This window comes from Lepidochelys kempii, chromosome 25, assembly GCF_965140265.1.
Source record: "Lepidochelys kempii isolate rLepKem1 chromosome 25, rLepKem1.hap2, whole genome shotgun sequence".
Classification (NCBI taxonomy): Eukaryota; Metazoa; Chordata; order Testudines; family Cheloniidae; genus Lepidochelys; species Lepidochelys kempii.
Genome location: NC_133280.1, coordinates 3,999,714 through 4,130,240, shown reverse-complemented (window position 1 = coordinate 4,130,240; position 130,527 = coordinate 3,999,714). Strand labels below are relative to the sequence as shown.

At 54.0% G+C, this 130,527-nt stretch overlaps 4 protein-coding genes across 9 annotated transcripts in view; 3 read left to right on the top strand and 1 right to left on the bottom strand.

Annotated features, from left to right (window-relative positions):
• The first annotated feature begins 12,000 nt into the window (after nucleotides 1-12,000).
• TJP3 (tight junction protein 3) lies at nucleotides 12,001-71,878 on the top strand. 3 transcript variants are annotated; one of them, XM_073324097.1, is made up of 20 exons: nucleotides 12,001-12,084; nucleotides 31,828-31,884; nucleotides 32,368-32,492; nucleotides 33,225-33,327; nucleotides 42,390-42,903; nucleotides 43,443-43,546; nucleotides 58,482-58,644; nucleotides 59,372-59,462; nucleotides 60,738-60,802; nucleotides 61,951-62,029; nucleotides 62,517-62,673; nucleotides 63,890-63,998; nucleotides 65,171-65,390; nucleotides 66,532-66,728; nucleotides 67,301-67,396; nucleotides 68,089-68,159; nucleotides 68,569-68,880; nucleotides 69,293-69,541; nucleotides 69,950-70,002; nucleotides 71,302-71,877. In XM_073324097.1, the coding sequence occupies exons 2-20, from the start codon at nucleotides 31,837-31,839 to the stop codon at nucleotides 71,402-71,404; spliced, it is 2,859 nt and encodes a 952-aa protein (XP_073180198.1). In that variant the 5' UTR covers nucleotides 12,001-12,084; nucleotides 31,828-31,836; the 3' UTR covers nucleotides 71,405-71,877. The 3 variants fall into 3 exon arrangements, with proteins under 3 accessions (XP_073180198.1, XP_073180197.1, XP_073180199.1); XM_073324096.1 differs by lacking the exon at nucleotides 12,001-12,084 and adding an exon at nucleotides 26,889-27,067 and having other exon boundaries at nucleotides 71,302-71,878; XM_073324098.1 differs by lacking the exons at nucleotides 12,001-12,084; nucleotides 31,828-31,884; nucleotides 32,368-32,492 and adding an exon at nucleotides 32,547-32,717.
• A 734-nt stretch (nucleotides 71,879-72,612) lies between these two features.
• Nucleotides 72,613-101,943, bottom strand: APBA3 (amyloid beta precursor protein binding family A member 3). 4 transcript variants are annotated; one of them, XM_073324716.1, is made up of 11 exons: nucleotides 100,938-101,943; nucleotides 84,845-86,123; nucleotides 83,850-83,889; nucleotides 82,477-82,622; nucleotides 81,115-81,201; nucleotides 79,081-79,239; nucleotides 78,228-78,407; nucleotides 77,598-77,810; nucleotides 76,345-76,464; nucleotides 75,474-75,614; nucleotides 72,613-74,199 (listed from the first exon to the last, which is right to left on the bottom strand). In XM_073324716.1, the coding sequence occupies exons 2-11, from the start codon at nucleotides 86,075-86,077 to the stop codon at nucleotides 74,128-74,130; spliced, it is 2,391 nt and encodes a 796-aa protein (XP_073180817.1). In that variant the 5' UTR covers nucleotides 86,078-86,123; nucleotides 100,938-101,943; the 3' UTR covers nucleotides 72,613-74,127. The 4 variants fall into 4 exon arrangements, with proteins under 4 accessions (XP_073180817.1, XP_073180816.1, XP_073180819.1 ...); XM_073324715.1 differs by lacking the exon at nucleotides 100,938-101,943 and adding an exon at nucleotides 88,276-88,421; XM_073324718.1 differs by lacking the exon at nucleotides 100,938-101,943 and adding an exon at nucleotides 88,276-88,421 and having other exon boundaries at nucleotides 76,345-76,449.
• On the top strand, nucleotides 88,175-105,264 carry MRPL54 (mitochondrial ribosomal protein L54). The gene is made up of 4 exons (XM_073324719.1): nucleotides 88,175-88,327; nucleotides 101,884-102,205; nucleotides 103,405-103,561; nucleotides 104,910-105,264. Exons 1-4 carry the CDS (start codon nucleotides 88,190-88,192, stop codon nucleotides 105,040-105,042), a joined length of 750 nt encoding a protein of 249 aa, XP_073180820.1. The 5' UTR covers nucleotides 88,175-88,189; the 3' UTR covers nucleotides 105,043-105,264.
• Nucleotides 105,265-111,598: 6,334 nt separating this feature from the next.
• The window catches only part of LOC140903228 (mucosa-associated lymphoid tissue lymphoma translocation protein 1-like), a 23,628-nt gene continuing 4,699 nt past the window's right edge, over nucleotides 111,599-130,527 (top strand). Inside the window, exons 1-15 of the mRNA XM_073324181.1 lie at nucleotides 111,599-111,697; nucleotides 116,285-116,506; nucleotides 118,285-118,451; nucleotides 119,851-119,981; nucleotides 120,401-120,551; nucleotides 121,416-121,594; nucleotides 121,894-121,990; nucleotides 122,955-123,002; nucleotides 123,348-123,386; nucleotides 124,159-124,362; nucleotides 125,864-126,041; nucleotides 127,315-127,389; nucleotides 128,707-128,834; nucleotides 128,963-129,112; nucleotides 129,699-129,856. Coding sequence (XP_073180282.1) covers nucleotides 116,370-116,506; nucleotides 118,285-118,451; nucleotides 119,851-119,981; nucleotides 120,401-120,551; nucleotides 121,416-121,594; nucleotides 121,894-121,990; nucleotides 122,955-123,002; nucleotides 123,348-123,386; nucleotides 124,159-124,362; nucleotides 125,864-126,041; nucleotides 127,315-127,389; nucleotides 128,707-128,834; nucleotides 128,963-129,112; nucleotides 129,699-129,856 — 1,842 coding nt within the window. The 5' untranslated portion in view covers nucleotides 111,599-111,697; nucleotides 116,285-116,369. The remainder of the gene's footprint in view (nucleotides 111,698-116,284; nucleotides 116,507-118,284; nucleotides 118,452-119,850; nucleotides 119,982-120,400; nucleotides 120,552-121,415; nucleotides 121,595-121,893; nucleotides 121,991-122,954; nucleotides 123,003-123,347; nucleotides 123,387-124,158; nucleotides 124,363-125,863; nucleotides 126,042-127,314; nucleotides 127,390-128,706; nucleotides 128,835-128,962; nucleotides 129,113-129,698; nucleotides 129,857-130,527) is intronic.

Genomic DNA, 130,527 nt, shown 5'->3' with positions numbered 1-130,527 from the left:
TATCGCCCCCAATGGCCCCGTGGCCCCGTGCTGGGGCGTGGCAGGATGGGGCGTGGTATCGCCCCCGTGGCCCCGTGCTGGGGCGTGGCAGGAGGGGACGTGGCATCGCCCCCGATGGCACCATGGCCCCGTGCTGGGGCGTGGCAGGAGGGGGCATGGCATTGCCCCCGGTAACCCCGTGCTGGGGCGTGGCATTGCCCCCGGTGGCCCTGTGGCCCCGTGCTGGGGTGTGGCATCACCCCGATGGCACCGTCCCCCATGCTCAGACGTGGCAGGATGGGGCGTGGCATCGCCCCCGATGGTCCCATGGCCCCGTGCTGGGGCGTGGCATCGCCCCCGATGGCACCGTCACCCTGTGCTGGGACGTGGCAGGACGGGGCGTGGCATCCCCCCGTGGCCCCATGCTGGGGCGTAGCAGGACGGGGCATGGCATCGCCCCCGATGGCACCAGGGCCCCGTGCTGGGACCTTGCGGGATGGAATGTGGCATTGCTCTGATGGCACCACTGCCCTTGTGCCAGGATGTGGTAGAATGGGACATGGCATCCATGGCTTGACTTTGCAGCACCTGGATGCTTCGCACATTGGACTGCACATTGCCTAATACAATAAGCCCTGATCCTGGGGTCTCCCTTGATGTTACTGTTATATATGTGATAATGACTAATACATGTGAATCAGCAGCACTTCAGTCACCCCCTCCTCTCCCTGGTAGAGTCTGTCAGTTTCCGCTGTTGTTTGTGTGGGGTTTTAATTCAGCAGTAGAGGAGAGGAAAATCTTTTTAACTAGAGGGTCACGCTTCTGTGCCTGTGCATGCCGTGTCCATTGCACGCCCTAGGAGTTCTCAGCATCCCTCCATTCCCCCCATGAGCACCCTGTGTGCCACCCTCCCAGTCCCCTCTATTTCAGGGACTCCTTGCAACCCTCCCACCCACCCCCTCATTCCAGCAGCATTCTGTGCCTCTCCGTATTCCCCCTTCTCTCTATGTCAGTGTCCCCTCTTTCTACCTCCCCCTTCCAGGGATTCTCTGTGCCCCCATTCCCATCTTTGCTCCATTGTCCCATGCCCCCCTCCATTCTCCTTATTTTGGTTCTTTCTGGGAGAGAAGGCTTTCAAGGTGCCAACATTTTAAACCAGGCCAGATCAGAGCTGAGGGATGTTGTTATGCTGAAAGGCATTAATTTCTGCCATGAGCTGGCTCTTTGATCTACAGACAAAGGTGGTAAAAGCAGACACTCTGTTAACCAGATGGCAGGGGCTCTGTGTGTGCCCCATTTCCCACCCACCCCAGTTTTCACCACCATAAACAGGTTTCTGACCATTGATACCATTCCTAGACATTTTAGCATTAATCGGATGCAGCATTCAAAAATTATCATAGTACCGGCACACAGAACAATGCAGTAAAGTTATCGGATTACCAACATACAAACAGAGCAATGCAGTCAAGTGGAGTATTAGACCTCACTTTGCATCTGCACAAATAGGGAAATGTGATTGGGAAATGGATGGGGAAGAGGGGCAGTGAGGAGCAGTTGTGGAACCTGCAAGTATTTTACAGCATAGTTGAAACTGACTAGATTTGAAATTGATGCTCCCCCTTCCAATTTGAATCAGCAGCTCTGTGACCAACACCCTTAGGTTCCAAAGTTCTTTTCTCTACATTCTTTAAAATTCAGCCATGGTGTAAGTGAATGCAACAGTATTCCAGTCAATAGAAGTTTGTCCCCTCACATCAGGGCTGAACCGGGGTGAGGAAGTCATGCAAATGCCGGTGTCAGGCTGGCTTGGTCAATCTAATTGGTGATGTTAGGATGTTTGGTTTCTAAAGAGCCACTAACAATCCCTTAGGAAAGCTATGTTGTCTAAAAGGAGCTCTTCAAAGAAATTAGCCCCGAGAGACACTTTAGCTTTGGATTTCAAGGGGGGATCTCAGACCACGTTCGAAAGAACCCACTCTGAAAAGCCTAGTGTAGACAAGGCAGCAAAAACATTAACATGTTACACCACTCGAAAGTCTAAGCTCCCACCCATTTGACCCGTTTATCATGTGTTAAAACAGTGGTTCTCAACCTTTCCAGGCCACTGTACCCCTTTCAGGAGCCTGATTTGTCTTGTGTACCCCAAATTTCACCTCTCTTAAAAACTTGGGCTTTGGCTTCAGCCCCGTGTGGCTTTCTGCCCTGGGCCCCAGCAAGTCTAAGACCGGCCTTGGTGACCCCATTAAAATGAGAACTGCTGAATAGTATATAGAGCGCTATAAACATGTCAGGTTTCAGAGTAACAGCCGTGTTAGTCTGTATTCGCAAAAAGAAAAGGAGGACTTGTGGTACCTTAGAGACTAACCAATTTACTTGAGCATAAGCTTTCGTGAGCTACAGCTCACTTCATCAGATGTGTACTGTGGAAAGTATAGAAGATCTTTTTATACACACAAAGCATGAAAAAATGGGTGTTTACCACTACAAAAGGTTTTCACTCCCCCCACCCCACTCTCCTGCTGGTAATAGCTTATCTAAAGTGATCACTCTCCTTACAATGTGTATGATAATCAAGTTGGGCCATTTCCAGCACAAATCCAGGTTTTCTCTCCCCACCCCAAACCCACTCTCCTGTTGGTAATAGCTTATCTAAAGTGATCACTCTCCTTACAATGTGTATGATAATCAAGGTGGGCCATTTCCATCCAGCACAAATCCAGGGTTTAACAAGAACCTCTGAGGGGGGTTGGGGGGTAGGAAAAAAAGAAGGGGAAATCGGTTACCTTGCATAATGACTTAGCCACTTCGAATCTCTATTCAAGCCTAAGTTATTATTATAACTAACTAAGCTATTACCAGCAGGAGAGTGGGGTGGGGGGAGTGAAAACCTTTTGTAGTGGTAAACACCCATTTTTTCATGCTTTGTGTGTATAAAAAGATCTTCTATACTTTCCACAGTACGCATCCGATGAAGTGAGCTGTAGCTCACGAAAGCTTATGCTCAAATAAATTGGTTAGTCTCTAAGGTGCCACAAGTCCTCCTTTTCTTTTTATAAACATGTCAGTGTCTGTGAAATTTTAGGTTTCAGAGTAGCAGCTGTGTTAGTCTGTATTCGCAAAAAGAAAAGGAGTACTAGTGGCACCTTAGAGACTAACCAATTTATTTGAGCATAAGCTTTTGTGAGCTACAGCTCACTTCATCTGATGCATTCAGTGGAAAATACAGTGAGGAGATTTATATACACACACAACATGAAAAAATGGGTGTTATCACTTAAGATGAGCTATTACCGGGGGGGGGGGGGGGGGGGGACGGACGGAGGGGATCTTTTGTAGTGATAATCAAGGTGGGCCATTTCCAGCAGTTAACAGGAACATCTGAGGAACAGTGAGGGGTGGAGGGTGGGGAAATAAACATGGGGAAATAGTTTTACTTTGTTTTTCTTTTTGTGAAATTTTAGTTTGTACTGACTTCACTAGTGGTTTTCATGTAGCCTGTTGTAAAACTAGGCAAATATCTAGATGACTTGACATACCCCTGGAAGACCTCTGCATATTCCCATGGTTACACATACCCCTGGCTGAGAACCACTGTGTTAAAATGTACCCACCTTGCCTATGCTACACTTCTAATATGTTAGCTAGAACAGGTTAGATAGCACATTTTAACAATGCACCTTTAAATCCTAGTCTAGATTCTAGACAAACCCAAAGTGGCCTTTGGGCTACACCCTGCCCTCCTAGGGAACTGAGCCAAAACAATCCTCTTCCCCACTCTCCCTTTTATTCTTAACCCACATAGGCCCAGAACTTTACAGTCAATTATTACCAGTTGTTGTTGGCATCTTCTTTTTCGCTCATGTAACAGCACCACCTAGTGGTAGAGTTCTCCTCCTCTGTTGCCTTGACACACAGGATCTATTTCAGAGGAACAGCCGTGTTAGTCTGTATTCGCAAAAAGAAAAGGAGGACTTGTGGCACCTTAGAGACTAACCAATTTATTTGAGCATGAGCTTTCGTGAGCTACAGCTCACTTCATCAGATGTTTACCGTGGAAACTGCAGCAGACTTTATATACACACAGAAATCATGAAACAATACCTCCTCCCACCCCACTGTCCTGCTGGTAATAGCTTATCTAAAGTGATCAACAGGTGGGCCATTTCCAGCACAAATCCAGGTTTTCTCACCCTCCACCCCCCCACACAAATTCACTCTCCTGCTGGTGCTAGCCCATCCAAAGTGACAACTCTTTACATAATCAAGTCGGGCTATTTCCTGCATAGATCAAGGTTTTCTCACATCCCCCCCACCCCCATACACACACAAACTCACTCTCCTGCTGGTAATAGCTCATCTAAACTGACCATTCTCCAGGTTTAAATCCAAGTTAAACCAGAACATCTGGGGGGGGGGGTAGGAAAAAACAAGAGGAAACAGGCTACCTTGCATAATGACTTAGCCACTCCCAGTCTCTATTTAAGCCTAAATTAATAGTATCCAATTTGCAAATGAATTCCAATTCAGCAGTTTCTCGCTGGAGTCTGGATTTGAAGTTTTTTTGTTTTAAGATAGCGACCTTCATGTCTGTGATTGCGTGACCAGAGAGATCACAGACATGAAGGTCGCTATCTTAAAACAAAAAAACTTCAAATCCAGACTCCAGCGAGAAACTGCTGAATTGGAATTCATTTGCAAATTGGATACTATTAATTTAGGCTTAAATAGAGACTGGGAGTGGCTAAGTCATTATGCAAGGTAGCCTGTTTCCTCTTGTTTTTTCCTACCCCCCCCCCCCCCAGATGTTCTGGTTTAACTTGGATTTAAACCTGGAGAATGGTCAGTTTAGATGAGCTATTACCAGCAGGAGAGTGAGTTTGTGTGTGTATGGGGGTGGGGGGGATGTGAGAAAACCTTGATCTATGCAGGAAATAGCCCGACTTGATTATGTAAAGAGTTGTCACTTTGGATGGGCTAGCACCAGCAGGAGAGTGAATTTGTGTGGGGGGGTGGAGGGTGAGAAAACCTGGATTTGTGCTGGAAATGGCCCACCTGTTGATCACTTTAGATAAGCTATTACCAGCAGGACAGTGGGGTGGGAGGAGGTATTGTTTCATGATTTCTGTGTGTATATAAAGTCTGCTGCAGTTTCCACGGTAAACATCTGATGAAGTGAGCTGTAGCTCACGAAAGCTCATGCTCAAATAAATTGGTTAGTCTCTAAGGTGCCACAAGTCCTCCTTTTCTTTTTACACAGGATCTAGTAGTTCTGTGTTGTTGGCATCATTTCTTCAACTTTGGCTGCACTTTTCCCCTCACCTTTTTATTTACACATTCCCCATCCGTGGCCCCACAAAGTCGTGGGATTTCCTGGTTAACCTCCTCCTAGCCCTAGCTAAAACAGCCATCTATAAAACCAGAGAGAAGAGGTTGGCCAATGAAGCATCCTGCGACTGTAGGGCCTTTTTCCGATCCTCAGTACATTCACTTATCCAGGCGGAGTTCCTCTGGGTGGCGTCCACCGACTCCCTTGACATCTTCGAGGAGCGGTGGGCGCTGTCCGAGGTTCTCTGCTCGGTGACCCCGTCCGGTTCCCTCCGTCTGACCCTTTGATTGAGGGGAAGAGCAAGAGACCCCAGACCCAGCCATTGCCGCTGTGGATACCATCATCACAGTCACTTAGGAGGGGTCCTATCACACGTGGGTGTATGTTCCCCCCCCAAACTGCCCATCCCGCAGCTGTGCCCATCTTGTCAGGCACTCTCAGGAGAGGAATAATCGTGACACTGGGCATGGCACTAGGTAACTCGAGGGGGTGGAAGACCACGAGTGTCGAGGAAGCCCCCCCGCTCTAGGCCACCAGGTAACTCAGGAGGGTGGAAGACCATGAGTGTCGAGGAAGCCCCCCCCCGCTCTGGGCCCAGGCTAGCCTGAACACTTCTCCCTCCTGAAGGCTGCTGTGTTATACCTTGCAATTGCTTTTGTTTTGTTGCATAGTTTTGCTTTTTCCTTTTTGGTGATTCTTTGTAAGTGTTATGCAAATAAAATTCTTTTCTGCTTCAAAAAAAATAATTTTTTCAACCAAATACAACGTATGAGTCTCACCTGGGATGACAAAGCAGTTGCTGTTGAACATTACGAAATACATCACCCCTCCCTCCTCTCAAGGAGAATACTTCTCATGCATCACAGCCAATCCCTGCTTGACCAAAGGAGCAGATCCTCAGACCAGCCCATTGCACTGAAGCCTCCAATATGGCAGTGTGGAAGTTTTTTATCCAGGAGATGGGTGCATCCTGATTTTCATGGTATTTCACAGAGGGCAGAGTTAGAGTTGTCTGGCTATGACCTTGGTGACTCTGGTTGATTTCATGGCGGGTATAGTATAAGAAGATGGAGTAGGTAGATATATAGCTTTATATTACGTTGTTCTGGTGGTTTTGACTCAAACGGAAGAAGAGCAGTGTGAGTTCCTGCCCTCCCCTGTAAGGGCACCATGAGGGGTGCTCTGCTTCTGCAAAGCTGCATGCCCACTTCCTCCTCAAGCACCACTCTGACATGGCCTAGCTACCAAGCAACAGAAGTGTCACCCTGTGGGATGACTGTCCCACTCCCATTTCACAAAATGTGGCCGGACAGCACAGGGCAGCAGGAAGATGGTGTCACACACACAGGTGCCTGGGCATGGTAGGGGATGCGCTGACCTTGCAAAGGCACCTGCATACACCACCCTCCCCCTCCCTGTAAATGCTGGGACGTGGCTAGACCCTACATGGAATCTCTTCTGCTCCCAGTGCAGGAGTGCCTCCTCTTCTGTGGGGACATGGCAGGACCACACAGGGTTTGTGTGACTCGACTCAGTTCCACACTAATGCTTTGTACATTTGACGGTACTTTGTGTCTCGTCAGTGTCACTGTCCCCCCCCCGTCCCCGCCCCGAGACAGTCACTTCCTCTTGATATTGGGAGCTTTTCCGTACAGCAACTGGGGGGAAGAGAAACATTTCTAAAACAGGCAGGTGGGATTGTAAAGGGGGCAGGAGAGGGAGCCGTCAGAACCCGCAGCTACTGTTTGCAGTGGACTAGATTTGAAATAGACTCTGGTCCCTTTAACTGTGAATCAGTCATTGGTCCTTCTGGTCCAACAGCCTTTTCCATCTCTCCGCAGCTCCCTAATATTGGGTCCAATTCAGCCCAACTGTAAGTGCGCTCAGCTCCACTGAAGTCAGTAGAACCATCCCCCCTTTCACCAGGGCTGTTGGCCCCTTGAGAGTGTGTCTCTTTCCCTTCCTTTTCTCTCTTTACAACACTTGTGTTGCTGGGAGGCTGCCAGCTGGCTATGCTGCTGCCAGTGTTTGTTTTCTGTGGTGGCAACATGACGTACTCTCCAGGGGTGAGGAAGTCACGAGGATGCCAGTGCCAGGCTTAGTTGGCCGATCTAATTGATGGGCACTCCGCCTGTTAACAAGAAGGAGGATCCCAAAGCAGCTTGTTACAAATGAAACATCCTATCAGCTGTGGAAGATGCTTCATCTAAAAGAAGCTCTTCAAAGAAACGATCCCCTCCTGCCTCATAATAACCCATTTATCTTAGAGTTGTGCCTTCAGTATTGTCCTTTCAGGATACTGGGCTGAGAAAGCACTGGCCTCCCCAACCCATTATGTCCTGTTTTCAACTCTCATGAGCCCAGGACTTCCCAATAACTCATGGCAGGCTGCTGGCAGGTCACCTCTTTTCCACTTAGAATGGCACCATCTAGTATAGAGATCTGCCCTGGCCTCTGATTTTATTTTCTCTCAGCCTTGTCTTCATTATGAGAGGGGGGAAAGGTGTGTTTTTAACAGGTGTTAACCAATGGCAACACCCTAGAGAAGACTAGGAAGGCAGTTGTGGTTTAAATGTGTTAGCTGGTGTTAGGGTGACCAGACAGCAAATGTGAAAAATCGGGACAGGGATTGGGGGTAGTAGGTGCCTATATAAGAAAAAGACCCAAAAATCAGGCCTGTCCCTATCAAATCAGGACGTCTGGTCACCCTAGTTGGTGTGGTGTATTGAAAACTTGTTAAAATAAGTTGTCACTTTAAATTCTAAGGGGTTTCCTGCTCCTGCTTGCAGATGAGGGGGCTCCTAGAGAAGAGTGCAAATCTGCTCCTCAGCAGTGAGTCTGCAAAAGAGCCAGTCTGGTGCAAAGTGGGGTGAGTTGTGCTCCTCTGCTTTAGGGAGCAGCCTGCTTTGACTAGCTCTGTATTTACTTGGTGCGTATTAGATTTCTGGATTCTAGGAAATAAAGTTCAACCTTCCAGCAAGGGCATTTCTGTTTTGTTTCTAGCTCTGTGCGTATGCTGTGAATGTAACAGCTGGTATAGGTTTATCTTGCCCTGCTAGGCCCTGTTAAAACTACAACTGCCTTTTCTTTACCAGGATATTAACATTAAAAATACCCCTTTTCTCTTTAGCGTAGGCATGGCCTCACTAGGGCCGGCTCCAGGCACCAGCGTTCCAAGCAGGTGCGCGGGGCGGCGGTCAGAAAGGGAAAGGAGTACTTGTGGCACCTTAGAGACTAACCAATTTATTAGAGCATAAGCTTTCGTGAGCTACAGCTCACTTCCTCAGGGGCGGCAGCTTCTCCCTTCCGCCGGCCGCAGCTTCTCTTTCTCCTGCCGGCCGCAATTCGGCGGCGACAGGTTTTTTTCACAGCTTGCGGTGGCAAAAACAGCAGAGCCAGCCCTGGGCCTCACACCTACACACACCACCTGAAAGGCCAATGTTGTCATCACTCATTCAGCCAAATACAACCAAATCTCCAGAGAGCAGCTATAGGCTCCCTCTGCAGCCTTTTTCTGCTGCCAGCTTCCTGGCTTTGTACCAGCCCTGCCTATTCCTTCTCAGCTGGTCTCCAGCATCAGTCCAGGGTTACCGAATTCCCCTCAGCTGTGGTCTATTTCAGGGCCTAGGGGTAGCAAAATCATTAATCCGCCACTGGTGAACACCCATCACACTTGATCAGTTTCTAAGCAGCATAAAACTTTTAAGTACTTCCTAATTAGCTCCTGTATTCCTTGATGGGTATACTGTAAACCTTTATGTACAGTTGGGGGCCAGGAAGAGTAAGGTGTAGTGCAGCCTTATTCTATAGAGACCGAGGCCCCCATCCTACAAACACTTATACACATGCTTGATTTCACCGCGGTTAGTTGTTCCACGGATGTCAGTGGGAGTACTTGTGCTAGTAAAGTTAAGCATGTGAGTGTCTGCAGAATCAGGGCCCTAGACAGATTCCACAACAGGAACACCCCAGCTTTTTCTAAGTAAATATTACCTAGCATGCCAATATGGCACCTGGGTGGGAAAAGCTCCCCTATGGTCTTGTGCCTTCAATTATTCTTTGATTATACAGATTTGATTAAGGGAGGAAGGGAGTTTAGTGGTTCATGCACTGGGAATCGGGAGACATGGGCTGCAGCATAGTCTGGGGAATGAAGGGAATCAGGAGACCTGACTCTGCTACTGACTTGCTGTTTGACCGTAGCCAGGTCACTTAACCTATATGTTCATCAGTTTCTCCATGTGTAAAATGGGAATTATAATACATACTCACTTTTATAAAGAGCTTTGAGATACTCTGATGGAAAGTGCCATCTAAATATCAGTCACCATGATATGCCTAATCTATTAGATCAGTGTTCAGCTGTGTTTGTTTAATTTTGGAAGGCATGTGGAAGTTACCTGTTACTCCGGGACTGCCAAAAGATTCCTCACTGGGAGAGCCATGTACTTGCAGTGTGGAACTGCCTCTGCCACTGTTCAATTTTATTTGGCTCTCCAGGGAGGAGATATCTGCTTGTTTAAAAATAGCCCCTTACCAATATCAGATGGGTTAAGTGAGATATCTACAGCTCAGAAGAGATCTGGTCTGTGGGTTGAGGAGGGAGAGAAAAAGCCCATTGGCAGTTGGTCTGTAATTTGGAAGGGTCAGTACTTTAAGGAAACAGCACCTTAGTTCCCCATTATTCTCAAAGCAATGGAAACCTGATTCCCAAGACAACACCTGTGCAGCTGCATAATGTGGAGTCAAACACTGTAGCTAGTGAGAATATTTAGCCTTCCGTATCATTCAAAGTGCTATGCAGACATTGACCAAGGAATCGTCACAACCCCGCATCAGAGAAAAAAATATCGTTATCTCCGTTTCACAGCCCAGGAAGCTGAGCTATAGAGGAACTTTCGGGCCTTGGTCCCCAGAGAGAATCCAGTCGGAGATGTGATTAGAGCTGAGACGTTCCTCCCTCCTTGTTTTGTGTTCACACCACTAGACTGTGCTTGATAGCAAACAAAGAGATGGACAGTTCCACGAGCAGGGATGAAATTGGTGGCCCTGCAGGCTAAGACTATAGCGTAATCCTGTCTCATGCGCTGGGATGGAACGAAGCCGATCACTGCTGACGTTAGGGAAGAATTTTTTCTCCTTGTTCAGCATTGCGCAATCAGGCTGCTGTCTAAGGTGACTTTTATGCCCTCCTCTATAACATCAAACATTGACCACAGTCCTAGGGACACACAGCAGGACTTGGACTGTTGGCCTGGTTGGGGGTGGCAAATGGACCAAATTCCACACTGGTGCAGGCAAGCACTGCTCTACTGAATTCAGTGAAGAAAAACCAGCAGCCCAGCCCCGTGACTTAGCGATATTGTTCTGCATTGGCCCCAGGGAGAGGGGAGTAGGGCAATTCTTATTGTTCTTTATTATTTGTATTATGGTAGCACCTATGCAGCTAAGGGCCAGTTGAGGATGGGGCTCCATTGTGCCAGGCGCTGGCCAGACAGAGTACTAGAGAGTCCCTTCCCTGGAGAGTTTCCATCCAAAACAGACCAGACCCAAGGAGGGAAGGGGGGGTAACAGACGAGCAGAGCAACAGGTGTAAATGTCACTGAGTGCTGCATGTTTTGTTTAATCCTTCAGAAGGACTTTCATGGGTGCAGGGAGATTTGCTAGATGAGGAGACAAGGGAGGGAGCGGGGCCATAGAAACGGGTAGGGGAGATGAGGGATGGAGCATGCAGGGCAGGTGGTTATTGGAGCTAGCAGCTAGTCAGCACAGGGGAGAGAATGCCCCACTCTTTTTTGCTCCCTGGTGCTGAGGGTGCTGCAGAAGAGAAAGCCCTGGGGATGTGGGGGGGAGGGGGGACACGACAACTCTTATTGCTCAATAGGGACTCCTCTGGCTGACTGAGATGCATCTTGGCCAGAGGCTTGTGGTACTAATGCAGGTGGGAAGGTGCCTCGAAACCACAGAGTCATAGCAGGCTGGGGAGGAAAGAGCCGTTTGATCCCCCTTGCAAAAATGCCATGCCAGTTTCCCAGCCCAAGCACCCAGCCCCTCACCTGTCCTTGCTAGGGAGATGCTAAGGAAGAAACACCCCTCCCAGGTGAGCAGGGGAGGGTGAGAAAGAAATGTGCAAGGCTGTTTTAGATCAGCCCCATCCCCTTGCAATACAGAGACTTGTCTCTCCTACCTATTAATTTTTTAGGGTTCCCCCAGGTATAAGGAGTATTTTCTGGCCTGCTCTCAGTCTTCCTGTATGTTTAATTGCCAGCATAATTGCCCAAGTCCTGTTTCCCAAAGGGTTAATTGCCCAAGTTCCAGTTCCCCAAAGTTACCTTTTTTTTCCGGTTTCAGAGTAACAGCCGTGTTAGTCTGTATTCGCAAAAAGAAAAGGAGGACTTGTGGCACCTTAGAGACTAACCAATTTATTAGAGCATAAGCTTTCGTGAGCTACAGCTGAGATGAGATGCATCTGAGGAAGTGAGCTGTAGCTCACGAAAGCTTATGCTCTAATAAATTGGTTAGTCTCTAAGGTGCCACAAGTCCTCCTTTTCTTTTTTTTCCACCCTCTGTTTGCCTTCCAGCGTGTGGCCCACAAAGGGTTAAGCGAGCCGCCCTGAAATGAAAGCGGCTGCTGCATATTTCAAGGAGGCTCTACCTGGGGAGTGGAGAGTTGTCTTCTTCCTGGTAGGGGAGCACCAGGGAGTCGTCTCTATGTGTGGCTGAATCCCAGTGACTTTCTCTGTTGCTGAGGAGCAAACACCTCCCACTCCCCAAAGGTGAGTGTTTAATACGGTGAAACTGTGGCTTTGATTTAACTGGGTTGTGGTGGAGGGAGAGGGAATCCCTCGATGCTAGCCCACAGCTGAAAAACAATGTACTTTTTGAGCTGGAAAAAGTACGGTCTGACCCATTTTGTCTGCACACCTCCCTGGAAGCCAGGAGAGGCAATAGAAGGGCCTTTCAGACCCTGCTGTAGTGTTTCCAAGGGACGGATGTGTCCAGAAGTACTTAAAGCTCCCCTGGAATGAGGGAGCAATGTTAAAAAATTCCTATTTACTTTTATAGGTGCTTCTTAAAGAATCAGCCTTCAAGTGCTAAACTGAGGGAGGGCAGCTCTAGAACTGAATTTTGCAGTTGGAACCCATCTCTAATGGCAATTTTGTAAAGGAAACTCACTGTTAGGGGGCTTATTCCTTCACCCGCTTACTTCCCTGGTCCTTCTCGCATGAACAGAGAGCAATGATACCCGAAGTCCAAAGGTGCAAACAATTCGATGTTTATTGGGGTGATCTTCCAGCAAGCATGATTCCCATTTCCTTCCTTAGTGTCCCCCTTCCCAGCTCTGACACCACAGAGCCTTACACCTGTGTCCCTGTTCCCATTTCCGCCCCTTAGCAAAACATAATTCCAATCCCCCCCCTTACTTCCTGATTGATTACAGACTATATAGTAAAACTTGAGTTCAGCTTAGCTATACCTTAACCAATCATTTTACTGAAATTTAACTAACCAATCTTAACATATTGTAACATGATTATTTAACCAATTATATCCCACCACCTTAATTAGTTTACACCCAGCAAAATTAATTATACAGCAGACAGAAACAATCACAGAACCAGACAGAGACCATGCCAATAAACAAATAGCAAAGTGGGAACTATAATGACAAAACAATACAGAAGTGAGTATTTCACATCCCAGCTATTGATAAGTGAGTTCTTGCCAGACAGGATGCTATCAAACTAAGTTTCCTTTTGCATTTTCTAGGCACTTCCCTTTCTCTGGAGGCGAAAGGCACTATCAGGACAGGATTGTATCCTAACAGCCCAATAGCACCTTATTTCAATATGACTAGTTTGGAACGTGAGGATGTGACCGGTCGCTTCCCAGCTTATGGCAGCCTCTGCTGTTTAGCCAAAGGCCTTAGCCTGAGAACAGGGCCTCAGACTGTCACAGTAAGAGAAGGCCCTTATACCAGCAGACAGTGATTTTGATTCTTTCTTTTATACCTCTAGAACTAGCTAAGTGATAAGAATATACCTAAATTCTTAGAGTATAGGCCTTTATAGACAGGCCTGAATATCTATATCCTAACACCTTTCACTCTTGTCAGCTCTACATGATTTGCTATGGCCAGTGACTTTAACACAGAGCTGAGCCTAGCGCCTGGAAACAGAAAGTTAAAATCAATTAAACTCCCCAGCATTTCATTTCAAATATGAGCTCTGAAGTGTTAGGCTAACTTCCCCAAAGCCTGACTGATTTCACTCATCTAAACTCCATCACACTGGTGTGTCTCAGGGGCCCTCCCCTGCACCCGGCAGCGAAGCAAACAGCTCTTTGCTGTAGCCACAAAGTAGCTTGCTTGGATGTAAACAGTCTCTCTGATGACCCTGAAGCATGTTGCTGAGCAGAGTGAGGCATAAGTAGGTGAACTGCAGACAACAAAGGCGCTTTGATGAAAAACAAGTTTTAAGAAATTCTAGGCAGCTTTATGTAGTTACTCTGGATTTATACAAGTGTAACTTAGAGCCAAATCTGCATATGTGACAGGATACACTCTCGGGGCCAAATCTACGCTGCAAATAAAACTAAGTCAGAGGGTCTGATTATACCACTGTTTCCATCTGTAGCACAGATGGGACCTGATCTGAATTTAAGCCCTGGGGAAAAGTCCTAAAAGCTTTTGTGTCCTTGCATGTTTGTTCAGCCACATCTCTGCTGGGCAGTAGGAAAGGAAAGGAAAAGACAAAACCGCTATTTGTAGTGCGCCCAGTGCGGTATATACAAACCAGGGGCCAAGCTCCCTGCCTCAGAGCTCCCAGCCTAAGACTGCAATCACATCATTCCTGTGGAGCCCTCCTGGATTGCTAGGGCCTGACTCAGAAACTGGTGGGAAAGGCATCTCTAATAAATTGGTTAGTCTCTAAGGTGCCACAAGTACTCCTTTTCTTTTTGCGAATACAGACTAACACGGCTGTTACTCTGAAACCTGGATTTTAAGAGACGCTCTTAGACCAGACCCTCCCTGCCTCTAGTTTCCCCACAACTGTGGTTGTTTACACGGTGAGCTGTCAGGGTCTGTGCTCAGTCGGTGCTTAAAGCACAATGACAAAATACTGGGCTGTTGCTGTCTCCTTCCTTCTGTAGTAGCCCTGTGCCATGGGCTGCAATGGGAGTCAGGCTCATAGGTGCTGGAACTAGGGCGGCCGGGGAAGGGGAGCTGCCCTGGCTTGAAGTGGTTCCATCACATACAGGGTTTACAGATTGGTTCAGTAGCTCTCAGCACCCTCACTGTACAAACTGTTCCAGCCCCCCAGCCAGGCTAGGGCTATGGTCAGTGTTTTCGAGATACTGCTTGATTTAGCAGGCTGAGAGTGTGGGGGTGGTTTCTGCAATGAAACCTGCCAAACCAGCTTCTCTGGCTGTTTGATTGGGTGTCTTCTCTCGCTCAGCATGGGCACACCCACCACAGCTAGGCTAGTGTTTAAGTGCCCCAAGGGTGGAGCAAAATTCCATCAAGGCAGAAGCAAACCCATGCAGGCACTTGAATTGCTCCTGTAATCTTGCTCCTCAGAGTGCAAAAGTGGGGAGGATCAAGGGGAATTGCAGGGGAGGGGCTGCAGATCCTTTCCCAAGGGCCCTGGCAGAGCAGTGGGGGTGGGGAGGCCAAGGCTGGACTAGTGGAGGGGGCTGCAGGTCATTAGTAAGGGGTAGTGCTTTGAGGTAAACGTGCGCTTACTAGAGCTAGCAATCTGGCTGTCGCCTCTTCTGAATTCCCCCACTTGGACACTCCCATGTGCAGTGATAGTAGAGAGCCCTTTCCTGGGGACTGCATGTGTGTTCCCCTCTGGGCCTCCCTTCCTCAAAACCACTCGGTTTATCTTTGCACTAGGCCTCTCAGAACTCCCTGTGCTGGGCAGCCAATAAAGGAGAGAGCTGGGGCTAGGGGCAATAGAAACTGCTCCTCACCTTGGGCAATGTAGCAGGGTGGAGAATTCAGGACGGCTCTGATTGCCTCCCTGATGCCAGTAAAACTAGCCTGTTTTAACGCCCACTGTCCCGCCCTGCAGAGGAGTTTCGGGTCAAAGACTGCAGCCAGTTCAGACCTAGGCTAGGAGCCTGTTGATTGCATCTGCTTCAGCAGGTGTCTAAGCAGCTGGGCTCAGTCACTGAGCTATCTTTCCCTGTGCCACTCCCCACTGTGCTCTCTTTCTGGTTCCAAGAAAAGGAGGACTTGTGGCACCTTAGAGACTAACCAATTTATTTGTAGCTCACGAAAGCTCATGCTCAAATAAATTGGTTAGTCTCTAAGGTGCCACAAGTCCTCCTTTTCTTCCTGCGAATACAGACTAACACGGCTGTTGCCAGCACACAGTGCCAGAGGCGAGCAACAGCGGTGGCGGGGGGGGTTCGCTACCCAGTATGCTTCACCCAATAATCGCAACGGGGTGGAGAAGCAGAAAAGTTTATTTGAAGCTTCAAAAAGGTACAGGGAGATTAGAATCTCAAATCCTGTACACAGAGCAGAAAGGTTTCAGAGTAGCAGCCGTGTTAGTCTGTATTCGCAAAAAGAAAAGGAGGACTTGTGGCACCTTAGAGACTAACCAATTTATTTGAGCATGAGCTTTCGTGAGCTACAGCTCACTTCATCAGATGCATACTGTGGAAAGCAGAGCAGAAAGTTACACAGGCTTTTATACATCCTTTCTTCAGCATACTTACCAATAGCAAGCTGCCCTAAGTATCCATATAGCCGGCCAATCCAGTTCCCAGCTAGTTTCCTTGTTTTTTGTATCATTTGTTAAACTATACATAAAGCTGCTTTATTCAGCATTGTTCTTCCATATCTGCCCTGTTTGGCCTTGTTTAGTTTCAGGCAGTCTGACTCTGCAACATATTGTTGCAGATCCTCAGCATAACTGCTGTGTGCGCCTCCAGGCGGGGGGGGGGGGCAAGGATACTTGGGCCTAGTGCGAGGGGGCTTCATCGACACTCGTGGTCTTCCATCCCCTCGAGTTACCTAGTAGTCATGCCCAGTGTCCCCAACACGGCTGTTACTCTGAAACCTTTCTGGTTCCAGTCCACCTCTAGCCACAGCCGGGGAGGGCCCAGCTCCCCATAAGGCAGGGGGATTCTGGGGAATTCCTGCAATCCTTCTGCAGAGGCGCCCATGGCCCAGCCTCGCAGGATTTGGCCCTGCCTACACCTTCCTTTTTGTTTTTAAACACAACGGTCTGCTTCTATGGCTCCTCTCTCTGATGGTCCAGTGCTTTACAAAGCCTCCCTGCCCCATTTTACAGGGGGGAGATACTTGTCCTCCATGTGGCTAACTTGCCCAAGGTTATGGGCAGAAAGGGAACTAGCGCAGGAGTCCTGACCCCCAGGCTCCTGCTCTAGCCACCAGACAATGCTGCTTTTGTGACTCCGCCTGTGAAAAGATGATTCTGTCTAGAGTGCAGCTGCCCCCTCCCTTAATTTGTCCCTCTCCTCTTTGCACACCTTGGCTTTCCGAGCAGTTGTGCCGCCCCCCTGAGAAGGCTTGTGGCTCTGTGATGGCGAGAGCTGCACCGCTGAGATTCTAGAGCTTTTAGTCCAAATGTTCTGGTGTGTGTTTCTTTTGAAGTTGGGCTTCTGTATAAATTGGTACCCAGACTGGCTGCTTCACTGTGCCTGTCTGCACCGCGCGTCTCTCCCAAGGTAGACGTGCCATCGCGCACACGGTGATCACCAGCGCAGCAGGGATCTTGCAGTATGGAAATAAAAGGTCTGCTGAAGAGTAGCAACCAAAACAAAAATGCCCCTTGCCGGTGTCCCTAAGAAATGTGGCCCCACAGAATATCAAACACTAGGGAATGTTCCCACTGACAAAAGCAGGGACAAAACTGGCTTTGTGGCTAATGTGTCGGACTGGGTGATCTGGGTTCTAGCTTTGGCTCTGCCATAAACATGTTGTGAAACTTGCTCTGTGCCTCAATTTCCCTGTCTGTAAAACGGGGAGAAAACAATGGCTTACTTCACAAAGATTTAATGAGACTTAAAGCCTTCATGTTTGTAAAGAGCTATGAGAGCTGTGGGATCGAATGCACTAACAACAGCGAGGCTACATCAGTGCCGGTCCTTATCCCTATTGTACAGATGGGAAAACAAGCACACAGAGAGAGAGAACAGTTTGACCCAGGTCATGCAGCGAGTCAGCAGCAGACATGAAAATAGAACCACGTCCTGTAGAAGGGAAAATAATACATTACAGTTGTTTGGGTGAAGAGATTCTGTAGGACTGTAAGTGGGGTCTGAAAAGAAAAGATGAGATCCCTCCCCAAAGAACATCTTGATGATGTATGGCTTACATATGGGTCTGTCACCTTAGTGGAATAGTCCTTAATTGTATGTATTCCAGCAACTGTGTTTTATATCTTGCATGCATCACCAATCTGGGGACAGAGCATTTAAGTGGCTGGAAATTGAAGCTAGACATATTCAGACTGGAAATAAGGCATAAACAGTTAGCAGCGATGGTGATTAACCATTGGTACAATTTACCAAGACTCGTGGTGGATTCTCCATTATTGAGAATGTTTAAATCAAGATTGGATATTTGTCTTGCTAGGAATTATTTTGGCGCAATTCTCTGGCCTGTGTTATACAGGAGATCAGACTAGATGATCACAATGGTCCCTTCTGGCCATGGATTCTATGAATCTATGAAAAGTCCTTGAAGCAAATAGGGCTTCATGTCTTGATGGCAGAGACTAGAATAGAAATGAAATACTTCTGTATAGGGCCTGGGAAGAAAATCCCCAGGGCTCCCTAGAAATGAAGTGTCTCTGAGGTCCTCCTCACTGCTCCATGTGGTGGTCAGATCATGAAAGTTGATAAGGACTGTGCAGCGCACGTGAGCTCAGAACAGATACCTGGACTCCAGATAATTGTTAAACTATCCATAATAGATACAGACAGGACTGACTCCTGTAGGAATAACTGGAGTCCTTTTTGGTAAAGAACTGGTGGTTCATGACCTGTTTGATCACGTTTCTCACCTTGGCACATCTCATCCATGGTCTTCTCCCAGGAACCTGCCTGTAGATTTTCATCCAGGCAATGAGAACCATCTTGTTGGTTTGTTTTTGTTTATAACTTTGTATTCATTTTTCAAATACAACAAATATACCAAAACACCAGATTCAACATAATACAAAAGTAAAGACAGTAGGATAAAAGCAGTGAAGTAAGATATCTTTCTTCAGAGTATACATTAATCATAGACCTCTTAAAGAGTCATTCCAAATTGTTTTGAATTTTTCAGGCATACCCCTTCTGTAGAATGCCAGTTGTTCATTAGCTGCAAGGTCAGCTGTATCACTGAGCCAGGCATCACTATTTGGTGGGGATTGACCATTTTTGCAGGATTAACTTTTTAGCAATCAAAGATGCACATTGGAACCATGCTGCCTTGTTACCAGGTAATCTCCAGCTATCCAGAATATATACAAGAATGAAACTTAAGTGGGAGGGCTCCAGTTTAGCATACAATATCAAATTGGTCCTTTGACCCACCTCATACCAGAAATTCTTTATACAGGGGCACTCCCAAAACATATGAGCTAATGTAACACCAAGGGAATTATATTTCCAACAGTGGTCAGTATTTATGAGACCCATTACCATTAGCCTATATGGGGACAACTATATTCAAAAAAGTGTGTCTTTTGGTGAATGAGCTGTAGTCTCAGGTCTATAGTTGCTTTTTAAACATTAGATAAAATTGTATTCCACTGGGCCAGAGATAGCTGTGTATCCAAATTTCAGTCCCAAATTTCAGTAGAAAGTTCGCAATCTTTGGCAGAGTTCTTTGGACCAGACAATAATAAAAGGATACTACTGGCTGAGAAAATCCAGGACATTTCCTTCAAAATAATAAACGTTCTGGAGCTCTCAATGCATCCAGTGCAAATACATGTAGAAGTCAATGCTTTAACTGAAGATATTTCCATGGTCCAGAGCAGGGCATGCCAAATTGTTGTTGAAGGTCTACAAGTGGTTTAAATTTATCCTTGTTAGTTAGCTGTGACACAGTCATAATTCCTGTGGCCATCCAGTCCCTCCACATTAAAGTTTTGCTGCTGATTTTAAGGATAGGATTGCTCCAGGGGACCACATCTACATGGAAAAATGGATGGAAGCAGAATTTTTTTAGCTAAATTTGACCAAGCTTGCCTCACAAATGCTATTGTGGGAGCTCTGGAGCCATCAAATCTATAATAATGTGATCCTACAATGCCTGAAAGTGGGAGAGAGTATACTAATTCTTGTTCAGTCTGAACCCAAGGTGGGGTCTGTGGGGTCATATCTAACAGCCACCAAGATGTCGGGCTTAACAAAAAGGAGATATGATAATTTTCCAAGTTGGGAAAATGAAATCCTCCCAGAGACAGGGGGAGCTGTAATTTGTTCAGAACCAGTCTAGGTTTCTTACCTGCACTCCTAAGGAACATTCTGAAAATATTATTGAATTTTTTTAAAATGAGTTTGAGGAATAGAAATAGGGAGCCCCCACAGGACATAACAAAATTCTGGGAAGGACATTCATTGTCGGTATATTAATTTTATCCAATAAACAAACTGAGGGTTAACACACTCTATCTCCCCAAATTGTCAGCCACTTGGGCATTAATTGGATCTGTATTTATCTTAGGAATGTCCTGAATAGTTTTGAGAATTGGTATTCTTAAATATTTCATATAAGATGATTGCCCTTGAAATTCCCAATTTGAGGAAAGGCCTTTGTGGGCATATTTGTTAATGCCTAAGATTTCTGATTTCCCCCAATTAATTTGATATCCTGAGGAATCCAGATTTATTAATAGTGGTTAGAAGGTTAGTGATGGTAACCTCAGGCTTAGACACAAATACAAGAGCATCATCCACAGAGCATAATTTTGTGCTCTTTTCGGACCACCTTGATCCCGTGAATATATTAACTAGCTCGGATGGCAATGGCTAAAGGTTTTAGAGCTAAATCAAACAGAGGAGGAAGGGGGTAGCCATGCCTCGTATCATTCTGTAATGGAAATGGGGTAGAAATAATACCATTGGTAACTACCCTAGAAATTGGGATAGAATATAAAAGATTCATCCAAGCAATACATGGGTCACCAAATCCAAATTTTGCTAACACAGGAAAAAGACAGTCCCAGACTATGCAGTCAAAGGCCTTTACAGTGTGTAAAGAAATGACACCTAAGGGCAATAATATCAATCAGTTGATGCAAATTATCTGAGCCTTGTCTATTATAAAGTAAACCTACCTGATTTATGTGTATAATATGGGATTGGACAAAGTTCTCTCATACAGCAAGAACTTCAGCTAAAATTTTAGCATTACAATTGATTAAAGAAATTGGCCTGTAATTACTATATAGTTCAAGGTCTTTCCCAGGTTAGGAATAACAGAAATTACAGCTCCTTTAAGAGTAGGTGGGAGGGTTAGCTCATCCTGGGCCTCACTGAACATATTCAATAATCTAGGTGTTAAAATTTCAGATAACATTTTGTAAAATTCAGTTGGGAACCCATCTGCACCAGGAATCTTTCCACCCTTTATTTCTGTTATAGCCTGAGTCAGTTCTGTGATTTCTAGAGAAGCATCTAAAAGTTCCTTTTGAGAGTCCGAGATCTGTGGCAGAGACAACCTAGATAACTTTCTAGTGGACTATCTTCCCTCATCAGCTACATAAAACTGTTGAAATTCTTTGAATATCTGACTGTGTTGTATATAACTTATTGTTGCTATTTGTCATGGTAGCAATCTTCTTTCTGTTCGCTTTTTGCTTAAGTCTATATGCCAACAGCTTGCCAAATTCCCAGCAGTTTTGCTTTAAACAGATTACAGCAAACTTAGCTTTTTGGGACAGATGTTTGTGATTTCATGTCTTAGATTAGGGGTGGGCAAGCTTTTTGCCCTAAGGGCCACATCTGGGTGTGGAAATTATATGGCGGGCCATGAAAGCTCATGAAATTGGGGTTGGGGTGTGGGAGGGGGTGTGGGCTCTGGCTGGGGGTGCGGGCTCTGGGGTGGGGCCAGAAATGAGTTCAGGGTATGAGAGGGGGCTCTGGGCTGGAGCAGGAGATTGGGGCACCGGGGGGCTCTGGCTGGGGGTGCAGGCTCTGGGGATGAGGAGTTTTGGGGTGTAGGAGGGTGCTCTGGGCTGGGATCAAGGGGTTCAGAGGATGGGAGGGGGATCAGGACTGGGGCAGGGGCATGGGGAGAGGCTCAGGGGTGTAGGCTCCAGTCGGCGCTTACCTCAAGCAGCTCCCGGAAGCAGCAGTTACTCTGGTGAGCTGTTGGCAGGACTTGGGCCATGACATCCACCCTGGGGGCCCGTAGGCATGGATGCAAGATCTGCGATCCTTCACAGGGTGTTAGGGATGAACTTCCCCAAGGGGTAGGGGTGTCTTGCACCTTCCTCTGAAGCATCCGGTTCTGACCCCTGTCAGAGACAGGACGCTAGACAAGCAGGGGAATTGGCCATGTCTAAGAGACGGAGTTTAGGGTAATTCTACACAGCAGCGTGAGCCCAGACTCAAGCCAAACCCACCTTGTGTCCACACTGCAAATGCCCTAACCTAGGGCTCGGAGCCAGGCTCCCAGGAACCTGCAGGGCTGGAGGGCCCAAGCCTGTGTTGCGCTGGGTCCTAGGGTCTGGGCCCTATTGCTTTCCTGCGTGCACGTGGCCCTGGCTTGACTCAGGTCCCAGAAGTCCTCTAGATGTACCCCAGAGTTCCCGGCAGCAGACAAGCAGCGCTGCCGGCAGCCAGTGCAGCGGCCACATGCGCCATTGCTGCCTGGCCGAGATGCTCCCTGTTCCTGTCCTCTTGCAGGGCAGGCACCAGCATGCAGCACGCCCAGCCCTGGAGCCACACTGCGCCACTTCACACTTGGAGCCTACATTTTATGTCAAACTTCACAACAGACAAAAATAAATAAAAAATCAACCAACCCAAACCCCTTCATTGAACAACCCAGTTACAAATGAAGAATGGCAGAGTTTCACTGTGACAGTTTGACGGCCCTTCTCCTCAGAACAGGTGCACAGGGGCATTTTCCGGCCTAGAGCTGGAGAGCCCGGCTCTCACATTAGACGGCTGTTCAGTATAAGCCTTCTCAACCTGCCGTCGGTCTACGGAGACGGCCCCCAAAGGAGGCATTATATGGTTTGAGTCCTAATGCGCCTCATGGGTGCCTGAGTCCATCCGTAGCATCGGCACAGTTAGGAAACAGGGTGGGCAGTAGAGTTTTCCCCCAGGCACCATGCCCACTCCTGCTCTAGGACAAACTCTTTGGCCCGAGGGCCACATCTGGGAATAGAGATTGTATGGCGGGCCATGAATGCTCACAAAATTGGGGCTGGGGTGTGGGAGGGGGTGAGGGCTCTAGGGTGGGGCCAGAAATGAGGAGTTCAAGGTGTGGGAGGGGGCTCCGGGCTGGGGAGTAGAGTGTGTGGGGCGGGGGGTGAAGGCTCTGGCTGGGGGTACAGATTCTGGGGTGGGGCTGGTGTCACGGAGTCACAGAGCGATGCTCTGGAACTACTCCATACGAAGCTAGGCAGGACACTGGGGGAGCCTCCTCTCTGTGAGCAGACTGTCTCCAGGGCAAGAAGCTCACACCTTACACAGCTTCGACCTTCCTGGGTCTGACCTCAGAGCACTCAGCATCCCCTTCTCACACCGTGCGCTTCCCACAGTGAGTCCGCCCAGGCGGGGTCCTGGGGAAGCCAGAGGGCCCTGCACCCCAATTCCGCAGTCAGACGTGACTCTCAGCTAGCCAGGAGAGCAGAAGGTTTATTAGACGACAGGAACACAGTCTAAAACAGAGCTTGTAGGTATGGAAAAAAGGACCCCTCAGTCAGGTCCATCTTGGGGCCAAGGAGACCAGAGCCCCACCTGGGCCTCCCTCCATTTCCCCAGCCAGCTCAAAACTGAAACTCTCTGGCCACTCCTCTGGCCTTTGTCTCTTTCCTGGGCCAGGAGGTCACCTGATCTCTTTGTTTTCGAACACCTTCAGTTGGCATCTTTGCAGAGGAAGGTCATCAGTTGCCCGGAGACAGAGTGTTGGCCATTCTCTGTGCAGACGCCATCACACTGGCCCTCGAGGGCTCTGCAACAATCACACCCTTATCCCACCACCTAGATACTTAAGAAATGCCTAGGGGAAACTGAGGCACCCACACAGTATTCAGAGAGAACATTAAGAACTTTCCCACTTCGTTACAGCTGGGGATGAGGAGTTTGAGGTGTAAGAGGGTGCTCTTGGCTGGGACTGAGGGAGGGTGGGAGTTTGAGGTTCAGAGGGTGGGAGGGGGATCAGGGATGGGGAAGAGAGTTGGGGTGCGGAAAGGGATGCAGGCTCTGGCTGGGGGTGCAGGCTCTGGGGTGGGGTTGGGGATGAGGGATTTGGGGTGCTAGAGGATGCTCCGGGCTGGGATCAAGGGGTTCAGAGGGTGGCAGTAGGATCAGGGCAGGGGGTTGGGGCATGGGGAGAGGCTCAGGGGTGCAGGCTCCAGCCAGCTCTTAACTGAAGCGGCTTCCGGAAGCAATGGCATGTCCCTTTCCCGGCTCCTATGCAGAGGCACAGCCAGGCAGCTCTCCATGCTGCCCCATCTGCAGGCACCGCCCCTGCAGCTCCCCTTGGCTGCGGTTCCCGGCCAATGGGAGCTGTAGGGGCGGCGCTTGGGGCGGGGGCAGCGTGTAGAGCAGAGTTCCCTGGCTGCCCCTACATGTAGGAGCCAGAGGAGGGGCATGCTGCTGCTTCTGGGAGCCGCGTGGAGCGGCCCCCAACCCTGCTCCCCAGCTGGAGCGCAGGAGTGGGGCAAGCCCCAGACCCCATTCCCCAGCAGGAGCTCAAGGGCCGTCTTAAAATGGCTGGCGGGCTGGGTCCGGCCCATGGACCGTAGTTTGCCCGCCCCTGGGCTAGAGTGTCAACACTGGTAGGTGGTGGGAGTGCTAGAACTTTGGAATACGTTTCCTTTGACTTGGGCCTGTGCACCACAGTATGGCTGCCAGAGCACTTGGTTTGACCACAGATGAGACCATCCCTAGCCTAGGATTAAAATGCGGTGTAGACAGTCAAGACCAGGGTTCCCTGACACAGGTGAGCTGACCCAAGTCCCACTGCCCCTGGGCTTACATTGCTGTGTAGACATGCAATGAACTCCCCCTGGAGCTAATGACCATCACAAACCTCCCCACCTTCTGCACCGAGTGTGTGTGTGTGTGTGTGGGCGTGTGCGTATAGGCGCCGACTCAGTGGGTACTCTGGGGCTGGAGCACCCACAAGGAAAAATTGGTGGGTCCTCTGCACCCACCGGCAGCTCCCCGCCCCAGCTCACCGCTGCCTCTGCCTCCTCCCCTGAACGCGCTGCCGCGTCCTGCTTCTCCCCACTCCTTCCCAGCACTTGTGCCGCGAAACAGTTGTTTCGCGGCGCAAGCGCTGGGAGAGAGGAGGAGGAATAGGGCAGGCTCCGGGAAGTGGCGGGACCGGGGTGGGGTTTTGGGGAGGGGTCAAATAGGGACAGTGAGGGGACGGAGTCGGGGTAGGGGGGGCGCGAGCACCCACCGACGCCAACAAAAATTGGCGCCTGTGTGTGTGTGATTACCAAAAAAAAATCCACAACAAAACACTCCGCTGCACACACTTCTGCCCCTGCGGAGAGGAGGAGAGAACAAACGCATGACAGATGTTAATCACCGTGCTTAATGCATGGCTGGAAGGTGCCCAGATCCTGTGGTGATGAGGGTGGTATAAGAACCTAAATAGAAGAGAACATGTTAGGCCCGTTCCCTTTTCACTCTGGGCTGACCTTGGGGCTGTTTGCAATCCTGTGCTCATACCAGGATTCTCCTATTGCCTTTTCCAAATGTAAACATCTGTTGCAAAGCAAAGAGCAGACTTACTGCGAACAGAGGCAAAAGCCCGAATCCCTGCGCTGCTCTTTGCGTGCAGCAAACAAGGCGCTGAGTGTAGGCTGTCAAACAATGCTGCACATGAGAGAGAGGAATCCTGCAGGTGTCCTGCAGCACTCAGCCTGACACAGAAAATCACAACCAGCTCCATTCCTTATGGCCTGCTAAAGCCAGAGATAAAGGAACATCGTGGGAGGCTACAGGAGAGGTGAGCTAATCTAGTCGCTCCCAGACTGCAGCCTGCAGAGAGATCCCATGGAACCGGCTTCTCCACGTTTCCAGCTGTTAAAATGCATCAACAAACTTTCCAAATTGCTGTCATTTGCCCCAGGGAAGTGAGGCCGAATGCTCATGAATGGCAAGACAGATGGCTCGTGATCATGAATAGGAGGAGAGGTGTCCACCAGCCAAGGTGTGGTCCATGCTATGAAATGTGTGAGGATGCAGCGTGGGCTGACCCCTCCTCGCCAGAAGGATACTAATGCTTTGTGCTTGTATAGCTCCTTTCAGCGGGGACGTCACAGTAGCTTACCCATGTTAATGAGCATTAATTTGATGCCAGCTATGCCTCTGGGGGATACTGCAGTACTATGTATAGCATAAGGATTAGGGGTCCCATTTTACAAATGGGGAAACTGAGGTGACTTGCCCAAAGCAATGCGAAGTCAGTGGCTGGAGAAGCAACCCTGGAGTCCTGACTCTGGGTCTGCTTATGGAGTGAAAGCTGGGCACAGGCTCATCCACCGAGCTAGCCCCAGTAACAAAGTAGGAAGGCTTCAGAGCGGGCTAGTGAGCTCAATACAGAGCCAGAGCCCATGCCTGGCTTAGGGTGACCAGATGTCCCGATTTTATAGGGACAGTCCCGATATTTGAGGATTTTTCTTATATAGAAGCCTATTACCCCCAACCCGAGTCCCGATTTTTCACGCTTCCGGTCTGGTCACCCTGCCTGGCTTGTAATGCCTGCTCTGGTGCCCAGGCTGCGCTGTCTTCACTGCTCCTGGAGTTAGCTGGGGCCAAGCCAGCTGCAGTAGGTGAGCCCAGGCCAGCTTTCGCTGTGCAGACGGACCCTCTGGCTTTACCACGAGCTCCCATTACCTCTCAGAACCCAGGAGTCCTGGTGCCATTAAATCTCATCTAGTGCAAATCCGTTTATGGTGACTGGGAACCATTCTCTTGTGGATGCATCATTAGTGGGATGGCGGGGTGGCAAAAACACTCTTTGCTCGGCATTCTCCTTCCTCCCAAGAGCGCAGAGAGGCTCCCTGCCTGGGGCAGCTGGAATCTGTGTCCGGCGCCCTTACCTGCATGCTGCATTCCCTGTTTCCTGCCTGCACCTAACCTGCAGCTCTCTAGCCAAAGCCAGCTCTGTTCCCCTGGCCCAGCTGCCGGGAAATCCTGGCCTGGAGCCTTGTACCAGATGAGAACGAAGTCCAGGCAGGAGACTGGCTGGGACCACAGGTCAGCTGGTCACCTGAGCGCACGTCAGCCTGGTCTCTTGGAATAGGTGTGTCCCGCACCTGGCTGTGTCAGCAGGAGGCGGGCCGTGGAACAGGGGAGGAGCCGGAGCAGCAGGTGTAAGCCCCCATCTCCCTGGGAGAAGGAAGAACTGATTGTAAAGTGCCCGAACCTTGCAGCTGACCACAGAATCTCTCGGCCTCTGCACACCTGCTCCGCATAGATCGTCTCCCTTGCTGCTTGGAGCTCCTGGAACCTTTCGTCCCCAGGGCCAGCCCTGCCCATGGGAGCAGCCAGCAGCCTGGGGCTTTGTGGAATATGGCTGTAAGATTTCAGGCAAGTCTCTTTTTCCAGCAGGTGTGTGCGTGTCCAGCGAAACAGCTCCTGGGCCAGTAGCTTTGCAAGTGCTGTGTGTGGTGACAGCCGTCGTGGGGCAGGGGAACAATCTGAAGGGAGAAACAGGGTTTATCTTGCTCCAGTTCCGCAGCAGCCTGTTCAAAGGACAGCAATTCCAGGCGAAGAAAACAATCTTATCCAAGCGGGGGTGGGGAGGGGAGCGGGTCGGGAACTCCCCAAAGGGCAGCGCCGCAGGGTTCCGTTCTCCACTCTTGGCTCTGCACAGCGCTGAGCGCTGTCAGCCGCTCTGCCCGTGTGCAGAATGTTGTGCTGGTGATGGACCCACCCTGGCTCCTGTGGAGAACAGGTACGAGGCAGGCAGCAATCGTGAAAGTGTCCCCTTACGCACTGCCCCCAGCCCTGACCTAGAGGGGCCCCTCCAGTGGGGAGACCAGCCTCGCGGCCCATTCTGCCCCGGGCGCCCGGGCCGAGCGTGACCGCCGGGCATCGGGTGTGATGGCTTCCGTGATGGGCTTGCTCCTCCGTGAGGACTGGCTTTGTGCATGGATTGAGACCTGCCAAACGCATTTCGCATAGGGCCTCCAACAGCCAATGGCAGCAGCTTTTGCTCACTCCCAGCCTGGCTGAGATCTGCACCAGCAACCTAGTTCAAGAGGGAAGGAGATGCAAACATCAGGATGATTCTGAGGAAAGTCTGCTCACAGCCCATCCTGCTCCCGTTAAAGCCAATGGCAAAACCCCCTTTGACCTGGACTGGCTCTGTGCACGGTGCAGACATGCTCTGCATGTGGTTGCACCATCCTATCGCTTCTCATGCTGTAGAATCATAGAATTGGTTGGAAGGGACCTCAGGAGGTATCTAGTCCAACCCCCTGCTCAAAGCAGGACCAATCCCCAATTTTTCCCCCACATCCCTAAATGACCCCCTCAAGGGTTGAACTCACAACCCTGGGTTTAGCAGGCCAATGCTCAAACCACTGAGCTCTCCCTCCCCTCCAGTAACCTGCAAACATTAATTTTTTCAGGCATATCCAGATTTGGGTGGTGGTGTATTTTGCTTTCTTGTCACGTTGTGTTTACTACTTTGCTACGCCAGCTGTTCTGAGAAATCCTGTGCTGGGGGGATGCTCTGTCTGCTGAACCTAGGGATTCCACCTGATGCGTAATTTCCCCTGCAGACGGAAGGTTTGGCTAGAAAGGGGCCTGAATCAGAGCTCCCTCAAACTTTCGGGGTATTTTAAATATGGATCTGAAGTTTGCGGCTTGCTCCCTTCTCTAATTGTATCCTGCAGTGCAGCAACTGCAGGGCCTGGTCTGTTCACTATTGACTGTATCAGCTCTGCAGAAGGAAGCAAGATGATCCAGGTTTGATCAGTCTCTGCAGCTTGTGGATTTCAAACCCTCTCTCCAATTCCTGGAGTCTTTTTGTCCACCTGTCCTTTTTGCTTACACCACCTTTTGGCTGTTTCCTTCTTTAGGCATCTGGATGTCTTTCCTGCTCGGGATTCCTCCTCTTGGGTTGTGGAATGCCTCTTGTCCTGCTAACAGATACACTTTCAGCTGAGGGAATGATCAGCCCGGCTGATCTGCTTGGGTTGGGGGGTTGTTTGTGAGCGGTTTTCTCAACACTGATAAGAGCTTTTGGGCCTGAGCCTCCACACTTACTCTGGTTCGGTGTTGGTGTAATTCCACTGACGCAGTCCTGGGGCTAGGGTTGCCAATTTTGGTTGGATGTATTCCTGGAGCTTTCATCACATGACAATCTCTTTAATTAAAAATTACTCTTTCATTCCTGGAGACTCCCAGCCAGTCCTGGAGGGTTGGCAACCTTGCGTAGGGCAGAGTCAGGGCCGTGGTGGTCACTGAAAAGTGACCAGTCCTAGGTGATGCGGCTGGTGCTGGAGGTTCATTCTCTGGATGCCGGCTGTTGGTTTTTTCACTGAGGGGACAAAGGTGCTGGGAGGGTGGTGCCTGATGTTCAAAACCAGCTGCTGAGGAGGAGCAGAGACTGGGAGATCTCGAGACTTCACCCTTTTCCGGGGCTGGCTGTTAATGCTCAAAATCGTGGGGTGGGTGGCGGCTGGAGCTGGCACAATGGGAGAGCATTTTCCATGCACCTCTGCCAATTTTCTGGGGTCCAGCCTCCCTGCAGACAGTCCTACCCTCGGCGGGGGTATGGTCTGGGTTACTTGATCAATCGCGGATCCTTTCCCACCTCTCGTACACCAGGCTGTCCATCAAGATCTGAACTGCTCGGTGTTTGGTTACCGTAGTTTTGAGACTGCAGGTGCCTAATAACAACCTTGCAGCATGGGCCTGCTCATTCAGAATGCACCGTCTGCTCCATACTTGAAACCAGGCTGAGAACATGCAGGCTTCTGCTTTTACCTTTCTTGGACCACAGACCTCACGCTGCTTAATTGTGCATCAGTGCGCTGGGGAGCAGGGGCTAGGGTATGGGACTGGAGTTCTGTTCCTGGCTTTGTCACTCCATGTGCTCTGGGATTAGTCACGTCTGTGCTCTGTACCTCAGTTTCCCCATCGGTAAATGGGTGATATTATTATTGAACTCTATTATTGGAAACTGCTGTATAAGCACTTACTGTATGTTGTTAACCTATAATTTACCGTTTATTAAATGCTGTACCAGTGCTCATTGTATGTTGTCCTTTGATAGACCGACATGCAGTAGGAACTGTCATCTGTCCTTGCATATTGGCTGACCTGTAGATAAACCCGATTCCCCTCCCTAGTTTGAATAGATACTTTAAAGTCACGGGCCCGTGTGTAACCTGGTGGACTGTATCTGGTGCAGTCTGACCCCTGGGCAGGCCAAGGAGGAGGTCTGCGATAACCCAATTGGTGAGGCTTCTAACATGCAGCTTTTCTAAACTCTGTGGGTTACAATAACTGCAAGCGCAGCATTTGTGGGTCTTTGACTCCTAATCACTCTCTCCCTGGAAGGCAGGAGTTTCATTTTGGCTAAAAGCCCCTCTGCTTCCCACATGGACGTGGACTGCAGACAATTGCACTTGAATCCCCAGAGGAAAGGCCGGTGAGGTGATTCACATGCCGCCCGCCTGATCCATCTGGGGCTCTGCTGCTGCTGTGTCCACTTGAGCTGGGTTCCAAATTGGGGCCGTTGCGGGGCTACTGATGCTTCTCCAGCGTCTGGCAGCCGACTGACTCGGAACAAGCTCCTGTCTGCGTTCTGGCCAAGGCCTGAGTTCTCCAGCTCCCCGGGGCAGGCCGTGGAGGTGGTCAGTGTGTGCCCTGCTCTCCGCACCATGCCAGCCTCACTTGCCTCCTCCAGGGACTCCGCTTACTGGGTTGGTGTGTTTAAGACCCTCTGTGGGAACACAAAGAGGAGGAGTGAGCAGAGATAGCAAGGAGGGGGCACCCGCTGTGTGCTCTGCTAGCTAGTCGCACAGCTTAATTCTCAAGTGCCCATGTGAATTGTTTAGCAATAAGTAACCATGCAGGCTTCTGCTCTTACCTGTTCTTGGATCACTGGCCTCCTCACGCTGCTTAATTCCATGCCAGAGCATGGGGCAAGGGTCTGGGGCTAAGTTCTGTGCCTGGCTCTGTCACTCCATGTGCTCTGGGGTTAGTCACGTCTCTGTTTGCATTTCAGCTTCCCCAGCTGTGAATGGTGCTATTAGTATTCGTAGGATTGAGCTCTGTGAATGGAAAAAGTGATATTTGCACTTATTGTTGTCTTTTGATAGACAAACATCCAGTAGGAACTGTCAGAGGCTGATTTGTAGATAAACTTGGTCCTTCTTCCTAGTTTGAATAGATTCGTTCAAGTCAGGGACCATGTGTGAGGTAACTGACTATCACATCCGATGAAGTGAGCTGTAGCTCACGAAAGCTCATGCTCAAATAAATGGGTTCGTCTCTAAGGTGCCACAAGTCCTCCTTTTCTTTTGACTGTCTCTTGTGCAGTTACTGGCTCTGGGAAGGCAATGTTGATTTTCACAATAAGTAGACGCAGTCCTGGTGGAATTTGCTGGTCTCTTCCCTCCTCCAACTTTCTTTCTCCGCTCCCACTGTTCCCTTCTGGTGGAGAATTCAGGATTAGACCCTGCAAATCTGGGACTGTCTCAGCAGGTGTAATCCAGAACACAGACTAAACTGGGCCCTTTTAAACAGAACCATTATGGGTATCAGGTTCCAGAAATTAATGAAGAAGCTTTCTCCCTAAATGCTCGAAAAACATCAATAAACCTCCCTAATCCCCTGTTGATGTAGACTGGTATAATCCCTGTTTCAGTTTGGGGAAACTGAGGCACGGGTTAATTAAGTGATTTACAGTGCTTCTGTCCCTTGCTATAACACTGCCTCCCTGGCTTCATCTGATCTCATTGCGTTCAGATGAGCCTGCTGTTGACCTCTGTATGCTGAGAGTTGCCGTCTGTTTGTAGCACACTTAGCTTCACTGGCCTGGACACACCCTTAATAGGAGATGCTCTCTCTGCAGCTGAAGGGGCAAGTCTTTTATTTAAACGCTGGGTTTAGGGGGGAGGGGGACATGGGAGCCCTAGCCATGGCCAGTTACCTCCTTAGGAAAAAGGCAGCTTGTTTCTTTGCAGCTAAAAGTGATTTCTAGTAGGCCCAGATCTCTGGGGGTCTAGAGAAGTGACAGGAGCAAATTGGCCACCCCTCCCCCGTCTCTGGAGACTGGGGCAACAATCTGATTTTGTTAATTGACCGTCCTGTTTTCCCCGGGCTCCCAGGTTACAGCCATGGAGGAGATGGTCATCTGGGAGCAGCACACTGTGTCGCTGAGCAAGGTGAGCCGGCCCCACCCCTTTGCTTGTTCACTGCGCTGTCTCCCTCGGGAGGGTGGGCGTCGGGGCTTTCATCGTGGGCGGTGACACTGCGGATCAGCCAAGCCCCCTGACTGGAGCCCTCTGCCTTCCGATGTGACTGGGCTCCTAGCAGCTGGGCTCCTAGCAGCGTGAGCTGCTTCCCCATGGGGCCCTGCTGACGCCAGCCTGGCAGCGCAAGCCAGCTGGGGTGACCCGAGAAGTGCCTGGCCAGTGCCAAGCAGCCCCCCAGCAGCGTGAGCTTCCTTGTGGTACTGAGCTAGTAGCTGAATCTGGCCGTAGGAGCCCCTTCATGGCAGCGATGCAACTGGCCTGCCAAGGAAGTGGCTTACAGCAGGGCTTAGCAGCCACTCAGAAATGCCTGCCCACCCACCGTGCCCTCCCCCTTCCATCTGCAGCCGGCATCCTCTGTGCAGAGCCTGACCTTGTATGTATCTGTCGCACTAGGACCCTCGAAGGGGCTTTGGCATCGCCATCTCAGGAGGCAGGGACCGTCCCAGCGGCTTGGCTGGGGACCCCTCTATCGTTGTCTCAGATGTGGTACCCGGTGGACCAGCAGCTGGCAGGCTCCAGTGAGTGGCTGTTGGAGCCAGAAGGATTCACTGAGGAAAGCGTTGTGAGCAAAGAGGATCCAAACTTCCCCAGGTTCTGGGGTATCTTGGATTCGGGTCCCTCTCTACTCATGAGAGGAAGCAACACTTCAAACACTTGCTGATCTGCAGCTAGGAGTTGCTATCGTCTTCTCTGTTTTGCAGATGGGGAAACTGAGGCACAGAGAGGGGCATGATTGGCTGAAGGTCAGCAAGGGAGTCAGTTAGAACCCGGGAGGTCCTGGCTCCAGTCATATGCTCAGAACATGCCTCGTGGGGGTTGGGAGGCAGGTCTGCTGGGGTCACTAGTGTGGGAGGAAGGGGAGAGTAGCAGCTGCTGGGAAAGTCCCTGCTACGCTAGCTCCCTGAGGGGATCTGCCTTTCTAGCTGCTGGCTCCTGCCTTGGTGTCAGGAGGCAGACTGGGGGGTGGAGTTGGGGAAAGAAGAGGCCAGTGGGGGTGCAGATTGGAGGACATGGGGATTTTGGACCTGGGAGGGTCTCCTGCCCTTTCTGGGGTGGGACCTGCCTTTTCAGAACTGCAAATGAACATGCTCCCCATCAGCAGACTGTCCGGGGGTGAAAAGTGGGTTAGACTGTCACTGCAGAGGCATTTGCCTGGGCTGAGGGGCTGCTCCTAGCCACTCGAGAGCCTTATCGCACTCTCCCCTGTGCCCTGGCAAGGGATCTGCCTGACTTGAGTCTTTCCTTTCCAGGACGAGAGATCACATTGTGATGGTGAACGGCCTTTCCATGGAGAACGTGTCCTCCTCCTTTGCCATCCAGACGCTCAAAACCTGTGGCAAGTTAGCTAACATTGTAAGCATCCTGCCTGGGAGGGGCTGACTTGGCTTGGGTGGGAGGAGAGGTAACAAGGGTCCAGCGTAAAGCCTTGATGTGGGGCAAGTTTTCCCACCTGGATGTTCCACTTGTCTGTCCTTGGATTAAACGCAGCCCTCATGGAACTGGCTGCAACTCCCTTGCGCAGTTAATTCCAGTGAGAATGTGTGTTGTGTCCCTAGCTTGAGTCCTATTCTCACACTCCGTCCTTAACTGGACTGTGATGATGCTACTAACTCCAGTTTTCTGGCCCATCAGAGGGTATAAGCTAAAGCCTTAGTTAGTGGATCCTGGGAACTACAGGCCAGTCAGCCTCACCTCAGTCCCCGGAAAAATCATGGAGCAGGTCCTCAAAGAATCAATCCTGAAGCACTTAGAGGAGAGGAAAGTGATCAGGAACAGTTAGCATGGATTCACCAAGGGAAGGTCATGCCTGACTAATCTAATCGCCTTCTATGATGAGATTACTGGTTCTGTGGATGAAGGGAAAGCAGTGGATGTATTGTTTCTTGACTTTAGCAAAGCTTTTGACACGGTCTCCCACAGTATTCTTGTCAGCAAGTTAAAGAAGTGCGGGCTGGATGAATGCACTATAAGGTGGGTAGAAAGTTGGCTAGATTGTCGGGCTCAACGGGTAGTGATCAATGGCTCCATGTCTAGTTGGCAGCCGGGTCAAGTGGAGTGCCCCGGGGTCGGTCCTGGGGCTGGTTTTGTTCAATATCATCATAAATGATCTGGAGGATGGTGTGGATTGCACTCTCAGCAAATTTGCGGATGATACTAAACTGGGAGGAGTGGTAGATACGCTGGAGGGCAGGGATAGGATACAGAGGGACCTAGACAAATTGGAGGATTGGGCCAAAAGAAATCTGATGAGGTTCAATAAGGATAAGTGCAGGGTCCTGCACTTAGGACGGAAGAACCCACTGCACAGCTACAGACTAGGGACCGAATGGCTAGGCAGCAGTTCTGCGGAAAAGGACCTAGGGGTGACAGTGGACGAGAAGCTAGATATGAGTCAGCAGTGTGCCCTTGTTGCCAAGAAGGCCAATGGCATTTTGGGATGTAGAAGTAGGGGCATAGCGAGCAGATCGAGGGACGTGATCGTCCCCATCTATTCGACATTGGTGAGGCCTCATCTGGAGTACTGTGTCCAGTTTTGGGCCCCACACTACAAGAAGGATGTGGATAAATTGGAGAGAGTCCAGCGAAGGGCAACAAAAATGATTAGGAGTCTGGAACACATGACTAATGAGGAGAGGCTGAGGGAACCGGGATTGTTTAGTCTGCAGAAGAGAAGAATGAGGAGGGATTTGATAGCTGCTTTCAACTACCTGAGAGGTGGTTCCAGAGAGGATGGTTCTAGACTATTCTCAGTGGTAGAAGAGGACAGGACAAGGAGTAATGGTCTCAAGTTGCAGTGGGGGAGGTTTAGGTTGGATATTAGGAAAAACTTTTTCACTAGGAGGGTGGTGAAACACTGGAATGCGTTCCCTAGGGAGGTGGTAGAATCTCCTTCCTTAGAAGTTTTTAAGGTCAGGCTTGACAAAGCCCTGGCTGGGATGATTTAATTGGGGATTGGTCCTGCTTTGAGCAGGGGGTTGGACTAGATGACCTCCTGAGGTCCCTTCCAACCCTGATATTCTATGATTCTAGTGCAGACTAATGCTCGAGTTCATACAACTTGTCAGCTGCTAACACCACCGCTCTGCAGTGTGGATGCAGGCTTGCTCCACTTGAGAGCCGCTGGTCCTCCTGTGCCTTCCCACAATTCCCCCCATGGGCCCAGAGAAACAAACAAGTTCTTCAATAATTAACTGAGAGTGAATTCAAAGAGCTGGCCAGTGAAGCAGTTACTGAAGTGCAAAGAACTATGGGACATGCTCCCAGAAGTCTTAGTTCCACCCAGGAGTCAGTGGAGCGTAGGTGTTTATTTCCCCTCCTACTGTCCTTGTAAACTGCTGGAAATGGCCCACCTTGATTATCACTACAAAAGCTTCCTCTGGCCCCCTCCACCCCCCAGCTCTCCTGCTGGTAATAGCTCACCTTTCCTGATCACTCTTGTTACAGTCTGTATGGTAACACCCATTGCTTCATGTTCTCTGTGTATATAAAATGTCCCCACTGTATTTTCCACTGCATGCATCCAATGAAGTGAGCTGTAGCTCCCAAAAGCTTATGCTCAAATACATTTGTTAGTCTCCAAGGAGCCACAAGTACTCCTTTGCTTAGTGTGGACACCGCAGCTGGAGAGTGGCCGCTCTCACTCAAGAGCAGCAACTCGAATTAACTTTGTAGTGCAGATGTACCCTGAATAAGTGAGGCCTCATCCACTTACACCAGGGCTGAATTTGGGTCCACTTTCTACCAAGCATTTCATGGTTAGCTACAGCCCTGGTTCTTCCACCCCATGGCTTGTTTAGATTGGCATGTCTTGGTCCCTGTTAACCTGGCAAATTACCCGCAGGAATCAACAGCATCTTAAAATATTGCAGGGCACTAACTCCTTGCAAACTTTTAAAATTATGAAAGAGGATAACTCTAGAAATAATTACAGCTTTCAGAGTAGCAGCCGTGTTAGTCTGTATTCGCAAAAAGAACAAGAGTACTTGTGGCACCTTAGAGACTAACAAATCTATTTGAGCATAAGCTTTCGTGAGCTACAGCTCACTTCATCAGATGCTCACGAAAGCTTATGCTCAAATAAATTTGTTAGTCTCTAAGGTGCCACAAGTCCACCTGTTCTTTTTCTAGGATTAACTGTAGGCAATCGCAGCTCAAAGCCAACTGCAAACATGCTGGGGTAGTGAGTAGCAGCACCAGAAGTAAAACTGCATCCGCACTTTTGTTTAAAACTAGATTTTCAAATCTCTCTAAAAATCCATGTACGTAGACAGATCTGAAAATAGGTACGTCACACGTCAGTCCAGGGCCTGGTCCAGAATTTGTAGTAGGAAACTGGGAACCAAATTACCCCATATATAGGCTGCCCCCAAAAATGACCTATTAAAATTTTAGCTTCTAACCAGAAGTTCCTGGCTCCAAGTCCTGTGCTCGCTTCTGTCTCAGGCCAGTGTTGGCAGAGTGGGGGGAGCCTTCAATCAGATGGAGAGCCCTCGTAGATCATGCCCTTCTGAATGGGCCCTACTCGGCAAAGTGGCTCTGGGACCTTTGTTCCTGCTCTTGTGGAGCTGCTCTGAATGCCTGAGACTGCCTCAGGGTATGTCTACACTACGGAATAAGGTCGAATTTATAGAAGTCGTTTTTTAGAAATCGGTTTTATATATTCGAGTGTGTCCCCCCCCACAGAAAATGCTCTAAGTGCATTAACTCGGCTGAGCACTTCCACAGTACCGAGGCTAGAGTCGACTTCCGGAGCGTTGCACTGTGGGTAGCTATCCCACAGTTCCCGCAGTCTCCGCTGCCCATTGGAATTCTGGGTTGAGATCCCAATGCCTGATGGAGCTAAAACGTTGTCGCGGGTGGTTCTGGGTACATATCGTCAGGCCCCCGTTCCCTCCCTCCCTCCGTGAAAGCAAGGGCAGACAATCGTTTCGCGCCTTTTTTCCTGAGTTACCTGTGCAGACGCCATACCACGGCAAGCATGGAGCCCGCTCAACTCACTGTCACCGTACGTCTCCTGGGTGCTGGCAGACGCGGTACGGCATTGCTACACAGCAGCAGCAACCCATTGCCTGCTGGCAGCAGACGGTACAGTACGACTGGTAGCCGTCATCGTCATGTCCGAGGTGCTCCTGGCCACGTCGGCTGGGAGCGCCTGGGCAGACATGGGCGCAGGGACTAAATTTGGAGTGACTTGATCAGGTCATTCTCTTTAGTCCTGCAGTCAGTCCTATTGAACCGTCGTATGGTGAGCAGGCAGGCGATACGGATTGCTAGCAGTCCTATTGCATCATCTTCTGCCGGGCAGGCAAGAGATGAGGATGGTTAGCAGTCCTATTGTACCATTTTCTGCCGAGCAGCCATGAGATGTGGATGGCATGCAGTCCTTCTGCACCATCTGTTGCCAGCCAAAGATGTAAAAGATAGATGGAGTGGATCAAAACAAGAAATAGACCAGATTTGTTTTGTACTCATTTGCCTCCCCCCCTCCCCCGTCTAGGGGACTCATTCCTCTAGGTCACACTGCAGTCACTCACAGAGAAGGTGCAGCGAGGTAAATCTAGCCATGTATCAATCAGAGGCCAGACTAACCTCCTGGTTCCAATAAGAACAATAACTTAGGTGCACCATTTCTTATTGGAACCCTCCGTGAAGTCCTGCCTGAAATACTCCTTGATGTAAAGCCACCCCCTTTGTTGATCCCTGAAGCCAACCCTGTAAGCCATGTCATCAGTCGCCCCTCCCTCCGTCAGAGCAACGGCAGACAATCGTTCCGCGCCTTTTTTCTGTGCAGACGCCATACCAAGGCAAGCACGGAGGCCGCTCAGCTCACTTTGGCAATTAGGAGCACATTAAACACCACACGCATTATCCAGCAGTATATGCAGCACCAGAACCTGGCAGAGCGATACCAGGCGAGGAGGCAACGTCAGTGCGGTCATGTGAGTGATCAGGACATGGACACAGATTTCTCTGAAAGCATGGGCCCTGGCAATGTGGGAATCATGATGCTAATGGGGCAGGTTCATGCTGTGGAACACCGATTCTGGGCTTGGGAAACAAGCACAGACTGGTGGGACTGCATAGTGTTGCAGGTCTGGGACGATTCCCAGTGGCTGCGAAACTTTCGCATGCGTAAGGACACTTTCATGGAACTTTGTGACTTGCTTTCCCCTGCCCTGAGGTGCATGAATACCAAGATGAGAGCAGCCCTCACAGTTGAGAAGAGAGTGGCGATAGCCCTGTGGAAGCTTGCAACGCCAGACAGCTACCGGTCAGTTGGGAATCAATTTGGAGTGGGCAAATCTACTGTTGGGGCTGCTGTGATGCAAGTAGCCAACGCAATCAAAGATCTGCTATGAAGGGTAGTGACCCTGGGAAATGTGCAGGTCATAGTGGATGGCTTTGCTGCAATGGGATTCCCTAACTGTGGTGGGGCTATAGACGGAACCCATATCCCTATCTTGGCACCAGAGCACCAAGCCGGCGAGTACATAAACCACAAGGGGTACTTTTCGATAGTGCTGCAAGCTCTGGTGGATCACAAGGGACGTTTCACCAACATCAACGTGGGATGGCCGGGAAAGGTGCATGATGCTCGCATCTTCAGGAACTCTGGTCTGTTTCAAAAGCTGCAGGAAGGGACTTTAATCCCAGACCAGAAAATAACTGTTGGGGGTGTTGAAATGCCTATATGTATCCTTGGGGACCCAGCCTACCCCTTAATGCCATGACTCATGAAGCCATACACAGGCAGCCTGGACAGTAGTCAGGAGCTGTTCAACTACAGGCTGAGCAAGTGCAGAATGGTGGTAGAATGTGCATTTGGACGTTTAAAGGCGCGCTGGCGCAGTTTACTGACTCGCTTAGACCTCAGCGAAACCAATATTCCCACTGTTATTACTGCTTGCTGTGTGCTCCACAATATCTGTGAGAGTAAGGGGGAGACGTTTATGGCGGGGTGGGAGGTTGAGGCAAATCGCGGTTAGAAGAGTACAGGAGGGCGCGGTACGCATCAGAGAAGCTTTGAAAACCAGTTTCATGACTGGCCAGGCTATGGTGTGAAAGTTCTGTTTGTTTCTCCTTGATGAAACCCCCCCTCCACCCCCTTTGGTTCACTCTACTTCCCTGTAAGCTAACCACCTTCCCCTCCTCCCTTCAATCACCGCTTGCAGAGGCAATAAAGTCATTGTTGCTTCACATTCATGCATTCTTTATTCATTCATCACACAAATAGGGGGATGACTACCAAGGTAGCCCAGGAGGGGTGGTGGAGGAGGGAAGGAAAATCCCACACAGCACTTTAAAAGTTTACAACTTTAAAATTTATTGAATGCCAGCCTTCTTTTTTTTGGGCAATCCTCTGTGGCGGAGTGGCTGGTTGGCCGGTGGCCCCCCCACGCGTTCTTGGGCGTCTGGGTGTGGAGGCTATGGAACTTGGGGAGGAGGGCGGTTGGTTACACAGGGGCTGTAGTGGCAGTCTGTGCTCCAGCTGTCTTTGCTGCAGCTCAACCATACACTGGAGCATACTGGTTTGGTCCTCCAGCAGCCTCAGCATTGAATCCTGCCTCCTCTCATCACGCTGCCGGCACATTTGAGCTTCAGTCCTCTCTTCAGCCCGCCACTTACTCTCTTCAGCCCGCCACCTCTCCTCCCGGTCATTTTGTGCTTTCCTGCACTCTGACATTGTCTGCCTCCACGCATTCGTCTGTGCTTTGTCAGTGTGGGAGGACAGCATGAGCTCGGAGAACATTTCATCTTGAGTGCATTTTTTTTTCTTTCTAATCTTCACTAGCCTCTGGGAAGGAGAAGATCCTGTGATCATTGAAACACATGCAGCTGGTGGAGGAAAAAAAAAAGGGACAGCGGTATTTAAAAAGACACATTTTATAAAACAGTGGCTACACTCTTTCAGGGTAAACCTTGCTGTTAACATTACATACATAGCACATGTGCTTTCGTTACAAGGTCGCATTTTGCCTCCCCCCACTGCGAGGCTACCCCCTCAACCCTCCCCCCTCCCCTTGGCTAAAAGTGGGGAACATTTCTGTTCAGCCACAGGCAAACAGCCCAGCAGGAATGGGCTCCTCTGCGTGTCCCCTGAAGAAAAGCACTCTATTTCAACCAGGTGACCATGAATTATATCTCACTCTCCTGAGGATAACACAGAGAGATAAAGAATGGATGTTGTTTGAACGGCAGCAAACATACACTGCAATGCTTTGTTCTACAATGATTCCTGAGTACGTGTTACTGGCCTGGAGTGGTAAAGTGTCCTACCATGGAGGACGCAATAAGGCTGCCCTCCCCAGAAACCTTTTGCAAAGGCTTTAGGAGTACATCCAGGAGAGCCGCGAATGCCAGGGCAAAGTAATCCTTTCACATGCTTGCTTTTAAACCATGTATAGTATTTTAAAAGGTACACTCACCGGGGGTCCCGTCTCCGCCTGCTGGGTCCAGGAGGCAGCCTTGGGTGGGTTCGGGGGGTACTGGCTCCAGGTCCAGGGTGAGAAATAGTTCCTGGCTGTGGGGAAAAATGGTTTCTCCGCTTGCTTGCTGTGAGCTATCTACAACCTCATCATCATCATCTTCTTCGTCCCCAAAACCTGCTTCCGTGTTGCCTCCATCTCCATTGAAGGAGTCAAACAACACGGCTGGGGTAGTGGTGGCTGAACCCCCTAAAATGGCATGCAGCTCATCATAGAAGCGGCATGTTTGGGGCTCTGACCCGGAGCGGCCATTCGCCTCTGTAGTTTTCTGGTAGGCTTGCCTCAGCTCCTTCAGTTTCACGCGGCACTGCTTCGGGTCCCTGTTTTGGCCTCTGTCCTTCATGCCCTGGGAGATTTTGACAATGGTTTTGGCATTTCGAAAACTGGAACGGAGTTCTGATAGCACGGATTCCTCTCCCCAAACAGCGATCAGATCCCATACCTCCCGTTCAGTCCGTGCTGGAGCTCTTTTGCGATTCTGGGACTCCATCATGGTCACCTCTGCTGATGAGCTCTGCATGGTCACCTGCAGCTTGCCATGCTGGCCAAACAGGAAATGAGATTCAAAAGTTTGCGGTTCTTTTCCTGTCTACCTGGCCAGTGCATCTGAGTTGAGAGTGCTGTCCAGAGCGGTCACAATGGAGCACTCTGGGATAGCTCCCGGAGGCCAATACCGTCGAATTATGTCCATAGTACCCCAAATTCGAGCCAGCAAGGCTGATTTAAGCGCTAATCCACTTGTGAGGGGTGGAGTAAGGAAATCGATTTTAAGAGCCCTTTAAGTCGAAATAAAGGGCTTCATCGTGTGGACGGGTGCAGGTTTACATCGATTTTAATGCTGCTAAATTCGACCTAAAGTCCTAGTGTAGACCAGGGCTCAGAGCAATCTCCCGTTAACGGCCCTTCTCACTCTGCAGCAGCCCAGCACAGAACAAACAGTGCAGTGTGGACTCACTGTGAGCAGAGTGTTTCATGCATCGAGGGGCTCTGGCTGTATTTTAAGGATGACTCTAGACACACCTGACTCGAGAGGCTGTTCCAAAGGCATGAGCCAGCGGGGAGGAAGGCACAATGTCAGGAGGGGGCAAAGGAGACAAAGGGCATGGTTGGGTCATGAGCATGAGCTGAGGAAGGAAGGGATGCGGGGAGGGTGGAGGTAGGCAGGCAATCAGCTATGTTGGGAGGTCCGCGATATGCCATTGCATTGATGGGACTGGCCACTTGTCAGTCTGGCTGCTTACTCTTCAAAGAACAGATGGGACCACGTGGCTCCTGATATGTCCTGTCCCCTCCATGTTTAATCTGAGACAACATGGCTCCTCCTTTGCTCATCTCCCTTTTATCTGTGCCTGTTGAACCATGGAACAGTCTGGATCCCATTAGTTGGCAGAGTCCGTCACCTCCAACGCACATGTAGGAGTTACAGGAAGGGACTCGTGGGGCTGGTCTTCACTTCAGTCTTACCAGTGTAACTATTGTGGCTCGAGGTGTGATTCCTGAAATAGTTACACCAGGCTAAGCCCCAGTGTGGCTGCAGTTACATCAGTATAAAGGCGCCTTGTCCTGGTATAGTTATTTCCCTTTGCTGTACTGGTACAAAGCACCTTTCTATCAGCACAACTGCGTCCTCATGAGGGGGCGCTGAACCGGTTTGTCTGTGCCAGTGTAGTTCAAGGGAGACAACTTTCTAGTATAGAAACCAGGGGGCTCCTCTGTCCCAGCTCTGTCACTGACTCTCTGTGGGGCTTTGGGCAAATAACGTAATGTCTCTGTGCCGTGGCTTTCCCCATCTGTAAATGAAGATAATGTCACTCTTCTCCCTCAGTGAAGTGCTTTGAAATCAGGGGTGGTTCTCTTTTGGGAGTGCTGTTTGTGTCTAACAGAGTACGTGTCATTTGCCAGCCAATTCTTCTTCCTTCCCACCTGCAGACAGTGAAGAGACCAAAGAAAATTCAGCTTCCTGTAACCAAAACCACCCAGCCACTATCCAGTGACTCCTTGCACTCTCCCAACACCGTCCGATATGATTCGGATGAGGAATTCGGGTACCAGGGAGACGAGTCATCGCCGCGGAGCACAGGGAAAGGATACAGGTACGACAGTTACAACCGGAGCAGGCCCCAGGATGACGCAGATTACAGTAGAGGCTACGACGGAGACTCCTCCAGTGAGAGGAGCTCCGGCCACTATCGGGATAACAGCGATAATCGAAGGCAGGTGTCCAGAAGTAGAAGGCGGAGCCAGGATGGCAGCAACAGGAGACAGAGGCAAGACAGTGGCTCTGAAAGGCAGAGTTACCATAGACAACGCTCCACCAATGGGTATGGCCACGAAGAGGACACCAATGGGCTTGTGCTAGTGTCTGGGTTCAAGAGGCTGCCGCGCCAGGAGGTACCAATGAAACCCATCCGCTCTGTTCTGGTGAAGCAGAAAGAGGGCGAAGGTAAGAGGCAGCTTCCCTATTCTCTCTCCACCAACCCCATCCCGTGTTAATGAACCATCCTTCTTCGTTGCAGTCTGGTGGAGGCTGCCTGGCGTGCGGGAGGGACAGAACAGGATGACTTTGAGGACTCAGAAATTAAGGACCTTTAACACCAGCGAGGCTGAGCAGTGGTGCATGGTTCCTACTGGCTGTTGTCTTCACTGCTCTGCCCCAGAGGGGATGCCTTGGGAGGTGGAATTGGAAGGAATATCTTCACTTCTACACACACTGGGTCTGGGGCCACATTGCACTGAGTTAACTAAATCAGTTTAGAAACCGAGCTAGTTAAATGCGTGCAATTTGTGTACGCACACCAGGCCTTAGCGACTGGAGTTTATGGCCTGGCTCACCCTACAGCTAGAGCCGTGAGGGGAGGGCAAGGGTTCCCACTGCGTACTGTGGGCTCATAGCGAGGGCCTGTCTCCCTGATATCCCAGATCTGGTATTTCTCTCGTTCCATTCCCTGAACCTGACTTGTCTGTCTCTCTCCTGGGGCGCAGAATACGGCTTGAAGCTGGGAAGCCAGATCTTTATCAAACACATAACGGAGACCGGCTTGGCTGCCAAGGACAGCTTGCTGCACGAAGGGGACCTCATTTTAAAGGTATGCAGAGGCCTGGAAGGATTGGTGCACTCATCAGCTTGTGCCTGATGCTGGGTTTCAGTGTAGGGTGTGACGCTGTCTATGGGCCGGGCTGTCTGGAGATTCTCGGGAACTCTCTGCACTAGGAAGATGAGGCTGTTTTGATAACAGATGTTAAACTATTTCTGCCGGCCCCAAAATGGCTTTGAAATGTCCGCCCTGCCAGTGTAGATGGGGTAACTGGCTTCAGCATCACTTGAAAGAGGCTGTTTTGACCCCCACCATCAAAAAAGGTTCCTTTCCCCAGTGCAGATGCAACCTTAGAGCTGATGGGAGGCACAGCAGAAACTCCTCTCCAATCTGCTCGTGACTTGGGCATTGCTGTCATGTGGTTCAATGGACCAATATTAAAAAACAAAGTGGTGGGGGGGGGAAAACCAGTAAAAGTTAATAATGCTCCCCCAGCCTTAGGAAATACAGTGTGAAACATGGACCCGCAACCCCACAGCTTGAGAACAGAAGACGGAGCGGGGACCTGATTACAGTCTCCAAATACATTAAAGGCTGTTACAGAGAGGGAGGTGATCAATTGTTCTCCATGTCCACTGAAAGGAGGACAAGAAGTAATGGGCTTAAGCTGCAGCAAGGAAGATTTAGGTTAGATATTAGGAAAAACTCTCTCAGGGTAGCGAAGCTCTGGAACAGGGTTCCCGGGGCGGGCCCTCTGGAATCCCCATCCCTGGAGGATTGTAAGACCAGGCTGGACAAACCCCTGTTAGGGATGGCCTAGATTTACTTAGTCCTGCCTCAGCACAGGGGGCTGGATTTGTGGCCTCTCAGGGCCCTTCCAGCCCAACATTTCCCTGGTTCTATCAACAAGAATGCGCAAAAACACACTCTGTTCCCCAAGCAAATCAATTCTACATGACCACAGGCCCCAAAGTTCCACTCAGACAGCCTGAAAACTGCCCTCTCTTTGACACCACTGTCCCGTGGATTAATCACGATTGCCTACCATTTTCAGTTTGGAGTCTAGCCCGCTGATTAGGTGTATTGCCATAGCACCAAGGAGCCTAGTCGTGGCGCAGGAGCCCAGGGCGCTAGGTGCTGAAAAAACACAGAACAGAGACACAGATCCTGCCCCAAAGAACTGACAATCGGAGTAAAGTTACTCGGATTTATTTCTGACAGCATGTGGTGCATGGAGCTGAGTTTTGGAACTGTGAAGTTTGTGTTCTGTGAGAGCTGAAGATAAGCAATTGACGTATAGTGAGTGATGTCACTTACATGAAAGCATTGAGCTGTAGATATGAACCTATCCTTGTTAGTTTGATTTTTGTAGCGTATTATGGGACGAGAACTTAAATTCTGACTTTTGATTACGGAGGTCTCCACTTCCAGTAAGTTATTACATGCAAACACTCCACACCGTCCAGCGCCTCTTTATTGGTAGATATTAACAGGTAACCGATGGTTTGCTTGTCCGCTCCAACAGTTACGTACTTCTTTTGGCTGCTGAATAGGTTTAGCTGGTTGAGATCATGTGACACAGTGGTGTGGGGATCTGGCCCTCTGGCACGTAGATTAATCTGGGCTCTTTCCTGGCCAGGAGATATGTGTATTCCGCCTCCACCCCTTGGCACTTTGCAGAGGGCAGAGTTCAGGCTGCCTCGGTGTGACCGTGGAGGCTGGCTGGGTAGGGTTCAATTGCAGAGGAGTGGACAGTGTGTGTCTTTGTGAGTAACTGTGTGTGTGAGCGGGTGCTGATAAACGGTTTCACACTGAATTTCCCAGTTTTGTGTGAGAAACAGGTCAAATTGCACAGGACAGAGTGGGGTATGGTGAGTGGGTGTTTTGATGTTTGAGTTTCTGTATTTGAATGTTTAAATTACGGCGATTGCTCCCTGTGTCTTCTCGGTCTGAAAGTTTCTAAGTAATTTCTTGTTCTTCTTTGATTGTTCACGTCCATTCCAATTAGTTGTGCACACGCCACGTGCATGGATGTCGGAAACTTTTCCCCTTAGCAGCTCCCGTCAGGTCAGCAGGGGAGCCCCCTAGAATGGTGCAGGGGATATATTACCCTGCTGGCCCGACCCCCCCTTCAGTTCCTTCTTACCATCCGTGGTGGCGCTGGAATGTTTTCTCTCTCTTGCGAGTGATCCCTTAGCCTTTCAGTCTTCTAGTTAGAGTTCTTAGATAGTTGCCAGTTTGTTAGAACTCCAGAAACAATGGAAGCTAGTTCCAGCACCAGCCTTGGGCTGCGGGGCAAGCCGCAAGCACAGGGTTTCAAAGCTTGCGCCACGTGCTGCAAGTCTATGCCTAACAGTGACCCCCACGAGCGCTGCAAAATCTGCAAGGCCTTTAAGCCGCTCACCAAGAAAGAAAGAGACTTTCCCCTTAAGCAGTTGCTCATGAAGTCGTGTTACAACCACCGGCCTCTGACTGACCGGCCCGGGCCCCAGCTTCCTTGCTGCGAAGTGCCCTGGCATCCCCGCACTACCCGGAACCACCCAGGCACCGTAAATCACTGGCACTGAGACAGGACGACCAACTTCAACTCTGGTCTACCTCTCTGACACCGACTAAGCGGCACAAGCAAGGGGAAAGAGGGCACTCTCCCTGAAGAGCTACTAAGCCGCTCAAAGACGCTCCTGGCATGCAAAGACACAATGCGGGCCCGAGCCAAGAACCAGCACCGTCGACTCCGGCCCCATAGGCCCCATTGAGTCCGGTACCCAGCAGTTTCAGTGCCAACGAAGGCTTGGAGAAGGTCCTCGAACACCCCTCCACACCTGACACTTTTGAGGCAGCAAAAGACCTCACTGACTTGTCAGCGCCAAACCCCCTGCCGTGCAGGGAGAAGCCTCCAGCACCACCTAAAAGGGTGCCATCCAGAGGGAAGCTGGCAATGGTGTGCTGCTCGAGGTCACCGTCATGGCGTCCAACTAGTCCCCTGCGCCCACGACCCAGCGTGAGGTTACGGCACCAGAGGCGAACAAGCCTGCGGCGACTGCACGCCAGTCCCCGACTTACCATTGGTCACCCGGCACCGGAGTATGGACCCGATGACCTCACTGGCACCGAGTGTGAGACACCGATCCCGGTCCCAAGACTCCCAGTACCAGTCGTGGTCCCGGTAAGGCAGGCACCGCTCCTCGGCTCTCCAGCACCCTGCAACTGCTCAACGTTCAGCACCCTCCTGGTCCTCTCCGTTGGCATCCTCCGGCTCCGAGGCCGACTCCGGTCGCTCTAGCAATAGGAGACATTGAACAATATCCAGCAGAGAATCCCAACCAGCATGGCAACCACAATGGCCTCCTCCAGGTCAGTGGCCCTTCTGGACTCCATGGGCCTACCACCAGCAACAGGGCATCTCCTCCAGAGCCTCTAGGTCCGGACAATCTATGCGACGCCATTCCAGGTCACCACACAGGCACGCATCAAGGACAAGGGAGGCCACTCTCTCTAGGCTGCCCCCGGACCCACAAGAGCAACTGGTGCCCCCAAGCCCAATACCAGAGGCGGTGCCTAGCTCTGCGACATCTCGAGAGGTGTCAGCCCCACAGGGCTTGAAGTGACCCAGGCATATGAGGACACACAGGTGGGTCTAGATCAGGGCAACCTGCAGCACCTCACTTCCTCCTCTTCCCCAGACAAGGCGGTGGCGGGCACATCAGTCTCAGGACCACCACCAATCGACCACAGGGCTCACCAGGAGCTACTCCGTAGGATTGCCCTCAATATGGGCCTCCAGGTGGAAGAAATGGTTGAGCAGGAGGATCCAGTGGTGGATATCCTGACGCTTGAGGGTCCCTCCAGAGTTGCACTCCCTCTCATAAAGACCATACAACCAAATTACAAAACAATATGGCAGACACCGATGGCCAGGGGCGTAGAAAAGAAATACTTCACTTCCTCCAATGGCTACGAGTTCCTGTTCTGCTGTCCAACTCCCTGTTCCCTATCGTTTCAGCAGTCAATGAAAAGGAAAGACAGGGCCAACAAGCCTCGGCCCCAGAGGCCAAGGAAGACAAACATTTGGACCTCTTCGTTAGGAAGGTCTACTCCTCTGGAGGCCTCCAGTTACGTAAAGCCAACCAGCAGGTGATCCTTAATAAACATAATTTCAACTCTTGGACAGCCGTGTCCAAGTTTAAGGATCGCCTGCCCCAGGACTTACACTCTGAGTTTGCAGCTTTAATCGAGGAAGGGAAGGCAGTGGCTAAAACTTCATTACAAGCCTCCCTCGATTCAGCAGACTCTGCGGCCAGAACCATTGCCTTGGGGGTAGTCATGTGACTCTCAGCGTGGCACCAGGCATCAGGCCTCCCTCCAGAGGTTCAGAATACCCTCCAAGACCTTCCTTTCGAGGGTTCAGGCCTTTTCTCGGAGCAAACAGACTCCGGGCTGCATGGCCTTAAGGATTCTCGGGCCACCCTGAAGTCGCTAGGGTTGCATACGTCGGCAACCAGTGAAAGCCCTTCAGGCCTCAGCCTCCACAGCAGAGGCAGTATCAACCCAGGCCCAGGCAGGAGCCGTATCGAAGGCGGGGCAGAAATAACAGGCGCAGACGGAACAATGCGCCTAACCAGGGCCAGAGTAAATCCCAACCTGGAAACAAGCAAGGGTTTTGAGGGTGCGCCCGAGGACAGTGTACCAACCCAGCTCCCGGATCCATCCCCATGGTTTTTAAACCGACTATCCCACTTCTACCGTGCGTGGTCCCATATAACATCGGACTGTTGGGCCCTATGCATGGTACAGGTGGGATACTCTTCCCAGTTCTCCTCCTCCCCTTCCTCCCACCCACCTTCCCCATCCCGCTTCAGGGACCCCTCTCACGAGCAACTCCTTATGCAGGAGGTTTGTTCGCTCCTTGAGATAGGTGCAGTGGAGGAGGTTCCACAGGAGCTAAGGGGAAAGGGGTTTTACTCCCATTCTTTCTAATCCCCAAGGTCTTCAACCCATTTTAGACCTTCGCAGACTCAACAAATTTATGGTCAAGCTCCAGTTCTGCATGGTCTCCCTGTGATGTTATTGACATAATCTGGGACCGTATAGATCATCATTGCAACCAAGGTCCTGTAGTGGCACCAAATCTTATATAAAGGGGGTCAAATGAGGTATCTAAGACAAGGTTATGGTTTGCTGGTTATGATTATGCTGTCTTTATGTGTGTAGCATTTTTGTAGTTATGAATACTGGCTCTATGCTGTCTGTATTTCAAACTTATGCTCTGCTTCTGGGTGACACCCCAGACAAGTTGATGTCAGCTCTGCCTAGCCTGCTGGATGGCCCATTAAGGACCATCAGCTGCACAACTGACCCACTGAGAGAAGGCAGACATGCCTTGGGACTCAGCAAGGTGTGCAGGGACCTGCCTAGGGACAGAACTCTGAGGTGTTTCCAGGCCATGGGATGGACAGCTTGTCTTTGGGACAAAGAAAGAAAGAGACCACATGGCAAGAGACTATACAAAGCTGCTGCAGCTCCTCCATCTTGTCTTCAATCCTGCTTCTGACCTCTGGAGGGACTTTGCTACAGACTGAAGCTTTGAACCAAGGACTGAATGACCCATCCCAGCTGGGGATGTTCTCCAGAGACTGGATTTGAACCTGCCGTTTATTCTATCACTGCTGCAAGCCTGAACCAAGAACTTGGCCATTCCTGTATGTCATTGATTTCATTTAACCAATTCTAGCTCTCATCTATATTTCTTTCCTTTTATGAATAAACCTTTAGACTTTAGATTCTAAAGGATTGGCAACAGTGTGATTTTGTGGGCAAGATCTGATTTGTATATTGACCTGGGTGTGGTCCTTTGGGATCGAGAGAACCTTTTTTCTTTTACTGGGGTATTGGTTTTCATAACCATTTGTCCCCATAACGAGGGGCACTGGTGGAGATACTGGGAAACTGGAGTGTCTAAGGGAATTGCTTGTGTGACTTGTGGTGAGCCAGTGGGGTAAAACCAAAGTCTTCTCTGTTTGGCTGGTTTGGTTTGCCTTGGTGTGCATAGAAACCCCAGCCTTGGTCTGTAACTGCCCTGCTTTAAGCAATTTGTCCTGAATTGGCACTCTCAGTTGGGTCCCGCCAGAACCAACATTGTTATACTCCCTAAGCACTATTATTCCATCTTTGGATCCGGGGGATTGGTACGCTGACCTCGACATGAAAAACACATACTTCCATATCGCTATTCATCCGGCGCACCGACACTTCCTCCAGTTTGTCATAAACCAAGATCACTACCAGTTCATGGTTCTCCCATTTGGCCTGTCCACAGCCCCCCGAGTGTTCACGAAATGTATGTCGGTGGTGGCGGCCTTCCTGCAGAAAAGGCAGGTTCGAGTGTACCCATACCTCGATAACTGGCTTTTCACAGGTCTTTCCAAGGACGAGGTCCAGTCCCACATGACGATGGTCATGGACACATTTCCACAGACTGGGGCTCCTCCTCAGTGTACCCAAATCTTCTCTCATACCCACTCAAAGGATAGAATTTATAGGGGCAGTCCTGAACTCGGTACAGGCGAAAGCGAACCTTCCAGAGTCCAGATTCTAAGCCATAGAGTAGATTGTAAAATCAATGCTTTGGTATCCCACTACCACAGTCAGGTATTGCCTACAGCTAATAGGACATATGGCAGCATGCACGTACGTGGTCAAGCATGCCCGACTGAGACTCGGACCCTTGCAAGCATGGTTCGCACTGTCTTACCATCCATACAGAGCCCCCCTGGACCTCGTGGTGATGATCCTGGCACAGATTCTAGAATCCCTGCGCTGGTGGCTGGACCAACCAGTGGTCTGTGCAGGGGTCCCCTTCGCCAAGCCCCAACCTTCTCTGACGTTAGTAACAGATGCGTCAGATCTGAGCTGGGGCGCACACTTTGGGGACCTGAGGACACAAGGCATGTGGTCGAGGGACAAGATACTTCTCCATATCAACCTGAAGGAGCTCAGGGCGGTTCGTCTGGCCTGCCAAACCTTTCATACCACATTGCAAGGTCACAGCATGACAGTCCTGACAGACGACACCACCGCCATGTTCTATATAAACAAACCAGGCGGAACCCGCTCCTCACCTCTGTGCTGTGAGGCTCTTCTTCTCTGGGACTTCTGTATAGCCCAATCCATTCCTCTCGAAGGATCCTACCTCCCAGGAGTGCGGAATGAGCTTGCCAATCGCCTCAGCAGGTCATACCACATGCACGAGTGGTCAATCAGATTGGACATCATACAGTCAGTCTGCCAGAAGTGGGGTTATGCCCAAGTAGACCTTTTCGCCACCAAGAGCAACAGACAGTGCCCGCAGTTCTGCTCATTCCAAAACCACAGTCCAGGCTTGATTGCCGATGTGTTCTTAATACCATGGGGCGAGGGTCTGAAGTATGCCTTTCCTCCTATCTCGCTTGTCCACTGGGTCCTCCTCAAAATTCACAGAGACAGAGCGATGGTAATCATGATCGCCCCATCTTGGCCCTGACAGCATTGGTATACAACCCTATTAGAGCTGTCCATAGATGCCCCAATTGCTCTGCCCCTTCACCCAGATCTAATCACGCAGGACCATGGGCGCCTCCTTCACCTGAACCTGCAATCTCTGCATCTCATGGTGTGGAAACTCCATGGCTAAACCCCATGGAGAGCCAGTGCTCTCAGTCGGTCAGACAAATTCTCCTCGGCAGTAGGAAACTTTCCACTAAGGCTGCCTACCTGGCGAAATGGAAAAGGTTTTCCTGTTGGTGTGAACACAAGCGCCTTCAACCGCTCCAGGCTACCATCCCAGTTATTTTAGAATACTTCCTACACATTAAACATCAGGGTCTATCCCTTTCTTCCATCAGAGTACACCTGGTGGTCATTTCAGCTTTCCATCCAGGGGAGTCTGGGCACTCGGTATTTTTTAATCCCATTGTGGGGCGATTCCTCAAAGGTCTGGAGAGGGTGTTCCCGTATTCTCGCCCACCTGTCCCAACCTGGAACCTGAATCTGGTCCTCTCCAAACTCATGAGCCCACCATTTGAGCCCCAGGCCACTTGTTTCCTCCTCTACCTTTCTTGGAAGGTGGCATTCCTGGTGGCCATTACATCGGCAAGGAGGGTGTCCGAGCTGAGAGCCCTCACCTCTGAACCGCCTTACACGGTGCTTCATAAGGACAAGGTGCAGCTTAGACCCCACCCTAAATTTCTCCCCAAGGTGGTCTCCCAATTCCACATGGGTCAGGACATTTGCTTACTGGTGTTCTTTCCAGAACCCCACATGAGCCCAAGACACCGCAGCCTACACACGCTGGATGTTCGGAGAGCCCTGGTGTTCCACATAGAGCACACAAAATCTTTCCACAAGTCGACCCAATTGTTCGTCGCCATAGCTGACAGAATGAAGGTGTGACGAAATGGGACTGTTCTTAATGTTTCCTCTGAATATTGTGTGGGTGCCTCAGTTTCCCCTATGCATTTCTTAAGTCTCTGGGAGGTGGGATAAGGGGGTGTAATTGTTGGAGAGCAAAGGGCCAGTGTACATAAATGGCCGAAACTCTGTCTCCTGGCAACTGATGGCCTGGGCCCTTCCCCCCTGCAAGGTGATAGCTAAAGGGTTGGAGAACAAAGGAATCAGGTGACCTCCTGGCCCAGGAAAGGGACAAAGCCCAGAGGAGGAGGGGGTGGAGGATGAGTCAGTTTGGGCTGGCTGGGGACATGGAGCGAAGTGAAGACGTGGTTGTCTGGCTCACTGCCCCCCAGAATGGACACGGCTGAGGGGTCCTGTTCTCTGTACCTACAAGCTCTGTATTAGACCGTGTTCCTGTCCTCTGATAAACCTTCTGTTTTACTGGCTGGCTGAGAGTCATGTCTGACTGCAGAATTGGGGTGCAGGACCCTCTGGCTTCCCCAGGACCCCGCCTGGGTGGACTCGCTGTGGGAAGCACACGGAGGGGCAGAGGATGCTGAATGCTCTGAGGTCAGACCAAGGAAGGTGGAAGCTGTGTGTCCTGCAGACAGTCTGCTCACAGAGAGGAGACTTCCCCAGAGTCCTGACTGGCTTCGTAGGGAGCAGTTCCAGAGCATCGCCCAGGGACTCCATGACAGAAGGGTCTTCCTGTCTCTGCGCAACGCATATCGTCCTGGATCACAGACTGCATTTGCACGTGCTATAAGTTGGCCAAGGTCCCAGCCCCAGCAATTACAGCCCATTCAACCAGATCACAGGCGTCTTCGTCAGCCTTTCTGGCTCAGGTCCCTATCCAGGAGATCTGTAAATCAGCCACCTGGTCTTCAGTGCACTCGTTTACAGCCCATTATGCTGCTAACCAACAGGCCAGAGATGATGCGGCAGTCGGCAAAGCTGTTCTTCAGTCAATCGTTGCATGACTCCTACCCTCCTTCAATGGTAAGCTTGGAAATCACCTTATTGGAATGGACGTGAACAATCACTTGAAGAAAAGATGATTACCTACTTCTCGTAACTGTTGTTCTTCAAGATGTGTTCTTCACGTCCGTTACAATACCCACCCCCCTTCCCCTCTGTCGGAGTCAACGGCAAAAAGGAACCGAAGGGGGGGTCAGGCCGGCAGGGTAATATATACACCGCCATGAGGACGCCAATCTAGGGGGCTCCCCTGCTGTCCTGACGGGAGCTACTAAGGGGAAAAAGTTTCCAACGTCCATGCACCCGGCGCGCGCACACCTAATTGTAATGGATGTGAACAACACATCTCAAAGAAAAACAGTTATGAGAGGTAGGTAACCGTCTTTTCCATAAGATTATCCAGTTCACCTCCTCCACCCAATATGGGTGGAGCCAGCTCTGCATCACCTCCCACAGACTCACTTTGGCACAGGGGGGATTCTGTGGGGGTGGGAGAGCAGAAGCTATTGCTGGGATGCCACTTAATCATAGAGTCATAGAATATCAGGGTTGGAAGGGACCTCAGGAGGTCATCTAGTCCAACCCCCTGCTCAAAAGCAGGACCCATACCCAATTAAATCATCCCAGCCAGGGCTTTGTCAAGCCTGACCTTAAAAACTTCTAAGGAAGGAGATTCCACCACCTCCCTAGGCAACGCATTCCAGTGTTTCACCACCCTCCTAGTGAAAAAGTTTTTCCTAATACCCAACCTAAACCTCCCCCACTGCAACTTGAGACCAGCGATTCTCTGCTGCTGGAATGCCCCTGGAGGCTATTAGAGACACAAGACAGGGGAGGGAATCTCTTTTATTGGGCCAGCTTCTGTTGGTGGAAGAGACAAGCTTTGGCGCTCTCGCAGAGCTCTTCTTCAGGTCTGGGAGGCTATGGAAGGTGGGGAGCGGAGGAGGAGGAACAACTTAAGGCTGTGCTTGGGCTGTTCTAACCTATTCCTGGATTGATCTGCCACAGAGATGGGGCAAAACCTCCCCAGTTGGTCCTTGCCCCAAAAAGGACTGTCCATAATGCCTGCCTGCTCCAAGGCATCATCTCGCCTCTGAGACTCTCCTCCTCAGCGCTCCCAGCAGAACAAAGGGAGGCGGCTACTAGATCCCAGTTCTTCTCCGCTGAGGAGCAGGTGGCTGAGCTCACAGCTCCACTCCAGCCCCATTGTAACTGTTCGGCCTTGGGGTCAGACCTGCCATTCTGGGACATGAGGATGGAGCCTATCGGAGCCAGCGCGGAGCTGAACTATTGCGCCTGCTCTCGTGGCTCGTCTTGCCCTTTCGTTCTCCTGATCATTCTCTCCCAAGCCCTTGCCTCTGCAAGAGCAGCTATTTTATCACCTCTCTGGTTGCTGGTTTGGCCATTGTGGCTTTGTCTAGACTGGGACTTAACCGGGGCGTTATTAGGTCACGTTCATTAGATCAGGCTAGTTAACATGATCTATCTTAACCCAGACAAAGCCTGTATGTTGTTGGATCTCCAAAGAGGACTTCAGAGGAGCCTCTTAAACCTTCCGTCTAGCCTTTGTCATGACGGACACTCACTCTTGTGAGTACTTTCATGCTCAAAACCTCCTGTTATAATGCTGTGCTCAAAACTCTGTCTTGGTAGTTGTTCTGCGCAGACACCTCTGCTGTTTTCACCACTTTGCTCTGGGCAGCCTTGGTTTTGCTCACTGATGTTAGATGTTTTTTTCATCTAAGACGTCAGCTGGAGTACTGTGTCCAGCTCTGGGCCCCACACCTTAGGAAAGGGGGGGACACTGGAGAAAGTCCAGAAGAGAGCAACAAAAATGATGAAAGGTCTAGAAAACACAACCTACGAGGAAAGATTGGGAAAAGTTGGGTTTGTGTAATCTGGAGAAGAGAAGACTGAGGAGGGACATAGTCTTCAAGTACGTAAAAGGTTGCTCTGAAGAGGAGAACGATAAATTGTTCTCCTCATCCACTGAGGACAGGACAAGAAGCAATGGGCTTAAATTGCAGCAAGGGAGGTTTAGGTTGGACATTAGGAAAAAGTTCCTAACTGTCAGGGTAGTTAAGCACTGAAATAAATTACCTGAGGAGGTTGTGGAATCTCCATCACTGGAGGTTTTGAAGAGCAGTTGGACAAACACCTGTCAGAGATGGTCTAGATAATATTTGGCCCTGCCTCGGTGCAGGGGACTGAACTAGATGACCACTCGAGGGCCCTTCCAGGCCTACGTGTCTGTGGTGACAGCTCCGTTGACTAAATGGCATGAATTCTTTGCTGTGTGGTGCATTCTGTGGAGTCTGCACCATGGCTTGGAACCCATAGGGCTCCAAAAAAGACACATCCCCTGTCTGAACACCTGGAGCAAGCTTTGTGGGTTTGGGTGTTTTTGGAGGGTTTCTTTGTTTTGGGGGCTAGATCGTCTTTACCGACGGAACCGTCTGGGCTCGGATTGGGAGGTAGTTAACAGCACAGCCCCTAGTGTGGACACAGCAGATTGCCATGTGCTCCTCAATGCCAGAGCAACTGCACCTGCACGAGGGGCTTGTATCAGCATCACTGTGTATCTGCTCCTAACCCACTAGAATTGACGTGGTACTGTGTGCGTATGTCTCAACCTGAAAACAGCTACCTTATTTAAACCCAACATTACCATCGAAAATTCCAAACATGCCAAATTTTATCATTTCAAATACTTCATTCAAAAAAGTATCCCAGAGGGATCAGAAGGAGATAGTTACAAGGAAGGGCCTGGGGCAGTGTTAGCCACAGAGCTGCCATCAGCGCCTGCAACATACTGTCTAGATGAACTGAGCATTCGTGCAAACGGGGAATGTGGTGGCCTGCCTGCCCCAGGGTGGAGTTTGGCCCCTGAAAACCTGAACAGAGGAGAGTGCTCATCTGTTACAGTGAAAGACAAGTGCACACAAAGAACCCAATCTACAGTCCTTTCCCCTGGCCAAAGCAACCCTCTGGCCTTGTCTGTGCAAAACCTGGAACCGAAATGACGGAGGCTTTGTCTTCACTGCAGACAAGGTGCGTGTTACTTAGTGGAGAAAAGGCACAGACGGGTTTTATCTCAGCAGAGCTAGTCGAGGTCAATGTTTTACTAACCAGTTTATTTAATGGTCCCTGCCCCCTCCCAGCCAGACTTCTACATAACCTGATCTCTACAAATGAGGACACCACTGCCGCTTTGTGTGTGTGTGGGGAGGGAAGGGTGTGATTTATTTTTTAAGGCATAAAAATACAGAAGCTGAAGTGGATTTGTTCAAGAGGCCCTGGTAAGAGCGTCAGAATAGACAACAGTCCTCAAGGAATCAATTCTCAAGCACTTAGAGGAGAGGAAAGTGATCAGGAACAGTCAGCATGAATTCACCAAGGGCAAGTCATGCCTGACTAATCTAATTGCCTTCTATGATGAGAAAACTGGCTGTGTGGATGAGGGGAAAGCAAGAACGTGTAGTTCTTTGACTTTAGCAAAGCTTTTGACACGGTCTCCCACAGTATTCTTGCCAGCAAGTTAAAGAAGTATGGGCCGGATGAATGGACGATAAGGTGGATAGAAAGCTGGATGGATTGTCGGGCTGAACGGGTAGTGATCAACGGCTCCCTGTCTAGTTGGCAGCCGATATCAAGCGGAGTGCCGCAAGGGTCAGTCCTGGGGCCGGTTTTGTTCAATATCTTCATTAATGATCTGGAGGATGGTGTGGATTGCACCCTCAGCAAGTTTGCAGATGACACTAAACTGGGAGGAGAGGTAGATACGCTGGAGGGTAGGGATAGGATACAGAGGGACCTAGACAAACTGGAGGATTGGGCCAAAAGAAATCTGGTGAGGTTCAACAAGGACAAGTGCAGAGTCCTGCACTTAGGACAGAAGAATCCCATGCACCGCTACAGACTAGGGACCGAATGGCTAGGCAGCAGTTCTGCAGAAAAGGACCCAGGGGTTACAGTGGACGAGAAGCTGGATATGAGTCAACAGTGTGCCCTTGTTGCCAAGAAGGCCAATGGCATTTTGGGATGTATAAGTAGGGGCATTGCCAGCAGATCGAGGGACGTGATCGTTCCCTTGTATTCGACATTGGTGAGGCCTCATCTGGAGTACTGTGTCCTGTTTTGGGCTCCACACTACAAGAAGGATGTGGAAAAATTGGAAAGAGTCCAGCGGAGGGCAACAAAAATGATTAGAGGACTGGAACACATGACTTATGAGGAGAGGCTGAGGGAACTGGGATTGTTTAGTCTGCAGAAGAGAAGAATGAGGGGGGATTTGATAGCTGCTTTCAACTACCTGAGAGGTGGTTCCAGAGAGGATGGTTCTAGACTATTCTCAGTGGTAGAAGAGGACAGGACAAGGAGTAATGGTCTCAAGTTGCAGTGGGGGAGGTTTAGGTTGGATATTAGGAAAAACTTTTTCACTAGGAGGGTGGTGAAGCACTGGAATGCGTTACCTAGGGAGGTGGTAGAATCTCCTTCCTTAGAAGTTTTTAAGGTCAGGCTTGACAAAGCCCTGGCTGGGATGATTTAATTGGGGATCGGTCCTGCTTTGAGCAGGGGGTTGGACTAGATACCTCCTGGGGTCCCTTCTAACCCTGAGATTCTATGATTCTATGAACTATAATTAAACTCGATTTGCAAGTGTGTTTCACAGGCTGGGCATATCAGGAGGTGCTGCTTGTCTGGAGAACTTTCTAAACGTTCTCACTTCTGTTCAGAAGCTAGGAATGGGCGACACTTGATGATTCCCTGTTCTGTTCATTCCCTCTGGGGCACCTGGCACTGGCCACTGTCGGAAGACAGGATACTGGGCTAAATGGACCTTTAGTCTGACCCAGTGTGGCCGTTCTTATGTACATAGTCAGAGGTCCTTCTGTGGTGAGAGATCCTTCCACCCAACCATCAGCAGGTGGTTTGGGGACAGAGGGAGAGCAAGCGTGTGTGTGTGTGCTCACACTCCAACCACATACCTCCTTCCTGGCTCAGCTTCCCATTTATCTAAGAGCTAATGAGATTTCCCACTGCGGTTGTGAAGTGCTTTGAAATCTCTGGATGAAACCCCCTCTCTGAAGTAGTTGTGAGTATTGTTGTTAACGAGTCTGCTGTTCCTCACTGTGTTGTGCCTGTGTGTACACAGCGTGATTAAACTCCTTGTCCCAATTCCCACGTGGATTTGCTGGGCTCCCTGCCTGCCTGCATTGTCCACAGGAATGTCTTTCCCTGATTCCAGCAGGGTAGTTATGGGCATCAGAACCAGCCTTGGCTCTGCCCCGTTAAATCAACAGTCCCACCCCTCCCGTTGGGTGCTCTGATATGAGGCACGCTGGCTGGCGTGTGTGTTTGGCTTGGTGTGACTGACTCAGCGCTGCACTCCCCAGCATGGATCTCTAGATGAACTGCAGGGGGTGAGTGGATCTGGGCTTAGTCTGGTCTATAGGCTCGTTTTCGCTACACCTCTGCTCTCGGCTGTGCCCAGGCACAGGGAAGGCTGCAGCCTCCCCCTGAGCATGGTGCTTGGCAGGCAGCTCTGTAATCCTCCGCCCCCTCTCTCTGCCCCTCTGGTTAGATTAATGGCGTCACCAGCGAGAACATGTCTCTGGCTGACACCCGCAGGCTGATTGAAAGGTCAGAGGGGACGCTGAGGCTGCTCGTGTTCCGGGACAACCGGCAGTTCCTGGTCAACATCCCCCAAGTGAGGGACAGCGACAGCGACAGCTCGCGGCTGGACGGTGAGCGGAGTCACGAGGGCCCGGGGGAGCCTCCAGGTGGAAGGAGCCAGGACACACGTGTTCTGTGGCTGACTTGGGTACAGGCGACCTGGCAGTGCCATATTCAGTGCTGGGGAGGGGGGAGAACACACCAGGGCAGTAGCAAGTATCTAGTTGCTGTCTGAATTCAAAGGTCACGGTGACCTAATTGCCATGGTGCTCAGCCATTTGGAAGGTCATTGGCCCCAAGCAAGAGTCCCAGACGGCTGTTGGACTCTGAAGGGTAATTACTGTTTGGGAGCCTCTGCAAAAGCAGAGTCATCCGGCGACACGGCCTATGCAGTGTGCTCGGTGCACGCCAGTCCGGCGAGGGCTGGGTTTGTGTCAGATCTGCTCCTTGAGTAGGTGCAGCTATGCTGGGCAAGCTGGAGGGAGAAGCCAGGCCCTGCCACTGGGCGTCTGGGGAGGTCAGGGGTGGAGTCGCACATGGCAGACTCGTGGTGTTCTCCAGCGCATGGCAGGGCTGTGGGCTCTGAGCACTTGGTCTGTTGCTTCCGAGCTGTTGCTGTCTCACTGCATGAGACAGCAAGAGTCCTCCAGTCCTTCCCCAGACCCCGAATGCCCAGAGGGTCATGCGCCCTGTCACTGCCATAGAGCTGAGGAGGGAAACGAACCTCTGCCCTGGCGTGCCTGGCTCTAGCGTGTGAGCAGCTACTGCACTGTCTTATCTCCCCCCTTTGTGCTCTAGACATCTCCGACATTGGCTCCGAACTGTCCCACCCGCCCCCAGCACAGAGCCCCCAGCGGGCTCCAGAGGCCTCCAGGACGAACTCGCTATCGTAAGCCACTTCCTCTTCCCCCTCAACCCTTCGAGTCATCAGACCCTCGCTGTGCCACCCCAGGTGGAGGGGCCGCTCCCCTTCTGCCCCGGCTGTGTTCCCCAGCAGCCAGCTTGTCCTGAGACACCGTCAGCCCCGGTTTGGGTGTGGATGAACACTGCTCAGACGCTGATTGGCTCGGTGGCTGCTCTCTGCCTGTCCCCTCTGTAACATGGACTAACGCTTGTGTATGAGTCCTCGCGGTGCCCAGGAGCCAGGGCCGAGCAGTGCCGTCAGTAAAGTTATGTGGAGCTGGGCACTGAGTTTAGTTTAAAGGTGACTTCCCCATCTTGGACCTGCACTGCAAACCTCGTCCAGTTTTCTAGGTAATGTTCCTGCTCCAGCTGGAGCAGCCTAAGCGGAGTTCCCGGGGCATCCGTCAGTTGGGTCCCATCATGTAACCGTCAGGAGCCTCTGACTTCGCGGCCCCAGAGAACAGCAGCACAGGGCCATCCAGGGGGAAACCTACAGCACAAGCAATGATTACACTGCTTGGCAGTCGCTGGTCTCTCCGCTGCCAGGACAGCCCCTGGGGATGGTGCCTCTCTAAGGGCTCCTTGGTGGGTGAGGGAGGGGCTGGAGCAGGTGCCTGTGTGTGGGCTCAGGGAGCAGAGCGAGGCAGGAGATGACACTTGGAGGAGAAGGCAGGGGCGGCATGGGCATCTCCCTGCCGGATCCAGCCGGCAGCTGGTCTGTGGCTTGTCCGAGAGGAGACTGGGTGATGTGAGCCATCGGAGCTCTCCTGCTGCAGGGCCTGTGCCCCAGAGAACAGCCCTTCCCGGGGGTGGCAGCCTGGCAGAGTGGGCTGCCTGCTGGTGAAGAGCCGGGCCCTGCTGCACAGACTGCATGTTTCTTGGCGCAGGAGTGTGTGCAATGTGCCCGCAGTGGGTGCAGTGCCCAGTACAACGGGGCCCTAGCCCCACAAGCACTGATGCTCCTCCGGCTGGCAGCACCACTGAGCATCTCCAGTCCCCTCAGCTCTGTTCCCGCCGCCTCCCACGCGCTTGCTGCGGGGTGAAGGGGAGCTCCAGGAGCTGGGCAGAACCAGGCAGCCCAAAGAGTGTGGGTCCCGGGCTGTCCCCATGCCTTCAGCCTAGCTCTCTCAGGCAAGTGGCTGCTGCTTTTTGGAGCTGTGGGAAAGGGCTCTCTGAATGGGACCAGGGCCCGCTTCCCTGTCCCACAAATGGAGGAGCAGCAGCAGTCCTGCTTAACTCTCATCATCTCTTTTTGCTCTAGGGAGGGGAGCCAGCTCAGCAGGGAGACAGCAGCCGCTGTACAGGAGAACGATGCTCCTCTCCCAGGTGAGTCCTGGCTACTGGGTCTCCTCCGGGCGAGGCAAGGAGCCTCGAGGCTGAGTCCAGCCTGCCCTGCTCTGGAAACTGGGCCTGCACAGTCTCTCCCCTGCAGGCTGCTGGTTTATGCCCCACCCAGCAGGATCGTGACCAACTGCGTATTGGGAATGGGCTGATGTATCAAGAACCAGGAGCAATGGTCGCAGCGTGGGAGGTCTAGGTTGGATATTAGGAAACACTATTTCACTAGGAGGGTGGTGAAGCACTGGAATGGGTTCCCTAGGGAGGTGATGGAATCTCCTTCCTTAGAGGTTTTTAAGGCCCAGCTTGACAAAGCCCTGGCTGGGATGATTTAGTTGGGGTAGGTCCTGCTTTGAGCAGGGACTTGGACTAGATGACTTCCTGAGGTCTCTTCCAACCCTGAGATTCTATGATCTGGTTCCTGCCACTCAGGTGTCTTCATGGCAGGAACCACCAGCGTGGGTAGGAGTCACTGGAAGTCTGGCTGCCCAGCTAAGCAGAGGGGTCAGGACTGAGTGGGGCCCTGGAAATCGATGATCTCGCTTGTCTGGAGAGGAGGCCTCTCCTGGGCACGGCCGAAGATACGTTGCGGGGGCGGGTGGCAGCTGGGGGGAGGGGGAACCTACCCTGCCGCTCTCTGTTCTGTGGTGAAGCAGAGGCCATCAGTCTCAGAGCCTGTCGGTAGGGGCCGTTCACCAGCACTGACTTCCCAGACGTGAGGCCAGGCTGATGATCGTGGCTCTGAACAGATGCTGTGGGCCGAGCTCCCAGCCGGGCCGGGCAAGCTGCTGTGTTCTGGCAGCTGCCTGGTGTAGGCTCGGGCGCCCTGATGGCCCACATGCATCTCTCCCTTGCGGCGTCCTGTGCTCTCGAGCCCCTGCAGAAGGGCGCACTGCTCTCTGGCGGTGCTGCCTGCCACTCTGAGGGCAGCAGCATGGACGTCCCCATCTTCATCAGCCATCTCTGGAGCACTGGGCCACACACCACACCCAGGCAGTAAAATGGGCTCTTTGCTCTTGAGAAGCTCCTAAGACGCCCTGTTTCCAACCCCCCTGACCCAGCCAAGTCCCTGCAGCCCTCAAAGCAGCTTGAATGTCCAGGGCTGCTCCACCTTACCCCACCCTCTCCCATTGCAGATTCTCAGGAACCTGCTGAGGATAGTGCCTACAGCGTCTCCTATGACCGCCCTGCAGCCAGAGCCAGCGAGGAGGATGGGTAAGCTGCTGCCATGTGCTGGTAACTCGGAGACCTCCTGGCTAGCTGGGGAAGGAGCCGTGTCTAGGCGCAGGTATTGCGGAGGTCACGGGGCTGTGCAGACAGAACAGGGCCCTGCCCAGATGCAGCACAGTCCTGGCAACAGCCTGCGGAGAAGCCACTCAGCAGTGGGCTGGCAGGGGGAGTGGGCGATGGGACTGGCCAGGGAAAATAGCTGGGCTTTAAGAAGAGCTCTGAAGCCAAAGGGGAAGGCTCTCAGCAGGGGGTGAGCTCATGGGGCAGGATGAAGCCAGCTCGGAGCAGGGCGGGTAGGAGGAGCTAAGGGTGACCCTGGCTCCTTCAGACAAAGGCTCTTGTTTGTGGTGGTGGAGTGCCCTTGAGCCCTCCCATGCTGGCTGTGGATGATGAGCTGCTGGAACCCGTCTGCCCCGACGGCAGCGCTGACTCTGCGGCTCCAAGCTCACACTGCGGTTCTTCCCGGTTCCAGGTACAGCCCGGACGCCAAGATCGTGCACTTTGTGAAGGCCAACACCATCGGGCTACGGCTGGCTGGCGGCAATGACGTGGGCATCTTTGTGGCAGGTGTGCAGGAGGGGAGCCCCGCGGACAGCCAGGGGATCAAAGAGGGGGACCAAGTTCTGCAGGTACCACCGCAAACAAGGGGGCAGGGGAGGGAGAGTGTCTGGAATGAAAGTGCTGCTGCGGCAACGACCCACCCTGCGCAAAGCTGGGGTCACAGAATCACAGGATATCTGGGTGGGCAGGGACCCCAGGAAGTCATCTAGTCCAGCCCCCGCTCCAAGCAGGACTGACCCCCAATTTTTGCCCCAGATCCCTAAATGGCCCCCTCAAGGATTGAACTCCCAACCCTGGGTTTAGCAGGCCCATGCTCAAACCACTGAGCTCTCCCTCCCCCACGGGTCCTTGTCTGGTGTGGGTCTTACTGTTATTGGGAAGTAGCTGAGCCCAGGAAGTGCAGGGGAGACCAAAATCTTGGGATTGTTTCCTGGCTCAGCTCCCTATGGGTTGGGACATCCCAACCTCTCACTTTGTTATATGGCGTGACCGTCTCTAGCCTCCCAAACCCCTCACTCCCAGCAGCCCTGTGTGGAGAGTCGCCCGCAAATGGAGTGCCACGTCCGACCTTGCTGGAAGCTAATCCTGGGAGAGAACATGGGAAATGCTTCTCCCAACCTCTAGTCCAGCCCCCTCCCTCCAGCCTGCCCCGGCCAGGAGTGTACTTCCCCTGGCTGTGCTCGCCCCGGAGCTGTCACGCCCTCTGGCAGTCCAGCACTGAGAGTACCACCTGTTGCATGTCTAGAATACCCAGAGCACGTCCGTGCTCTTCCCCGAGGCATCCGGGCCCCCTGCTCTCCTTGAAGCGCCCCTGTGTTAATCTGCAACGGCCACCATCTCAGCTGGCAGCCCAGGGATTGAACCGGGGAGCTCCCGGAGCTAAAGCCACTGGAGCGATGGAGCCTTGGCCCTGTAACGGCTCAGCCTCTGTGGGTTGGCCTAGGGGGAGACCCAGAACAGTCACCTGTAGGCTGTATACACAGACTACATAGGCTCCCCCGTCTCCCTCTGAACCTGCTTGTGCGGTCAGTGTGACTGCCAGGGAAACATCAGCACCAGGGTCATGGAGCTGGGAATAGCACCCAGGAGCCCTGACTCTGGGCCTCGGCTCCAGCCATTAGCCCTGCACTAGCCTGGCTTGTACAGCCCAGTCCTGCAGTGCCTGAGCGTCGTCACCACAGCCCCATGTGGCCTCCCCGTGCAGGCCCTGCCCCTTGGCGTGTGCTGCTCCCACCCAGGAATGGACGGGGGACGCCGGCGCTAAGGCCCTTTCATCTCTGGCAGGTGAACGATACCAGCTTCCAGAGCCTGACCCGGGAGGACGCCGTGCAGTATCTGCTGTCCCTGCCACAGGGCGAGGAGGTCGTTCTGCTGACCCAGCGCAAGCAGGACAGTAAGTGACCAACTGACCTCCAGTCTGCAGCTGCAGGGTTGCTGGGGCTTGTGTGTTAAGGTCCCACTCCAGGCTCTGGCTGGTCCTTGCCTGTGACTGAGCTGCCAATGTGCACCCGTGTCTGTCCCTTGGGAGCCCAGCGTGACTCTGCCCACGTGAGTTTCCTCCTCTTTCCCCTGGGAAGTTGGGCAAGAGACAAGACCAGCCTGGGACTTCCCAGAACTCTGGCTCCCCTCGAGTGCCTAGGATCCCAGCTGTGCTGGACGGGCCCAGGCACATCCCCTGTTGGACTGAGCACAGGTGGGTGGGAGAGTTAACCCAGCCCTCGACTGCATCCCAGAGAAATCCTCCAGTGCTGCAACACCTGCTCCAACGCTACACCGCGAGCCACCATGCCAGGGATGCCACATCAATGCCAGCCTCCAGTGCAGATGGGCTGCACCCGTGTCAGACAGGGCTGGCATCCGTGAGGCTAAATGGCACCCGTGTGACACCAGAACAGCCATCTGAACCGAGGGGCAGGGCTGGTGTAGCTACACTCATGCCGGTAGGGAGACCCAAAGAAAAGTCGCATGTCCCTGTGGCAAATCGCTTGTTGTCTTGGGTTGAATCCAGGCCTGGGTTATAGTCTGGGCTCTTGGTGCCTGATCTCTCTAAGGGGTCCCACTCCCCCATCTACCCTGTATCTTTTCAGGGTGGAACTGGCCGAGCTCCCAACCAGAGCTGCCTCCTGCTTCGTCCGGCCACTCGCTTTTGTTCCCAACCTGACATATGTTGGGGTTGCTGCCCTGCACGCTCCTGCTCCCCGACCTTCATTCATGGGGGGGGGGGGGTATCCATCCCGCCCAATGCTCTGGCCTGGGCTCTGCCCATCTCCCTGGACGCTGAGCTCACGCTCCCAGAGTTTCCATGGTTGCGAGGGGTTCACCTTCCTTCCAGCTCGGTTGTGTTGCTGATGGCTCCCGTTTTTCATGAGCCATGCTGGGGGACTCTGTTCCCTCTACGCAGACGGTCCCTGGTTCTCTGCCGGGGTTTTGAGACCTGGGCAGTAAAAGGTGCTGCACAAATGCAGCCGACCCGTCTCTCCTCCATTTTCCCCGTGTGCTGGCCCCCAAATGCCCCCTCCTCTCTGGCCGCCTCTCCCTGACAGGCCCTGTCTTGGCCTTGCCCAGTCTACAGGAAGATGGTCAAGTCCAACGTGAGGGACTCGTTCCACATCCGCACGCACTTCGACTTCGAGAAGGACGCTCCCTCTGGGTTGAGCTTCACGCGGGGCCAGGTCTTCCATGTTCTGGACACCATGTACCGCGGCAAGCTGGGCAGCTGGCTGGCCGTGCGCATGGGCAGAGACCTGCAGGAACTGGACAAGGGAATCATCCCCAACAGGAGCAGGTAGGGCAGGCCGTGGGGCACAGGGTCCTTGGCATGAGTCTCAGAGCGGGGGAACTGAGCCCTGGGGCTGAGCAAAGGGCAGCGGAGCTACTAAGGGAGCTGTGGGGGAGACGTCCTCCAGTGTGGATCACAATAACCTTCCCACCCCAAGGCATGTGCAGCTGGGAGTCCTGAGGGTGTTTACTCAGGGCCCATGATGCTCCCATGGCGGGAAGTCATCAATCCAGCTTTCTGCCCTGGACTGCAACAGAGCAGCAGGACCAGCGGGCTGTCTGCCTGCAGCCAGGGCCTGGGCAGGTGGCTGCTATGGGACCAAGAACCCGCCAGCCCCACATATGCTGTCCTGAGCTGCTCTGCCCCAAACCCCTGCCAGCCTCCCAGCCTACCACGGAGGGAGGCCCGTGCTTCTCTGGGGCAGAGAGAGGAAGCTCTGTCCCTGCATTGCCTCGTTGGAGGAAGCATGGTCCAGTGGTGGCCCTGGGAATCTTGGCTCTGCCACAAAGTGGCCATGTGTCCTGAGGCCAAGTCATGTTCCAGGTCTCTGCCTCAGTTTACCCATCTGTGAAATGGGGACAATGGTTTCTTCCTGTGAGGCAGTGGGGGTTGTTTGCAGGGCAGCCTGATGCCCTAGGATTGAAGGGGCTGTTGCACAGCATCTTCCTGCCATGCCTGCAAGGTTAGACAGGGCAGGACTCGCGCCCTAGCACTGCTGGCCCATTGCTCAGGAAGGGAATTGGAGGCCTGTTGTGCCGATGTGGAAATCCAATGACCCAGGCCGTGTGCCCTGCAAGGAAATGCACCCTGGGTCTCGCTGCACGGGGCTGTGCCGTTTAGACCTTCTCTCTGCCCTGGCACACGGCTCCTGGGATGGTCTGTGTAACGATACTGAGCGCTCGCAGTGTCTGCTGCTTGCCAGCCCCTCCCACCGGCAAAGGGGGGCACCAAGGGAGGAGGTGAGTTGGTATCGGCCCCTGGAGGGGATCCCAGGCGCCCTGGTTCGCGATGCTGGAAACGCTCACCAGCCCTGGACCGTGGGACAGACTGGCTGTGCCAGAGCAGGGACAGCGAGGCGGTTGGTTCTGGGGCGCCCCGAGATGCTTTGGGGCTCTCGATGCTGACGCTGCCTCGCCCTCTGGTGCAGGGCCGAGCAGTTCGCCAGCTTGGAGTCCGTCCTGAAGGCCACCTCCGTTGCCAGCTCCTCCGGGGCCCGGGCCGAGTTCTGGAAGCTGCGGGGCCTGCGGGGGGCCAAGAAGAACCTGCGGAAGAGCCGCGAGGACTTGTCGGCTCTCACCAAGCAGGGCCACTATCCACCCTACGAGAGGGTGGTGCTGCGGGAAGGTGGGCATGGCTGCCAGCCCGGGGCTGTCCCAGAGGAGCAATGCTGGGGGGCTGATCCTTCAGGCTGGGGGAGGGAAGGATTGGCCTGGCTGGAGGAGGCTGGCTGCTGCTGGCCTGCCCATGTGAGGGGAGCCCTGCACTCCCTTCCTGATGGCCCACTGGGCTGGGCTGTCCCCTGGGAGGTGTTACCCCAGGCTCTGCCCATGCACGGGCAGCTGCTTTGCATTCCTGTTCTCTGATGAGATGGGGGGAGGTCCCCTGCCTGGAGTGCACTTGGGGCCTATTCCTCACCGGGCCTTGCCATTTGGTATCTTCATGGGAGCTGCCAGCCCTGACCCTGCAGCCGACAGCCTGAGGCCTCTGGCGTATCTGATCCTGCCGCTCGCAGCCATCCCCTGGGCCCATCTACGCCCAGCCTGGGAGGCAGAGTGCCCGTCCCACATGTTACACGTCACGGTGGCACAGGGGTGGGGGGCCTGCCCGAGGCTGCAGCGTTTCAGTAGCGGGGATGGGGTCACACCTTGTGTTTCATGTGGTGCCCGGCTCGCTGAACCCCTCTCCTCTCCCCGCAGCCAACTTCAAACGGCCAGTCGTGATCCTGGGGCCCATCTCTGACATCGCCATGGAGAAGCTGAGTGCCGAGCTGCCTGACGAGTTTGAAATCGCCCGTAAGTGCAGCTGGGAGCGTCCGACAGGCCCTGTTCTGGCTGGAGTCCTATCCTGGGATATTACGTGGGGATTGCAGGGCTCCCGTGTGCGGCCAGCGTAAGGAGGGGGTGCTCTGGGCAAGAGCTGGCGGACCCACATGGCCTGCTGAAGCGTTCTCTCTCAGGCACCCAGCCATGGCTAATGCTGAGAGCCTCCTGCAGCCCAGGGGCCCTTTCAGGGATGTGACCCTGATCCCAGCTGTTTCCTTATCCTGGGCCTCCACATTTCCCATGCGGAGTGTGTCTCTGCCTGCCTGTCCCTTCTGCCCCCCCATGTGCCAGCTGCTTTGCAACATCATCTGCCCAGCCTGCTGATGGCTTCCTCCTGAGCTAGACAGGTCAGGAGCCTTCTCTCTGCCCCCCAGTTCGTGCACACCCTCTGCAATGTCCTGGGGCCCCTCTCCGCCCCTCCATGCACACCCCCTGCGATGCCCTGTGCCCCTCTCCACACCCCCCCGTCCCAGTCCGTGCACACCCCCTGCAATGCCCTGGGGCCCCTCATGCCATTTCCCACCACCCCAAACAGCTGGGCTGAGGAGCTCTCCTGGGATCAGTAGCAGCACAGCTGGGCCAGGGACACTTGGGGACCATCAGTGGGTCCGGCTTGGAGACGCTCTCACCGTCTCCCATGCCGGGTTGTGCTTGTTCCCCAGAGAGTGTGACCCGCGACGAGGCATCATCCAAGGTCATCAAACTGGACTCGGTGCGACAGATTGCTGAGAAGGTGCGGCCCCCGCAGGGCCAGGGTTAGCGAGGGATGCTCTGCCCTCCCCGAGCCTCTTCCAGCCAGGGCCTCCAAGCCTGCCCACGCTGGCTGCCTGCTGGGAAGCATGCGTCACCCCAGTCCACAGGGAGAGAGGTTGGGTGTCTTGCCTGAGTGAGTGCAGAGCTAGGAATCAAGCCCAATGCCCTGACTCCTGCCATGTCTGCCCGCTGCTCGGGAAGTGGAGGGCGAGGCCAGGCAGTGGGGATCCCCCTTCTCGGGGAGCGGGGGCCCAGAGAGCTGTATTCCACTGCTCGTGGCAGTGGATGGCCCAGCCCCTCTCGGCTGGCGTTCTGAGGCAGGGGAAGCACGCCGTAGGTTTCCCTTCCCGCCCCCAGGACCCTCACCCAGCCCCTCTCCTGCCCCGCAGGACAAGCACGCGCTGCTGGACATCACGCCCTCAGCGGTGGAGCGGCTTAACTACGTGCAGTACTATCCCGTGGTGGTGTTCTGTGAACCCGACAGCCGGCAGGGCATCAAGGCCATGCGCCAGTGGCTCGCCCCCGGCTCCAAGAAGAGCTCCCGCCGCCTCTACGCGCAGGCCGTCAAGATGAAGAAGAACTACAGTTACCTCTTCACGGCCACCATCAGCCTCGGCGGAAGCACCAACACCTGGTACCAGAGCCTCAAGGAGATCGTCCGCGCCCAGCAGGCCCGGCCTATCTGGACAGCGGAGGAGCAGGTACCCGGAGAGGCCTTCTCGCTCCTCCAGGCCAACGCCTTTCTCAGCTCCCTCCTGCCTGCCCTGACTGAAACGGGGCATCCCCTGGGCGGGAGCCGGCCTTGGAGTCTGCCTGCCAGCCCTGCTAATTCCCTGCGGCAGACACGGCTCTGATCCCAACGGCCCCGGCCCGCTAGGGCAGCCCTCCGGGCACTAGCGGGAGTGGGGAGGACCGTGCCTCAGAACTACGGGGAGGGGCTCCCCTGGCCCCCTGCTCCTCTGCAAGGCAGCTGAGATACAGGGCCCGAGGGAGACCGAGACCTGGGCGCCAGCGCCATGGAGCCAGTGCAGACGCCCATCTCGGGCAGCACCGTGGGTCACCGGGGGCCCTCTTGGGCCTGTTGCCAGGTGACCCCATCTCCTCTCCCTGCAGGCGGATGCCTCCCCAGAGGAGGGCCTGGACCTGCTGAACCAGCAGCGCTCCCCCAGCACAGGGGACCTCACCTGCGACAGCCGCGCCAACAGCGACTACGAGGACACGGATGGCGAGGGGGGGCCCTACACGGACAACGAGCTGGAGGACGACTATGCCCAGACAGCCCTGGCCCGCTCCTCGGAGCCGGCGGAGCCCCACAACCCAGATGAGCCTGTGGCCGTCTCTCTGGCCTGTGCCGCCTCACGGGTGAGCAGGGCAGCACGGGCAGGGCACTGCGGGGTGCAGGGGTCTGACATTGCCCTGGCCGGTGGCTTCTGGGGAAGGGGGCAGGCGGTCTCTGCCCTGGTCACAGAGGGCATCGCTAACCCCCATCAGAATGGGCACCAAGGGGTCCCCTTGTGAGCAGCCTCAGCAGCGCCGGGGCAGCTGAACTCCCCTCTTCAAAGCCCAGGGTGAGGGTGGGCAGGGGAGCCTGGCCCAGCTCTGGCTGTGAGGTGCCCGTTTCAGGGGCAGGCAGCAGGCCAGGCGGGCTTGAGGGCTGGTGCTGCCTCTCCGACCGCGGAGCCCTTCCCAGGGCAGTGCCTGGGGCTGCAGCAGCGCCGTCGGGAGCGCTCAGCTCTGCAGCCTCGAATGACTTCCTTCTGATTCCAATAGGATGGAGAGCAGCAGCCTCAGGGCCAGTGGAGACAGGATTACAGCAGCATCAGGTACCAGCAGCCTCGTCTCTCCTGCCCCAGCAGGCGTGACACGGGAAGTGAGGGGGGTGGGGGGTAAATCACGTGCTCGGAGCATCCTTCCTGCCAGGACTAGGATTGCTAACTTTCTACTTGCACAAAACTGAACACCCTTGCCCCACCCCTGCTCCCGGTGCAGGCTTCAGGGTGGGGCCAGAAATGAGGGGCTCAGGGTGCGGGAGGGGGCTGGGGCAGAGGGTTGGAGTGTGTGTGTGGGGGGGGTAAGGGCTCCGGCTGGGGCAGGGGATGCGATGCAGGGGGAGGGAAGGGGAGGAGGGACTTGAGGTGCGTAAGGGGACTCTGGGCTAGGGCTGTGGGGTTCAGATTGTGGGAGGGGGCTCTGGGCTGGGCCAGGGGATTGGGGTACAGAGGGGTGTGTGAGGGCTCTGGCTGTGGGGTGGGGCTGTGACTGAGGGGTTCGGATCATGGGAGGGGAATCAGGGCTGGGGCACAGGGGGGTGAGGGCTGGTGGTGCAGGAGGGTGCTGTGGGCTGGGACTGACGGGTTCGGAGGGTGGAAAAGGGATCAGGACTGTGGCAGTGGGTTGGGGTGTGGGAGGGGTCTCAGGGGTGCAGGCTCCGGGCATCGCTTACCTCAAGCAGCTCCCAGAAGCAGTAGCATGTCCCCTCTCTGGTTCCTATGTGGAGGTGCAGCCAGGTGGCTCTGTGCGCTGCCCCATCTGCAGGTGCCGCACCTGCAGCTCCCATTAGCCACAGTTCCCAGTCAATGGGAGATGCAGCACTAGGGCTTGGGGCAGGGGCAGCATGAGGAGCACCCTGGCTACCCCTACGCATAGGAGCCGGAGGGCGGACATGCCCCTGCTTCAAGGCGCCACACGGAGTCACGGCAGGCAGGGAGCCTACCTTAGCCCTGCTGCACTGCCAACCCAACTTTTAAAGGCCTGGTCAGTGGTGCTGTCTGGAGCCGCCAGGGGCCCTTTCCGACTGGGCATTCTGGTCGAAAACCGAACAGCTGGCACCCTCGCCAGGACACCAGTTCTGCTCGCTGGGTCTGTGGCTGCTGTCTGAATCCAGTTGTGAGGGGGGTTAATGCAAGTCACTGGATTCCTTCTGATGGGGTCTGTGGGCTCCGCACAGGCTCAGCGGCAGGGAGGGGAATGTCAGCCAGGGCCAGTTCTGAACCCAAACCAGCCATGGCCTGTGGGCCACTGTGAGCTCTTCAGCCGAGTACCCTGGGGGGGGCGTTCTGCACCTGCTGTCCCTTCCCCGGCTCCTCAGCCAGGGCCTGATGTGGCATCTTGCTGCCCTGCAGGGAGTACGAACACAACGCTCTGAAAAAGAAGTTCACGCAGGCCCGGGCCTACGACTCTGATGAGGATGAAGGCTACGACTGGGGCCCAGCTACAGACCTGTAGCCACAAAGGCTTCCAGGATTCCTCGTTATACACCACCAAGCTGCCTTCTGGGAAGTGCCTGCCAAGCTGCATCGTTCCCTTTCCACCCTGGGCCGGCGAGAGGAGCCCTTGTCCATTCTCACGCGGGGTCGGCTCCCTCCTGCACACCCCCTCTCCAGAGCAGGGCTGTTTGGTTTTAATCTTCCTGAACACAATGCTCAGGGCAGCGTGCTGCTGGCTAGCAGCCAGCCTGAGCTTTTCTCCTGGGCTCCTAGGCTTCAACTCTCCTCCGCGTCTCTGCCGGCAGAGCCCAGGTCTCAGCCCTGTCCTAGCTGCCTGCAGTGACGTCAATGTGCCAGCGTCCCTGGCAAGTGCAGCTCTGCCCACTGAGCGTCACCAGGCAGGACGCCCTGGCACCCTGGGTGGTGCTGTAAATAGCTCTGCCTGTGTTTGTAATAAAGGAATCCTTTTCACTAGCCCCTGCTGTCTCTGTATCCCCCGGCGGAGGCGGGGAAGAGGTGGTGGACTGGGCTCTGCTCCGAGCCTCAGTACAGGAAGCTGGCGAACGAAACGCAGGGCAACCGTGAGGGAGCATGCTCTGCAGAGGAGGGCGGCAGCGTACCTGTGCTCCCGCCTCGCTGCACAGGAACCAAATGAAGCCAGGCTGCAGGCAGCTGGCACATCTCAGCCGGGCTAACTGCCCCCCTCCAGCTCAGGGCGCTGTTAGTGCAGCAGCCAACTTTCCTCGTCAGCCGATGGGGCACATCTCTGCACCGTTATTGCACAACTGGGCACACACAGGACAGACAGCTGCTCCTAAAAGCCCGTCCTGAGATGATGTGTGCCAGGGAGCGGCGCTCACGAAACACAGCGTCTGTCACTGAACCAGACACCCCCACAAAGCTCCTAGCCTTAGCCATGGATCCAGCATCTGGAATGTGGCTGCTGGTGGCCTCTGGGGCTAGATGAACCCTGACTCTGGGAGGTCCCAGGGCTCCCTCCATCTGAGGCTGGAGCTAGGGCAAGCTCTGCCGGCTGATAGGGACACTCTGAGCAGCTGCTCGCCTTCCCCAGCCCTGTGCTGTTCCCTACACCGCCTCCCCTAGGAAGTGGAGGACTCAGCCAGCAATCCCCAGCCAGAGCAGGCCCCAGGACCTCATATGCCCACAGTGCCGTCCTTCCCATGCAGGTCGGTTGCCTGGCATTTCACTTACCCAGTCAGTCCTAGACACGCCACAAACAGCCTTTATTCCTACATCAGCCAGCAGTACAGGTTAAAACGCACAGCCCCGGGCTTCCTGCAGCTGATGGAGCACCCAGGACTCTGATTTAGTCCAGGGGAAACAAGGAGGGTGAGAACAGCTGTTACTGGACCAACTTCTCTTGGACAAATGTTGGTCCAACCTCCCTCACTTTGTGTCTCATGCTGGGACCACCACTGCGATTAACTTAGTACAAGTAGCCTTCCGCAGGGCCAGCCCTGCCTACGGAAACGGCCCAGGGCAGAGGCTCCAGCAGCAGAGTGGGATCGCAGCGAGCCCCTTTCTCCTGTGCTCCCCCACCCAACACACCGTGGCTGGCCAGGTCTCTGCTGCCTGCTTCAGCCTGACGTTCCCCCACGCCCAGTGCTAGGCCCAAGCCAGGTCATGCTGCTCCTGCAGCTTCTCTCAGAACGAGGGCGCAGCTGACCCACCCCACCGTGGGGCCAGCTGGCAGATGAATCTGGCTCTCATGGCAGGGGTTGCAGGCCCAGCCTGGTCGCAGGTGCTGGGGGAGGAGGGGTTACAAACAGCATTAACAAGGCAGAACAGGAAAGCAGAGGGAGTTTCCCCTCACAACCCAGCAGGTCCAAGAGGGGCCGTGTCCATAGGGGCAGCACCCCCTCCTCAGCCTGAGCTGGTCTTACACCTGGTATCGCTGGCAGTTTGATGGGCCCTCTCAGGCTGATGGCAGGACAAGGGAGGGAGCGGCCAGGGCTAGGCCTGTCGCCCTTGATCTGTAGTGCAGACTGAGCCGGGATTCAGCAGACACGAGGCAGGATCTTCCTCCTGCAGGCAGCGAGGAGGGGCAGAGCGTGGCACCGGCTCCCTGATGCCCTGCCACTGGCTAGAAAACTCTCTCTGCCCACACAAACCACATCCTGAACAGCCTCCCCTGCAGCCAGGCCCTGCTCCGGCTCCAGCAGGATGCACCGAGTGCGAGCGCCCGTCTGAGCCAGTCCGAGTCGCTGCCCTTTGCAAAGCAGAGCAGGGGCCATGCCCTGCCCCCATGGCAACTCCAGAATCTCCTGCCAACGCCTGCGCTGACCCGAGAGCAGGTACTTCCCAGCCAGCCACGCACATGGGGCCAGCTGAGCCAAGGAAGCCCCTGGCATTCTCCAGGGCCCATCCCATCAGCAAGGCCCCGCTCCCCACTGTGTGGCGCAAGCTGGAGACTCCAGCTCAGTGAGCGGAGGCCCAGGAGAGGAGCCAAGGAGTTTGCGTCCCTGACTCTAAGGCCTGGTGCAAAGCCCCTCGTGGTGAGGCCAGGCAAAGCACATCCAGAAGAGGCAAAGGGGGGTTTGCCTTCTGGGTCTCTGCATGAAACAAGAAAAGTGGCAGGATCTGGCCCCCAGCAGGCCCCGAGGGAACTGGAGATGCAGTGACATCCTTTCCTTGTGGGCTGCTGCCCCAGGCCGGGGCCCCAAAGCCACGTAGCTGGTACATGTGCAGAGCCACAGACGGGGTAAATGCAAACTCCACCCTTCAGAGGAAGATGGGCTGCTCCTGGCCTGTCAGTAACCGGTAGGTGGAGGCCGGCATGGTCTTGATATGGACCTAGAGAGAGAGAGAGAGAATGAATCAGCTGGGAGAGCTCCATTCAGAAACGCCCACTTGGGCTCAGAGCCCTGTACACGCCACTCATCTGCCCCAGCCTCTCTGGGCCTGGGAGAAGGACCCAGGGGAAATGTTTCATGCTAAAGCACAGTTTAGCGATACTAAGGCACTTTACATGTCCAGGTACTGGCTGCAAGAGTTACTTCTCCCCCGTCTGCTGAAATGCAGCTGCTGCTGGGGTGGAGCTGAGCCACTGGTTTGAACGGGGCACAGCTCCCCGTGAAAAACGCAGGTTAGGGCAGGATGTGGAGTTTCTTGCCCAGGCTCAGGGCAAACTCGAAGGCCTGACAGAAAAGACCAACAGTTCTTAGCAGAAGCCTGAACCTGCCTAGGCCTGCAGGGGAGCTCAGGCCAGGTGGCTGGGATTCCCATGCTAACCTGCATTAACCCTGCCAGCAGGCTTAGGGACGGGCTAGGGCAAATAGCCATCACTTTGCCACCCCTATTGCAGCCTCCAAAGCCCGCAGCAGCCTGTCGCTTTGGAGAGCGAGCTGTGCCCCACCTGGGGCATTAATTCAGTGCCGGCATGGAGGAATGGCGAATCCTAGGCATCATTTGCTACAGCACCCGCAGTTCCCGAGGGGGCTGTGCTGCCCTGCGGGGGGAGAAGACGGCAGCTGGTCCCTCCCTAATAGAGTTTGCAGCCCAGGGCATGGAAGATCAGCCCCTGCTTGAGGCTCCAGGTCAGGCAGAGGAGGAACAGAAGGGGCAGTGAGAGCAGGGAGCTGCAGGAGAAAAGGCTTTGCTCCCAGAGTCCAGTAGGCCGAAGAGGTGTGCTGCTCAGCAGCGTGACAAGGGATCCCCTCCCTAGCAGAGGGTGCAGCTTGCAAAGCAGGACTGGGAGTTGAGATGAGCACCCAGGAAATTGTGGGGCTGGGGGCAGTTGGCCCATGTCAGACCCCCCTAAACATAGGGCAGAGGTCTCAGGGTGGGAGTCAGCCCTCCTCCCCAAAACAGGGGAGGGGGGTCTGTCCCAAACCAGCCTCCCCAGCTGAGGTAGGGGGCTCAGGGCAGGAGTCTACCCCGTACCTGCCCTTCCCTCCCCACAGCCAGGGCGGGGGGGATCTGGATGGGGGTCTGCCCTGTATCTGCCCCTCCCTCCCCTGAGCCATGGCAGGGGGCTCAGGGCGAGGGGTCTGCCCCATGCCAGCCCCCCCAATGGGGAAAAGGGCCTGCATGCCCCTGCTGCACTCCCTGGCCTCAGGCCTGCTCACCTCGCTGACGGCCTGCGTTAGGAGCTGGATGATCTTCTCGTGCGGCGTGGCCACCACGCTCTGCCCGTTGATCTCGATGATGCGATGGCCCACTCGGATGCCGCCTCTCTCCGCTATCCCCCCTCGCATCAGGCTGCAGATCTGAATGGCAGGGGGCGCCAGTGAGAGCAGGCCAGCCCCCGCCCCCAGCACGCCATCCTCCGCAGCCTCCCCAAGCAGAGCAAATCTTGCCTGCCGGGAGAGCCCATGAAACCCACCCCTGGGCCTGCCCCTCCCGGCACGTTGCGCTCGCCAGCCATCACACCAGCCACAGCGCCCCCTTACTGCTCACTCAGCACCACGTTCCAGCACCCTTCTGCGCCCTGGCAGCTGGGGCTCAGCCCCCCACAGGACCGGCCCTGGAGGCAGCAGGGCCGGGTCACCAGAGCCGGAGAGTGCCAGAGAGCTGGGGTCCAGGAAAGGCCATGGTCACGGGGGTCCTGGCACAGGGTCATCAGCCTGGCAGCTGGTGCCGTGGGGGCAGGGCGAAAGCAGACAGTCTGCGGGCACTGGGGTAACACGCCCAGGCCTCGCTGCTCACCCCCTGCTCCCTACCCATGGCACTGACGAGGCCCCGCATGGAACCAGCCCCATCTCTGCCCCTGGGGCTGGGACCAGAGATTCTCTCCCTCTCCTGGGACCCGATGCCCACCGGGGCCACATGCCTGCCGCTCCTTGGGCAGCTGGAAGTTCTCCCCTAGCTCAAGCAGCGCCAGCCAGCGAGCCTGGAGCACAAGAGCCTGAGTTCTCGCCCCAGGTGTGGCATCTGTGCTGGCCAGAGGGCCCCTGCCCTCCCCCCGCAGCGCCGCGCCCCGGGGCTCTCGCCACTCACAATGCCATCCTCCACGCAGAAGCCCAGTGGGTACTTGGAGTCGGGCCGGCGGACGATTGCCGTGGTGACGGGCGGGCAGTGCACGATGCTCAGCGTCACCTCGGTCTGCGATTTCAGGTCCTGCCAGGAGCGGGGCTCATTAGCGCCACAGGGGAATCAGGATCGGCCCAGCCGTGGGGGGGCAGACAGGGGGCAGGTTTACGCCCACTGGCCCCATGACACTCTCTGGGGCCATGTGGGGGAAGGGAGGGCAGAACTGAACACGACCACTGTGCTCTGCACGCCTTACTTGGGGGCGGGTCTAATTACCACCCTCCTTTTATGGGGGGGAAGGGGGAAACTGAGGCATAGTCTTGCCCAAGGTTACACTGCAGGTCAGGGAAAAGAACCCAGGAATCCAAGTCCAGTTTGCCCTGCTCCCACCTCTAGGCCATGCTGCCCTCTGGTGCAGTGCTGGGCTTGTCCGTGTTCTGCTCGGACACCTCCCAGAGGAAGTGTCTCATAGGATGCCCCCAAACGCCTGAGCCTGGAGCTGATCCTCCCAGGGCCAGGGCAAGCTTGAGTCCCACCTGCAGAGGGATCTGAGCAGAACACTGGGAGCCAGGACTCCTGGGTTCCCTGGTGGCAAACTCTTGCAGGCTTAAGTCTGGAAGGTCTCACTGCACCCACGGGGGCTCTTGGGCCCAGCCGGCATCCCAGCAGTGAAGGCTCCAGCCTCTGCTCTGCCCCGACCTGGCTGCAGCCCCAGCCCCAGCCCCAGCCCCAGCCCCAGCCCCAGCCTGCACGTCCCTCACCACTGAGCGCGGAGTGCTGAGCGCCTCTGATGGAAAGGTGGCCGCTATCACAGACGAACGGGCCCAGGAACTGAGTACAGGTCCCCCCCCCCCACACCCCTCTACACTCCCTCCCCATTCCCACAATCCCCCTCCATTGTCCCTTCTCACTACCCCCGACCCCCAGAACCCCCTCACCATTGTGCCCCACCATCCCCATTGCCCCCTCCTCAGTCCCCCTATCTCCATCACCCCCTTCACAGCCACCCTGCCTGTTTCCTTCCACCTCCCCTCGCCCTCTCTCCACTGTCCCCCGATCCCCGTCACCCCCTCCACAGCCACCCCTGCCCCACTGTCCCCTCACCCCTCCCAACCCCCTCACCCCTTCAACACCCCCTCCTCACTGTCCCCCCAACCCCTTCCCCATTCACCCATTCCACTGTCCTCCCCCCCCCCCCCATCTCCCCTTCCCCTGCTCACCCGGATGATGCTCTGGCAGGTGCTCAGGGGCAGCCCCACCAAACTTGTCCCGTTGACAGACATAAGCCGGTCCCCGATGCTCAGCTCCCCGCACTTCTCCGCAGGGCCGCCATGCATGAGGTTGGCGACGACCACGGTGGGTAGGATGGAGCCCCAGCCCGACTCCACCACAGCGACGCCCAGGATCTCCCCCTTCTGCTTGCGGATGCAGACCTGCAGGCCGGGCGGAGCGCAGGGCCCACTGAACTGCGGAGCGGGCGCTGGGGGACCTCGGGGCTGGCGACACCGTGCAGCCGGGAGCTCAGGCTGCAGCAGGCTGCGGTGCAGGCACCAAGAGGAGTGGGTGGCTCGCAGCTACTCCAGACCTGGATCCCAGAGGGTGCAGGTACACCACTGGCAGTGGGCGGGAGGGGGCCCCGGAGAGGCTGTAGGGAGCGGGGCCTGGGCACTTGCCCCAGGAGAGCCCCCGGCTACTCCAGGCCCGGCTCCCGCAGCAGGGCGCTGGCAGGTTGCAACACAGGAGGCTCCCAACTGCTGCAGACACCAGCAGGAGGCGCTGCAGGGAGCCAAGCTGGAGCACTGGGTGCCAGTGAGCTGATCCCACCCCCGACCCCTGCAGGCGGCTCTTACATCCTTGCAGTTCTCCTGCTTGGAGAAGTGGGCCAGGTCCCCGTTGTGCAGCTCCTGGCTCTCCAGGGCGCGGCTGTCCTGGCCAGGGGAGAGTTGGCTCGGGTCGATGCCGCTGGCCTGCAGCAACTGCTGGTATGCCACGCTGAAGGCCTGCCCGATGGCCTGGGCAATCAGCTGAGCCTGCAGGAGGAAGTGCCCCGAGGTTACCCCGGCAGCGGGGCGCTGGGCCCCAAGCGCCTGTGGGTACAGGGCTCCACCCTCCAACACCCCCAGCACCCGGGAGCCTGGGCAGTGCCAGGGGGGTCAAAGCCAACCCATCTGCCATCCCGCTAGCCTGTCTGGGGCACAGCCAAACACTGCTACAGCAGCTGCAGAGAACCTGGGATGTATTGCGGGGCGGGGGTGGGACAGACACTTCCAACCCCTTCTATGGACAGATACCCACACACCTCTCCCCTCCCCTCCCCAGGTGGGGCCCCCTTCACAGCACAGACACCCTCATGCCTCTCGCCTCCAAAGATCCTTCCCCCCCAGCCCTGGCTTTCTCCAACAGTACGAAGGACCCCCCACCCTACCCACTCTCCAGGTGGCTCTTTCCTATCTCTGAGCTAGACCCGAGGCGGCTGGAGATGGGGGTGAGCGAGCTCCCAGGCACAAGGCCCAGCACAGCGGCAGGGAGAAATGCAACTGAAACGCCTCACGGAACAGCAACACCTGGAGGCCAAGCTGAGAACCCCCAGCTCATGACGCCTACTGGGCTTCGGGTAGGACTGGGATCTGGAGCTCCAGGCTCGAAGCCTGCGTAAAGCCAACGCGCAATGCTCCACCCCTACCCCGTCCCGCCCAGACTCACGTCCGCAGAATGGAAGACGTGACAGATCATCTTGTAGAGCCGCTTCTCCTGCGAGGTGTCTGCCCGCCGCGGCAGCTTCCTGCGCGCCATCAGCACAATGATGCTGCCGATGTCCGCAATGTAGGAGATGGTCTGGAGCGGATGGTCCATCATGGCCTCCTGAGGGAGGGGGCATGAGAAATTCAGGGGTGGTCTCAGTGGACAGCTGGAGTGCCAGCGGGATTATGGGAGCACAGCCTCCAAGCCAGGGGAGCCTGTTAACCGAGAGGAGGGAAGGGTTCTTCACGGCCTGTTTAAAACCCTGGGGCTCTAGTGGCTATTTCACTCAAACGCCAGCCACACCGTTGGGAGAACACCCATCTGAGTTACAGGTTGGACACGCCTTCAGCCAAGGACTCCTGAGCCACTCATAAGAACGGCCATACTGGGTCAGACCAAATGTCCATCAAGCCCAGTATCCTGTCCTCTGATAGTGGCCAATGGCAGGTGCCCCAAAGGGAATGAACAGAGCGGTTATCATCAAGTGATCCATGCCCTGTCACCCAATCACAGCTTCTGGCAAACAGAGGCTAGGGAAACCATTCCTGCCCATCCTGGTGAATAGCCATTGATGGACCTATCTCCATGAATCTATCTAGCTCCCTTTTGAACCCCGTGATAGTACTGGCCTTCACAACGTCCTCTGGCAAGGAGTTCTAGAGGTTGACAGTGTGTTGCGTGAAAAGATACTTTCTTGTGTTTGTTTTAAACCTGCTACCTATTAATTTCATTTGGTGGCCCCTTGTTCTTGTATTATGAGAAGGAGTAAATAACACTTCCTAATTTCCTTTCTCCACACCACTCATGATTGTATAGACCTCTATCATATCCCCCCTCAGTCGCTTCTTTTCCAAGATGAAAAGTCCCAGTCTTATTAATCCCTCCTCACACGGAAGCCGTTCCATACCCCTAATAATTTTTGTTGCCCTTTTCTGAACCTTTTCCAATTCCAATGTATCTTTTTTGAGACAGGGCGACCACATCCGCACACAGTATTCACGGTGTGGGTGCACCATGGGTTTCTATAGAAACCATACAATACTTTCTGTCTTATTATCCATCCCTTTCTTAATGATTCCCAACAATCGGTTCGCTGTTTTGACTGCCGCTGCACATTGAGTGGATGGATGACTCCTGTGGGTCGTGCAAGGAGACCTCCAGCAAAGCCAGCAGAGACCTGACTGCACATGCCTGATGGTTACACAGGAGAATACGAATCCTCCCCGGCTTTCTCTATCCATCCAGTGAAACTGCCGCGTAACCCTGCCTGGACGCTCACGCTGAGATTGACACCTCTTGTGTACTGATGTTGTTTAGCTCAGTAATCAATCAAGAGAAGCCAGGTTTAGATTAATTTAGGAGCAAGCCCAGGAGGCTCTGTACCAGTGGAGCGCTGAACTCAGAGGAGGCCTAAGGTGGAGGCACCAACACTCTGGGGGCTCCGGAAAAAAAAACAGACTCCTGAATCAGTGCCTCCCTCTCCCTCCCAGCACCTCCCCAGGCGTTGGGGGAGAGGGGGCGGGGAGAGGGGGCGGGAAGAGGCGGGGCGGGAGCTTGGGGGAAGGGGTGGAGTGGGGGTGGGGCCTGGGGAAAAGCACCCTGTGGCACATTAGAAAGTCGGCGCCTCTGGCCTAAGGAATGCACAAAACCAATTGGTTTTCCCTTTACATGTAAACTTTTAACTGCTGCTGGGTCCACCCCAGAGGTGGCTGCATTTTGGCAGCAGCTGTGCGATCCCCACTGATGCCAGTGGATCCTCCAGGAGGAAAGGCCTCTTTACCCAGGGGGGCTCACAACCCCAGCACACCTGCACCACGTACAATCGATCGCCTTAGGCCAGTTCCCTGCACGGGCCAAGTGCCCTGATCCGAGCTGGAGGGGGTGGGGTGCACAGAAGGTGACGTCCCAAGGCCGGGAGAATTCTAACAGAAACAAGCCCAGTTCTCCTAGCACAGGTGACCTACCCCCTGTAACGACATCCCCTGTCCTACACACCTGCGAGTCGGCCGTCAGGACCTTGATCCTCTGGGTGGAGACAAACAGATCCACCTCGGTCATGGGCTGGGACTCCCCCTCCGGCGCCTGCAGCATGGTAAGGACAAAGCACCCGTGTGCATGGTCACCAGTAGCCCCAAGGCAGAGGCTCAAAGCAAGGGACTTGGAGCCAGAACTCCTGGGTCCTATTTTCAGCTCTGCCCTAACTCTCTCTGTGACCAGGAGTGAGTCACCTCCGTTTCCCCTCAAGGAGCAATGGGTCTCCATGAACATGCAGTCTGGGGTGCTGGGATGGGCGATGGGGTACTAGAATTCACAGCCCACTGGAATGCCAGAGCTGGCTAGCAGCAGCTAACGTGACAGATTGTGTTTGCCTTGTCTTCCTCTACCCGATCTCTGAATGACTCCTGTCAAGAGCAACCCTCAGTGAGCACTTTACAGGCAGCCCGCGCAGGAGGAATCAATCAGCCTCTTTTTACAGGTGGGGAAACTGAGGCGCAGAGACACCAGGCCTGGCCTAGTGTCACCCAGTGGAAGAGGTGGGACTGGAACTCAGGCCTCCTGACTCCCTGGCCTGTGCTTTGACCACTGCTTCCTCCCTCTCGCCTCTCTGCATCCCACTTCTGGAACCCTGTTCGAATCAGACCTCCCCACTGATCCCCCCCACACCTTCCACCCAGTTTAGCGAGTGGGAGCTCAGCTTCCAGCTGCAGCCAGACCCAGGAGTGACCTGCTTTCACTGCTCTTCACACCTGCTCCCTGCATCCTACAGGTCTAAGTATAAACAGAGCTACGCACCTCGGAGAAGTCAGCAGCACCCTCTTCTGGAGTGGGGCCCCGGAAAATGGGGGGGGGTCCCTATTTTTTCACCCACCAGTCAAAGCTCAGCTGCTGGCTGCAATGGCAGGGGTGGGCAAGAACCTGATGCAAACATAGGCATCGGCTCGTGACATGCTCAGCTTTGCCCCGCTGCAGCCGAGGGAACGGACAAGGATCCCACCCTCGGGGCCCACACTTCCCTCGACCTGCTTATGTGCCAGGCCAGCCCAGTGAGTCCAGGAGCCGCCTGCGACGGGCGCAGGGTGGGGAGGACAGAGAGCAGAGGAGGATGCACACTGTGCTCTGGGCATGGGAGAGGGCACCTCCTCGGCTGCATCGATGGGGGTACCGTGGCTGGGCAGTCCCAGACAGCTGGGCTTTGGCTCCTGGAGGGTGAAAATCAACTAGTGCCAGGAGCTCATCTCAGCAGCCTCTGCCCCCAGGGCTGGATGCTCCTGAAGAGATGCAGGCGGCAGTGCCGCCCCGAGGGGACCAGCTCGCACGGACTAGTGACCGCTCAGCTCACCCGGCGCCCTCACCCACCTTTATCCTGTCCACGGCCTCCTGGGCCTGCGCCATGCGGACGCTGGCAGGGGGGTTCCTCTCCGAGACCAGCTGTGTAGAGCCTAGATACTTTGCTCCGAAGATCACTCCATCCAGGAGATCCTCCGGCTCACAGGGGCCTGCCACTGAGAAGCCAGGGGCAGGTATCAGCAAAGGCAGGGCCTCCCTGCTCCTCCCCTCCCTGCAATGCCCGTGGCCTGAGACACCGGTCTGGAGCCAGACCCAGCAGCTGCTGACTGCGGATGTGGGGCGGCATGGCCCCTCTCAGCAGCCTTTTATCCGGGGGGCCAGGTCACCCCAGGCCTCAGCAGGGCATGATTCCCATCTCGCTCCCCCCGTTTAAAGCTGGAGCACCCCCTGGAGCCCCAGCATTCTTGCAATGAGCGAGATCAGCCCGGGCACGCTGCCCCCTGCTTTACAGGCCTGAGCCCCCCGTGGGGAAAAGTCCAGTGCGTGCCCCTCTGCGGAGCAGGGATAAGCTCCCCTCTCGACACAGAGACCTGCATCCAGCCAGGCCCGGGCAGCGGGGCCAGGGCCTAGCGAGGGCCGGGCCTGAGCAGCAGCAGACACCACCAGAACCGGCATTTCAGTCCTGGCTCTCACGCCCCTCCCAAGGCAGCTCTCCATTGCTCACCACCGCTGAGCTCCCTGCAGGCACTGCCCCATTCCGAGGCGCCCAGATCTCGTGCGGGGGAGCTGCAGGGGAGGTGGATCCGTCCCCAGCCGGGTATCCTGCATCACCTGCTGCCTCCTCCGTAGGGCTGGGAAGGCCAAGCCCCCTGTGGCATCTCCTTGTCCTGCATGTGCCACGTCGGCAGCCCCAGAGGCTGATGGCACCAATAGTGGCCGGCCAAGTGCCCCCAGCCCCCCCCCCCACACATGCCTGAGCCCTGAGCTGGAGCCACCCCTTCCTTGAGCAAAGGGGAGTGCAGCCTCCTCGACCTCCCTGCTGCGGCTGCCCTGGGGGACCCCAGTCACAGGCAGCCACAAGAAGGTTTACACAGCGTGGGGACCCGACTGAGACCCTCCAAACTCGTGTCACATAGGCCACAACAGGTCACTTGTGACTAGAGCAGGATTTGAACCAGTGTCCTCAATCTGTCCCCTCTCCCAGGACTTGGCAGCCAGAAAGCCTTCCTCCCAGGAGCCAGGGCAGTGAAAGACACGCCCCCGCCCTTCATAAATCCCCTGCCCTTCCTGGCCGGGCTGGGCCGGCCTGCCATGCACTAGCCACACAGCACCCAGGAGGGGCTGCCACTCACACGGCGGCCCACGGGCTGGTGGTCAGAGCAGGTGACAGGGAAGCAGGACGCCTGGGTTCTATCCCTGTTACAAGTGGACGAGTAACTCACCCTCTTTGAAGGCCGGATAGGCCGCCTGGGATTCTTTAACCTACAAAGCAACCATGAGAGCAGTGAGTGTCAGCACCCAAGGGGACGCAGACGCCGGGACGCCTGCCGGCCACTTCCAGCCAAGTCTCCAGTGATGGGCACAAGACCTAACTAACCCCCAAGCAGCAGCCAAAGAGGAACCGAGAGCAGCAGCAGGACAAGGCCAGAGGGCTCAGTGTTCTGGGTGCGAGGGGCAGAGGAAGGGGCAGGCCAGGGATGCTGAGGTCGGTGGGCAGCTGCTGCCAGGGTAGAGGCCTCTGGGTTAACTCAGCAGCCTGGGATCGGCCAGAGCCGTGTGAGCCCCAGCAGGGATGCAGGACGGTCAAGCTGCTGGGAAGCCTGGGTAGGGGATGTTCTGGGGACAGGGCTGGAGGGGGGCAGGGACTCCAGTTGGTACCCGCTGCCAGCCCATCATGCAGCACCCCCAGAACTGCTCTTCCCATGCCAGACCCTCTGAGGCCAGTGCCGTCTCAGCTCGCAGTGGCCGGATGTGTGAGACTCCCACGCACACAGTGGAGATCAGACCTCGTCCCTGGCCCTGAGAGGGTCCAGACCTACCCCTACCCAGGCTCTGGGCTTCGGCAGCCCCTACACATGACGCTGGGCCCCTTGCTTGGCTGCAAGGTAACAATGCGTGTCAGCAGCCCCTCGACCTGCCAGCTGCCCTCGGGAACGCCTCCCCCATACCCCACACATGGCAGGGAGCCAGGGGCAGCTGCTCTCCGCATCCTGCTCCCCTCCACCACCCCGCCCCCTGGCCTGGGGGCGGCCGGCAGCGACTCTTGTGCCAAGGGCTGACCCCCAACCACCCCGCGTAGCCGTTGACACGGGGATCTGTCAGAGCGCTCAGCTCCAGGCCTGGCATCCAGAGGTAGCTCAGAGCCCCACCCAATCCCAGGGCCCCCCAAGACAAGGTGCCCGGGGCCAGACCTCCAGCCAGCATGCAAAGCACTCACAGCTGTGCTCCTGGGGGAGGGCTGCTCCAGACCCTGGCTGGGAGGAGGGGACATGGCCACCCACACGGGCTCTGGGGAGCTGTCCCAACTGCCCGGGGACACACAGGCAGAGTCTCCCTCGTGGGCTCCCCCTCTCCGATACCACCGGCAGGAGCCTTCTGCCTGCGAGCTGCCTGGCTGTGAAGCGGCCTCCTCCGCCTGCTGGGCCACTGGGCTCTCCTGACACTGCAGGACCTCCCTGTCGCTCCCAGCCAGGACGTCTGACCTGGCGAGGGGGGTCTCCTCAGTGGCCTCCACTGGGAGCCCCCCCTCATGGTGCAGGAGGCTTAGCAAGTCCTCCCGGTCAGCCTCTGCAAAGAGCAGGCCGTGGCTCTCCTGGCTCCTCCGGGAGCAGGCGGAGGGCTGAGCATGGCAGGGCTGCATTGCCAGGCCTCTCCCCATGGCAACGTGCAGCAGGCAGGGAGGGCACTCGCCCAGCAGGCCCCGGCAGCCGCCAAAGGCCCGTTTGTGGGGAAGTGCTGCGTCTCCCCCAAAAGGGCCTGCGCCACAGTCCGACGCCAGCAGCGGGTCGTCCTCCAAGGCAGGCAAGTCGTCGTGGAAGCTGGGGCTAAGGATCTGGAGCTGGGCAAGGAGGTTCTGGATCTCCAACTGGTCGTCATCCTCCACACTCTCGGCCCACTCCTCCCCTCTCAGGTGGGCCTCAGGCTCCTCATCCAGGTCCATGCAAACCAGGTCACCCTGCTCCGTGCTGGCCGGGACTCTGGGACAATCCACCCCCGGGTGGGCTCCCTCTGGGTTCCCTTTCCAGTCAGCATCGCTCCCAGGTGCTGCAGTGTCCTCGCAGTCTTCCATCCCCCCTCCCAGGTCCCTGCAAGCATCATCACATGCTTCCCCAGCTGCCTGGAGGGCTAAGTCCAGAGCAGCTGCGGGGCCGGGGGTCTGCAGGCCCCCCAGAGGGCTTTCGGGGACAGTCGGCCCTGCGATGGCTGCACCAACAGACAGTTCAGCCTCAGCTGCAGAGGGGTTGAGGTTGGAGCGCAGGGCACTGAAGGGGGATCCGGGCTGCTGCAGGCTGCGCAGGCTTTGTTCACAGGCCGTTGGTATGGCCAGTGTTGACGAGGCCCCTTCCTCCAGGTCCATGGCTGGAGGCTCCAGGAGCTCCCCGGGAAGGTTGTGGCTGCCAAAGCCAGGCCCCGGGTGCACATCGGTTTGGAAGTCCATGCCGTTGTCCATCACAGTCGCTCCTGCCCAGGTGGGGGAAGAAGAAACTCGCCCTACACTGAGAACAGAAGGAAAGAGGTATTGGAGGTTAGACATGGGCAGGACTGAAAGTAAGAGCAGAGACAGCTTCGTAGACCAGATCCTCACAGAGCTGCCCTGAGTCAGGCCCGCGGAGGATCCAGCCCCTGGTCTTCTGGATGGAAATCAGCAGTGGAGGCTGGGCAGGGCTGAATTAACAAAGGCAGCTGCAAAGCTGTTCCTGCCATTGCAACCCATAGGAAGCAGCCGTGTGGAGTCTCCCACGCCACGGGCCTCAGGCCCAGATCTTCCGCGGCAGTGAGGATTGAAATCAATGGGAGTAAGGTGCGGGCTGGCACTCAGACTGTGCTGGGCAAATCTGAAAACCCACATCAGTCTCTCTGATGCACTGCACGTTACACTCATCAATGACCGAATCTCACAGGGCCCTCCTCGGAGGCTGGCTAATCTCACTGTCCCTAGTTTACAGAAGGGGAAACTGAGGCACAGAGCCGTTAAGGCTGACATTTTGCAAAGGTGGCCATTGACACTGGGAGCCCAAGCTGATTATTTCAGAGGTGCTGAGCCCCCTCGATTCCCGCTCGGAGCTGTGGGCACTCAGCACTTCTGAAAAATCAGCCCCCTTCCAGGTTTCTCAAGTTGGGCACCCAAAGCCAGTAGCCTCTTGTGAGAACTCTGCCCTAAGGGACTTGCCCAAGGTCAGGCAGTGAGTCAGTGGCAGAACCAGGAACAGACCCCCCCAGGAGTCCTGACTCACAGTCTGGTGCCCTGAGACCACATTAACAATTCTCGCTTTAGTCCCTCTCCAAACATATCCACTGTCTAACCTGAAGAGGGTGGGCGCTTCCTTGCCTGCAGTGGGGCTCAACCCCCGCTCTTGGTACTGCTGCAAGGAATCCAGCCCCAAGGTTCGTGCAGGAGACTCATAAAAAACTCCTTCTGAAGAGCTATTATGTCCTCCTCTGCTGGGCAGTGTTCCCCAGAATCAGTTGCTTTCCCCTGGAGGGCGGGGATCCACAGATGTACACTGAGATGCTGGGAAGCACCCTCAGACCCCAGCAGGACAAGGCTGGAGGTCACCATGCACAGATCAGTGGCTGCTTCCTGTGTCTCTCCCAGCAGCTGTGCTGAGAATGCTGAAATCGCCCCCCCAAAAAAAGTCTGCTTCCCCTCTGTCAGATCCCGGAGGTAGAAATGTCACAGCCCCCTAGGACCCCCGCATGCCCCCTCACACTGCTTACATTGCACGTTAACATCTGACACACAAACAGGGAGGCCTCAATCAAGAATCACAGGTTTCAGAGTAACAGCCGTGTTAGTCTGTATTCGCAAAAGGAAAAAGGAGGACTTGTGGCACCTTAGAGACTAACCAATTTATTTGAGCATGAGCTTTCATGAGCTACAGCTCACCACTGAAGTCCATGGAGCTGCTCCTGATTTACACCTGCATCACTGAGAGCAGAATCTGGCCCCATAACCACAATCTAGCCTTACAAAATTACTTACTGCCCCAACACAAGGGGGTTTCATTAGACTGGGGAGTAAAACCAACTAGCTAGGCCCCAATTTTGCAATCAGACGCTTCTAGGCTTCCACCCCCAGGAGCTGCCAGGGCACCGACTTCATTGCAGCTCCACTGGGACAGGGGGGGCCGACTGCAGGATCTGAGTCGCTAAGGTGATAAAAGGTGGGCAACTAACTCCTGTGGCTAGTAAGTTGCCCACTTTTTGACGATGCCTGGAGCATCATGACTAGCGAGCCACATCTCGCTGGGGAGGGACAGCTCAGTGGTGTGAGCATTGGCCTGCTAAACCCAGGGTTGTGAGTTCAATCCTCCAGGCGGCCGTTTAGGGATCTGGGGGCAAACACTGGGGACTGGCCCTGCTTGGAGCAGGGGGTGGGACTAGATGGCCTCCTGGGGTCCCCTCCAGCCCTGGTGTTCTGCGATCTCCCAGCAGTCCCCATGTAAGGCGCAGACCGGATCCCCTCGTTCCGGGCCAAGCCCTTCCACGGATGCAGCCAACTTATTTCCACGGAGCTCCTGCTTTGACTCCCCCCTTTCCGGGGCTGAAGGCCAGGAAGGGGATGCCCCGGATCGGCCGGGCAATGCTGGCCCCAGGACGGGGCCAGGGGAGCACTGGCCACACGCCGGCCCGGCGGCGCGAACTTACTTCCACGAAAGTTTCAGCAACTCCGGGAGACGCAGCGGCGCAGGAACCCGGGGTCAGTTAACTCTTGCCGCGCCGCAGCCGCCCCCGGCGCCCCCCTCCTGCCGGCAGCTGCCCTTGATGTGGCTGCGGAGCGAAACTTCGCTCCCCCCCCCCCCGAGCCCCTCCCTCCCGCTTCCAGCCGCCTGGGGCTCGTCCCCTCCACCGAGCATGCGCGGGCCCCGCAGGCTGCTGGGGGATGGAGTTCTGGGCCGGGCCGCGCAGCGCCGAGCACGCGGGGCGCTGCTGGGGGATGTAGTTCGGAGGCGCAGTTCCTAGGCCCCTCCCCGCGGTGTCGGGGGCCGGGCGCTGCAGAGCCGCTGGCGGTGCCGAGGGAGCCCAGGTGTCCCGTTCTATGGGGACAGCCCCCATACCTGGTGCTTCGTCTTATTTGGGCGCCTACAGCCCCCCACCGCCTGCCCCGATGGTTTACACTTGCCGCCTGGTCACCCTGGCGGTGTCGATCCGGAGGAACAAGGGAAACCAGCGAGAGACGATCTTCGCCCTTCGACCCCATTCCTGCAAAGCTGCGAGCAGGGTCCTAACTGTGCCTACAGGGCTCAGGTGGGGGGGGGGGGCGTGTCCCCTGCCCCCCAGTTTCCCACCACAGCAGGGTGCAAACAGGAAAGCGAGCTGCGGCTCCGTGCTCTGCGGAGGAACCCCCAGCCCTCAGCCGGGGCCCTGGAAGCGCTGTTGGCTGACAGGGCTGCCCCCCCGGCTCTGGGTGGTGGGAAATGTACATTCCCTGGCGGTGTGGGCCGCCGGCTCCGCGCACTGGAGAGCTGTCTACATGGTTCTGTCCTTCCCCACCGCTGCGCAGAGCTGGTCTAGTGAGGTTTCCAATGCCCCCTCCGGCTGGGCAACTGAGAGCACCCCCATTAGCACCCCCCTGCCAGCCCACAGCCAGCAGCCGCGCTAGCAGCTCCTGGACCAGGGGGACACTCAAAGCCCTCCATGTGGGTAGGTAGCTCCCCGTCACCCAGCTGGTAGGATGAAAGCCAGGAGAGAGCAGTTTCTGCCGAGCCTTGGCTGAGACCTGGTGAGTGCTGATCTCCTTAAGTCTCTCCCACAAAGCTGATCAGTTTTATTTTCCGTGTCACACTCAGTGCTGTCTTTAGACATTTCAGTTGCTCCTGATGGAAATCAGAGGAAGTGATTGTACATAGCTCTGATTCTCAATCAGAAAATAAAACACGTTTTCTTTCTTAAATTAGTCTACGGGGAATGACTGCCTAGGAAGGAGTACTGTGGAAAGGGATCTGGGGGTCAAAGTGGACTACAAGCCAAATATGAGTCAACAGTGTAACGCTGTTGCAAAAAAAGCAAACATCATTCTGGGATGTATTAGCAGGAGTATTGTAAGCAAGACACAAGAAATAATTCTTCTGCTCTGCTCCCCGCTGATTAGGCCTCAACTGGAGTATTGTGTCCAGTTCTGGGCACCACATTTCAGGAAGGATGTGGACAAATTGGAGAAAGTCCAGAGAAGAGCAACAAAAATGATTCAAGGTCTAGAAAACATGACCTATGAGGGAAGATTGGAAAAATTGGGTTTGTTTAGTCTGGAGAAGAGAAGACTGAGAGGGGACATGATAACAGTTTTCAAGTATGTAAAAGGTTGTTACAAGGAGGAAGAAAAAAAATTGTTCTTCTTAACCTCTGAGGATAGGACAAGAAGCAATGGGCTTAAATTGCAGCAAGGGAGGTTTAGGTTGGACATTAGGAAAAACTTCCTAACTGTCAGGGTGGTTAAGCACTGGAATAAATTGCCTAAGGAGTTATGGAATCTCCATCATTGGAGATTTTTAAAAGCAGATTAGACAAACAGTTGTCAGGAATGGTCTAGATAATTAGTCCTGTCCCGAATGCAGGGGACTGGACTAGATGACCTCTCAAGGTCCCTTCCAGTTCTATGATTCTATGGACTCTTGAGACTTTCTACAGTTCCTGGAGGGCTCTTTCTTAATCCTACAAGGCTGTTACAGCCTTAGAACATAAGAACGGCCATACTGGGTCAGACCAAAGGTTCATCTATCCTGTCTTCCGACAGTGGCCAGTGCCAGGTGTCACAGAGGGAATGAACAGAACCGGTAATCATCAAGTGATCCATCCTGTTGCCCATTCCCAACTTCTGGCAAACAGAGGCTAGGGACACCATCCCTGCCCATCCTGGCTAATACCTTGGAACAGGTTTCTTTATTAACTTCCTTAATATTTGAGTAAGCCCTTGAAAATGACATTGTTTAGAGGGCAAATTTTCTACATAAAATTTAAGACATATAGTGTCACTTTATATTTTAAGACACGGTTAATAATCATCCAGCTGCGTCACTGTAGATACATACTCAGGATTCCTGTATTACATTATGGAACTGAACAGTTTCCAGAAGCTAAAACAGGCTTTTAGATCAGTCATTTGTAAATGCATTGTATAAACAGATTACAATGGTTAAGACTTTCTTTCTAATTACTGGCTATCTTAACAGGAAAAGAAAACACTTTTCCATTAGAAAAAGGTGATAACTTTTATCTACCTTCAGGTGTGTCAGAGCTGATAGGAAACCTATGTTGGCAAATCTGTTGTAATATTTTCTTTCCAATTATCACTTTAAAAGCTTTTTGTCTTTCTTTTTTTTTAAGCTAGTGCCAAAACAAATTTGTTTTCTAATTTGTTAGTTATTCCATGTTTTAGAAGAATGTTTGAGAGGAAACTCAACTACTTTAGACTTCATAACTTTTTAATGAGAAATGAGATATACAAAGTAAGAGTGCATGTATTTTCTTGCTTATATTTTTCCAGACGATAATATAAATTAAAATTAAAAAGTGCGTGGGTGTTTGAGGGTGATTGGTGTGAGGTTATAAGGACAATTGTATTTAGTAAATATTCTGTATTCATTTTATTTACCAATTAAAGTTATTAATTCTTGTACTAAGGCTCCAAAACTGACATAGGAAAGTAAATGCAAAGTAATGCACATTGGAAAACAAAATCCCAGCTATACAAATGATGGGGTCTAAATTAGCTGTTACCACTCAAGAAAAAGATCTGGGAGTCATCGTGGAGAGTTCTCTGAAAACATCCACTCAATGTGCAGCTGCAGTCAAACAAGTCAACAGAATGTTAGGAACCATTAGGAAGGGGACAGATAATAAGACAGAACATATCATGTTGCCTCTATACAAATCCATGGTATGCCCACATATTGAATTCTGCATGCAGATCTGGTTACCCCATCTCAAAAAAGATATATTGGAATTGAAAAAGGTACAGAAAAGGGCAACAAAAATGATTAAGCACGGGTTCTCAAACTTCATTGCATCGCAACCCCCTTATGACAACAAAAATTACTATACGACCCCAGGAGGGGGGCCAGAGTCTGAGCCCACCCAAGGCCCACTGCCCCAGGCGGGAAGGCCAAAGCCCAAGGGCTTCAGCCCAAGGCGGGGGGCCTGTAACCTAAGCCCTGACACTCAGGGCTGAAGCTGTCGGGCTCGAGCTTCAGCCTCGGGCCCTAGCAAGTCTAACGCCAGCCCTGGCAACCCCATTAAAATGGGATCGTGACTCACATTGAGGTGCTGACCCACAGTTTGAGAACCACTGGATTAGGGGGATGGAACAGCTTCTGTATGAGGCGAAATTAAAAAGACTGGGACTTTTCAGCTTGGAAAAGAGACGACTAAGGGGGGATCTGAGAGAGGCCTATAAAAACTTGACTGGGGTGGAGAAAGTGAATAGGGAAGTGTTATTTACCCCTTCTCATAACAGAAGAACCAGGGGTCACCCAATGAAATTAATAACGCAGCAGATTTAAAACAAAAGGAAGTACTTTTTCACATAACGCACAGTCAATTTGTGGAACTCATTTCCAGGGGATGTTGTGAAGGCCGAAATTATAATAGGGTTAAAAAAAGAACTAGATAAGTTCCTGGAGGATAGGTCCATCAATAGCAATTAGCCAGGATGGGAAGGGATGCAGCCCCATGCTCTGAGTGCGACAGTGTCCTTAGCCTCTGTTTGCCAGAAGCTGGCAGTGGAGGACAGGGGATGGATCACCCGATGATTGCTTGTTCTGTTCATTCTCTCTGAAGGACAGGATACTGGGCTAGATGGACCTTTGCTCTGGCCCACTATGGCTGCTCTTATGTTCTTATGATACCTCAAGATTTGGAATTGGGAATAACTTGGTGTATTATCTCCTGATTGTTCTAAATTTACATATAAACTTAAAATATGACTTTAACTGGTGTTTGTATATATTTTTTCTTTCTTTATATAGGAATTAGATACAGTGCTCCTGTCAGATAATTTCTAAGTTATCTGCAAAAAACCTAGAGTTTATAAAAAGAAAAGGAGGACTTGTGGCACCTTAGAGACTAACCAATTTATTTGAGCATGAGCTTTCGTGAGCTACAGCTCACTTCATCGGATGCATACTGTGGAAACTGCAGTAGACATTATATACACACAGAGACCATGAAACAATACCCCCTCCCACCCCACTGTCCTGCTGGTAATAGCTTATCTAAAGTGATCATCAAGTTGGGCCATTTCCAGCACAAATCCAGGTTTTCTCACCCTCCGCGCCCCCCCCCCAACTCACTCTCCTGCTGGTAATAGCCCATCCAAAGTGACCACTCTCTTCACAATGTGTATGATAATCAAGGTGGGCCATTTCCTGCACAAATCCAGGTTCTCTCACCCCCTCACCCCCCTCCAAAAACCACACACATAAACTCAGTCTCCTGCTGGTAATAGCTTATCCAAAGTGACCACTCTCCCTACAATGTGCATGATAATCAAGGTGGGCCATTTCCAGCATAAATCCAGGTTTTCTCACCCCCCCCACCCCCATACACACACAAACTCACTCTCCTGCTGGTAATAGCTCATCCAAAGTGACCACTCTCCCTACAATGTGCATGGTAATCAAGGTGGGCCATTTCCAGCACAAATCCAGGCTTTCTCACTCCCGCCCCCTTTCCCAGGGACACACACACACAAACTCACTCTCCTGCTGGCAATAGCTCATCCAAACTGACCACTCTCCAAGTTTAAATCCAAGTTTAACCAGAACGTCTGGGGGGGGGGGGTAGGAAAAAGCAAGGGGAAATAGGCTACCTTGCAAAGACAGACTAACACGGCTGTTACTCTGAAACCTAGAGTTTATAGGTGCCTAAGTAACTCCTGGAATTATGGTTAATATTGCCCCTCCCCCACCGCAAATCTGAAACGGTGCCACTGGGGCCCTAAATCTCATGAAGATGCATTGCAGGTTTGGCTCTTAAGCTAGTACCTTGCATTATGGGGCCAAATAGCACGACTGAGTTAATTGCACTAGTAAAGTCCTGCAACCTGACCAGTGCAGATGGGTCCTTGTGTCTGTGCGGAGTTGACCTCAGTGGGGTTCCTTATGGGTGCAGAGGTCTGCCTAGGAGGCCAGATCACGACTGGATGTTTTCCTGAAAGCTCTGCTCTAGGAATTCATTTGGGGACATTCTCTGGCCTGTGTTCTAAGGGGGTCAGACTAGATGATCACAATGGTCCCTTCTGGCCTTGGACTCTCTGACTCAATGAAGGGATTTATTATGAATGGTTATTTATATTACTCCCATAGCACCATTTAGGAATTGGGAGACTGGGAGAGACCTTGCGTTTTTTCACCTTCCTCTGCAGCATGGGGCATGGTTCGCCTGCTGGGATCATCTGTGCACATCTCACCTAAACAATTTCCTGCCACCACATGGACCTCAGGCTTTGGTGGCAACATGGCCTCTCCCATTTTCTGCCTGCACCATGCTACAGTTTAGTCTCTAGAGGACTGAAATGCTACTCCAGAAGTCTGCTCAGGAGTGTGAACTTACTTGCATAAGTATTTGGAGCAGGCAAGGGGCCAGGATTATTCCTAACTAGAATCTGCTCTGCGCTCTTGTTCTAATCCTGCAAGTGCTTAGATGCATGAGTAGGCCAATTGATTCAACTGGACTATATTCTTACTGGTAAATTCACACACAAGTGCCACTGTTTGCATGATCAGGCTTTGGGTGCTTGTATTGCTGAGCAGTGACAAATGGTGGGAGTGGCTTAAAGATCATGAGATTTTCAAAAATAATAAATTGTAGCTTCTCTGTATTTGCTTTCTGGTTTTTGCACCTTTAGGGGTCCATTTTCAAGCTCTCCCCTGCGACCACAAGGGCCAGAAACATCCTTTTCTCAATTAACATAAGCTGAGAGTCTCATGTAATCACATGACTCTGGGAGCTGGGGCTTTAAGAAAAACCCCAAATATCATGAAACTCCTGATAAAATCAAAGAAGAGTAGGACTAGAAGGGACCTTGATAAGTCATCTAGTCCAGTCCCCTGCACTGAGAGTTTGCAGCACTAGATGCAATAAGTTAAATAATAATTATTAATTAATGTAAGCTATTATTATGACATCCCACTTAAGTATAATAATAGTGATATTCATAATAAATAGCAAGGGGTAATAATGACAAATGAAGGTGTTCTTGCCACTCCATAGTTGCATTGCATTTTGCAGTTAAAGCAGAACTAAAATCCTTAATTGTTTTAATAATTACTGTACCGTTGTTATAGCTTCCACAGCCAGGAGGGACTGTTGTGATCATCTTAGCCTGACCTGTCTCACACAGGCCAGAACACTGCCCTGAAAGAATTCCTAGAGCAGCTTTTTTAGAAAATCATCTGTGATGACTAATAAGGATTCTTACCATTACAGTAATTATAGAATACCAGGGTTGGAAGGGACTTCAGGTCATCTAGTCCAACCCCCTGCTCAAAGCAGGACCAATCCCCATTTTTGCCCCAGATCCCAAATGGCCCCCCTCAAGGATTGAACTCACAACCCTGGGTTTAGCAGGCCAATGCTCAAACCACTGAGCTATCCCTCCCCTCCAGAACTAGCGCATTAGGGTATGTCTACACTATGAAATTAGGTCGAATTTATAGAAGTCGGTTTTGTAGAAAGTGTTTTTATACAGTTGATTGTGTGTGTCCCCACACAAATGCTCTAAGTGCATTTAGTTGGCGGAGTGCGTCCACCGAGGCAACCGTACAGAGGCAACCGTCGACTTCCAGAGGGTTGCACTGTGGGTAGCTATCCCACAGTTCCCGCAGTCTCTGCCACCCATTTGAATTCTGGGTAGAAATCCCAGTGCCTGATGGGGCTAAAACATTGTCGCGGGTGGTTCTGGGTACATATCGTCAGGCCCCCCTTCCCTCCCTCCCTCTGTGAAAGCAACGGCAGACAATCGTTTTGCGCCTTTTTTCCTGGGTTACCCATGCAGACGCCATACCACGGCAAGCGTGGAGCCTGCTCAGCTCACCGTCACCATATGTCTCCTGGGTGCTGGCAGACGTGGTACTGCATTGCTACACAGCAGCAGCTCATTGCCTTTTGGCAGCAGACGGTGCAGTATGACTGGTAGCCATCGTTGACGTAGTCCTGGGTGCTCTTTTAACCGACCTCAATGAGGTCAGGGGTACCTGGGCAAACACGAGAGTAACTCAGCCAGGTCATTTCCCTTTTAAGTTTAGTCTCATGGCGATTCAGTTCTCCGGCAGTGCACTGTCTTTTAATCTGCAGCCAGCAGAAGATGATGGCCAGCACTCATACTGCACCGTCTTCTGCCGAGCACCCAGGAGATGATGATGGCTAGCGGTCGTACTGCCAGCAAGATGTACAAAGATAGATGAAGTGGCTCAAAACAAGAAATAGACCAGATTTGTTTTGTATTCATTTTCTCCTCCCTCCCTCTATCCGTGAAATCAACGGCCTGCTAAACCCAGTTTTGAGTTCTATCCTTGAGGTTCTGAGTTATATCCTTGAGGGGGCCATTCTGTTTCTCGCAAAGCCACCCCCTTTGTTGATTTTAATTCCCTGTAAGCCAACCCTGTAAGCCATGTCATCAGTTGCCCCTCCCTCCATCAGGGCAACGGCAGACAATTGTTCCACGCCTTTTTTCTGTGCAGACGCCATACCACTGCAAGCATGAAGCCCGCTCAGATCACTTTGCCAATTAGGAGCACATTAAACACCACACACATTATCCAGCAGTATATGCAGCACCAGAACCTGGCAAAGCAAAACCGGGCGAGTAGGCGACATCAGCGCGGTGACGAGAGCGATGAGGACATGGACACAGACTTCTCTCAAAGCACGGGCCTTGGCAATGTGGGCATCATGGTGCTAATGGGGCAGGTTCATGCCGTGGCATGCCGATTCTAGGCTCGGGAAACAAGCACAGACTGGTGGGACCGCATAGTGTTGCAGGTCTGGGACGATTCCCAGTGGCTGCGAAACTTTCGCATGCGTAAGGGCACTTTCATGAAACTTTGTGACTTGCTTTCCCCTGCCCTGAGGCGCAAGAATACCAAGATGAGAGCAGCCCCCACAGTTGAGAAGCAAGTGGCAATAGCCCTGTGGAAGCTTGCAATGCCAGACAGCTACCGGTCAGTTGGGAATCAATTTGGAGTGGGCAAATCTACTATGGGGGATGCTGTGATGCAAGTAGCCAACGCAATCAAAGATCTGCTATGAAGGGTAGTGACCCTGGGAAATGTGCAGGTCATAGTGGATGGCTTTGCTGCAATGGGATTCCCTAACTGTGGTGGGGTGATAGATGGAACCCATACCCCTATCTTGGCACCGGAGCAGCAAGTCGGCGAGTACATAAACCGCAAGGGGTACTTTTCAATAGTGCTGCAAGCTCTGGTGGATCACAAGGGACGTTTCACCAACATCAACGTGGGATGGCTGGGAAAGGTACATGACGCTCGCATCTTCAGGAACTCTGGTCTGTTTCAAAAGCTGCAGGAAGGGACTTTATTCCCAGACCAGAAAATAACCGTTGGCGATGTTGAAATGCCCATAGTTATCCTTGGGGACCCAGCCTACCCCTTAATGCCATGGCTCATGAAGCCGTACACAGGCAGCCTGGACAGTAGTCAGGAGCTGTTCAACTACAGGCTGAGCAAGTGCAGAATGGTGGTAGAATGTCCATTTGGACATTTAAAAGCGCGCTGGCGCAGTTCACTGACTCGGTTAGACCTCAGCGAAACCAATATTCCCACTGTTATTACTGCTTGCTATGCGCTCCACAATATCTATGAGAGTAAGGGGGAGACGTTTATGGTGGGGTGGGAGGTTGAGGCAAATCGCCTGGCCACTGGTTACGTGCAGCCAGACACCAGGGCGGTTAGAAGAGCACAGGAGGGCACGGTGCACATCAGAGAAGCTTTGAAAACCAGTTTCATGACTGGCCAGGCTACGGTGTGAAAGTTCTGTTTGTTTCTCCTTGATGAAACCCCCCCACCCCTTGGTTCACTCTACTTCCCTGTAAGCTAACCACCCTCCCCTCCTCCCTTGGATCACCGTTTGCAGAGGCAATAAAGTCATTGTTGCTTCACATTCATGCATTCTTTATTAATTCATCACACAAATAGGGGGATAACTGCCAAGGTAGCCCGGGAGGGGTGGTGGAGGAGAGAAGCACCAGGAGGGGTGGTGGAGGAGGGAAGGACAAGGCCACACAGCACTTTAAAACTTTAAAACTTATTGAATGCCAGCCTTCTGTTGCTTGGGCAATCCTCTAGGGTGGAATGGCTGGGTGGCCGGAGTTCCCCACACCACGTTCTTGGGCGTCTGGGTGTGGAGGCTATGGAACTTGGGGAGGAGGGCGGTTGGTTACACAGGGGCTGTAGCTGCGGTCTGTGCTCCTGCTGCCTTTCCTGCAGCTCAACCATACGCTGGAGCATATTGGTTTTATCCTCCAGCAGCCTCAGCATTGAATCCTGCCTGCTCTCATCACGCTGCTGCCACCTTTCAGCTTCAGCCCTCTCTGTGTGGTTTTTGGAGGGGGGTGAGAGAACCTGGATTTGTGCAGAAAATGGCTCACCTTGATTATCATACACATTGTGAAGAGAATTATGCAAGGTAGCCTGTTTCCTCTTGTTTTTTCCTACCCCCCCCCCCCAGATGTTCTGGTTTAACTTGGATTTTAACTTGAAGAGTGGTCAGTTTGGATGAGCTATTACCAGCAGGAGAGTGAGTTTGTGTGTGTATGGGGGTGGGGGGGATGTGAGAACCTGGATTTATGCAGGAAATAGTCCAGCTTGATTGTCATGCACATTGTGTAAAGAGTTGTCACTTTGGATGGGCTATCACCAGCAGGAGAGTGAATTTGTGTGGGGGGGTGGAGGGTGAGAAAACCTGGATTTGTGCTGGAAATCACTTTAGATAAGCTATTACCAGCAGGACAGTGGGGTGGGAATAGGTATTGTTTCATATTCTCTGTGTATATATAAAGCCTGCTGCAGTTTCCACGATATGCATCTGAGGAAGTGAGCTGTAGCTCACGAAAGCTTATGCTCTAATAAATTGGTTAGTCTCTAAGGTGCCACAAGTCCTCCTTTTCTTTTTGTTAGGATATAGATATTCAGGCCTGTCTGTAAAGGCCTATATTCTAAGAATTTAGGTGTATTCTTATCGCTTGGCTAGTTCTAGAGGTATAAAAGAAAGAATCAAAACCACTGTCTGCCAGCGTAAGGGCCTTCTCTTACTGTGACAGTTTGTGGCCCTGTGCTTAGGCTCAGGCCTTTGGCTAAGCAGCAGAGGCAGCCATAAGCTGGGAAGCAAACAGTCACATCCTCACATTCCAAACTAGTCACACTGAAATAAGGTGCTATTCGGCTGTTAGGAATACAATCCTGTCCTGTATTCTTATCACCTCCAGAGAAAGGGAAGTGCCTAGAAAATGTAAAAGGAAACTTAGTTTGACAGCATCCTGTCTGGCAAGAACTCACTTATCAATAGCTGGGATGTGAAATCCTCACTTCTGTATTGTTTTGTCATTATAGTTCCCACTTTGCTATTGTTTGTCTGTATAATCTCTGTCTGGTTCTGTGATTGTTCCTGTCTACTGTATAATTAATTTTGCTGGGTGTAAACTAATTAAGGTGGTGGGATATAATTGGTTACATAATCATGTTACAATATGTTAGGATTGGTTAGTTAAATTTCAGGAAAATGATTGGTTAAGGTATAGCTAAGCAGAACTCAAGTTTTACTATATAATCTGTAGTCAGTGAGGAAGTGACTGGGGGTGGGCATGTGGGTGTGTGAGATGGGAACAGGGAATGGGGGTAAGAAAATTGGAATCATGTTTTGCTAAAGGGGGAAATGGGAGCAGGGAATGGGGGTAAGAAAATTGGAATCATGTTTTGCTAAAGGGGGAAATGGGAACAGGGAATGGGAGTAAGGAAATTGGAATCATGTTTGGCTAAGGGCAGGAATGGGAACAGGGACACAGGTGTAAGGCTCTGTGGTGTCAGAACTGGGAAGGAGGATACTAAGGAAGGAAACTGGAATCATGCTTGCTGGAAGTTCACCCCAATAAACATCGAATTGTTTGCACCTTTGGACTTCGGGTATTGTTGCTCTCTGTTCATGCGAGAAGGACCAGGGAAGTAAGTGGGTGAAGGAATAAGCCCCCTAATAGTTGTCACTTTGGATGGGCTATTACCAGCAGGAGAGTGAGTTTGTGTGTGGGGGGATGGAGGGTGAGAAAACCTGGATTTGTGCTGGAAATGGCCCAACTTGATGATCACTTTAGATAAGCTATTACCAGCAGGACAGTGGGGTGGGAGGAGGTATTGTTTCATGATCTCTGTGTGTATATAATGTCTACTGCAGTTTCCACGGTATGCATCCGATGAAGTGAGCTGTAGCTCACGAAAGCTCATGCTCAAATAAATTGGTTAGTCTCTAAGGTGCCACAAGTACTCCTTTTCTTTTTGCGAATACAGACTAACACGGCTGTTACTCTGAAACATCTCCTCAGCCTGCCACCTCTCCTCCCGCTCCTGCACTCTGACATTGTCTGCCTCCACGCATTCGTCTGTGCTCTGTCAGTGTGGGAGGACAGCATGAGCTCAGAGAACATTTCATTGCGAGTGTGGTTTTTTTTGCCTTCTAATCTTCGCTAGCCTCTAGGAAGAAGATCCTGTCATCCTTTAAACACATGCAGCTGGTGGAGAAAAAAAAAGGGACAGTGGTATTTAAAAAGACACATTTTATAGAACAATGGGTACACTCTTTCACGGTAAACCTTGCTGGTAAACCTTGCTGTTAACATTACATACATCGCACATGTGCTTTCTTCCAAGGTCACATTTTGCCTCCCCCCAGCGAGTGGCTAGCCCCTCCATGTGGCTAACAGTGGGGAACATTTCTGTTCAGCCACAGGCAAACAGCCCAGCAGGAATGGGCACCTCTGAATGTCCCCTTAAGAAAAGCACCCTATTTCAACCAGGTCACCATGAATGATATCACTCTCCTGAGGATAACACAGAGAGATAAAGGTTGTTTGAACGCCAGCAAACATACACTGCAATGTTTTGTTCTACAATGATTCCCAAGTATGTGCTACTGGCCTGGAGTGATAAAGTGTCCTACCATGGTGGACAGAATAAGGCTGCCCTCCTCAGAAACCTTTTGCAAAGGCTTTGGGAGTACATCCAGGAGAGCTGCGAGTGCCAGGGCAAATTAATCATTAAACTTGCTTGCTTTTAAACCATGTATAGTATTTTAAAAGGTACACTCACTAGAGATCCCTTCTCCGCCTGGTGGGTCCAGGAGGCAGCCTTAGGTGGGTTCGGGGGGTACTGGCTCCAGGTCCAGGGTGAGAAACAGTTCCTGGCTGTCAGGAAAACCAGTTTTTCTGCTTGCTTGCTGTGAGCTATCTACAACCTCATCATCATCTTCCTCGTCCCCAAAACCTGCTTCTGTGTTGCCTCCATCTCCATTGAAGGAGTCAAACAACACGGCTGGGGGAGTGGTGGCTGAACCCCCTAAAATGGCATGCAGCTCATCATAGAAGCGGCATGTTTTGGGCTCTGACCCGGAGCGGCCGTTTGCCTCTCTGGTTTTCCGGTAGGCTTGCCTCAGCTCTTTAAGTTTCATGCAGCACTGCTTTGGGTCCCTGTTATGGCCTCCGTCCTTCATGTCCTGGGAGATTTTTTCAAATATATTGGCATTTCATCTTTTGGAACGGAGTTCTGATAGCACGGACTCCTGTCCCCGTACAGCGATCAGATCCCGTACCTCCCGTTCGGCCCATGCTGGAGCTCTTTTGCGATTCTGGGGCTCCATCATGGTCACCTGCAGCTCGCCAGGCTGGCCAAACAGGAAATTGAAATTCACGGGCCTTTTCCTGTCTACCTGGCCAGTGCATCTGAGTTGAGAGCGCTGTCCAGAGCGGTCACAATGGAGCACTCTGGGATAGCTCCCGGAGGCCAATACCATCGAATTGCATCCACAGTAGCCCAGATTCGACCCGGCAAGGCCGATTTCCGCGCTAATCCCCTTGTCGGGGGTGGAGTAAGGAAATCGATTTTAAGAGCCCTTTAAGTCGAAAAAAAGGGCTTCGTCGTGTGGACGGGTGCAGGGTTAAATCGATTTAACGCTGCTAAATTCGACCTCAACTCCCAGTGTAGACGCTAGTCACTGCCCATGGGCACAATCCGAATTTAAATTGCTATTAATCCACAGGAGCAGATTTACAGGAAATACAGTTCGGGCCACCCAAAGAGCCTTCCCCCATCTCCCGCCTGCTCCGCCGAGGGGAGGGGAGTGAAGGAACTACAGCTCCCAGCATGCTCCCCGGTCCCTGCCGGACTGCGAATCCCAGCCGGCCCCGGGCTGCGCCCCGCGGTGCCCGGGCGGGGGAGGCCGGCGCGCGGCCCCGCGCGTGCAGCTGGAGCGAGCGGGCCCATGGCAGCCCGGGCGCTTGTGCGGGCTCTCGCGGCTGGGCGCTGCCCGGCCGCCGGCCCCTTCTGCAGCGTGCTGGCTCGTGGCTATGCCAAGAAAGCAGGTGAGTGTGGGGCCGGGCCCCCCCCCCCGCTGGCTGCTGGGGGCCTGGGGTGCACTGAGTGGCTGGGACTCAGCTGGGACGCTCCCTGCTGCCCTCCCCGGGACCCCCGCGCTTAGGTCGGGTGGCCCCGCTCCCGACAGCCCCCTGGGGCCCCCCCAGCCCTAGCGCTGCTTGCTGGGAGCAGCCGGCTTGGAGAGGGGGCGCTGGCCCCTGTTTCCATGGTGTGGCTGTGTCCAGGCTGCGGCTCTCACGCCAGCAGCCCCCGGGCACAGCCTTGGCTGGGTTTCGTTTCAGAGCAATCCCCTGCCACCGAGATTTCGCCCTGCCCGTGAGGGAGGAACATCTACCCCGGGTGCAAGCTGGGAGTCAGGACTCTTGGGTTCTGTTCCTGCTGGCGGACCTCTGCAGCCTCTTGGGCGAGTTTCTCTTTCCCCTTCTGTACCTCAGTTTCCCCATGTTGCAAATCCATAATACCAACCTCATTGGAGGCGAGGGGAGGTAGGATTGGTCCAGCACTTGGGGCACTAGCCATGGATTTGGGAGACCTGGGAGCCAGAGACGACCTGTGTGTCCCTGGGCCAGGCAGCCAGCCTCAGTTCCTCACCTGTAAAAGGGGGGTCCTACCTCCAGGGCATTGGGAAAATAACTACACTGCAGATTGTGAGGGGTCACGTGCTGTAGTGATGGCATCCTACGAGCCTCGTAGATTGCTGCCCATTTTGCTCTGCGCTGAGGTCCTCCCAAGTGTGTTTGGACATCAGCGTGGTGTGGGGTTTAATATGCCCACTCCGACTGCCCCAACAAGAGAGGCTCATTGTTTTGCACCACAGTGGCCTAGACTCTCGGAGGTAATGTGACCCTAACTGGACTGAGAGCTGCCTTGACGTCACGGTGACAGGCACGTCAGAAATTCACAGGCTTCTGCTCCTTGCGTTGCCGGGGGCTGGGCTTATGGGGAGTCAAAGTGAGAGGGTTGAGTGGTACAGTTGCGGAGCATTTGAGGTTTTCCGAGTCAGTGGACATGCCTCCAAAGCCGCTCACTTGTGTAGCAAGAGTGTTTGGTCTCTGCCCCCTGTGAAGTGGAAATCGCAGGCGGAGGAACTTGGTAGGACCATTGCTGCTCCCTGCAATAGTCCGGTGCCTCCCCCCAGTGCCGAGGCGGCCGGGCGCCCTGCTGACATCTGTGTTTGTCTCTGCAGCGGTGAAGGCCAAAGGGAAAGGCTTCAGTAAGGAGGAGCTGAAAGGCCCGGAGGTGTGCAAGGACCCCGTGCTGCTCACCACGCACGCCATGGGAGTGAACTTCTACAAACAGGGCCCAGAGGTGGCTCTGAAGGACGACTCTGAGTATCCTGACTGGTGGGTGAAGCCTGGTCTGCCCTCTCCCAGCCACTCGAGGCACATGGAGACTAGTGGTTAGAGCAGGGGCCTGGGAGCCAGGACTGCTGGGCTCCATTGCTGGCTCCATCACTGACCCCCTGCGAGACCTTGTACCTAGCTGTGCCAGTCTCTAACATGGGGTTAAATCAGGTTTATGGGATATATTGTGCCCCACAGCTGAAAGGGGAGAGCAAGTTGCTGAATAACTCGGGTTGTGAGCTCCCTGGGGCAGGGTCCGGGGGTTTTGTTGGGTTTGTGCAGCCCTAGCACAGTGGGGGCCTGGGTCATGACCGGGGCTCCTGGGCACTACCGTAATACACCTAATAGATAATGTAGAGCCCCTGTAGCACCATGGGGTCCTGGGTAACGATGAGGGCACCTGGGCGCTACCATAATATATCTAATAAATAATGTACAGCCCTAGCACTGTGGATCTTGGACCCCGACTCGGGCTCCTAGGTATTACCATAATACACCTAATAAATAATGTACAGCACTTTGTATAGTGGGGTTCTGGGCCATGACTGGGGCTCCTAAGTGCCACCAGAATAGAAATAATAAACAAGCAGAGCTGTCACCCCCTCTACAAAGGTGTCCCCCCCCCCTTCATACTCCCCCCCGGCACCCCTGCACTTGTCAGTGTCTGACTCTAGCCACCTGCAATGCTTGTGCTGTATCCCGGCACCCATGGCCCCCTGCAGAACCAAGCAGCGTCCCGCCCTGTGGCCTCCGAGGGCCAGACCCTGCCAGTGCTTAGTCCCACGTGTTTGTGGGATCAGGCCCTGAGCAGGGGGTCCTTCCTCCCCCATCTGCCGGGGGTTGACCAGCCGAGCTGAGCAAGTAGGGGGAGTTTCTGGTTTGCTGGTAATTCTGAAAAGCAGGAAAAATATTCATTTCAGATGGAAGAAAACATTTTGGTTTGATCTTGTCTTTCTCAACATTTTTTATTATTTAATCAAAGGAAAGCTGGACATGCACCTCGCTTGGAACCAAAAAAATCAGAACATTTTGTTTTGAAAAGGTGGAAATGAAATGGGATCATTCCTCCCAACCAAAGCAATTTGGTGCGTGTTTGTGAAACTTTTCAGTGTAGCTGAATCTGCATTTTTCACCAGAAAAGCTTTGTGCAAAAAATTGGGCCCAGCTCTGGTGACCCTGGCTAGCCTTAGGGCGCTTTAAATGATGAGGCGTGCTCGATGGCAAGTGACCGCATGAGACCAGGAGCTAGCTGGAACCTGAGCAGGCTGATGCATCCCATCACCTGGGTCAGGATTAAGGGATCCCGCTTGACCTAGAAACTCACTCTCTCTTGTGCATTGGTCCCCAGGCTTTTCCAGATGCACCTCGGCCCCCCCAAGACACTGGAGGAGCTGGACCCTGAGACGCCCCAGTACTGGAGGCTCCTGCGGAAGCATAATACCTGGCGCCGCAACAAACTGAGCAAGAGCAAGAAGTTTTAGGGTGGGGCCTGTATGGTGACAGCCCTGCACCTCCTGTGCCCCCGGGCCTGGGAAGGATGCTGCACTGGGGCTCAAGGTGGGATTTGGACGTGTCCTGTGAGACGGAAAACAGATCCAGCTGGGCGGGCCCCTGAGCTGGGATCAACTGGCAGCTCCGCCTGGCCAGAGTCTCTTATTTTTACTTTGAATACTGACGACAATAAATCATTGGCCGTAACTGGACAGCGTTGGTGGGTCTGTCCTGTTATTTGAGCCCTGTTACCCAGGGCTCAAATCTTCATGCATCCCCCTCTCCACGGCATCTGGCGCATCGCTGGGTCATTGGCTCCCTTTGAGGGCTGAATCAGAGAAGCAGTGGTGTTACCCGGTGTTCTTTCAACCCAAAGCTCTTGGTAACTTTTACTCTGTGCGAGGTGGTGTCAGGAAATAAATCAGGGGAGACACGGCCGTCCGACCGATAGATGGCTGGCACAGGAGGCCAGGCTAGATGATCACAAGGTCCCTTCTGGCCTTACAATCTATAAATCTATGAAAAAAATGGCCAGGGGCTTTGCAGAGCCGTTAAAGACAGTGGCACATGGCTGGCCGGCCCAGGCTGTCTGTGCGTACGGCAGCATGTGGAGTAGCAGATGCTTCAGGCCCAGCTAGCTGGGTACAAAGAGTGTAGACAGTGAGACGTGGTTTAGGTGAGCAGAGTACGGTAGAGAGCTGGACACACCTCAGCCCCCAGGTTTGTCCTCTCCATGGCTGTCTACAAGCCCAAGCAGTGCCTCCCACGGCTGCTTTTAGCAGAGTAATGTCCCACTGCCTCCCCCTGGCCAGAGCCTCTCACTGCGGCCTGTCGCTGTGTGTGTAGTGTCTGTACTCAGCACACTGCCGTAAATGTAGACATCGCGTTGGGCAGGCATCCTTTACATGTGGTGCTGGGATTTTTTAATTTTATTTCACAGCGTGAGGCTAGAGGCTTCATTTTTAAAATTATTTCCCCCCCGTAATGAAAGCCTGGAATTTGGGGTTCAAGGAGCCAGCTTCCAGAAAGGGCTCTGCTTTGCTGATCCACTGTGAGCCACCATGGGTTCACCCCTGTCTCCTGCGTTGCGTCAGACCAATGGTCCGTCTTCCCCAGTAGCCTGTCTCTGAGAGTGGCCCGTACCAAAGCTTCAGTGTTTAGAACAGTGCAACTGTGGAATGATCCCCCCAATCCCAGCTTCTACTTCCAGTCGTCAGAGGTTTAGGGTGCTCCATGCGTGGGGTTGCGTCTCTGACTATCTTGGCTAATAGCCATCGATGGACTTCATCCTCCATGAATTTACCTAGCTTTGTTTTGAATCCAGTTATGCCATCACAGCATCCCATGGCAATGAGTTCCACGCACGAGTTGTGCATTATGTGAAAAGTACTTGCTCTTCCTCGTGTTCAGCCTGCTGCCGCTTAATTTAATTGCGGCTTTTGTTTTGGGAACAGGCAGTTAACCCTTTTCCCACGCCATTCATGATTTTATAGACCTCATATCATTCTACCCTTAGTCGTCTCTCTTCTAAGGTGAATAGCTGTAATCTTAGTCTCTCCTCGTGTGGAAGCCGTTCATCCCTGGATCATCTTTGTTGCCCTTCTCTGGACTTTTTCCAGTTCCACTCTGTCCTTTTTGAGATGGTGGCAACCAGAACTGGACAGTATTCAAGGGGTGGGCGAACAATGGATTTATACTGTGGCATTATGATATTTTCTGTCTTCTGTTATCCCTTCCCTACCAGTCCCTAACATACTATTAGCCTTTTTGACAACAAGAGGTACGCTTAGGTGATGGTTTGGAGCATTTCTGAAAGAGCCTTCAAGGAACAGTGGGAGCAATGGATGAAATTGGTTAGTATCGTCAGCAGGTGGGCCAAGGGGAATGGCTCTGTGTCCAGGCCCTAGGACAGCACAGGGCATGGAGGATTGATTTCAGCCGCAGATTTGAACTGTGATTTAAATCAGCAAGCAGGAAACCTTGATTTAAATAATCAAATTGCATCTTGTTTTGCATTTGCACTTTTTAGTTATGTTTCTAAAGCAAGGTTGATTCTCATTGGTGGTAACTATTAAAACAGGTTGGTTTGCCATTAAAATAGCCTTTTTGCTAAATTTGGTACTGGCTTTTGCTAATCACGAGGATACACTAGAAGTGTACATACTTATTTAAGCAATTACATATCTAAACGTACATTTACTCAGATTCTTAATTTTTCCTATTTTCTACCATTAGAAAACAGTGAGCAATGCATTTCTTATTTACTAGATGATTAATTAGTTCTCCTTGTGTCAAGCTGCTTTTGGATGGAAATTGGGATTCAATTAACAATGCACAAACCCAGCATTTCCAAATGTGTTTTTCATTCAATGTGACGGCCACAGCTATGTTGGATACATACATCAGGCGCCTGCCTTCCTGTAAAGCTTCAAGAGCAAACATCCTGCTTCATATTCTATGGGATTTGATGTACAGGATTAGGGTAAATTTAGGGCCTTGACCCAGGTTGTCAATAACTTCCCATTTAAGTAGGTTTGTTTTAAAAAAGAAAAATGCACTTAATTTAAATGTAAAAGAATTGGATTTTGTGTAAATCCCCCTGAGCCCACCTTGCTGGGAGTGTGAGGGATGCTCCTAATCTGCAGCCTTCCCCTGGCTGGTGCTTGTTTGACTCAAGGATGCCACAGAGGTTAGAAATGGGGAGGGAGGGGATGTGCCCCGTAGCTCTCCAGAAGGTAGTGTGTGCCCCTCCCCCGGGGATTTACAAAGCACCCTCCACCTCCACACACTCTCACTTCCCCTTTGGCTCCCCCATTCTCAGGCTGTGCAGTCGAAGGAGGCTCCTCCACTCACCTGACCCCGCGGAGGGAGGGAGAAGCGTATTCACCCATTCTGCCTTCACGTTTTCTAAAAGGGAGCAGTGTCTAGTGGTTGCGGGGGGGATTGGCAGCCAGGACTCCTAGGTTACATGAAAGGATCTGCTGCAGGATGCTAGGCAAGACCCGTTCCTGCTTCTCCCAAAAGCCTGGCACAAAGAGATCAAGATCCACACCCACACGCCTCAATCATGGAGCAGAGCCCACCTGGCTGTGCCCATCCAGGCCTCCCCCACTTCTCTGCCAAAGCACCTTGATCCTTCCCAGCCCCGCACTTCCAGCCCCCAGTCCCCCCACACCCCTCCCTTCAGCTCTGCACAGAAAAGTCCTGTCTCAGTAGCATCTCCACCTTCCCCCCATCAGCTGTTTATGTAGTTACACTAGAAACTGCTCCAGAAGCGCAGGGAGTTTGCTCCGGGGTTTGGGGCAAGCTGCAGCCGCGGTGGATCATGCAGGATTCCTGGGGCATGGAAGGGCACAGAGCCAGCTGGTACCTGCACAGGTGGAGATGTTACCTAGCAGCTCTGTGTCCTTGGGGAATCAGGGCGCAGTACCCAGCCTCTGTCTGACTCACTAAAGACCTCCCGCTGCCCAGCCTCTGCTTGAACCAAAACCGATCAGAAGAAAGATGTACAAAAAGCAATGAAAAGGCTGTGGGAGACACCTAAACCCCTGGGATAAGGGTGACAGGATTAAAGAAACTCCCGTAGCCTCATTTGCATCAAAGATGGAACAGGGAGGCATCTCTATTAGCATACAGAATGGAGAACAGAGATTCCAAAGCAAGAACCCCTTGGAACTCTGGGACTATAAAAGCAGGGAAGCACTGCATGATGAGAGATCTCTGCTCCAGGTGTTAATGCCTGCACCCTCCCAGCTCTGTAGTTTCAGACCAATTCTAGTAATAAATCCTTTATTGGTATCCAAAATACTGAAGCTCCCTAATTGCGTTGTGAGCTCCCTCGAAGGAACACTGCCCATAGCCAGGAATGATCAGTTCCTATTGTCTAGCCTGAACAAAACAACTTTGGTATATTCCCTTGAGCCATAAGTTTACACATAAACAAATCTAGTGTTCTCCCTCCAACCATTGTTGTTTCCCTATAAAAACCCCTACCCATGCTCAAATAAGTGCTCTGATGCCTGGATCCAAAATCTGCATCAGTTCTATTGGGATATTGGGACTTCATCTTCTCCTGACTGATCGTGCTGGGGGCTCTGCCTGACTCCAGCACTCTGGACCCTCAGCTACCACCACCACCTCGGATCCCCAATCGATTCAAGCTTCACGGAATGGCGAGAATCCAGCTCTCTCTCTCTCTCTCTCTCGGAATAGCCTTCTGACCCTGGCTTGTGTGATCAGTTATAGTTTTCTAAACCTGACTTTTATAATCCAATTTAAGTTAGATTTAATATTATCACTGTTTTAGAATCATAGACTTTAAGGTCAGAAGGAACCATTATGATCGTCTAGTCTGACCGCCTGCACAACGCAGGCCACTGAATCTCACCCACCCACTCCTGTAACAAACCCCTAACCTACTGAAGTCCTCAAATCGTGGTTTAAAGACTTCAAGGTGCAGAGAATCCTCCAGCAAGTGACCCGTGCCCCAAGCTGCAGAGGAAGGTGAAAAACCCCCAGGGCCTTTGCCAATCTGCCCTGGAGGAAAATTCCTTCCCGACTCCAGATATGGCGATCAGCTAAACCCTGAGCATTTGGGCAAGACTCACCAGCCAGACACTCAGGAAAGAATTCTCTGTAGTAACTCAGATCCCACCCAATCTAACATCCCATCACAGGCCATTGGGCATATCTACCGCTAATAGTCAAAGATCAATTCATTGCCAAAATTAGGCTATCCCATCCCCTCCATAAACTTATCAAGCTAAGTCTTGAAGCCAGATATGTCTTTTGCCCCCACTGCTCCCCTTGGAAGGCTGTTCCAGAACTTCAGTTCTCTGCTGGTTAGAAACCTTTGTCTAATTTCAAGTCTAAACTTTCTGATGACCAGTTTATATCCATTTGTTCTTGTGTCCACATTGGTACTGAGCTTAAATAATTCCTCTCCCTCCCTGGTATTTATCCCTCTGATATATTTATAGAGAGCAATCGTATCTCCCCTCAGCCTTCGTTTGGTTAGGCTAAACAAGCCAAGCTCCTTGAGTCTCCTTTCATAAGACAGGTTTTCCATTCCTCGGCTCATCCTAGTAGCCCTTCTCTGTACCTGTTCCAGTTTGAATTCATCCTTCTTAAACATGTTTGTTTGGCTCTCCTATGGTTATTACCTGGCAATAAATAACTTTCATGATTAAGATGGCTGCTTCTCTCTCTCTCTTCCTCAATCCCATCATGGGTGGTTTTTTTTTTTTTTTTTGGCTTCCCCATTCACTTTGCAGCAACGCTCCTCGTACCCAAACTAAAGATCCCTGCAGTGCCCAAAAATCCTGTGGAGTTTGCTCGAGTGGGTTACGACCAGAACAATGGTAACGTGAAAGCGGGGATAGGGTTGTGCTGAACCTGGGGCATAGGCGGGTGGCAGCTTAGACGTGCTGCTCAACCCGGCCTGCTGAGTCCAGGGACGTGTAAGAGGTCAGTTGGGGGGTGCTTATTGACCCGGTCCTCCCAGATGCGTTAACGTGTGTGTGTGTTTGTCTGATTCTGGGACTGGAAGAACCCAGCCCTGGGGAACCAAGGTCCTGCAGGATCGCTCCACTGGGAGGGGACTTGCAGCAGGGAGAAGCAAAGCTCCGTGGGAGAACACAGTGTATAAGCAGTACATTGATAGAATTACAGAATCCCCCACCCCCACAGAAAAGTAACCCTAATAAATGAGTGTTCCCCAAAGTAACGGGCAAATCTGGTAACATAGGAAACCGTTCACTGCTAAGTCCCAGGTTCCCATTCGGGCTGGGAGTCACCAGACGCTCCTGGGGCCAGACCCCCATGGGCATTTCTGTACCTACCTCCTATCTGGGCCTTGGCGTCTCCTGGCTGTTGGCTAGCCTGTGTGTGTCAGTGAGTCGCAAGGCAGCCCCATGGCATGGATGGGACTCAGGAGAAGCTAAGGCTTGAACTGGGACACGGAAACTGAGCAGGTCCCCCCAGAGCAGCACCCCGGGTGCGGGGCAGGGGGATTTTGTCCTGGTGCTGCTCATGTTGCACCTGTGGCTCAGTCTCCAGAGCTGGAATTCACCTCACCACCCAAAGCTGGCACTGCCCAGCCATGGATTCTCAGAGAGGCTGGTGTAAGCCAAGAACGACCCACTTCCCGCTGGCATGTGGAGGGCAGGGTGAGTGCACACGCATGATGGAGTTGCCTGGGGCCCTGGGTGTCAGGGTAGAGGTTCCTGTTTTAGCTGGTTCCATTTGAAGGCCAGTGTCTGGTTCCCAGGGCTCAGCTGTGTGCGCTGGGCTGGGCGATGGCCATGCAGGCCAGCCTCACCTCAGGGGTAGCGCTGTGGGAGCAGAGGGGTCTATGCTGGGTGTGAGCTGGGGCCCAGCACGGCTGCAGTTAGGGCTCAGGAAGCTGCTCACAAAAGCAGAAGTGCCGTGTACTGCAGCGTGGGGGGACTTTTGTTTTTAACCCTCGTTTCCTGTGCGTGGGCTTCAGAGCTCGGTGACACGGCTCTGCACAGCTGGGGCGCAGGCAGTGTCCGTGGACGGGCGTGCGGAGGGCTGCCATCTCCAGGCTCTGAGCAGCGCTGGCAGGAGCAGGTGGGTTTCTCCAGCATCCCGGCTGTCTCCGAAGGTGTCTCTGCTCTGCCAGGGGTGAGTACACTGTTGCCGACTCCTTGCTGCTCAGACTTCAGCCCTCCCCTCCACTTCCTCCCATGCTCCCCTCCCTGCGTGCCTCTTCCCATTCACCGCTTGGCCCCCGCAATCTCCCCTGTGCCCACCCTGCGCAGGCCGTGTCTGCAAAGCCTTAATTCCACCCTTCCAAGCATCCGGCACCCTCAGCTCCATTGCCATCAGCCTCTTTGAGGATCAGGCCCTAGGCTGGTAAATCCAACAGGGAGGGGCGCAGCCTCCCTTGCAGTGCCAGCAGGCTGGTCGCAGGAGAGAAAGGACATGCCTGTGGTTAAGGCAATGGGGGGGCAGGACTCCTGGGTTCTATTCCCAGCCCTGCCAGAGAGTTCCTGTGTGACCTTGGGCGGGTCACTCTTTCTCAGGCACTGCAGGTCCTGCTATTAGAGCTGCATGAGATGGAGCCAATAAGAGGTTGCTCAGCTCCCCCCTAACCAGGATCAAGGCAGGGCAGCTCCCCACTTGGGTCGCTACAATAACATTGCAATGGAGGAAAATAACAGAGAGGAGCTCCAGGGCTGGAGGAAACTGGAAGCGGGGAGGGTTCCCGGCAGTAACCCCCTGACCCTTAGAGGTCAGCCAGGCTTACAACACCTCTAGCAGGAGTCTGAGAAATCCCAGCCCTCCCCCCCCCCCCATTCAGAACACGAGACTCAGAGGCTGAGGCCTAGACAGTGCAGCCTAGGGGTCAGAGCACGGGACGGGGAGCCTGTGACATACCACAGTACAATCCAGACTAATGAGAAGCTCAGCCGTCCTGGTCCTGCAACCTTGGTGCCTTACGATGTCTTGCTGAAGTGGCTTCCACCTGGGCCACTCACAAACAGCTTCCAGCAAGCAAGCCACACCCTGTGTGTCTTTGTGCAACTGCAGCCTGCCAGCCACACTGAGGTTACACACCCTGCTCTCACCAGCCTGGGTTATATTGCAGGGTGACACCAAAACACCCCCAGTCTTAGACGGTCCCTCAGTAATGTATGTCCTCTCCTGGACAATACAAGCTATATTAAGTCTATTTCTTTCATAGAAATAATATGCACACAACTTGCCACCCCCAATGGAGTTTGTCAGACACTTTAATTTGAACACACTGGGTTAGATAAAAGAGTAAAACAAGTTTATTAATTACAAAGAGAGCCATTTTCAATGAGTACAAGTAACAAGGCAAAAAAGTCAGAAATGGTTACAAGAACAATAGAGTTAAGACATTTCCTAATGCTGAACTTAACAAACTCTATCAGATTCAAGCAAAGTTTCTTACCATATACTTTCAGCAGTCTTACTGACCAAACCCTGTAGGTTAGGACCCCTTCTCCAAGAATCCAATGAAGGCTTCCTTTGTTGCTTCAGGTGCAGTGAATCTGATGGGCAGGGAGAGAGAAAGAGGGGACCGGTGGGGTTTTTGTCTTTCCTTTCTATAGTTTCAGTCCTCCTCTTGAAAAACATTTCCAGGTGGGCACTAGAAGGAAAAGAGTCTGCATGGAAGGATGTTCCCTGCTGCTTTTTCCTCATCGTTTAAGCTTCCTTTGTTTCCCTTCCAGCTGATGACTCTGTTTACTGCTTAAATGCAAATTAAGCAGAGGACACATTCCTTTGATTAGGACAGGCCTGTTTGCCACCCTCAGTTTGGAACATGTTTTAATAAAGCCACACAGTGGCATCACATACAAGGTTACCACACAGGTTTTATCAGGACGTTACTGATCAACAAATTATGAGTTTTCAAATGATATCTCACAAGGAGTACTTTGTACAAAGATTATTACAATAGTGTGTCAGGTGTGAGTACAGGGGTACGTCATTCTGCCACAGAGCCAAATTCCAATCCTGATGCCAACACTGAGGCCAGTGCCCACGTGTCTTTCCCAGGCGCTCTCCCACCCAGGCCTGGGAGGCGGCTATTAGTACATTACTGTATCCCCCCTGCCCTAAACCCCGCTGAAACCCATCTACCAGGTCCCAGGGGCAGGATCACTCTGTCTGGGGCCCTTTGCCTAAAACAAATCAGACTCCAGCTCAAGCCTCCACCCAGGTCTGGGCTCCTACTTCTGGCTCTGGGAAATTAAAATAACCCCTCCTGGGTCCCCTTTAGAGGGGGCTCTTCCCCCTCGCCAGCGCTCAGCGCCCTTGGAACACAAAGAGCTTTTCATCGAAGAGAAACCAGTCCAAAGAACCATGATAACCCAGGTCTAGATTTACCTGTAAGAACCTGAGCCACCTAAACCAGGCATCAGGCGTCTGGATGGCCTCAGGGGCAGAGACCCAGGACTCCACTGGCTTGTCTTCCTGGCAGAGTTACCTCGAGTTACACTTCCAGCATCACCCCTCGCTGGAGTCCCACAAAACCCTTCACTGCTGTGACGGTGCTGTTTACACCAGCTGACTGCTCTGCCCCCTCCAGAGCACAGGCTAACGAGCTGCGCAGCATGGTGGCAGGCTTGCTCCACTGGACTGCTGCTCATCCTCCAACACCTTTCCACAATTCCGCCCCTGCCGCACCAGCAAGTCCAGAAAGGACAAACGAATTTCCACTTACTGCAGCGCCAAGGCCTTCTGTCACGCCCGAGGAGGGCCACACCCAGTGTGGACACAGCAGGTGGGATTCCACAGTGGAGCTGCTCTCATGCGAGCAAGGCTAACTCGAGTTCACTGTGCAGTGAAGACAGATCCCAGGCTGTCCACAAGCCCCACCCCCCTAAAGCCCTCTTGTGGTTCTCATCTGCTGGTCTGCTCCCGCCCAAAGAGAACCGTGCGGCTACCCGGCCCAGCTCTGCAATATCAGCTCCGGTCCTGCTGGCCCAGGATCCTGGGAAGTCAGCTCTGGCAGGCGTGGCGAACAGGGTGCCGCGGGCTGACAGAGATCTCAGCCACGTTCCACTGCTGCTGATGGCTACGCCAGCTCTGCATGATTATCTCCCCCACTGCTCCAGCCCCACAGGTTCACTCCACACAGGAACCAAACTGCCACGTGGGGAACCCAGAGCAAAACAAGACCCTTGAGTAGGAGAACCCCAGCTAGAGCTAGAACCCCAGCTCCTTGCAGTGATCCATCCGGTCTTTGCTCCAAGATTTCCTCTACTCTGAGGAGGATTTCATTCCAAACCACGGTCTCCTCGCCCCTCGGGCCAGGTGACCCCACCCTGGGCATATTCTGGCCAAACCATCAGCACTTTGGAGGGTTCAATACTAATCTATTGTCATTGACACAGTCAGAACAGAAATCAGTTCCAACCAGAGCGTCCAAGGGCAGTAGAGGGAATTCTGCGTAAGCAAGATGCATCCAGGAGGCTAACTAGAGAGGGCTGTTCCCCTTCTCCCCATAAAGTGTGCAGAGCGCCAGCCCTAGGGAACATCTACACGCCTTTTACAACCCAGGGCAGCGAGTCTGTGGTGCTAAAATCAGCTGTTTGGCCTTGGACTGAGCCTGAATGGCTACACACAGAAGGGGGGGGGGGGATATGGGGGCGGAGTCATGTGCCCCATGAGATTTCGGCCAGGGTGGGAGTCGGGCTGAACACAGCTGAGGGGGATGTGCCTGGGAAAGGCACCAGCCCCCAGCCTCACTAGGAGGTCCCAGAGCAGGGAAGAGAGGCGGGGCGTGGGGAAGCCCACTGAGTCCGGTTCCCTTCCTCGCCCGCAGCTCAGCAGTCGGTGTCCGGAGCTTGCTCCAGCCCGGGAGAAGGAAGCGGGGAAGGAGCTGTGAGGGGCGTGGGTGGGGACAAGGTGGTGCCAGCTTGGAAGGGTCTGGGGGGGCGCAAGGGGAGTGGGAAAGGGACCAGATGCGACACCGTCACATGCCCCCCCAAACCTTTAAATTGTGCCTTTCCCCCAGAAAGAGTTACGGGTGGTTTCTGTCTAGCACCAGAGCATAAGCCCCACGTGCCCAAGTCTTCGGACCCAGGCTTTGAGCTCTTGCCGTGTGGACGTACTCTGTCTTCTGGCCTGCGCCCTACGGCCCCATCAGAGGGCTTGAAACTCCTTGGGTTTCGGCTTATTTTGTGCTAGAGTGTTTTGTGCTAAAGTAGCTAGAGATCCTTTGATAACTTCTGTGTCTCCTGAATGTACCAGCTAGGAGGAGTTTGGCATTTTTGCTGTCATGGCCTTCCAGAACAGGTAGTAAGTGGCCGTGGACCTCATGTTCAGTCAGATTATTTTGTTGCCTGTTGATCATTCCTTTGGGGGTGGGGGACAAAGGAGGGGGGGTTGTACCCCAGCAGAATGGGCTGTGGGTTCAGCCTCCTAACCCGCGCTGCCGCCCTGTTGGCACTTCCCCGGTTGCAGGCTTGCCTGACTCTCCCCCCTTGCTGGCCCCCGGGCTACGGGATAGGGAGCTGCTGCTCCAAACAGCCAGCACTCCTGAGGGGCACTTTGATGGGCGATTTGTGGGAGCAGGGATGGATGTCAGGCCAGGGAGGGCGGCTGCCCGTGGGAGATGCCTAGCTATTTTGCCCCCTGCTCTCAGTTCAAACAGGAGCTATTCAGGAGCCGTTGGCTGTGTTGCCCTCCTCAGAATGATTCTCCGCCAACGCTGGCTGTGTTTTCTGTGCCCAGGTGGATGCTGGTTCGGGATCAGCGGGGAACAGGCCACCTGACACCTCCCAGGGCTTGAGGCAGAAGGAAGGGGCCAGGCGGGTCAATGGCTGACGGGAGTGTGCCCCTCGGCACCCTGGGAGAAGGTGCCTTGGCCAGGCTCTGTGAGCTCCTGGACAACTGCAGCCGGGGCTGGAGGAAACTGGCTGAAATCGCCGGTGCCGAGAAACGCTTCAAATGCAGGTGGAGGAAGCGTGGGGGCACAACAGGCTTCGGGCACCGATCCGGGCAGCGCGTCCGCGGGCGACATGTCAGTGCAGCGGCCTCGCCAGCCTGCCGGTCCCAGTGCATGTGCTTGTGTGCAGCGGGGGCTGGTGTGGGGAGTGCACGTGTGTGTGTGTACGAGCAGACGCGGGGGGGGGTGTAGGTGATGCTCCTGGGTATGAGTGGTCACACTCGTGTGTGTGTGTGTGTGAGAGAGGGTAGGGGTGTCATCGCAGTGTAGGCTGTGGTATGAAGTGTGTGTGTGTGTATACAGTGCGCGCTGTTCCAGTGAAGGCTGGGGGTGTGTGTGTGTGTGTGTGTGTGTGTGTGAGAGAGAGAGAGAGAGAGAGAGAGCTGTCCCAGTGTAGGCCCCATATGTGTGTAGATGTCACAGGGCAGGCTGTGGGGTCTGTGTAGAGTGTTTCCTGTCCCAGTGGAGGGTGTGTGCTGTCCCAGTGCGGGCTGTGGGGGGGGTGGGGGGTGGGGTGTCCCAGCGCGGGCTGTGGGGGGTGTAGGGGGTGGGGTGTCCCCATTCAGGCTGTGGGGGGTGTGGGGGTGGGGTGTCCCCGTTCAGGCTGTGGGGGGTGTAGGGGGTGGGGTGTCCCAGTGCGGGCTGTGGGGGGTGTGGGGGTGGGGTGTCCCCGTTCAGGCTGTGGGGGGTGTAGGGGGTGGGGTGTCCCCGTTCAGGCTGTGGGGGGTGTAGGGGGTGGGGTGTCCCCGTTCAGGCTGTGGGGGGTGTGGGGGTGGGGTGTCCCCGTTCGGGCTGTGGGGGGTGTAGGGGGTGGGGTGTCCCAGTGCGGGCTGTGGGGGGTGTAGGGGGTGGGGTGTCCCCGTTCAGGCTGTGGGGGGTGTGGGGGTGGGGTGTCCCAGCACAGGCTGTGGGTGGGGTGGGGGTGGGGTGTCCCCATTCAGGCTGTGGGGGGTGTAGGGGGTGGGGTGTCCCAGTGCGGGCTGTGGGGGGTGTAGGGGGTGGGGTGTCCCAGTGCGGGCTGTGGGGGATGTGGGGGTGGGGTGTCCCAGTGCGGGCTGTGGGGGGTGTAGGGGGTGGGGTGTCCCCGTTCAGGCTGTGGGGGGTGGGGTGTCCCAGCGCGGGCTGTGGGGGGTGTAGGGGGTGGGGTGTCCCCATTCAGGCTGTGGGGGGTGTGGGGGTGGGGTGTCCCCGTTCAGGCTGTGGGGGGTGTGTGGGTGGGGTGTCCCAGCACAGGCTGTGGGTGGGGTGGGGGTGGGGTGTCCCCATTCAGGCTGTGGGGGGTGTAGGGGGTGGGGTGTCCCAGTGCGGGCTGTGGGGGATGTGGGGGTGGGGTGTCCCAGTGCGGGCTGTGGGGGGTGTAGGGGGTGGGGTGTCCCCGTTCAGGCTGTGGGGGGTGGGGTGTCCCAGTGCGGGCTGTGGGGGGTGTAGGCGCAGGATCTGATGGTCATGGCTGTGCCAGTGAATGGAAGTCGGGGGTGAAGAGAAAGGGCCCCCAGGTGCTCTAAGGATGGTGGGTGTCTCAGCCTGGATCCCCTACCCGGGAACGTTTCCCCGGCTGTAGCACATCTCCTGCGTAGATCTCCAGGTGGGTTGGGATCATTATCCCTGAGACACAGGCCATCCCGCAGGGCAGAGCCAGGCTGAGCTGAGCACCTGGGTCTCCTGCATCCCCATTCCCCGCCCTCTCCACCAGACCACGCGGCCTCCCACTCAGAAGCTGAGGCCGTCTCCCCAGCCACAGGATTGAAAGGGTTCATGTTGTTTTGTGTTTGCTGTGGGTTCCCAGCGAGGAGGAGCTGGAGATGTGTTCCCTGAAGGTCCTGGAGCCCTGCGGGAGCCCCAGCCAGTGCCTCTTGCAGCTGCTGTCAGAGCGGGACTGCACCCTCAAGTACCTGCTCTGCTGCCTGGATAAGATGGGACACACCGAGGCCTTCCAGTTTCTCTCCAGTGTCGGTACGGGCTGGTGGTTGGAGCAGGGACTGGGGGTCAAGATGCTGGGGTTCTGCTCCCCGCTCTAGGGTGAGAGTGAGGCTTGGTGGCTGGGTCTGGGTGTCAGGGAGCAGGGGTTCTTCTCCTGCTCTAGGGTGGGCGTGAGGTCTGGTGGCTGGGTCTGGGGGTCAGGGTGTGGGGTTCTGCTCCCCGCTCTAGGATGGGAGCGGGGTCTGGTGGCTGGGTCTGGGGGTTCTGCTCCCCGCTCTAGGATGGGAGCGGGGTCTGGTGGCTGGGTCTGGGGGTTCTGCTCCCTGCTCTAGGATGGGAGCGGGGTCTGGTGGCTGGGTCTGGGGGTTCTGCTCCCTGCTCGAGGATGGGAGCGGGGTCTGGTGGCTGGGTCTGGGGGTTCTGCTCCCCGCTCTAGGATGGGAGTGGGGTCTGGTGGCTGGGTCTGGGGGTTCTGTTCCCCGCTCTAGGATGGGAGCGGGGTCTGGTGGCTGGGTCTGGGGGTTCTGCTCCCTGCTCGAGGATGGGAGCGGGGTCTGGTGGCTGGGTCTGGGGGTTCTGCTCCCCGCTCTAGGATGGGAGTGGGGTCTGGTGGCTGGGTCTGGGGGTTCTGCTCCCTGCTCTAGGATGGGAGTGGGGTCTGGTGGCTGGGTCTGGGGGTTCTGCTCCCTGCTCTAGGATGGGAGCGGGGTCTGGTGGCTGGGTCTGGGGGTTCTGCTCCCCGCTCTAGGATGGGAGTGGGGTCTGGTGGCTGGGTCTGGGGGTTCTGCTCCCTGCTCTAGGATGGGAGTGGGGTCCTGTGGCTGGGTCTGGGGGTTCTGCTCCCTACTCTAGGATGGGAGTGGGGTCTGGTGGCTGTCACTGGCGGTCAGGACTCCTGGGTTCTAAGCCCCACTGTGGGAAGGTGTGGGAGGGCTCTGTTGGAGCAGGGAGCAGCAAGGCAGAATGGCTGGGTTCCAGAGAGTGTGAGCTGATGGCCGGAGCTGGGAGCCAGGACTCCTGATGGTGGTTGGAGTGGGGGCCCCAGGAATTTACAGGTGAAGGGAAATTGTGTGAGGGGAGTGTAATGGAAACTATCTAAAACTACGGCAACTTACACACAAGCCGGATTCTTGCCGGAGGCTACAGGCTACGTCTACACCGGAAACTGCAGTGCTTCAGCAGCAGGGGGTTCTCCCGTGGGGGAGCTAATCCCTCTCCCGCAGGGGCGGAGCTGTGTTGCTGGAAGAATTCTCCCCTTGGCTTAGCGTCAGCTGTGCTGGGCCTTTGGTCGACTTCACTGTGATGCTCAGCGTGTGGATTTTTCACATCCCTGAGCAACGCAACTGGGTTAACGTCTGAGTGTAGACCAGGCCTGTGACATGTTCCTGGGGGGGCCTGATTGCCCAGGGGTTTGTTCTTTCCTCTCTTGCAGTCCAAGAGTCCATCAGGATCGTGGTGCAGCCCGAATCTCAGGTGGTTACAGAAGGGACCACAGCGTATTTCACCTGCTGGGCGACGGGGCCCCCGGGACTCAATTACCAGTGGTTCTGTGGGAAGCAGGAGGTAAGGCTTGGGGAGGGAGGAGGGAAAAGGGAAAATCTCCAGTTTAATAAATTAATCAGTCAATAAATCTGCAGCAGCAGCATGGTCTGGTGGGAGGAAAACAAGTCCCAAGGCCTGGCTGTTCCACTGACACACTGAGTGGCCTTGGGCAAGTCAAATTTGGGGGGGGGCCCAGCTTGAGACACAAAGGGCCAAGCAAAGCATCCCCAGCTCCAGCTGAAGCCAATGGATTCATTGGTGCCTGGACAGTGCAGGCAATGCTCTGTGTCAATGTTAGGTGGTATTATTAGACCATGCAGCCTCCCAGCACAGCCCCCGTGGAGGGTGGGACACTTGGGGATGGATGGAGGGCGCAGTGCCAGGAGGCTGCATGGTTTCTGCTCCCTTCAACCTGGCATGTTTTATTTTGTGCCTGTTAGGTGCCCGGTGCCATCTCCCCTGAGCTGGTGATTGACCCAGCTTCTCTGCAGACCCCGGACTGGTACATCTGCCGCGTTAACCACAGGGCCAGCTTCACGTTCTCCAGGTGGGCCCGGCTCCAGGTCAAGCGAAGCAGCAGCCCTGCCTCAGGTAGGAGGGCAAGTCGCAGGGCTGTTTGCAGCAGCGGCAGGGAAAGCAGCTGGCAGGGCCAGCCAGGCAGTTGAGCTGTCTGGGAGCAGCTCCGTCTCGGCACTGTGTTGACTTGCAGATCCTGCCCTCTGGGCCTGGCCGAACCGGGAGGGCCGTGTACCGTCGATGTGGGTTTCATGCTTGTGCCTGGGATGGGCCTGCTGCCCAGTGGTACCAGCTGTGTCCTGTCCTGCAGTCCTTTCGCATGCCGAACTCCCATTGACTTCTGTGGGAGCTGTATATATGATCCCAGCCCTTAAACAGACTGCCTAACAGGCTGGGGTCACCAGGCCTTCCTGCCAGTGTATTACAGCTGGGGAAGGCAGTGTGGTCTAGTGGGTAGTGCACTGGACTGGGACTTAGGAGTCCTGGATGCTATTCCTGGCTCTACCAGTAGCCTGCTGGGTGACTTTGCCTCTGTGCCTCAGTGTCCCCATCTGTAGCCCATTGGGGGGCTCCTGCCCTCAATTCGTAAAGCACCGTGAGTTCTGTGGATATAAAGTGCTAGATAAGGGCTCAGGACTGCTGTTATGATGATTAACTGGAGGGGCCGGACAGTCTGGTCAATGCCCCAACTGGTGCTGTGAGCAGAGGGCGATCTGGGCTCTGGTGTGACGGAGTGCGCCGCTGCTCAGGCTGAGATGGGGCAGTGCCTGTTGGGATATACAGTCTCCACTGGCTGTGTCTCTGTATTGCCCACCTGCTGCAGGACTGCAGCCTTGGCTGCCCCTGCTTGAGCCTGCCCCGGGGCCTGGTCCCACATGAGGACTCCTGTGCCTGAGTTGTCCTGCCCAGGCTAGCGCTCTGTTCTCCACCCCCTTCCAGCGAGCGGCTATTGCCCGACAATGGTGGGACTGCAGATCCTCTGTCAGCCCCAGCCCTGCACCTTGGACGAAGGGGACTCCCTCCAGCTGCGGTGCGTGGCCATCGGGAACCCACCACCCCAGTACCAGTGGTTCCGAAACGGGAGTCCGATTGAGGGGGCGCAGAACTCCCACCTCCAGGTACCCTCCCTTGGGGTCTGGGCAAGGGCTGCAGGCTGGGCAGGAGGCCTGTAATGGGTTGCAGACTCTCGGTAAGGTGCTGTGGGCTCAGCAGCCCAAGGTGCGGGGGATCTGCAGTGCAGGACAGTGAGCGAGGGGTAATCCCCGGTTCAGCTCTCCAGGCCTAGCCCACCCAGGCACCTTCTATTGCATTCAGTGCCCGCAGTCCCCAGCTCACCAAAGGCAGATTCCTGGGAGCTCTAGCCCAGAGTGCAGGGTCCACCAGCTGGAACTTGCCTCTTCCTTTCCCCTCGCTGCAGGTGAAGCTGGTGACAACCGCAGAGAGAGGCCGCTATGCCTGCAAGGTATTTAACCTCTTCCAGGAGCTGTGGAGCCAGGCCACAGAGGTGGAGATTGGTGAGGACTCGTGTCAGGACTCGGGATCTGTAGCCACCCCCACCGCAGGCTATTGGCAGGCTTGGAACGGGGCCTTCAGAACCAAAGCTCAGCCCTCCATTACTCGAGCTAAAGGAGCAACTCTGTGCACGGGTAGCAGTAGTAGGCTGTTACCCTCTGTTGACCAACCGCTAGAGAACAGAAGCAACATTTTGCTCGCATGTTGGACCCTTGGCACACTGAGCCTGCAGGCAGTCCCCACCCCACCACCCTGCCCTTTGCACTCCAGGTTTGTTGCCTGTTTAACAAGTCCTCAGCAATCCCTGCAGGAGAGCTCTGAGGCTGCTGGGCAGGCTGTGAAGTGATGTGGTCAGTCCTATGTGAAAATCAGATAATCATGTGGGTTACATGCTAGTCACATGGCTTGGTGCAGCGGGGGAAGGTGCTTGATATCACAGCGATGGGCCTAGGCTGCCTTTTAAACCCAGGGAGCTTAGCAGGGGTCTCATGAACAGGTACTGGGGGTCACGACCACACTGGCTTGCTCATATTGTTAAATGGATGGGCCCCAGCTGCGTCCTGGCTAGACTGCAAGCGGGGGTGGGGGAGGAGTTGGAGACCCTTATTAAAATAATCCTCTGCCATGTTGGCCTGGAGTTCCCACCCCGGCATGGCCAGGGTCAGAGGGCACCACCTGCCCACCCTGAGCATTCCTGCCTCTAATACCTTTCTGGAGGCGTTGTGCGGGGAGCGGTCCCACCAAGCCTCGCCGAGGCCTGGGGTTGGGGGAAGAGACCACAGCGCCTCCTTATGGTGCTTCCTGTGCCTGTCTGCCAGCCCTACAGGGAGGACGGGGTTTGGGGCAAGGACTGTGGCATGAATGATCTCGGGCGTCTGTGGCCCCAATCAGCAGCCGGAGCTGGCGCTCACAGGCAGCCCTGCTCATCTCACCAGCCTCACTGCTTCACCCTTTGTTTTGTTCCAGGCCCACAGCTGTTTGCCTCCGGAGGCTCCTGGCGGGAGGAGGACACAGGTAGGTGAGGCCCACGTGGGTCCCACCCGGACCTAGGAGCTCCTATCTGAACACAGCTCCTCTGGGGCAGGTTAGGCATTGTCATGGCAGGCATGGCTTTTACATGTGCTAGTTAGTGGACTGGACTTCTTCTTTGTCCTCACCCAGCTTAGCTGGCTGCTGGGGGCCGAGTGCCTGCCCTACGGCCCAGGGGAGTGCTGCTCTCAGCATCTCTCCATGGGCAAGGGAGCTCCTGGGACTTGTGTTGTGTTGCTAGGGTTCCCACCCTGCCAAGGGGGCAGGGTCTACCAGCCATGGTGCCTATGTTGTGCTCAGAGAGGTGATCATGTGTCCCATTCTTTCCAGGGAGTGCTCCAGAGCACAGCGGCCCCAGCCAGCTGTACGGTAAGAGGCTGCATCCAAATCCCCAGGCCAGACCTCCGCTTAGAAATGGATCGAGAGATACAGCTCTCGGCCTTCCCCGCTTCATACGTGCATCCTCCTCCCGGGTGCCAATGCAGGGACCCATTCCAGACTGTTCTCCCAGCCAGCCCCTGTCTCAGCTGGCCTGTGGAGAAACATGTCTCCCACAACCAGGTCAGCTGAGCCATCCTCACGCGGGCTCCTCCCCAGGGATTGGGCATTGAACCAATGTGGATCCAGCCCTGCCCGTGGACGTGAGAGATGGAGAAGAGCCATCAGACCAGCCCTAGGATTGGCCTGGCAATGCAATCTCCAGGGCTCTGTCCATCTCCCACCTCCTCCACGGCTTTGCAGCATGTCCTACTGCCCCAAAGATGCACCACCCCCGCCGCAGACCTGGCACCCACTGGCAGGCAGCGAGGGCAGCATGCTGGCTATTTTAGGCAAAGCGTGTCCTTCAAGGGAGAGCCAAAGGCTTGTCTGGAGGGATGAGCCAGCTGGAGGGAGGACTCTGCCTTCGTTTGGAGTAGAGGTTTAGGCCCAGGGCTAAAACTTGGGTCCGACTAGTTACATCCCTGCTCTAGAGAGCCCATCCACAGCAGGTGGGGCAAGAAGCTGTCTGGGGTGGTGCTGAGTGTGAAGGGGAGATAGAAGCAGGGAGAGATTGAAGGTTCATCCCAAAGGGGCCAGGAGGGTTCCCCTCGTTCCCTCCCCATGCCCTTCAAGTGTTCCTCTTGTCCTTCTCCTGGGGCAGCCACAGACAAAGTGGCCCTCCTGATGGGCAACATGAACTACCTGCACCACAAGCATCTGAAAGCACCCATGGTGGACGTCCATGAACTGAGCAACCTGCTGCGCCAGCTGGATTTCAAGGTGGTCTCCCTGCTGGACCTGAGCAAGGACGAGATGCAGATGGCCGTCAACGAGTTCCTTCTCCTCTTGGACAAAGGAGTGTACGGTACAGAGGGAGCTCCCTATGTTGCTGGGTAGGGGTAGGAGAACCCCTTCTTTACTGGAGGAGGGGATGTCTGTGTGGTGTACATTGGTCTATGCTGGAATAGGCCATTTCCTTCCAGGGCCCCAGCCCCTCTGGGCAGACTAGTGCAGGCTGGGAAGGGCAGGACTTCTTCACCACTAAATACACAGGAAGGTTTTCATGAACATTTCAAAGTTTTCCCCAATTTTAAACTTAAAAAATGTTACCCCCTCAGTGGAGGCACTCGTTTCCTACCCTTCTTGTGGCTGGGAGGTTGGGCAGCATCTCGGGGGCTCAGGCAATAAAAGCAGAAGGTGATACGGTGTGATAGAGCGGGTGTATTTTAGATAGTTGTATCATTTCTCTTAATCACCCTCATTCACTTGTCCAAGTGCCAGAAGGGAGTTAGCACTGAGTGATTGTCACCAACTTTAGACTGTCTGGGAGGTGTGGGATTGGTAACAGCCCGGTGGTGGTCACAGACTCACCATGGGGTAGCAAGGAGCACTGGTGAATGCCCTTCCTTGCTCTCACTAATGCTCAGCACTAGCCTGGCCCACTGTACCTGTTCAGCATGCCATGCAGCCCAGGGACCAGCGTCACGATAACTCAGCGTTATTATTAAACATGTCAATGGAGGTGGTGCCTGGGCCAGTGCTGGGCGCTGTACAGACATACAGAGGGCGCGGAGCTTACGGTCTGAATGACAGGAAGGTAATGGGGCCATAAGGAGAAGTGAGTGAGCAGGAGGGAGGGATGGGGCGACAGGAAGACAAATGTAACAGGAGCTGGGTATCCCCTAGCTCGACAGGTGCAGTGACCACAGTAGCAACCTAGGAGATGCCCACAGGAAAGTGCCCCAGCAGACACGGGGGCGAGGAGGGACTTGGAGGGACCAAGGGATGGCTGGAGGATTCTGTCTGGGTGCCTCCCCCTCGGGACAGGAGAGAGCACACGGATGCCTGTGGGAGAAGCCAAGCATGGGGCCCTGGAGCCTGGATTGTTAGCAGCTCAGTGGGAGCTGCCCGGAGATCAGGCCCAGCATGCTGGGTGAGGCCGAGCTGTGAAGGCTCTGTCATTAAGGACAGGGTTTGGATTAGCAGGCTTTGGCGGGGTGGCATAGCCAGAACCTGGATCCTGCTGAAGGCCTAAGGCAGGACATTTCTGGGCTTCTCCTCCTACAGTCTGGCCAAGAGAGGATCCCACAGTCCATTGCCGCAAGCAGGAGAGGGAACTCCAGTCAGTATGTCCCCAGGGATGGGCGGGAGGAACATGGCGAGCTGAGGAGGGTTGTGTGTAGATCAGACGGAGAAATGAGTGGGAAGGAGGAGGAGAACCTGAGCCCCCCCGGAATGGACTTTGCAGCCCTGGATGCAGTGGGCTGCAAGGCCAGCATTAGGAGGGTGGCAGAGACAGAGAAGGTGTGAGAGCAGCACAGACCGGTGCAGGTTGACGTGCTCTGCTCCTGCTCTCCCTCCCCCAGGTTTGCTCTACTACGCTGGCCATGGCTACGAGAACTTTGGAAACAGCTTTATGGTTCCTATTGATGCGCCAAGATCCTACACCTCGCAGCACTGCTTGTGCGTGCAGAGTGTGCTGCAAAGCATGCAGCAGCGGCAAACCGGCCTCAACATCTTCCTGCTGGACATGTGCCGCAAGAGGTGAGCACACCAGAGCCAGCCGCCCAGGCGCGGCAGGGCCAGGATGCGGCACTCGGCACAGTGCATACGTTCTCCCCTCCCGCGGACGCAGAGGGGGCACAGTTCTTGGCTGCCTGCTTTGAGGGCCTTGGCTGGAAGGTACTGTGTAAGTGCAAGGGACGTACGCAGCACGGGCGTGTGAAAGCAGTCCCTTGGATTGCCAAAACACCAACACTCTCACATATACAGACACTGGTGCAAGCACACGTGTGACCATGCTACCAGGTGTGAAATATAGCCACACACACTGAGGTCATGCACACCATGTGTGTCCATGTGCACACGTAGCTGCCTGCGGGCCTGTGTATACCCAGGGTTCCTACCCAGACGCATGCAAGAACATGCACGCAGAGGCAGCCATCACGCATTCCCACCCACAGGCGCATCGCCCCACTGCCCAGTGAAACCAGCTGTGATTACTCCTGAAAGGGGATGCCGGACAGAGAGAGAGAGAGGTCCCTTGTCAGAACTAACTCCAGTGCTTCCCCGGAGAGCAGCCATCCCCAGGGGAACCCCTGTGGAAAGGAGAACAGCAACAAATCCACAGCCAGGGGGCCAGAGTTCTTCTCCAGATACTCTGTCCTCTAGCCCAGTGTCCCGTTGGCGGCTGCCTGGGCTCCCAGCCCACACAGATGTTCTGCAAGGGCCATGCCAGTCACCTGCTGTAGGGCACTGAGCAGCTAAATACTCTTGGCCATTGAACCTGTGCAGCCTGACTGCTGCTAAGCTGGCAAGTGCCATGTTGCCCCATCACTGGCAAATGACACTATTCAACCAAGTAAAGACACTGTAGCCTCCAGGCGCAGACAGATTTAGATCTAGGCGCCCGCTTTTAGTATCCCGCTCGTTGGCCGATCTAACAGGTCTTCCCCAGCTAGGAGTACTGCACTGCTGCCAGTTGGTGTCTCCTTGTGTTGGCACAGTGGCTTCATGCTAACCAATCCATCGGGCTTGCATTGTTTCCAGCCCAGTCCATGTTTGTTCCTTACAGCATGTTTTGCAGGGCTTTGTCCTATCTGGGCCTGGGGGGCCCAAGCAACAGGGCTCCCACCTGAGGGACTAGTCCACTACCTCCCAGAGCTCACTGATAGGCAAGGCTCAGGCTGAATAGCATGAAACTTTCCTCTGCTCTTCTGATCAGAGCCCATTGGCATGGCCCAAGCCCAGAGGTCCAGAGCGACCATGGATTGTGTAGGTTTCATGCCCCTCATGAGGTGCTTCCATTTCTTTCCAGGAACCTGAACGATGACATCATCCCACAGGTGGGGGCGCTGCAGGTCACGGCCAACATCGTCTTCGGCTACGCCACGTAGGTGCTCCCTGTCACCTCCTGCTGGCCACAGTCACTCCTCATCTGTGTCCTCCTGGGGCTTGAGTGGGGGAACAGGCGCAGGGTCCATTACAGGGAACTGAACCCACCAGTCACTCTGCTTTTGGAGAGCTGCTAGCAGGGATGTGTCCTGCATGGGCCTCCTGGGAGAAAGGGCAATAATGCAGCATACCTCCATATTGCCTCTCACCCCAAGCTCTCCAAGAGGCAGCCTGGTCTAGAGGTTAGAGCACAGGGAGTCAGTGTCAAAAGAGCTGGGTTCGGTACCCCATTCTGCAGCAGCTTGGGCATGTCAGGTCCCTGCTCTGTGCCTCAGGCTCCTTCCCCCATCTATAATGTGGCCGTAACAATTCTTGGCCACCTGCTTTGAGCTCCTTGGCTGGAAGGTGCTAAGGGACTGTGGCAGAGCACTTTTAATTCATTACGCATCACAGTCCTCTTTGAAGAAGGTAGAGTTATCATCCCCCATTTAGAGATGTGGAAACTGAGGCACAGCAAGCCAAGCTGGCATTCCACCGCCCACATGGCTAATCCATGCCAAGCTGGACAGAGAACCCAAGTGTCCTGCCTCCGAGTCCTGGGCTTCGTTCTCCAAACAGCACTTCCCCCCAGCTGCATGTGCTGTGTATTTTGTTCAGCTCCACGTCTCTGTCCCAAGCCAGAACTTCTCCCCTCTGTAACTTGAGGGGAGGGGGCAACTTTCTGGGGCTGCTGCTGCTTTGGTGGGGTAGGTATGTCTGTCTCTCAGGCCTGCTGAGCTCTCGTGGTGGGGAGCTGTGTCATGAGCAGGCTCTGCAGGAGTGGAGAGCAGGGGGAATCCCCCCTCAGACTGGCCTTGGAGAGCAAAGCAAGGGGCCGGCTCCGGGGCCGGGGGCTCCACGAGAAGCAAGGCTCCGGTTCCCATTGAACCACAAGGGCAGCAAAGTCCCTGCAGCCCTGTGAAAAACCCATCTTTAGAACACAAGAGGATCCAAACTCTCTTCCCCCCTCATCTTAGCTATTGGGCTGCCTTGATAGGCCCTAGGCCCAGACCCAAACCTGAACTTCCCCAGGTTGTAAGGGTGTCTGGAGCCAGGGTCTTGGTTCCGGTCCATCTCTGGTGAGCCATCCTGCCTGAACCCGAAGCTTCCTCAGGAGTCTGAATCAAGCCAGCTGCTGTTGAGGCCAGGTTCCCAGGAGCAAAGTCTCAGTACATTCTGTGCTGAGCAGGAGAAAGGGAGCAGTTGGGTGTAGAAGAGTCTTCACCCCTCCTATGAAGGAGCTCCAGGCCTTAGCTCTCTTCCGTGCCCCTCTCAGATGTGTGGACGCAGAGGCCTACGAGCTGAGCCAAGGGGAGCTGTTCAATGGCATCTTCGTCAGCTTCCTGAAGCGATGGCTGCTGGAGGAGGAGAAGATCACGGTGCTGCTGGACAAGGTGGCGGAAGGTGGGTTATCCAGGGGCGAGGGTAGAATGGCTCTTCCAGGCCAGCCCATCACACCTCAGGACTGTCTGCGAGCAGCGGACTCAGCACTGTGCTGAAGTCGTTTGCCTGGCCCTGGTTGTGCCTTCCAGACATGGGAACCCTGGAGATCACGAAGGGCAGGCAAGCGCTGGAGCTGCGGAGTAACCTGTCCGAGCGACGAGCCCTCACCGACCCAATTAACCCATCTGAGGGCCCAGAGGAGATCTCTGTCAGGAACCTGCAATGGGCCAAGGCCCATGGTGAGCATCATGGCCCCGTCATCCCTGCTGACAGAGCAGTGGCGAGAGGCAGACAGTGAGAGAGGCCCTGTCCTGGAGTTGGGGGGGAAGGGGGTTACTCAGGGAGCCCCCAGGGGTTGCAGTGACTCGGGGAGGTCTCAGCCTATGGAGCAGGCATTGCAATGCAGTTACCCAGAAAGCACGGGAGTGGGCAGAGTGCCGTCAGTGCAGCCAACCATGGAGAGCCAGAGCACGGGGGAGGGGGGGGGGGCGCAGCTGGGCCCAGCAGGAAGCCTAGATCTCGTCAAACTTCTGCAAATGGCTTTGCTGCTATTGGCCCAGCTCTGATCAGGACAAGCACTGCTGGGATGGTCTTAGTGTCACAAAGCAGCTGCCATCAGGGAGCTCCACACTGACCCTGGGGACAGGACCCAGAGCCTCCTCCGCTCCCAAAGCGCAGGCCCCTGCCATGTGAGCTGAAGGAGAATCTCCATTAATAGTGTTAGTAGAAGAGGGCCCAGGACACACGGCTGAGCGGTTCTCATTCTGACCAGTGGGTGGCAGTGACACACACACGCGTATCACGGCCCCATTTCTTTGTTTGCAGTGCTTCCCGAAAGCCGATACCTCCAGTTCGACTGCGGGGCTCGGGTACAGCTGGGTTTCGCAGCTGAGTTCTCCAACATCTTGATCATTTACACCCGCATCGTCGAGATGCCACAGGAGATCACACGATGTGAAGCAAAACTCACAGATGTCCCGGAGGTGAGAGGCCCAGTGCCAGAGCCTGCCTGGCTCAGAGACCTGGCTCGGGATAACCGCGGGGTTGGGGGTTCAGCGCTGTGAACAACGGGGATGTGAGAGCAAGCGCTCGGCTAGGCCCATTCCCACGGGGGCGTTTCCCCTTCGCTCCAGAGAGTGGCTCAAGCAGCAAAGTCCCAGCTGCAGGGCAGCCCAGTTGGAGAGGTACTGCCTGACCAAGTGTCCCGGCTCCTACTCCTGCTCTACAGGACACCGGGGAGACCCCAGAAGGTCATGCAGGGATGTCAAACAAGGGGACGGTACAAAGAAACTGCCCCTGTGGCAGGAGCCAGCCACAGTTTGCAGTCCCTGACACGGCTCCCACTTAGCGCCTAACTGGCCTTTGGAATTCTGCCTTCACGCCTGACACCGTACGAGGAGAGAGGGCAGAGGAAGGCGCACCACAGAGGAAGGGGGGTCAGGCTGACAGGCAGGGCCCTACCGCTCAGCTCATCACCCCCTTCCTGGTCTCCCCAGAGGGAACAAGAAGCTTGCCTTATATAGTCCCACCTTTCCCAGCATTCCTTGCTGACCCCCCCTTCTGGACTGAACACAGAAAGAGGCTGTGCTGTGCTCGCAGCCTCCCTTCAAGGCAGCTGCCTCTTACAGGCACGACATCAGTGCCAGTGTTGCCA

Coding starts and splice junctions, on each gene's coding strand:
- TJP3 (XM_073324096.1), top strand. Junction 62,674..63,889: donor AGGGGGACCAAGTTCTGCAG/GTACCACCGCAA, acceptor CATCTCTGGCAG/GTGAACGATACCAGCTTCCA. Junction 67,397..68,088: donor TGACGAGTTTGAAATCGCCC/GTAAGTGCAGCT, acceptor CTTGTTCCCCAG/AGAGTGTGACCCGCGACGAG.
- APBA3 (XM_073324716.1), bottom strand. CDS start 86,077: ATGGACAACGGCATGGACTTCCAAACCGATGTGCACCCGGGGCCTGGC. Junction 83,890..84,844: donor CCTCCCCCAGGAGCACAGCT/GTGAGTGCTTTG, acceptor GTTGCTTTGTAG/GTTAAAGAATCCCAGGCGGC. Junction 74,200..75,473: donor TAACGCAGGCCGTCAGCGAG/GTGAGCAGGCCT, acceptor CTCTCTCTCTAG/GTCCATATCAAGACCATGCC.
- MRPL54 (XM_073324719.1), top strand. CDS start 88,190: ATGCCCCGGATCGGCCGGGCAATGCTGGCCCCAGGACGGGGCCAGGGG. Junction 88,328..101,883: donor CAGCGGCGCAGGAACCCGGG/GTCAGTTAACTC, acceptor ATTAATCCACAG/GAGCAGATTTACAGGAAATA. Junction 103,562..104,909: donor GACTCTGAGTATCCTGACTG/GTGGGTGAAGCC, acceptor ATTGGTCCCCAG/GCTTTTCCAGATGCACCTCG.